Raw genomic sequence first — 144,179 nt, 5'->3', positions numbered from 1 at the left:
CGTATAGCTCATCTTCAGAATGTCAACTATATATTGCTGGTTGTAGGTATGTAAATATATAAAGAAATACATCATCACCAATAACTAATCCAAGTTATCATATCCATAGAACACACTAAACATGGCAAAATTTGAGAAAATGTTGGTGGCTTTGTTTATATGTGTAGTCGTACTCGTTGGCAACATCGTCCAAGTGGATGGCAACTTTTCGAAGAGCATGTATCTCACATGGGGTGTTCAACATGCATCGATTATGGGCGAAGACCTTCATCTAGTGTTGGACACAACCTCAGGTGAAAATTCTATGCCTCTTTAGCATGCATTAATTAAGTATAAATTTGGATTTCACTAGACATGGGTCTCTTGGAATGAGAAAATTTGTGCGTATAATATTATCTGTTCTCAGTTTCTCCAAACACAAGTTGCTTTTTGGTATCAGGATCTGCTGCTAAATCGAAGAGATCATTCTTATTTGGAAGCATTGAAATGCTAATCAAGCTCATACCAGGCAATGCCGCAGGAATAGTAACAGCCTACTATGTAAGTCAAAGTCACATGAGCTAAAAAGGTCACAATAATCTCTTATACTTTCCACACAAAATGGATTGCTAATGCTTCTCCCAAAATATTGTGTACAGTTATCCTCCACGGGAAGTCAGCATGATGAGATAGATTTTGAGTTCTTAGGCAACATTACAGGACAACCATACACTGTCAATACCAACATATATACACAAGGAAAAGGAAACAAAGAGCAACAATTTTACCTCTGGTTTGACCCAGCTGCTGACTTTCACAACTACACCATTCACTGGAACCCCACGCAAATTGTGTAAGTTGATGATAACACAATTATTTAACTGCTATCTAAGGATGTGATGATCTTTAACTATCACTGCACTGCACTGCTATCTCAGGTGGTATGTTGATGGTCTGCCGATTCGGGTTTTTCAGAACTACGAAAATCACGGCGTTGCGTATCCAAACAAGCATGGAATGAGGGTATACAGCAGCCTATGGAATGCAGATGACTGGGCAACTAGAGGAGGGCTTGTTAAGACTGACTGGAGAGGTGCACCATTCATAGCCAGCTTTCATCATTTCAGAGCAAGGGCTTGCAAGTGGAATGGGGCAGTGAGCATCAATCACTGTGCCTCCAATGTCCCTGCAAATTGGTGGATTTCTCCCCTATACAAGCAGCTAAGTTACTCCGAAAAAGGCCAGTTGAACTGGGTCAGAAAGAATTACATGATCTACGACTACTGTGCCGATTCCAAGAGATTCAACGGCCAGTTGCCTCCAGAATGTTCTAAAACACAACTCTAACTATAAGGATCATATGCTGGTTCTTTTTTTTTTCTCAGTCATTGCCCCATTTTTTAAAGCCTCGCGAGGCTTGGTGACTCGATTCTTGCTCACCAAGAACTAATAATGCTGCTTTGTATGCTTAGTTATCTACTTAACACACAATAATTTTTCATCATCGCCAAAAGAGGACAATGCTTTGGTAATTTCCGTACTGAGAACTGAACAGGCCTAATAAACTACTGTAATTTTGAAAAAATAAAACCTAGCTCGGGACATGATTACAATTCGACGATACAACAAAACTTGAATCTGACAATGGAAGTAACAGAATGACGCATAAACAGAGATAGTTGAAAGGTTAGGAATTGATACAAAGGAAAAGGCCGGAAACGATAAAAGCGGTACCGACGGATGCGCGAAGAAGGTGGGTGCGTTCGCCGAGAAGGATGCCGAAGACGGCGGTGGCGGCGAAGGTGGTGGCGTTGGTGACAGGGACGGCGAGGGAGAGTGGGGCGTGTGAGAGGATGGCGAAGAAAGTGAGGGAGGCGGAGAGGTTGACGAGAAAGGGGATGGAGTACTGCCAGATCCATAGGAGCTTGAACCAGTTGCGGAGGGACAACAGTGCTCTCTGGTACAGCTTGGCGTTGGGATCTGCCCTTGATGTGGATTTCACAGCTTGGTCCCATAGAACGGCACCCCGGCGCATGATAGCATTTGTGGCGCCCCATACCAGACCCACTGCGATCATCTTCTCCACTTCCCCCATCATCTTCTCTGATCTCAGGCTCAGGCGCTCAGCTACCGTCCTGTCCCAAATTAACTTCCATCGCAATTTGCAGCAGCTAGTTCTTGGGCTGAGTTATTTGGGCCGCAATTTTGCGAAACTGTTTAACTCCTATATAGTAAAAAAAACAAAGCAATCATCACCTAAAATGAAAAAAAAAAAAAGGGAAGGAATTGTTATAAAATAACTAAATAAATAAATAAATAAGGAGGAGGTAACAAACATAAAGTAAAGAAATATAATTAGATAACAATATTAACCATAATTACTATCTCAATATAAAAGATATGATACTTATATATTTATATATATGTATTAACGTATGAAAGAAAGAAAGAGAGGAAGAATTTTGTATATAGACAATATAAATAGAGAGAGAATTCTTATTAATTGTAGTGTATAATCAACGAAGGCTTAACCTCCTATTTATACATGTACAAGAGTGCTCTTTTTCCTCTTTCATTAAATGTACTTTTCTTGGTAATATGGCACTTCACTATAGGAAAGTTAAGCCATCCAAGTCATAGGTGGTCAATGGTCATCCACTTCACACTTATCACAATACTCCTCCTTGGATGACCATTTAGAATTATGCTTCGTTAAAACCTTACTAAAGAAAAATCCAATGGGAAAAAACCTTAGTGAAGGAAAAAGAGTACAATATCCTTTGTGATAAGGACTTCCTCATTAAAAACCTTGTCAAGAAAAATCTAATAGGAAAAAAAACCCAACCAAGGGAAAAAGAGTACAGTCTCCCCCTCTTGCCAACATCATTTAATGTCTCGAAATTGGCGCATTCCAATCTCATGTACCAATCTTTCAAAGGAGGATTTTGGGAGTGAGTTTGTAAATAAATCTGCCAGATTATCACTTGAGCGGATCTGTTGGACATCAATTGTCCCTTGATTTTGAAGATCATTAGTGAAGAAGAATTTGGGAGAAATATGCTTTGTTCTATCACCTTTGATGCATCCGCCTTTAAGTTGAGCAATGCATGCTGTATTATCTTTAAACAGGATAGTTGGAGCTATCTTATGATCAATCAGTCCACATGATGACAGAATATATTGGATCAAACTCCTCAGCTAAAAACACTCACGACTTGCTTCATGTATCGCTAGTATTTCAGCATGATTAGAGGAGGTTGCTGCTATCGTCTATTTCGTGGACCTCCATGATATAGCTGTACCACCATATGTGAATAGGTATCCTGTCTGAGATCTCCCTTTATATGGATCAGACAAATATCCAGCATCTGCATAGCCAACTAATTGTAACTTGGATCCATAGGATAAAACAATCCCATATCAACCGTTCCATGAAGATATCGAAAGATTTGTTTGATTCCACTCCAATGTCTTCTGGTTGGAGAGGAACTATATCTTGCTAGTAAATTTACAGCAAATGATATACCGGGTTGTGTATTATTAGCAAGATACATTAGTGCTCCAATAGTACTAAGATATGGTACTTCAGGACCAAGGATATCTTCATTCTCTTCTTTAGGACGGAATTGATCCTTCTCCACATCCAAAGATCTTACGATCATTGGGATACTCAAGGGATGTGACTTATCCATATAAAATCTTTTCAAGATCTTTTCTGTGTATGTCGTTTGATGAATAAAGATCCCATTTTTTGTATGCTCGATCTGCAGGCCGAGACAAAATTTAGTCTTTCCAAGATCTTTCATCTCAAACTCTTCTTTTAGAATTTTTATAATTGTTGGAATCTCTTCAGGAGTTCCAATGATATTTAAATCATCAACGTACACAGCAATTATTATGAATCCAGATGCAGTTTTCTTTATGAAAACACACGGGCAGATATCATCATTCTTGAATCCATTTTTGGCCAGATACTCAGTAAGACAATTATACCACATTCGTCCAGATTGCTTCAGACCATACAAAGATCTTTGCAATTTGACCGAGTATAACCCTTGTGAATATTCATTGGATGATTTAGATATCTTTAATCCTTCAGGGTCTTTCATATAGATATCACGATCTAATGAGCTGTACAAGTAGGCTGTTACCACATCCATTAAATGCATATGCAGTTTATGATATGCAGATAAACTGACCAAATAATGCAATGTTATCACATCCACTACAGGGGAATACGTTTCTTCATAATCTATACCGGGCCTTTGTGAAAAACCTTGTGCCACAAGTCGGGCTTTGTAGCGCACAACTTCACTTTTTTCATTTCGTTTTCTCACAAATACCCATCGGTATCCAACGGGTTTTATATCTTCAAGTGTACGGACTACAGGTCCAAAGACTTCACGTTTTGTAAGTGAGTCTAACTCAGCCTTCACGACTTCTTTCCATTTTGGCCAATCATTTCTTTGTCGACATTCTTTGACTGATCTTGGCTCAAGATCCTTAATTTCATGCATGATATTCAATGCCACATTATATTCAAATATTTCATTGACAATTGTCTTATTTCGGTCCAATTTCTCTCCTGTAAAGACTTAATTTATCGAGATCTCGTTATTTTCGTAATTTTCATGTACCTGAACGTCTTCTGGCATTATATCAGAATTTTGGACAACTGCAGGTGTCTTTACTATGTTTTTTTCAATAGGAATCGTATTTCCTCTTTTCTCTTTCGAGGATTTTTGTCTTTGGAACCGACAGGCCTGCCACGCTTCTGGTGTGTATTTGATTCGGTGGCAATTTGTCCAACTGGAACATCAATTTGAATTAGGGCATTTTTCGCTGGTATATACGACTTGGTTATCCTCTTTGTATCGGAAAATGCATCAGGCAATTCATTTTCTATTCTTTGCAAATGTATAATCTTTTGAACTTCTAGTTCACATTGCCTTGATCGAGGATCTAAATGCATCAACGATGATGCATTTCAATTAAGTTCCTTTTCAGGAAGCTTATTCTCTCCCCCTAATGTTGGAAATTTTGATTCATCAAAATGACAATCCGCAAACCGGGCTTTAAATACATCTCCAGTTTGTATCTCAAGATACCTCACTATAGAGGGAGAGTCATATCCAACATATATCCCCAATTTTCTTTGGGGTCCCATTTTGGTGCGATTAGGTGGTGCAATGGGAACATATATCGCACACCCAAATATTCTTAAATGGGAAACATTTGGCTGCTGGCCAAAAGCTAATTGCATAGGAGAGAACTGATGGTAACTCGTTGGCCTCAAACGAATAAGTGTTGCGGCATGTAAAATAGCATGCCCCCAAACTGAGGTTGGGAGAGTTGTTCTCATAAGTAAGGGTCTAGCAATTAATTGGAGGCGTTTAATAAGTGATTCTGCTAACCCATTTTGTGTGTGAACATAAGCTACTGGATGTTCAACACTTATTCTATTGATCATACAATAAGCATCAAAATTTTGGGAAGTAAATTCACCAGCATTATCAAGACGAATTGCTTTGATTGGATTTTTTGGAAATTGTACTTTTAATCGAATAATTTGAGCCAGTAATTCGCAAACGCCAGGTTGCGAGAAGACAACAAGCACACATGTGACCATCTCGAAGATGCGTTTAGCAGGACCATAAAATATCTAAAAGATCCACATGGTGGATGAATAGGTCTACATATATCACCTTGAATCCTTTCTAGGAATTCAGGGGACTCAAATCCAATCTTTACTGGTGATGGCCTTAAAATTAACTTTCCTTGAGAACATGCAGCACAACAAAATTCACTAGATTTAAGAATCTTCTGGTTCTTTAGTGAATGTCCATGAGAGTTTTCAATAATTCTCCTCATCAAGGTTGTTCCCGAATGACCCAATCGGTCGTGCCAAGTTATGAATTCATTTGGGCTAGTAAACTTCTGGTTTACAGTGGCATGTGATTCAATTGCACTAATCTTGGTATAATATAACCCAGATGAAAGTGAGGAAAACTTTTCTAACATAACCTTTTTATTTAAATCATGAGTTGTGATACATAAATACTCATGATTTCCCTCATTCACTGTTTCAATATGATATCCATTTCGGCGAATATCTTTAAAACTCAACAAGTTCCTTAGAGACTTGGTAGATAATAGTGCATTATTTATTACAAATTTTGTTTCTCCAGGAAACAAAATTATAGCTCTTCCGGAGCCTTCTATCACATTGTCCGAGCCAATAATAGTATTAATATACTCTTCTTTTGGCACAAGATGGGTAAAATATATATCACTTTTAAGAATAGTGTGCGAACTTGCACTATCCGCCAGGCAAATATCTTCAGAATATGTCCTTTCTATTTTTCTTCAAAGACAAATGATAATAATAATAAAATGAGTAGAAGTACATGCACAGTAAAATTATTCACATGACTACTTAACAAACACATACACATATCAAACTATTCCATCATTGATCAAATAGCCAATATTTTCTTCAGAATACTTAAAGAAATTAGATACATCATAATGAGTGGTGAAATTTTTATAATTTGAAACAAAATTTGTTTCCTTTTCTTTGTCATCCTTTTTCAAGGATGCTTAATAAAGATCAACAAGGTGCCTTGGGATACGACAGGTACGTGACCAATGGCCCTTTCCACCACAACGGAAGTATTTATCTTCAATTGATTTACTTTGCCCAGTGTTTCTTTCTTTATCCCACTTCTGGTGAGATCCTTTCTTATGAACATAATTTCTTTTGCTTCCATAATTTTTCTTGTTATCAAAATCTTGTCATTTACCTCTTTTGGGGTTATAATTTGCTGCATTTGCTTCAGGAATGGGGCGACGCCAGCTGGGCGCACTTCATGATTTCTCAAAAGTAAATCATTGTTGCATTCAGCAACAAAAAGGCAAAAAATTAACTCAGAATATTTCTAAATTCTTTTTCTCGATACTGCTGCTGCAGGAGCACATTCGAGGTATGAAAGGTCGAGAAAATTTTCTCTAACATATCGGGCTTGAGGAAGTATCACCGTCTTTTGATGATTGTACCTTTCTTCAAGGCCTTTTCACAGATCTACAGGATCTTTTAATGTGGGATATTCATTTTTCAATCATACTTCAAGATGATGACGAAGGAAAATCATGGATTTAGCTTTATCCTTTTGGAATGTATTATTTTCAGCCTTAATGGTATCTCCAAGATCCATTGAATCAAGATGGATTTTAGCATCTAGTATCCATGATAAATAATTATTTTCAAATATATTAAGAGCATTAAATTCAAGATGAAAGAGCTTCGACATAATGAAAATTTGTTACCTGGAGTCTTCCTAAAATTTCATTAGAGCTTCGTGCTGATAACGTGTTATAAAATAACTAAATAAATAAATAAGAAAGAGGTAATAAACATAAAGTAAAAAAATATAATTAGATAACAATATTAACCACAATTACTATCTCAATATAAAAGATATGATACTTATATATTTATATATATGTATTAACGTATGAAAGAAAGAAAGAGAGAAAGAATTTTGTATATAGACAATATAAATAGAGAGAGAATTCTTATTGATTGTAGTGTGTAATCAACGGAGGCTTAACCTCCTATTTATACATGTACAAGAGTCCTATTTTTCCTCTTTCATTAAATGTACTTTTCTTGGTAATATGGCACTTCACTATAGGAAAGTTAAGTCATCCAAGTCATAGGTGGTCAATGGTCATCCACTTCACACTTATCACAATACTCCTCCTAGGATGACCATTTAGGATTATGCCTCGTTAAAACCTTACTAAAGAAAAACCCAATGTGAAAAAACCTTAGTGAAGGAAAAAGAGTACAATATCCTTTGTGATAGGGACTGCCTCATTAAAAACCTTGTCAAGAAAAAACCAATAGGAAAAAAAACCTGACCAAGGAAAAAAGAGTACAGTCTCCCCCTCTTGCCAACATCATTTAATGTCTCGAAATCGGCGCATTCCAATCTCATGTACCAATCTTTCAAAGGAGGATTTTGGGAGTGACTTTGTAAATAAATCTGTCAGATTATCACTTGAGCGGATCTGTTGGACATCAATTATCCCTTGATTTTGAAGATCATGAGTGAAGAAGAATTTGGGAGAAATATGCTTTGTTCTATCACCTTTGATGTATCCGCCTTTAAGTTGAGCAATGCATGCTGTATTATCTTCAAACAGGATAGTTGGAGCTATCTTATGATCAATCAGTCCACATGATGACAGAATATATTGGATCAAACTCCTCATCCAAAAACACTCGCGACTTGCTTCATGTATTGCTAGTATTTCAGCATGATTAGAGGAGGTTGATGCTATCGTCTGTTTCGTGGACCTCCATGATATAGCTGTACCACCATATGTGAATAGGTATCCTGTTTGAGATCTCCCTTTATATGGATCAGACAAATATCCAGCATCTGTATAGCCAACTAATTGTGACTTGGATCCATAGGGATAAAACAATCCCATATCAACCGTTCCATGAAGATATCGAAAGATTTGTTTGATTCCACTCCAATGTCTTCTGGTTGGAGAGGAACTATATCTTGCTAGTAAATTTACAGTAAATGATATATCGGGTTGTGTATTATTGGCAAGATACATTAGTGCTCCAATAGCACTAAGATATGGTACTTCAGGACCAAGGATATCTTCATTCTCTTCTTTAGGACGGAATTGATCCTTCTCCACATCCAAAGATCTTACGATCATTGGAGTACTCAAGGGATGTGACTTATCCATATAAAATCTTTTCAAGATGTTTTCTATGTATATCGTTTGATGAATAAAGATCCCATTTTTTGTATGCTCGATCTGCAGGCCGAGACAAAATTTAGTCTTTCCAAGATCTTTCATCTAAAAATCTTCTTTTAGAGTTTTTATAATTGTTGGAATCTCTTCAGGAGTTCCAACGATATTTAAATCATCAACGTACACAGCAATTATTATGAATCCAGATGCAATTTTCTTTATGAAAACACACGGGCAGATATCATCATTCTTGAATCCATTTTTGGCCAGATACTTAGTAAGACGATTATACCACATTCGTCCAGATTGTTTCAGACCATATAAAGATCTTTGCAATTTGACTGAGTATAACCCTTGTGAATATTCATTGGATGGTTTAGATATCTTTAATCCTTCAGGGACTTTCATATAGATATCACGATCTAATGAGTCATACAAATAGGCTGTTGCCACATCCATTAAATGCATATGCAGTTTATGATATGCAAATAAACTGACCAAATAACGCAATGATATCACATTCACTACAGGGGAATACGTTTCTTCATAATTTATACCGGGCCTTTGTGAAAAACCTTGTGCCACAAGTCGGGCTTTGTAGCGCACAACTTCACTTTTTCATTTCGTTTTCTCACAAATACCCATCGGTATCCAACGGGTTTTACATCTTCAGGTGTACGGACTACAGGTCCAAAGACTTCACGTTTTGCAAGTGAGTCTAACTCAGCCTTCATGGCTTCTTTCCATTTTGGCCAATCATTTCTTTGTCGACATTCTTTGATTGATCTTGGCTCAAGATCCTTACTTTCATGCATGATATTCAATGCCACATTATATGCAAATATTTCATTGATAATTGTCTTATTTCGGTCACATTTCTCTCCTGTAAAGACATAATTTATCGAGATCTCGTCATTTTCGCAATTTTCAGGTACCTGAATGTCTTCTGATGTTATATCAGAATATTGGACAACTGCAGGTGTCTTTACTATGTCTTTTTCAACAGGAATCGTATTTCCTCTTTTCTCTTTCGAGGATTTTTGTCTTTGGAACCGACAGGCCTGCCACGCTTCTGGTGTGTATTTGCTTCGGTGGAAATTTGTCCAACTGGAACATCAATTTGAATTAGGGCATTTTTCGCTGGTATATACGACTTGGTTATCCTCTTTGTATTGGAAAATGCATCAGGCAATTCATTTGCTATTCTTTGCAAATGTATAATCTTTTGAACTTCTAGTTCACATTGCTTTGATCGAGGATCTAAATGCATCAACGATGATGCATTTCAATTAAGTTCCTTTTCAGGAAGCTTATTCTCTCCCCCTAATGTTGGAAATTTTGATTCATCAAAATGACAATCCGCAAACTGGGCTTTAAATACATCTCCAGTTTGTATCTCAAGATACCTCACTATAGAGGGAGAGTCATATCCAACATATATCCCCAATTTTCTTTGGGGTCCCATTTTGGTGCGATTAGGTGGTGCAATGGGAACATATATCGCACATCCAAATATTCTTAAATGGGAAACATTTGGCTGCTGGCCAAAAGCTAATTGCATAGGAGAGAATTGATGGTAACTCGTTGGCCTCAAACGAATAAGTGCTGCGGCATGTAAAATAGCATGCCCTCAAACCGAGGTTGGGAGAGTTGTTCTCATAAGTAAGGGTCTAGCAATTAATTGGAGGCATTTAATAAGTGATTCTGCTAACCCATTTTGTGTGTGAACATAAGCTACTGGATGTTCAACACTTATTCCATTGGTCATACAATAAGCATCAAAAGTTTGGGAAGTAAATTCACCAGCATTATCAAGACGAATTGCTTTGATTGAATTTTTTGGAAATTGTACTTTTAATCGAATAATTTGAGCCAGTAATCTCGCAAACGCCAGGTTGTGAGAAGATAATAAGCACACATGTGACCATCTCGAAGATGCGTCTATTAGGACTATAAAATATCTAAAAGATCCACATGGTGGATGAATAGGTCCACATATATCACCTTTAATCCTTTGTAGGAATTCAGGGGACTCAAATCCAATCTTTACTGGTGATGGCCTTAAAATTAACTTCCCTTGAGAACATGCAGCACAACAAAATTCACTAGATTTAAGAATCTTCTGGTTCTTTAGTGAATGTCCATGAGAGTTTTCAATAATTCTCCTCATCAAGGTTGTTCCCGGATGACCCAATCGGTCGTGCCAAGTTATGAATTCATTTGGACTAGTAAACTTCTGGTTTACAGTGGCATGTGATTCAATTGCACTAATCTTGGTATAATATAACCCAGATGAAAGTAAGGGTAACTTTTCTAATATAACCTTTTTATTTAAATCATGAGTTGTGATATATAAATACTCATGATTTTCCTCATTCATTGTTTCAATATGATATCCATTTCGGCGAATATCTTTAAAACTCAACAAGTTCCTTAGAGACTTGGTAGATAATAGTGCATTATTTATTACAAATTTTGTTTCTCCAGAAAATAAAATTATAGCTCTTCCGGAGCCTTCTATCACATTGTCCGAGCCAATAATAGTATTAACATACTCTTCTTTTGGCACAAGATGGGTAAAATATATATCACTTTTAAGAATAGTATGCGAACTTGCACTATCTGCAAGGCAAATATCTTCATATATGTCCTTGCCATTTTTCTTCAAAGACAAATGATAATAAAAATAATAAAATGAGTAGAAGTACATGCACAGTAAAATTATTCACATGAATACTTAAAAAACACATACACATATCAAACTATTCCATCATTAGTCAAATAGCCAATATTTTCTTCAGAATCCTTAAAGAAATTAGATACATCATAATGAGTGGTGGAATTTTGATAATTTGAAACAAAATTTGTTTCCTTTTCTTTGTCATCCTTTTTCAAGGATGCTTAATAAAGATCAACAAGGTGCCTTGGGATACGACAGGTACGTGACCAATGGCCCTTTCCACCACAACGGAAGCATTTATCCTCAATTGATTTACTTTGCCCAGTGTTTCTTTCTTTATCCCACTTCTGGTGAGATCCTTTCTTATGAACATAATTTCTTTTCCTTCCATAATTTTTTTGTTATCAAAACCTTGCCATTTACCTCTTTTGGGGTTATAATTTGCCGCATTTGCTTCAAGAATGGGGCGACGCCAGCTGGGCGCACTTCATGATTTCTCAAAAGTAACTCATTGTTGCGTTCAGCAACAAAAAGGCAAAAAATTAACTCATGATATTTTTAAATTCTTTTTCTTGATACTGCTGCTGCAGGAGCACATTCGAGGTATGGAAGGTCGAGAAAATTTTTCCTAACATATCGGGCTTGAGGAAGTATCACCGTCTTTTGATGATTGTACCTTTCTTCAAGGCCTTTTCACATATCTGCAGGATCTTTTAATGTGGGATATTCATTTTTTAATCATACTTCAAGATGATAACGAAGGAAAATCATGGATTTAGCTTTATCCTTCTGGGATGTATTATTCTCAGCCTTAATGGTATCTCCAGGATCCATTGAATTAAGATGGATTTTAGCATCTCGTATCCATGATAAATAATTATTTTCAAATATATTAAGAGCATTAAATTCAAGATGAAAGAGCTTCGACATAATGAAAATTTGTTACCTGGAGTCTTCCTAAAATTTCGGTAGAGTTTCGTGTTGATAACGCGTTATAAAATAACTAAATAAATAAATAAATAAGGAAGAGGTAACAAATATAAAGTAAAGAAATATAATTAGATAACAATATTAACCACAATTACTATCTCAATATAAAAGATATGATACTTATATATTTATATATATGTATTAACGTATGAAAGAAAGAAAGAGAGGAAGAATTTTGTAGATAGACAATATAAATAGAGAGAGAGAGAATTCTTATTGATTGTAGTGTGTAATCAACGGAGGCTTAACCTCCTATTTATACCTGTACAAGAGTCCTCTTTTTCCTCTTTCATTAAATGTACTTTTCTTTGTAATATGGCACTTCACTATAGGAAAGTTAAGCCATCCAAGTCATAGGTGGTCAATAGTCATCCACTTCACACTTATCACAATAGGAATCCATATATAGACAAATAGAATAATTATCCAAATCAACCTCTTATATTTTTTAAATTGGACACTTTAGACCTTCAAATTTTAAAATATACAAAACTGTTGTGATAAGAATGGGTGGATGCCTATTTAATGAATTGTGACTTCCTTCACAATCTTGGGCTGCCAACCTTTTCGATACAGAATTTGGTTTTATTCAAGGTTCTAAGAACCGGACCGATCATCGAACCGTCTAGTTACTGGTTCATTGGTTTATTGGTCCAACCGGTCTAACCGTGGTTCAACCGAAAAAACTATTTTAAAATAAAATAATAAATAAATTATAAATAAACATCCTAAAATATAACTCATCCTATTTTTTGTCTCATGACAACACTATCATTCAGACAACATAATCATTGAATACAATGCAAAGCTACTTATTCATTGAGATCTCACATTATACAAACAACTTTCACGACTTAAGTTCACATTTTCAGCAAACAATTGTAACCAATGTTATTTTTTCTTTTACGATGATATGTACAAAACTACAAATCACATATAGTACAAAACTACAAACTAACTGGAAATAGATATGAGCTTAGATGCATGATTATGTAGTGTAGTGAGGTGAATTTTTGGCTCTGTTGTTAACATGAGATTATACAATGCTCCCCCTGTGAATTTGTCTCCAAGAAACATTATAATATTCATGAATTCACAAAATGTTTACTCTAGGAACCAGAGAGCATACATACTGGACTAGGCAAGTAATGCTTAACTACATTGAATAAATTTGCATGGCCTTGACATGACTTTGACTAATAACACAGATACAAATATGCATTGAAATAACCCCAATCATAAACACCATTACCAAATTAAATAAAAAATCAACCAAAAATCACCTTGCAAATCAAAAACTCAATCTCTTGAACTCAATAATTACATCCGATATCCAACTAAATAATTGCATCACAGTTATCATAAACTGATTTCAAAGCCTAGAAGCAGAGTGAAATTAAAAACATGAAGCATATAATAAATCAAAAGATCACCAATAGCAAGTTTTTTAATAAGAACAGAAGTTAAGAACAATGAAAAATGAAAAAAGATTCAACAATTTTCAACCCAATTTTAATAAAGCTCATCACAATGATTAACAACAACAAAAAGTACTGACGGAACAGTGAATCAGTAACAGGCAGTGCAAATTTAAAATTTAAAATTTATCAATTTAAAATTTATCATCAAATACAATCAGTGAGCAAAGCCAATCAACCAAGCACTAACTAAGTATTCTGTTCTGATTCTGTGACTAAGAAGCAACAAATTCAGCCACAAATTCAAGTTATAGCAACAAATTTAACAAATCCAAGTAAAGTCCCAATTTACAGTAACATTTAGATTAGCAACAAGGCAAATTTGATTAGCAATTCAGCAATAATTAGTGAGCAAAGCCAATCAACAAAGCACTAACTAAGTATTCTGTTCTGATTCTGTGACTAGGAAGCAACAAATTCAGCCACAAATTCAAGTTACAGCAACAAATTTAACAAATACAAGTAAAGTCCCAATTTATAGTAACATTTAGATTAGCAACAAGGCAAATTTGATTAGCAATTCAGCAACATGCAAATATACAGGGAGAAGGGAAATCTGAAAAAGAGAGAACAGGGAAGGATGGTGTAGGGACTCACCAACGGTCGACGGCGAGTCGGCGACCACCCCACGGAAGGCGACGAAGCAAGAGACAACCCCACGAGTTACTTCTACCGCCGGCAACGAGACAGACGAACCACGAGATGCCAGTGACTGAGACAAGACTCGAGTGAGACTGGGAGGCAGAATCGAGCAGAGACAACCACAGACGACGAGCAGCAACCAACACGCACAGCTCGAGCACTCACTGGCGGAGGGAGGCGCAAGAAGCCGAGCACAGAGGAGAACGGCGAGATGCGAGCACCCAACGTGGAGGATCTGGCGAGAGGCCCAAGAGCACGAAGACAGAAGTTCTTGAATGCGATGGACGGCGGCAGCAGTCTCTCACTCCGACAGACGGCGACAACTATTGGTGGAGGCTAGGGTTTGCTTTCTTTGGTGGAGGCTAGAGCAATTTGCTCTTTGCTGAAGGAAGGAGTTGGAGAAAGGGGAATGGGGGATAACGCGTGCTTTCTGCCTTTCAAGGAAGGAAACGACGTCATTTTCTGTAAACCGGCCGGGTTCCGGTCCGGTCCGACCCACCAGTAACTGGCCGGTTCAACGGTTCTTAAGCGGTTTTTAGTTTTGCGGGTTTACACATTGGATCGGACCGTTTTCTTTGCCGGTTCTCGGTTGAAGCGGTTCGACTGGCCGGTCCGGTCCGGTCCGATTTTCAGAACATTGGTTTTATCAAAGGAAGACCATATTTAATTACATTTGAAAGCACAACTTTTATGTGCCTATAAATAGGAATATGATATGAAGTAAATTACACACAACAATAAAGCATTTCTCTCTCCTCTTTTATTATAATACTCTTCTTATACATTGCTAGCACTTCTCTCTCTCCTTTAATTTAGATATATAAATTATTCCTATTATAATGAGAGTATTATTAGCTAATATTAATACTTGTGTTCTCTATTTCTACTTTTATTTTATATTTATTATATCTTCTTAATTTATTTTATAACACATTATCAGCACGAAGCTCTAACGATATTTTAGGAAGACTTCAGGTAACAAATTTTCATTATATCGAAACTCTCTCATCTTGAATATAATGCTTTTGATATATTTGGAAACAATTATTTATCATGGATACTAGATGCTAAAATCCATCTTGATTTAATGGATCTTGGATATACCACTAAGGCTGAAAATAATACATCCCAGAAGAATAAAGCCAAAGCTATGATTTTCCTTCATCGTCATCTTGACGTATGATTGAAAAATGAATATCCCACATTAAAGGATCTTGTAGATCTGTGGAAAGACCTTGAAGAAAGGTACAATCATCAAAAGACGATGATACTTCCTCAAGCTCGATATGTTAGGGAAAACTTTTTCGACCTTCCATGCCTCGAATGTGCTCCTGCAGTAGCAATCGAGAAAAAGGATTTAAAAAATTTTTTGAGCTAATTTCTTGCCTTCTTGTTGCTGAGCGCAACAATAAGTTACTCTTAAAAGAATCATGAAGCGCGCCCAGCTGGCGCCGCCCCCATTTCCTGAAGTAAATGCGGCAAATCATTACCCCAGAAGAGGTAAATGGCAAAGTTTTAGTAACAAGAAAAATTATGGAAAGAAAAAAAATTATGTTCACAAGAAAGAATCTCACCAGAAGTGGGATAAAGAAAGAAACAATGGGCAAAGTAAATCAATTGAGGATAAATGCTTCCATTGTGGTGGAAAAAGCCATTGGTCACGTACCTGTCGTACCCCAAGGCACCTAGTTGATCTTTATCAAGCATCCTTGAAAAAGGATGACAAAGGAAAGGAAACAAATTTTGTTTCAAATGATGAAAATTCCACCACTCATCATGATGTATCTAATTTCTTTGAGGATCTTGAAGGAAATATCGGTTATTTAATCAATGATGGAATAGTTTAATATGTGTGTTTGTTAAGTATTCATGTGAATAATTTTTACTGTGCATGTACTTTTACTTATTTTATTATTATTATTATTTATTTATTTTTGAAGAAAAATGGCAAGGACATATTCTGAAGATATTTGCCTTGCGAATAGTGCAAGTTCGCACACTATTCTTAAAAGTACTATATATTTTACCCATCTTGTGCCAAAAGAAGAGTATGTTAATACTATTATTGGCTCGGACAATGTGATAGAAGGCTCCGGAAGAGCTATAATTTTGTTTCCTGGAGAAACAAAATTTGTAATAAATAATACACTATTATCTACCAAGTCTCCGAGGAACTTGTTGAGTTTCAAAGATATTCGCCAAAATGGATATCATATTGAAACAATGAATGAGGTAAATCAAGAGTATTTATGTATCACAACTCATGATTTAAATAAAAAGGTTATATTAGAAAAGTTGCCCTCACCTTCATCTGGATTGTATTATACCAAGATTAGTGCAATTGAATCACATGCCATTGTAAACTAGAAGTTTACTAGCCCAAATGAATTCATAACTTGGCATGATAGATTGGGTCATCCGGGAACAACCATGATGAGGAGAATTATTGAAAACTCTCATGGACATTCACTAAAGAACCAGAAGATTCTTAAATCTAGTGAATTTTGTTGTGCTGCATGTTCTCAAGGGAAGTTAATTTTAAGGCCATCACCAGTAAAGATTGGATTTGAGTCCCCTGAATTCCTAGAAAGGATTCAAGGTGATATATGTGGACCTATTCATCCACCATATGGATCTTTTAGATATTTTATGGTTCTGATAGAAGCATCTTCGAGATGGTCACATGTGTGCTTATTATCTTCTCGCAACCTGGCGTTTGCGAGATTACTGGCTCAAATTATTCGATTAAAAGCACAATTTCCAGAAAATCCAATTAAAGCAATTCGACTTAATAATGCTGGTGAATTTACTTTCCAAGCATTTGATGCTTATTGTATAGCTAATGGAATAAGTGTTGAACATCCAGTAGCTTATATTCACACACAAAATGGGTTAGCAGAATCGCTTATTAAACGCCTCCAATTAATTGCTAGACCCTTGCTTATGAGAACAAATCTCCCAACCTCGGTTTGGGGCATGCTATTTTACATGCCGAAGCACTTATTCGTTTGAGACCAACAAGTTACCATCAATTATCTCCCATGCAATTAGCTTTTGGCCAGCAGCCAGATATTTCCCATTTAAGAATATTTGGGTGTGCGATATATGTTCCCATTGCACCACCTTAATCGCACCAAAATGGGATCCCAAAGAAAATTGGGGATATATGTTGGATATAATTCTCCCTCTATAGTAAGGTATCTTGAGATACAAACGGGAGATGTATTTAAAGCCCGGTTTGCGGATTGTCATTTTGATGAATCAAAATTTCCAACATTAGGGGGAGAGAATAAGCTTCCTGAAAAGGAACTTAATTGGAAAGCATCATCGTTGATGCATTTAGATCCTCGATCAGGGCAATGTGAACTAGAAGTTCAAAAGATTATACATTTGCAAAGAATAGCAAATGAATTGCCTAATGCATTTTTCGATACAAAGAGGATAACCAAATTTTATATACCAGCGGAAAATGCCCCAATTCGAATTGATGTCCCAGTTGGACAAATTGCCACCGAAGCAAATACACGCCAGAAGCGTGGCAGGCCTGTCGGTTCCAAAGACAAAAATCCTCGAAAGAGAAAAGAGGTAAATACGATTCCTGTTGAAAAAGACATAGTAAAGACACCTGCAGTTGTCCAAAATTCTGATATAATGCCAGAAGACATTCAGGTACCTGAAAATTACGAAAATGACGAGATCTCGATAAATTATGTCTTTACAGGAGAGAAATGGGACCGAAATAAGACAATTGTCAATGAAATATTTGCATATAATGTGGCATTAAATATCATGCATCAAAGTAAGGATCTTGAGCCAAGATCAGTCGAAGAATGTCGACAAAGAAATGATTGGCCAAAATGGAAAGAAGCCATGAAGGCTGAATTAGACTCACTTGCAAAACGTGAAGTCTTTGGACCTGTAGTCCGTACACCTAAAGATGTAAAACCCGTTGAATACCGATGGGTATTTGTGAGAAAACGAAATGAGAAAAATGAAGTTGTGCGCTACAAAGCCCGACTTGTGGCACAAGGTTTTTCACAAAAGTCTGGTATAGATTATGAAGAAACGTATTCCCCTGTAGTGGATGCAATAACATTAAGTTATTTGGTCAGTTTATCTGCATATCATAAACTGCATATGCATTTAATGGATGTGGTAACAGCCTTTTTGTACGGCTCATTAGATCGTGATATCTATATGAAAGTCCCTGAAGGATTAAAGATATCTAAACCATCCAATGAATATTCACAAGAGTTATACTTAGTCAAATTGCAAAGATCTTTATATGGTCTGAAGCAATCTGGACGAATGTGGTATAATCGTCTTACTGAGTATCTGGCCAAAAATGGATTCAAGAATGATGATATCTGTCCATGCATTTTCATAAAGAAAACTGCATCTGGATTCATTATAATTGCTGTGTACGTTGATGATTTAAATATCATTGGGACTCCTGAAGAGATTCCAACAATTATAAAAATTATAAAAGAAGAGTTTGAGATGAAAGATCTTGGAAAGACTAAGTTTTGTCTCGCCCTGCAGATCGAGCATATAAAAAGTGGGATCTTTATTTATCGAACAACATACACAGAAAAGATCTTGAAGAGATTTTATATGGATAAGTCACATCCATTAAGTACCTCAATGATCGTAAGATCTTTGGATGTGGAAAAGGATCAATTCCGTCCTAAAGAAGAGAATGAAGATATCCTTGGTCCTGAAGTACCATATCTTAGTGCCATTGGAGTGCTAATGTATCTTGCTAATAATACGTGATCTGACATATTCTTTGCGGTGAATTTACTAGCAAGATATAGTTCCTCTCCAACCAGAAGACATTTGAGTGGAATCAAACAAATTTTTCGATATCTTCATGGAACGGTTGATATGGGATTGTTTTATCCCTATGGATCCAAGTCACAACTAGTTGGCTATGCAGATGCCGAATACTTGTCTGATCCACATAAAGGGAGATCTCAAACAGGATACCTGTTCACATATGGTGGTACAGCTATATCATGGAGGTCCACGAAACAGACGATAGCAGCAACCTCCTCTAATCATTCTGAAATACTGGCGATTCATGAAGCTAGTCGCGAGTGTTTTTGGCTGAGGAGTCTGATTCAATATATTCTGTCATCATGTGGACTGATTGATCATAAGATAGCTCCAACTGTCCTGTTTGAAGATAATACAGCATGCATTGCTCAACTTAAAGGTGGATACATCGAAGGTGATAGAACAAAGCATATTTCTCTCAAATTCTTCTTCACTCATGATCTTCAAAATCAAGGGACAATTGATGTTCAACAGATCCGCTCAAGTGACAATCTGGCAGATTTATTCACAAAGTCACTCCCAAAATCCTCTTTTGAAAGATTGGTACATGAGATTGGGATGCACCGATTTCGAGACATTAAATGATGCCGGCAAGAGGGGGAGACTGTACTCTTTTTTCTTTGGTCAGGTTTTTTCCCATTGGGTTTTTCTTGACAAGGTTTTTTAATGAGGCAGTACCCATCACAAAGGATATTGTACTCTTTTTCCTTCACTAAGGTTTTTTTTCCACTGGGTTTTTCTTTAGTAAGGTTTTAACGAGGCAATAATCCTAAATGGTCATCCAAGGGGGAGTGTTGTGATAAGCATGGGTGGATGCTCATTTAATGAATTGTGACTTCCTTCACAATCTTGGACGGCCAACTTTTTCGATACAAAATTTGGTTTTACCAAAGGAAGACCATATTTAATTACATTTGAAAGCACAACTTTATGTGCCTATAAATAGGAATATGATATGAAGCAAATTACATACAGCAATAAAGCATTTCTCTCTCCTCTTTTATTATAATACTCTTCTTATACATTGCTAGCACTTCTCTCTCTCCTTTAATTTAGATATATAAATTATTCCTATTATAGTGAGAGTATTATTAGCTAATATTAATATTTGTGTTCTCTACTTTTACTTTTATTTTATATTTATTATATCTTCTTAATTTATTTTATAACAAAAACAGTCTCAATATTTATTTCCAAGCCAATGTAACCTTCTTTCATTAGTTATTAACAGTGAGTACTGACGTGAACATTAACTCATACACATGATGGTTAATTGTTCATGTGTACAGTTTGAACAAATTCATTTTAAGGATGAAGTGTAAAATAGTTCCAGAAGAATTTAAAAAAATATCAAAACACTGAAAAATTTTAAAAATTCTAAAATAATTTTTTAAATTATTTATATATAATTATTTCTAAATTAATAAATGTTATTCTAAATTTTTAATTTATTTATCTCAAATTTAATTATTTATGTATATAAAAATTTTTTATCTATTTTTAAAATAAATTATAAATTAATTTTGAAAAAGAATTATTTTTCAAAAAAGAATTAGAATAAAAAACTCATATTTATTTTTTACCGTACAAGATATTAATTTAATTTAATTTGTAGGTAGAATATTTTATGATCATTCTTTAATGATAAAGAAGAGAATGGACTAGTGTTGTTTAACAAAATATGAAAACTCTCATTTAATATAAAACTTTTCACATAAGCAATTGGGAATATTTGTGCAAATGTTTATAAAGATAACACTTCAGAACTTTCATGTAATGCGAATCAAGTCATCCATAAAGTCAAATTTGTAAGTTTTAGTTAATCACTGTTTCACTCGATTTGTTGTAATCTCGACAGAGTGTCAAAATCGAGCTTGTATTAAGATCTCAATTTTGGGAGCAGATACAACTCCTCTCAAAAGGGTGAGCACGACCTGAAAATTACTTTGCGTTTGTATCAAATTAGACTGTCTCGAATTATTAACGACAAATTATAATAAATAAGACTGAAAATATAAATAACTGAAAAGAACTTTCATTAAGTAAAAATGTGAGTAAATATGGAAATTAGCATAAAACAAATAACGATGAAATATTTAGAATAGAAAAATTGAATGAAAGAAAATAATAAAAAAAAAAAGCAAAATAATAAAATGGGCTCCTAACACTCACATGCACTTATACTTCATGATCTTCTATTGTGTCATTGAGACTTGAAAATTTTAAAGAGTTTGTGTGATGATCTATTATTTTTTATTGAAGTCTTCTTTTTCTTCTAAACCTTCTATTTATAGATCCCAAGGATAGACTTACTTCTGAAAAATTTTGACCACGATCTAGTTCCTCCTTTTTCTCAAGCCACGACCTTGCCTTGACTCTGAAGAATGGTCTCCCCACGTTCTGTCTTGCCTTAGCTTTCAAACCCACATAGTTCTCGCATCGTATTCAAATTTAACCACGTGGTGTATCTAATTTCGACCCATTTCATATCATTAAACCCTGGACCTTGACTATTATTTTGCTTGTAGTCGAATGTGTTACTCTTCGATAGCCAAAAACTTGATCCGTTGATCCTTCTCAAATTTCAACGAATTGTAGTCGAATTACCTCACAAGTCGAAATTCATACCAACAACCACAAAATTAATGTGGATAATTTACAAAAATGTGAAACTTCTAATATTTTATAACACTTGAAGAAGAAATGTCTTGGCAAATTCATATTTTTTAAAAAAAGTTTAGATTTATTTGTTATAATATTACACAAAATAGGCTTGCAATTAAAGTTATTTTTGCTACCACAGTTAGCACTTATGCTATGAAAAATAACTTTTTTTTACATAAAAATATTTTTCTAAGTTTATTTGATGTCAATATCTTAAGAGTTTAGATATATAAATAATAGCCATTATAATGAAATGACCTCTTAGATTTAGTTATTATTATTATAGTTTTTATATTGCCTAAATATAGGTATCAATGTATCATAAGTTAATAATTAAATAATATTATTTTTTATAACATTTTAGTGTTAATAAATAAAATTATTTTTTTAGTATATATTTTGTTATTTTTTGTATTATTTATTTATTATATATTTTTAATAATATTTTATTATTTTAATTAATAAAAATATTATAAGATATTGAGTTTTGAAAAAATATTAAAAATAGGGCTAGCAATGCTAACCTTATATACGGGTATATCCAATCAATTCAACCCGTTCGGGTATGGTTGACAACTCGATCTGTAGCAAGTCAGGTTAAGAGCGGAGCGAGTTAAACTGTAGGTATAGTTGGGTGCGTGTTTATGCCTAACCCAATCCGACCAACCCGCACCGTGATATATTATAGTATGTAACTAAAAATTATTATACATATGCAATGAAGTTGATAGAAATCGAACTCACATTCTCTTTTTTTTTGTAATTTAAAAATAAATTTTATGATGATTTTTTTGTTTTTAATTTTAATATAGACTTAATTTTGTATTTTCTATTTTATTAGTATATTTATGAACTATGAAATGATTAAATATTATGTTTGATTGAAAAAATTGATTCGTTGTGGGTAAAGATCAGGTAGAATCGAGTGTTGAACTTTAGAGTATGGGTAGACTTAGAATTTAAAAGATTCTTAACTTGCGAATAAGGCATGTTAAATTGTAGAGAGAATTTAAATTTAGGGTAGGATTATGGTGGAGTTTAAACCCTATTCTACTCTACTCATTATCAGTCCTAATTAAAAATATCCAAAGAAACTATTTTAAAATTTTTAAGAACTTTTAAGGACTGTTTTAAGATTTTTAAATTTTTTTTAGGATTGTTTTATCTTTTTATTTTAAAGACTGATTTGTCCAACTCACACAGGTGAACATTTAACGGCCACATGTTACATGTGTAAATTAATATTTCACGAGAATTATTGATAGTGTCTAACGAAGGAGGATTGCATTATTTAATAAAATAAGTATTATGGACTATTTTGTGTATTTTAAGATTTGAAGAATTAAAGTATTCGATTTTAAAAATTTTAGGGTTGATTTGGATAATTATTTTAGATAAGTATTTATAATTTGTTTTATTCATATGTTAAAATAAAAGAAAAGAAAGACTAATACTCTACTGTTTGTGGTTAGACGTACGGAGAAGCATAATCAATTCTAATAATAAAATAATTTAGTTTGTATTAAAAAAATATATAACTTCAAGAAAAAATCACAATTTCATTGTGGTGAATTAAAAATTAATTTGGATTAAAGGATAAAAATTTGAGAAGTTAATTATATAATAAGAATTTAATCATGCATAGTCAAATATTTAAACTTGTTTATAACTCATAAAAATTTGTTATTATAATATATCAAGTTGATAAGATGGCAAGTTGCTAATTTCGCGAATGTTATCACTACCTTTGAATAGTATAAATAGATGCCATTAGCTTAGTTTTATCACAATTTTTTTATGAGTTAGAGTCAAAAGTTGCTGTAGTAAAAATTGTAGCTAGCTAACCAATTTAGGTAAGTGTGGGCTTCGAATTTCGCCTTTCGCTTAAGTAAGTGTGGGGGTTTGAATTCCGCCTTGTGCATGCAATAACTCATTGGCCAGCGGCAGACCCTTAAATGGAACTCAAATCCGTGACGGATTAGTCCTTAACGGGTAGGGAAAAAAAATTTTGTAGCTAGCTTCCATAAGCATGTACATATTACTATGTGAAGTGGTGCAACGACCTAATTAAGCAACCTTCCAGCACACTATTAAATTTCTCCAAATCAGTGTGTCCAACATGAAATGGTAGGTAGATAACTAAATGTTCTTTGGGGGTCAAAACTAATTAATGGCCATTTGGTAAGGTTGAGCCGTTGAATGGACCGTTTAATACTATGAAGCAATAGGAGAAAAGTTAGAACATAACCAAGTTGATGATGGAAGTTACAGTACTGATTATATTATTACCACTTACTACCATGGTTGTTTTATTAGTGGCACAAAATTTGTCAAAATCAGCCACATCTGGATGAATAAACCATTAATGGTTAATTAGACGACACTATGTACAAAGTCCAATGGTGGTAGTATTCTCAACCATTTTAAAGTCCAGAAAGTAAATTGCACCAAAAGTATATATAATTGAAGAGCATTTTATGTATTTTAGCTTTCTTTTCTTTCTTTTTTTTTCTTTTATTATTTGTTAGGCCTAGAAGATAAAATAATTTTTGTTGTTATTTGATTATTTCTACCAAGTTGTATTGGTATAATGGTTAGTTCATTAGTTCATTTGTTAAGCCTAGAAGATAAAACAATTTTTGTTGTTATTTGATTATTTCTACCAAGTTGTATTGGTATAATGGTTAGTTCATTAGTCTGCTTAAACAAGTGTTGGAGGTTTAAATCCCGCCTTGTGCGGGAGCATCCACTCGGCGCCTTACCGAAGAAGGCCCGACGTCCTCTCGGGGATCAGAGCTTCTTTTTCTCGAAGCGGATTCGGCTTCCCCATGTTCCTGACCCTGACCTTCAGAATCAGACTTTGGCTTCTTGAATAGGCCAGATTCCACTATTTCCGGCATCATATCCATAGTTAGCGCATTCATCATAGTTAGAAGCTCCAGCTCCGTATCAAGGTCACGGTCGATATCGTCACTATCATCAATATCGTCACTATCATCAAAAAAAAAACTCTTAGGCTTGTTATCCAGGAACTGCTTCAAAAATAAGGCCTTCTGCGGACAAAAAAGAAATTCTATAGTTTCCCACCTCAAGCCCATTTCTCCAGAAGCTTTTTGACGATCTTAGACTGGAAACGGCTTCTACAGCAATTCATTGGCCAACCACAAACTCTTAAATGGAGCTCCGATCTGCAACAAATTAATCCTTAGCCTATCGGATTGGAGATACCGTGGAAAAACAAAAAAAATATATTCTCCCAGACGTACTCTATAGGATCATTTTCTTTCGCGAGTTAGTAATGAAAAAATCATGCGGGAATATATAGAGAAGAAGAATTCTAGGTCAACCGTTAACTAATTAGAAGAAAAAGAAACAAATAAAAAAGAAGCGAATAAAAAGAAATCCACGAACTGATATTTTATGGAAGAAAACATGATGGAAAACAAAAGCATTAAGCCCTATACACACACACATATAGCTAGTGAGGTTGATGATTAAAGAACGAAAGTTCTTTGCCTCCACGTTTAAGCCCTTAATCATTATGATAATTATTATTATTAGTAGGAGTTTATTCCCTTCAAATGCTTGAGAACCCTCACCACTTGCGTAAGCACAACCGCTGCTGGTTCGGTAGTGTCAAGTCCAACCATTACAGCAAGCTGTTCAATTTGCTTCTTTGCTTTTGCATCAGGAATCAGAAAGTACTCCTCCAAAGTCACTTCCTCATCTTCATCATCACCACTACTGCATGAGTCTGACTCTGACTGGTAATAATTCTGCTCCCCAAATGAGGCTTCATCACTTGGTGCATAGGAATAATCATTGTTCTTGATCGTAGGATTGAGGTAGGGATTGTTAAAATGGTCGTTGTTGGGGTTTGGGTTGAAAAGTTTGATGGAAGGGTAAGAAAGATAAGGGGAAGTAGTAGTAGCAATATGAGTGTGTTTTTGTTGGTCATCAATGGCATAATTCAGGTTCTGCTGCAAGAACATCTTTGAAGAGTAATGTGAGGGTTCCATTGGTGAGGGGATGAAATGAGAAGGAGAAGAGAGAGGGTATGAAGAAGTAGAAGTGTAGAACAATGCACTGCACTCATATTGAAGCGCCATAATGACATAGCGTTACGAAAGTGAGGTCAAATGAAGAAAACATAGAAAGTAAAAAGTAATAAGTTGGTTAATTATGACGAATTGACGATAATTCCCATTGGACCCTCTTAGCTCATTTTGGAAATTTTGAGTGAGGCCAATCCCTATTCCAGTATTCCCTTGTTTAGGGTTTACCATGGCCCCACCTTTCCACACTTTATTTTCTTATATTTGATTTCCGTTATTTTTGTGTGCCTCTTTACTATTGGTAAATATAATTTTTTTTGGTAAAGTAGTAAATTAAATTAGTCCCTTACATTTGGGCGTAATCCTGTTTTAGTCTTTAAGGTTTAAAGTGTTTTATTTGAATTCAAAAAAAGTTTCATTCAATTTTAATTTAGTCCCACCGTGAGGTCAAAAATAAATAATTAACGAAATGCCCTACATAACAGCAGACAGTAGTATAAGAACAATGTCGATAATTTAGAGAATAAGTACAAACTCCAGAAGTACAAAATCAACCATGGATGCATCAATATATGTATTTAACATTTTTCTTAGTTTTATAGAAAATATTTCATTTTAATTATAAAAAAAATGATAAATAAATGTATTGATGCATCCACGGTTGATTTTGTGCCTCTGGAGCTTGTAGGTATTCTCCAGATTATCGACCTTCTTATACGGTTATCATATAGAACATTTCGTTAATTATTTATCTTTGATATTCGGTAGAATTAAATTGAAGTTAAATGAAACTTTTTTAGATTCAAATAAAACAGCTTAAACTTTAAGGAATAAAATAGGTAAAATAGTACTTTACCTATTTTTTTTTTTCATTAAAAATACTATATTATATTATTTTACAGATTCTATTTCAATTCATATTCCATAAAACTCTCCTTGTCTTCACTTCACCTATATGAGGTCCCTCTCTCTTCCTTGTGTCATAAACACATGCATATTCTATCGGTCACGAACCGCCGAACAGGTAAGGAACATTATTTACCAGAAAAAAATATATATAAAAAAGAAGATAAAAGCAATTACCTAATATAAAAGGTCCATAAAAGCCATTAATTTATTACTTTGACAATGCTTTCTACTTTATAGGGGAAATTAAAACCGTCATGAGCATTTTTAGGAGGGGACCAGACAAGCGGTTTTCAATTTTCATTTATTAATTAGGCCATTAGGGTAAATATTATTTTGATCTTTTAACATTCGAAACAAATGTTAATTTATTCAAAAATATTTTAAACATTTTGTCTTAATTTGATCTTTAACATTTTATTATAGTTTCAAAAACATTTTAGTTTCAAAAACTTTTAAAACATTCATGATTGATTGTTACTTTTTACTTTAAAACGTTGATAATTGATTATTAAAATTGTCACTTATTCCATTAATTATTAATGTCAAAACAAAAATATCAAATACTAAAATAATACTTTACCCTATTAATTATTATTGGTATTCTGCCACAGGCCCAAAGGCACATTTTGATGAGAAATTTCAGGGGGGGAAATGAAGACCACTTTTTTTTTCTTATTTAAATAAAGGTAGTCTTTTTAATTGTGTTTTCTTTAAAAAAATATATATTCCATCTTTCTCTTTCCACCCAAACATACCTTAGAAGAAACAGTTGCCTAAACCAGTAGTCATGAATGAAAATCAAATATGTCCCTTCTTTCGAATCTCCCCGGTAAAATCTATCCTTGCCCAATGATGCTAACATAGTGAAAAGTAGGTAAAATGTTAAACATTGGACAAAATTAAGATGAGTGTTCCTACTGTGCACATTACAAATTAAAGTGTACCATGCACCTTACAAGTCTACGGCAAAAACTGTATAGTATAGTGAAACTAGCAGCCAGAAAACACAAGTCTGTTTTCATTTTCTACATTCAAAAGCCCCCTTTTAACTCAAAATTAGCTTCACCGCTTATATTCACAGAAGCTGCATCCCAATGCAAGCTTTGATGTCTCAAAATATGCAAAATGGTGATTCTCTTTGGGCTTCACATTTGCTCTGCACCTGACCTTGTGCATGGTCATTTCCGAAAAGCCAAAATTGGTCTATTGAAACCAGTCTTGCTATCAGTCATACCTGAGTTAACATGTTCCACTGTTCTAAATCCAATCTACAATAAGTAATGTCATCCATTAATTAGAATTGGAATAAATTTGTAATAAATAGGCAAACACAAATAAAATGGTAACACAAACCCTATCTAGTAGTATTTCCTGGAAATCTGCAGGACGAATTGTAATACTCCGGTAGTTGGCAGCAGTCGTCTGCAAATATGTAAATGTAAAGCTCTCGATGATACAAAAAGGTTTCGATTTCCCAGGATGCCTTGAAATATATTAGTTGCTAATCACAAAAAATAAGAAAAGCTAATTATTACCTCTGAGACAAGACGATTGCTTTCATATGACTTCCATGGCTGAGGTTCCAACACAAGAACACCACCCTGCTCAAAAGATTTGTTTATATTATAGAAATAAAAGAGTATGTTTAGAGAATGCTAGATATTGTAGATTGGTGATTTTACAAGAAGCAATTTGCACTATTGAGTCGTTAGCTTCAGACAATGAATTGGAGCTGAATGTAAAATGACAGCGAAAAGGGAAAATGAAACAATTGGATGGAAAGATGGGTCCGAAGAAATAAGAAAACATGCATCATTGTCGAGATAAAGAATAAAGGCAGTATTGATAGGTGCTTAGAAGAGATCCCTGAGTAGAAAGAAAACAATAATATGATGGAAAGACATGATACTTACTGGTCGGAGCAGATTCCAAGTCTCTGCAAATAGTTTAATTAAGCCCTCATCCCCCCAATTGAGATGTATCCATTTTGTAACACTCAAACTGCAGGGCAGAAGAGATTTCAGTTTCACTAAAGTGCATTGAAGACAATTTTAAATAACCCTACTCAACAATATGTGGTTTATAGCAGGAGTAAAGTGAAGCTGCAGTTAAGAATTTGTTTCTAATGCAATGCTTGAAAAAAAAAAAAAAACTACAACATGAAGTTCATTAAAAGAACAAGATCAAAGATAAACAACTTTGAAAAGCATTTTCAGCATTATACAATGCAAGAGGGTGACACTTTTTCCACCTCCCGTTCAAAAGCTTCACCCCAGGAAAAAAGGGACTTATTTCAGGAAAATAGTAATGGAAATAGGCAGCAACTCACCAAAGAATTGTATCATACTGCTTTCCTGGTGGGTGCCGACTCTGAACAAAATTTTCACGTTTAAATGAAACAATATCAAATAGATCACTTTGCTCTGAAGACAAGATATCTTTCGAAATTCCTTTTGCATCTTCATTTGATGAAACAGTAGCACTGTTCTCTGAATTATCTGCATGGTCCTTGTCCTCTGAATTATCTGCATGATCCTTGTCCTCAAGTTTGGAAGGCTTTGCACGCTTATTTCCAGTAGATTTCAATCTAACAGCTTTTCTCAGATTCCAATATGCATCTTCAACTCGATCTGGCAAATTGAGGAAAACAAAATCAACAAGGAATAAATATTTATACTACCCAACCAGGGAGAAATTGATATTTTCATTTTACACCCATTTTTTGGAATCCCAATAGTTAATCATTGAAGAAGTATTATGGATATCCGCCAGTGGCCCATGCTACATAACAGAGTTCTTGCAGTTTGAACAGTTTCTTGGTTAGCAAGAAACAGAAATGGTGTGAAGAATGTAAAGAATGAAAAGAAGACAAGGAGTAGAGAAGAAGTAGAAGAGGAAGAAGAAAGATGAGCTGAATTGTAAACTGAATTGAAAGAAAGAAATCTGATTAACATGAAAACCAATCGTATACAATTCTGTTTATATAGCCATATCAGGTGAGCCTTCAACAAAGGCAATAACCTTGTAAATACCAAAACCAACTTAACAGCCAAACAACCAACTAACTAACTGCCTCTTTATAACAACCTCTATCCTTCTTCACTTTATCTATTTCTTCTCTCTCATTTATACCACTATCATTAACACCGCATACGTACACACTCAGAACTATGTTACATTTAACACATCTAAATCACATCACATTTAAGCCACATATAATCATATTTGAAAACCTAAGAATAATCTCCAGCAACAGAGATTATTATTCATATGAATCTTACCAGAATCAATGTCAATCCCAAGAATGCGCCGGCAGCCAAATTTCTGTGCTATGGGGGGGAAAAAACCAAACAAGGCAACACTTGAATTAGCAAACTATAAATTGGCATAAATGAAGGGGTGAAATTAGCAATATGGATTATCATTATTTGTTCAATGTCATGTATAAAAGGAAAAATAAATGAAGGGGTGAAATTACCAATCTGGATGGTGATTATCCCATTGTTACAACCAATATCAAGACACTCTTTATCTTCAAACCACTCCTTCCTAAACACTTTCAACCGAGGATCCTCATCAACATCTTGACCAATCTGGAACCATGAAAACACACATTACTAGCGTAACCAGTAAACTAAGTAAACAGCAATGCACGGTGATGATGCTGGAGGCCATGTAAAGTTCGAATCTTTTCTATGAAAAATAAAAAGAGTAAAAGGAATTAGATCATAGGGAGTGAGAAGTGGTTAATACTCGATAGCCATAGTAGCTCCTGTAGTTGCCGTACGGGAAAACATGCTTCCGCTTCTTGTTGTTGTGCTTGGCTCCCTGGTTTTTGGTTTCATCTTCCACCTTTGCATTATATGCCATTCAATCCTATCCAATGCTTTCTCCTCTTCAAACCCTACTTGCTGCAGTTATGTATTGGAGCATGAACCAGTCTTCAATTCCGCACCTTCAACCTCGTCGGAAGAGGGCCACTGCGTCTCTGGCGTGGGCTGGGAAAAGAGGAGCACACGATGAAGCGATTCTATCAGTCTTGGTTTTGGGTTTTGATTTGTGACAACTCCTATTTATATATAACTAAACATGTGTTATGGAAATAGGGAATATAGAATACTTTACTAATAAAAATTTATATTTCGGACTTTGACAACTCCTTCAGTTTTTTTTTTTTTTTTGTGCTCTTTTTAGCATCTTTGTTTTAAACATGCAAAGGAAAACAAAAGGGTCAAAGAACAGAACATACAACATACAAAACCCTTCCTGAATGAAAAAAAAAAAAAGACAAATATAACAAAACAAACTTCAACTCAAATGAAAATTCCATGTTGAAACTTAAACCTGCTAGAACCTTCCCATTTTCTCTCTTTTTAGAACAAACTCTTATTTATTACCACTGACCTCCAAATCAAACTATTGCAAAGTGATTAATCCACTGAGGAAATTAAAGAGTGCTACACAACACCAGAAGAAAGACCCTTTTATTGAATCTTCATCATTTGATTATCTAGCTAGGAGACAAATTTTGTAGTGTTAATGAAAATGTCTTCTGCTCTATTATCTCTCTCAGTTTCTCCAACTTTAGTATACAAGCCTCAAGAAGGAAAAAGAACAAAGAGAACAACAAATTAAATCAATTGGTTTTACATACAAATACAATTTATCTAAACCTATTACAAATTAAATCAATCAGTTTTACAGCCAAATACAATTAGCATCAATTTGTATCTTCTAAACCTACATTAAAACAGCAAAAATCAAGTCCAAAAAATTAGTATAGAATAACTAAAAAAGAAGTTACCTCTACACTGCAGAAGGTCAGAAGCAGAACCAAAGTCGGCAATCAGGTACCGGTTGGGGCCGTTCCACCGTTGCAGAGGGCAGGCCACCGAAGAGGAGAGGTGGCCGCACGAGCAGAGCAGAGCCAGCAGAAAAGGGAGCCAACACAAGGACGACACAGACGGAGGCGAGCGAGTGAGGTAGAGAGGTGACAGTGTAAGACCCTGACGCTGAGAGCCGCTCCCTCTATGTGTATGTGCTTATGCGAGAGAGTGACCGAGGTATAACTCGTTGTCAAAATAGGATTTTTTTTTTTTTTTATAAAAAATAGAGAGACTCGAATTCACAATTTTTTTAATGAAAAAAAAAATTATGTCTTTTGAACTATAATTAATTGATAACATAAAATTATTTTTATAAATAAATAAATTAAATATTTTATTTATTATTGTATATAATTTAAAAATATTTATGTATTTAAATCATATTATATATCGTTCATCCTCACATAAATAAGATATATGTATATTATTTTGTAAACAAGATACAAATATTTTTATATATAAACATATAATTATTAAAATAAGAATAAATAGTCATTTCTGATTATAAAAATTTAAATATTAATAAAATTAATTATAAAAAATTAAAATTAAAATTGTATCTATAAAAAATAAATTATATACACCAATTCATTGTCTGACTTATAAATTGAATTTTAACTACTATAAATTCGCCTAACAAGTAAAATAAAAAAATCTCAACAACTTCAAAATAAAAGAAGTAACCATTTATCATTATAGAAAAATAAATTACCAAAAATAAGCAATTTTATCTTTTTTCAGTGACTCACAAAAATCTACCTAAGTAATAAGTATCACCCTTTATTCTCATCAGAAGATTTTGGACGACTTTGCCTCCATTGAAGTCCTAAGTACCACCCCTCATTCTCACTAGAAGATTTCGAACGATTTTATCCCATTGGAGACGATCTCAACATCACTAGAGGTGAACGCAGATCAGATCGAATCGGATTGGATATGGCCAAAATTTCGATCCGATCTGCACTAAAATCATCGGATTTAATATTCGCAGTTTTTAGTTTGGATCCAATCCGCACATTTGTGGATCGGATATCGGATATCGGATATATCCGCAAAACACAAAAATATTTTTAAAAGTTTATTTTTATTAAAAAAATCAATAAAATTTATTTTTTTTATTTTTTTAAATATATTTATTCTTAAAATAATATTAAACATACTTTTCTTAATTAATAAATTAAAATAATACAACATATATGATAATTATTACTTGAAATAAAATATATAAAAAATATTTACTTATTTATTTCTTTATTTTTGCGGATATGTAGATGCCTACACAAAATTCGCAATCTGATCCTATTAGTGTGCGGATCGGAACCGATCCATTAACACCCCTAAACACCACCACGAAAAGACATCTGTACCTCTTTTTTAAATCCAAATTACCGATTTCAAGTAACCCTTAAAATAGCATTACAATCTCTTTTTTGCCATAATTTTAAATTTAAATAGATTCAATTCAATCACAAAAATTTAAATTGATATTTTTTAATAAAATTTGATTGAATTTGTAAATAAAAATTAAAATAAGTACTATTTAAATCGTAAAAAGTTATACCGATTTGATCTAAATAGTATAGTATACCATCTTAATATTTGATTTAAAATTTTAAATCATACTATAAATACATTTTTATTATTTTGAGAGAATTATATTTTTATACTTGCAAATATTTATATCTAATTTACAGTGTAGTAAAACAGTATTTCATGTAAATAAGATATGTTTAAAATGTTGAGTGACTATATCTTATTTACATGAGATACTATTTTAAAAGATGTGACTTATTTCATTTATAAAGTAAACAATATATATATATATATATATATATATATATATATATATATATATATATATATATATATATAATATATTGTTCATACCCTGGCCCAATAAATAGGGCCCAAGATCTAAGCAAAGAAGCCCAACCCAAAGGGTTGGCCCTCCTCCAGTACCAGCCTTCGTCCCAGAAGTCGGTACTAAGCACGACCCACTCCAAAGAAGTCGGATACGAGGGTTAGCTGGCAGATAACACTCATTCGAATGAGTAACTGCCCCTAGAAACTCTCTAACCACTTCATAGAGCCATATCTTAACCTCCCTAAGATATGGGAACGGTTATCCGCCTAAAAAGGTGGCACTACTTCAGCGGTGGTTATTGGTTCACCACTATAAATACCCTGACACCCCTCAGGTATCACTAAGTCCAATACATTCTAAACTTGCTCACACTCTCGCTAACTTAGGCATTGGAGTGTCTTTGCAGGTACCACCCCCCATTCTTCCACACGTACAAGTCGGACGGAGGAACACCGAGTTTCAGGTCCACTCGATAGTCACCTCCCTCACGCGTTTGGGCCAACCAACGTCTTCCGGCCCACTAATCTCTGGTTACCCACCGTAACATTGGCGCCGTTGCCGGGGACCCGAGAGATTAACCAGTGATGGCGGAAAGATCCCCTGAAGAAGGTCATGTGGAGACAGATTCTGATCAAGAGAATTTGAACACTGGAAACAATGAAGCAGATCAGAACCTCCACCAGGAAGCCAATGACCAAAATAAGGAAGGCACCTCCGGAATTAAAAATCCGAAGGTGAACTCCTCGGAGGGGCGCGAATCAGAAAAAGAAGGACCCCCTCTCGCTAGTGAGCTTATGGGGTTAATCCATAGCCGCCTCGAGCAGCTAGAACAGGAGCGGGAACGACAAAGGGAAGCTGAAAAGAACCTAAAAGAGGAGATGGAGCGACGAAAAGAGTTAGAAAGAAAACTCTTAAAGTTAGAATCCTCCCTCAAAAGTCGGAATTCCCACGATGATAGAGAAGATTCTCCCTTAGGAGAGAAAGATCCGTTTAGCGAGGACATAATGAGGGCAAAAGTTCCAAGAAACTTTAGAAGCCCCGATATGGACCTCTACGATGGAACCACCGATCCAAAGCACCATCTGAGCAACTTTAAAAGTCGGATGTATCTGACCGACGCTTCTGACGCTACGCGATGCAAAGCTTTCCCGACAACCTTGTCAAAAGCAGCGATGAAGTGGTTCGACAGTCTCCCTCCGAGGTCAATTACCAGCTTTGAAGACCTCTCAAGAAAATTCTTGATGAGGTTATCCATCCAGAAGGACAAAGTAAAACATGCACCGAGTCTCCTGGGAATAAAACAGGAGGCCGGGGAGTCCTTACGAGCCTATATGGAAATGTTCAACAAAGCATGTTTGGAGATTCAAGACCTGCCCACCGAAGCAGTCATCATGGGGCTAGTCAATGGTCTTAGAGAAGGTCCCTTCTCACAGTCCATATCAAAAAGACACCCCGCCTCTTTAAATGATGTACAGGAAAGAGCTGAAAAATACATCAATATGGAAGAAAACGCTAGGCTAAGAGACCCGAGCTTGCGACTCGGACACCCTCCCCCAACGAAAGAAAGGGAGAGGGAAGCGAAGAAGAAGGAAGAGCTCGGCCTCGATAGGCCAAGGAAATATCACTCTTATACTCCATTGAAAGTTCCCGTAGTGGACGTATACAGAGAAATTTGCAATACCGAAAGGCTGCCTCCCCCCAGACCCATTAAAAATAAAAAAGGGGGGAGCCGCGGGGATTACTGTGAGTACCATAAGATATACGGGCACTCTACAAACGACTGTTACGACCTTAAAAATGTGATAGAAAAGCTGGCCAGAGAAGGTCGGCTTGACAGATATCTCATAGAAAGGTCGGACGGCCATGGAAAAAGAAAGCGAGAAGATACGGATAGAAGAGACCCACCACCACAAACTCCGGAGAGACATATCCATATGATCTCAGGAGGGTTTGCGGGAGGGGGGCTCACAAAATCCTCTCGTAAAAGACATCTCAAGAGAGTTTACCAGGTTGAAGAGGGGTCCTCCGACCTCCCAACCATTTCATTCACAAAGGAAGATGGGCGAGGAATAATCCCTGGGCACGACGACCCAGTGGTAATCACCATGATCCTGGCAAATGCCCATCTACACAGAACACTAGTAGACCAAGGAAGCTCAGCAGACATCCTCTTCAAGCCCGCTTTCGACAAACTAGGTTTAGATGAGAAAGAGTTAAGAGCTTACCCCGATACCTTGTACGGATTAGGGGACACGCCGATAAAGCCACTAGGATTTTTGCCCCTCCACACCACCTTTGGAAAGGGGGAAAAATCAAAGACTCTGAGTATAGACTTCATAGTCATCGACGTGGGATCGGCCTATAATGCTTTAATCGGCAGGGCTACCCTTAATCGACTCGGAGCGGTGGTATCGACGCCCCACATCTGCATGAAGTTTCCGACCTCGTCGGGGATAGCAACGGTGAGGGGAGATCAGAAGCTGGCAAGGAAGTGCTACAATGAAAGCCTAAACCTGAGAGGAAAAGGCAAAGAAGTCCACACAATAGAACTCGGGGGAGCAAGGGTTAAAGAAGAGCTGCGACCACAGCCCGGGGGAAAAACTGAGGAGATTCAGGTCGGCGAAGAGGAAGGAAAAAACACTCACATAGGAGCCAACCTAGGGGAAACCCTAAGGCAAGGGTTGACTAAGCTTCTAAGAGATAACTCCGATCTCTTCGCCTGGAAGGCCTCCGACATGCCTAGGATAGATCCCGAGCTCATGTCTCACAAGCTCTCGGTCTACCCAGGGTCCCGACCTGTGCAACAAAGAAGACGCAAGCTCGGCCCAGAGCGAGCCCTAGTAGTAGAAGAGCAAGTGCAGGCACTCCTAGAAGCCGGCTTCATCAGAGAAGTCAAATACCCAACATGGCTAGCCAATGTAGTGCTAGTCAAAAAACAAAATGGTAAATGGAGAATGTGCGTCGACTACACCGACTTAAATAAGGCATGTCCCAAGGACCCTTATCCACTACCAAGCATTGACGCCCTAGTGGACTCTAGCTCGGGGTATCAATACCTGTCATTCATGGACGCCTACTCAGGGTATAACCAAATCCCGATGTATGAACCAGACCAGAAAAAAACATCATTCATCACGCCCAGAGCCAACTATTGCTACGTGGTCATGCCATTTGGATTGAAAAATGCAGGGGCCACATATCAGAGGCTGATGAATAAGGTGTTTGCCCCCCACTTAGGGAGCTTAATGGAAGCATATGTCGACGATATGTTGGTAAAAACCATGGAGGAAGTCGACCTCCTATCCGACCTCTCACAAGTCTTTGATACCATAAGGTTGCACGGGATGAGATTAAATCCTGCAAAGTGCGCCTTCGCAGTGGAGGCAGGAAAATTTCTAGGATTCATGCTAACACAAAGAGGGATCGAAGCCAATCCCAACAAGTGTAGAGCTATCCTAGAGATGAAAAGCCCGACTTGTTTGAGAGAAGTCCAACAGCTGAATGGCCGACTAGCAGCTCTCTCCAGATTTTTGGCAGGATCAGCATTAAGATCCCTTCCACTGTTCTCCCTACTAAAAAAGGGGCACCAGTTTGAGTGGACTCCCGAATGCGAGGAGGCGTTCCAGGAGTTCAAAAAGTTTTTGAGCCAACCTCCCATCTTGACCCGACCTATAGCCGGAAAAGACCTCGTCCTATACCTATCCGTGGCAGACAGGGCTGTCTCAGCAGCCTTGATAAGAGAAGACGAGGTCAGTCAACACCCAATCTACTTCATCAGTAAAGTTCTACAGGGCCCTGAGCTAAGGTATCACAAATTAGAAAAGTTTGCCTACTCCTTAGTAATAGCCTCTCGAAGGCTACGGCCTTACTTTCAGGCTCACACAATAAGGGTCCGCACGAACCAACCCATGAAGCAAATCCTCCAAAAGACGGATATTGCAGGAAGAATGGTACAATGGGCAATAGAGCTCTCCGAGTTCGACTTGAAGTATGAAACTCGGACGGTGATTAAAGCCCAGTGCCTCGCCGACTTCATCGCAGAATATGCAGGGGATCAAGAGGACAAACCAACTACCTGGGAACTCTACGTGGATGGATCCTCCAATAAAACAGGAAGCGGCGCAGACATAATACTGGTAGATGAAAGGGGAACCCAGATAGAGGTTTCCCTCAAGTTTGAATTCCCAGCCTCAAATAATCAGGCAGAATACGAAGCCTTGATCGCAGGATTGAAGCTGGCAGAAGAGGTCGGTGCTATGAAGGTGATGGTATACAGCGACTCCCAAGTGGTGACCTCCCAAATAAGTGGGGAATATCAGGCAAAGGACCCAAATATGAAAAGGTACTTGGAAAAAGCTTCGGAGCTCCTGGGGCGCTTTGCAGAAACCGAGGTGAAACACATAACTCGGGATCTAAACAGCAGAGCAGACGCCCTATCCAAGCTAGCAAGTACCAAGCCAGGAGGAAATAACAGAAGCTTGATTCAAGAGACTCTCCAGGAACCTTCAGTGGTAAAAACGGAAGACACACTAGAAGCCTTTGAAGTGGTCGGATTAAACCTCGGATGGATGAACCCCTTAGTCGAATACCTAAAATTCGACATCCTCCCTAAAGAGGAAAAAGAAGCCCAAAAAATCCGAAGGGAAGCGCAACACTATACCTTGGTGAAAAATGTTCTCTATAGAAGGGGGATATCAACACCATTGCTAAAGTGTGTACCGACCTCAAAAGCCACCGAGGTGTTGGAGGAGGTGCATAGTGGAATCTGCGGGAATCATCTCGGAGCCAGGTCATTGGCCAGGAAAGTGATCCGAGCAGGATTCTACTGGCCAACCTTACAGAAAGATGCCACAGAATTTGTGAAAAAGTGCCAGCCATGTCAAATGCATGCAAATTTTCACGTGGCTCCCCCAGAAGAGCTCATTAGTATCACTTCTCCATGGCCCTTTGCAAAATGGGGAATGGATTTGTTAGGTCCTTTTCCCCAGGCGCCAGGACAAGTTAAATACCTAATAGTGGGAATAGATTACTTCACAAAGTGGATAGAAGCAGAACCACTGGCCACCATCACTGCACAAAGAAGTCGGAGGTTCCTCTACAAAAATATAATCACAAGGTATGGGATACTTTATTCCATTACCACAGATAACGGAACCCAGTTCACCGACTCCACCTTTAGAAGCCTGGTAGCCAGTATGAAAATTAAACACCAGTTCACCTCGGTGGAACACCCACAAGCCAATGGGCAAGCCGAAGCAGCCAACAAAGTCATCCTGGCAGGGCTGAAGAAAAGGTTACAAGAGGCGAAAGGAGCTTGGGCTGAAGAGCTCCAACAAGTACTATGGGCTTACAGAACAACCCCCCAATCCGCCACTGGAGAAACACCCTTCCGACTAGTCTATGGCGTAGAAGCCATGATCCCAATAGAGGTCAATGAGCAAAGCCCAAGAGTGATTTTCCACGACGAGATCGGGAATATACAGGGGCACAAAGAAGAACTTGACTTGCTCCCTGAAGTCCGAGAAGAAGCCCAGATAAGAGAAGCAGCGTTGAAACAAAGGATGACTATAAGATACAACAAAAAAGTCATTCGAAGGAGTTTCACCCCTGACGCCTTAGTCTTAATCAGAAACAACATTGGAGTCAACAAATCGGGGGAGGGAAAGCTCGCTGCTAATTGGAAAGGACCATACAAGGTCAAAGAGGTCTTAGGGAAGGGCTATTATAAGGTGACCGACTTAGGCGGCACCGAGTTACCAAGGTCATGGCATGCTTGTAATATGAAAAGGTACTACAGTTAAAAGCAAACTCTACTCCCTGATGTACTCTTTTCCCAGCTTCATGATTTTTTCCCAGAATCAAAGGGTTTTTTCTGAAGAAGGGTTTTTAACGAGGCATCACAGTAGGGGCTAAGGGAAATAAATTATCAAAAGCCCTTAGTAGCAATAAGGTACCTCCTCAATTAATAAAGATCTCTTTCATTTTAAATATCTCTTTCAAATTCCCTTTTTATTTTCTTTCTACGAAACGCGCCGATTTAAGCTCGACAAAACGTGAAAATCCCATGAACCGACCTAGATGGTCGTCAGGATAAAACGACGAGGTACAAGTCGGCGTAAAGAGGCTATAGGAGTCGATCATGATAAACTCGGGAGCAGTCCGACTCACAAGGCGGAATGCGAAACCGAGTAAAATTAAAATGAATCACAAAAGTAGCCTAAGTCACGAAAAACTCAATAAAACAAAATTGAGTACTAGGAATAACAAAAAGAGATAAGGAAAAACTAAGAAAAAGGCTGCCTTGAGAATCAAGGAAATCCAGAAAAGCAGGCAAGTCCCAAAGAAAAGGTTTTTTCCAGAAAAGATCAAAGAGTCAAAGGAACCACGAAAAGCATGCGCGCATAAGGTAACTCAAAACCCTTATCCAAAAAGGGCATTTATTTAACGCTAAATTAAACCCCTATTAAAAAGGGGCATTACTGTTTTGTTTACGGCCTTAAAAGGCCAAAAAATTGTTCAAAACACCAACAAATAAATATAAAGAGTTTAAAAAGAGGGGCCCACAGGCCGGGCCCCAATAGCCAAAATCACTTTTTTAAAAGATCACCACCAGCAGAGTCAGGGGGAACGCCAGGAGCAGGAGTTGAAGAGGAAGTCGGAGGAACGGTAGAAGAACTCGGAGCGTCCTTAGAGCGAGGAGGGGACTCTATGATCCTCTGCCCCCGAGTCTTTAAATCAGACTCAGACTCCACTATGGGGACAGGAGGATCCACGATGGCACCATCAATAACAATCTTATCAGGGTCCAAAGGAGAAAGGTCCAAGTCAGGAGCAATAACTCCGACCTGTTCCTTGAAAATCCTCCAGGCCTCATCAGCACCATCCGCAATAGAGTCCTCCAACTCGGTGTAGGCCTTCCGAGCATTCAGCAAGTCGTTCTTTACAGACACAAGATCAGCAAATAAACTATTGTAGCTGGCTTGCGCTGCTTTCCTTAAACCTACCTCCATGTTGCATTGAGCCTGCAACTTCTGCCCCTTCTCTCTGAGGCTGTCCCTCTCCTCCGTCAGTTTGGCGACTTTCCCCTCCAACTCCTTCTCATGCTCCTGATATACACGAAGCCTACCCTCCAGCTCCTAGACCCTCGAGGTCGTCCCTAAAGAGCTGATGGGAGTCTTCTCAAATATATCCAAGAGTTTGCCACAAACCCCCGCCGTCTTGAGACTCTCCTCAACCACAGTAGTGAGGTAGTGCCGAACAGAAACATCATCCATACTCATACGAGCATGAGGATAGATGTTCTTTCGGACGAACGCAAGAGCGTCCGCCTCACCAGAAGCGCCAGACTCTAAGGTCTTGCGCTTCTTTGGCTCTGGTTCGGGAGTAGGTCGGACGGGAGGGGGTGGCAGAGAGGGAGCAGAGGAAGAAATTACAATAGGTTGAGAGGGAGTCCCAACGTTCCGAGGAGGAGGAGGAGGAGGAGAGACAACCGTCCTAACACCTCTAGACCTGGCTCAAGACTTTGCCTTGGCTTCCTGAACCCTCTGGTAAGACTCTTGAGCGTTTTTCTTTGCCATCTCTGCAAAAACAAATTGGTAGCTAAAATCAGACAAAGTCGGTAAAAGAAATTGCAAGTCGGAAATAAGCAAGAAACGCAAAAAGCTACCTAATTGTGACTGGACAAAGGTCGGCGACCCCTGGAGAAATTTTTTAGTATCCAAGTATGGGGCCCTCCCCCACACTTCTCGGAGGAACCCCACAATGGCTGCCTCTACCTCATTTAGGTCATCTAGACCATATTTCTCGCAGGGGGAGGCCTCCAGCCAATATAAAGGAAATCGGGGAGAAGAATGCTCATCCAGGAAAAAGGGGTGGTGACCCTCTACAGCTTGCACTTTGAAAAAAGTAGTTCTTGAAGTCGTGAAAGGACTCGTCAAAAAGGGTAAAAAGCCTCCGACCTTGTATGGCTCGGAAGGACACCCACTGTTGCTTATTATTTAGCCCACTGAAGGGCTTGGTCATATGGAAAAGGTAAAAGAAAATCCTCAGAGAAGTCGGAAACTCTAGAGCCTGGCTGATAAATTGATAAATTTTCAGAAAACCCCAAGAGTTGGGGTGAAGCTGGGTGGGAGCCACTCGGCAATGACGCAATACAGACATTTCAAACTCTGAAAAAGGGAGAAAAACGCCCAAACGAGTGACCATACTCTCATACATAAAAAAGAAATGAGGGGCCGTCCCGTCAGCCCTCCCGAAACAAACCCGGTCTTCTGGACCCGGGACTATCAACTCATACTTCGACTCATCTTCTTCAGAAGTGCAAATTCTATAGTGAGTACGAAGGTGGGTAATAAATTCAGTATCAACCGAGGGCTCCTCCCCTAGGACCGTAACATCAACCCACTGGGAAAGAGCATCTATGGAAGCCATTTTCTTTTTCTTAAAAAGGGTGACAAGAAACCTACAAAAGAAAAGGAAAATCAACACACGGTCTCTAAGGGAAGGGGTACGGAACTAAAGCCTACAAACCAACCTACCTACAAAATAAAGGCACGCAAATAGAAAGCATGTCACAGAAAGGAAAAAAAGCTAACCTTTAAGTCTAAAACCAAGACTGGAGGAAGTAAAAGCCTTCGAAACACAAGAAAGCAGCACGAACGAATGCAAGGGAAATTTGAAAGATCGCAGAAACGAAACAACGAAAGAGAGGGAAAGTATTTATAAGAACGTTAGGGGCATAATGGTAAAATGGGGGCAGTCATTAATGAAGATGCACCGTTACCAAGGCCATTAAATCTCTACGCACACCCCTAACGGACACGACGCTTGATTAGACGTAACTGTCAGAACCGAAAGGTCAAGAAAAATCACGTCGGTTCCTAAACCATCACGTCGGTCCTCCTGCAAATCGGCCAAAACCCCGAGTTGAATACTCGAACCCAACTCTTAAAAGGAAATTGGGCTCGAGTAGGGGCACTGTTCATACCCTAGCCCAATAAATAGGGCCCAAGATCTAAGCAAAGAAGTCCAACCCAAAGGGTTGGCCCTCCTCCAGTACCAGCCTTCGTCCAAGAAGTCGGTACTAAGCACGACCCACTCCAAAGAAGTCGGATACGAGGGTTAGCTGGCAGATAACACTCATTCGAATGAGTAACTGCCCCTAGAAACTCTCTAACCACTTCATAGAGCCATATCTTAACCTCCCTAAGATATGGGAACGGTTATCCGCCTAAAAAGGTGGCACTACTTCAGCGGTGGTTATTGGTTCACCACTATAAATACCCTGACACCCCTCAGGTATCACTAAGTCCAATACATTCTAAACTTGCTCACACTCTCGCTAACTTAGGCATTGGAGTGTCTTTGCAGGTACCACCCCCCATTCTTCCACACGTACAAGTCGGACGGAGGAACACCGAGTTTCAGGTCCACTCGATAGTCACCTCCCTCACGCGTTTGGGCCAACCAACGTCTTCCGGCCCACTAATCTCTGGTTACCCACCGTAACATATATATTAATTTTGTTTACACTATAAATAAGACATATAATACTATTTAAAAATGTAAATATTTTTTAAATTATATATATTAATAAATAAATATTTAATTTATTTATTTATAAAAGAATCCTAAAAATGTAGTATTAGTTGGGTTAAAAAAAGGTTGAATACCTTTCTGTATCCGGACAATTTTTTTGAAGGACATAAGATATAGTAAAAAAATATCCTTCTGGTCGTTGATCTCTCTCTTATTTAGTGATGCGTTAATTAGTTGGTATGTCCATTAAATGTTAGATAAGATTGAGAGATTTTTTTTATTGAAAATTTTGTTGTCATTTAGAATAATTGAATAGAGGATATGTTGTTATTAAGGGTGGTAATAAGGTGGATAGGGACGGATTTTTATCCAACCTAATCTCGTTCCACTTTATAATAACTATATAAAATCAGTCCTGTTTCTATCTGCAGATAATAAAAAGTTGAACCCTAATTTCATTTGTTCCTATTCGCCTCTATAATTATGATAACTATATAAAATCCGTCCTATTTTTATATGTGAATAGTAAAAAGTTAAACCCTAACTCTATCCGCTCCTATTCGTCTCTATAATTATTAAAATTCAACAAATAAAACTATATTTTAAAATTTATATAATCATCACCACATTTTAAAGTAAAAATTTAAATATAATAAATATTATAAATTATTTTACTAATAATAATAATTATTATTATTATTATTATTATTATTATTATTATATATAGGAGCGAGTAAACACGGGTGAATACCCACGACTTGGATAGTGTTATCATTTTTAGTCATTATCATTTTTATCTATTTGTTACTAATTATTCTGAAAGTTAAAATTTGAATCTTTAATATTATATCTTATTTGTTGTATATATTTTAGATAAAATATTGTATTAACTTTTTTATTATTTATTATAAAAAAAGAATATGCACTTTTAATAATAATAAATTTATGTGACTATAATAGTTAATTTAAATTGAATACATCTAAAATTTAACATATTCCTAATAATATAATATCTTTTAACACTTTTTCTAAATAACAATGAAAAGATTAAAAAGTATATGCTCTGTTCAGTTTTTATAAGTAAAAAAAATAAAAATTATTAATATTTTTTGGTTCTTACACAGTAAATTTAGTTAATATATATAAAAAATAATAAAAATATAAAAAAATTTCTAAACATCTTTGACAATTATTCCCAAAAGACAATGAGATCTCCAAATAAAAAATTTGTCAAGTTTAATTGGCTTTTAACGAATAAATTAGTAGTTTAACATGCCACGTAGGCATGCTCTGTTAACCTATAGAAAAAATATTTATAGAGGGGCTAACCAGTTTCACAGAAATAAAAATCAATAGCCAAAAAGAAATATTTTTTATTAAGAATTTCGTTGTCTTTTGGAATAATTATTTGAAAGATGCTAACGACAAATAAGCTTTCGAAATATTAAAAAAATGTTAGATATTAAATATATATTCTAAAAGAACTTCAGAGATAAGATTTTGATGCAACTTTTTGTAAAAATTATTTAAAAAAAGATCTTTTCATTATTAAAATTTGGTAATTTTATGTCAACTGAATTTTTTTAAAAAATAAAAAAATCTAAAAATCAAATTTTCTTCCTAATTTTTTTGAGCACCTTCTAAATATTTATTCAAATGTTACCAGAAAAATTAAGATCAAATAGATACGCCCTTTGATAAATACAAAAATTTTTTGGTACTTATAAAAAATAAAATATTTATTAGACATTTTTATCCTATTTTTAAATCATTCCGTGATTATTACATCGACAATATCTTTTAAAGACCTTTCCATCAACACCTAAAATTTTTGGATATCAAATTAGTAACTAACTCAAGAAAAAATTAAAGGGAAAAAGACAGATAGATCCCTGATTTTTTAAATTTTTGACAAATACATCACTGACAAAATTTAAATACAAAAAAGTCCCTGACTTTAACAAACGGAGGACAATTTAGTCCTTCCGTCTATTTGCCTCTCATACACCAAACGGAACTGGCTGACGTGGCTGAAACGGTGTCCAGGTGTCCGTTACGGTGCCACTTGGAAGGGGAATAAAGTTCGAAGGACAAATAAGTCCTTGACGTCATTTTGCAAATAAAGTTCGAAGGACAAATAGGTCCTTGAGACTTTTTTTCATTATACTTCTATTATGCTTTTATTATGAGAATTTAGTTTATGTAGGCTAAAAATTGATTTTTTTTTATAAAAAAAATGATTTCGTATAGGTCGAATTGATTATTTATTTTATATGGGCGCCTATCCAAAAATGGATTAGCACTATGGCTTTCAATTTAAATGGTTTCAATTTCAACCAATCTGTAGTTGATAGTCAAGGTCGTGTAATTAACACCTGGGCTGATATTCTTAATATCAATCCCGGTATCATATAAAAAAAATTGAATAATACTTTTAGCATTTCCAAGAAGTAATTGATTAAATAGTTGAAATAGTTGTAATTCCATTCACTATCTTAACTGAAAAAAATCTATAAGACTGAATTACCTGGGAGGCTTGCGCCTATAAGAAATCGCGGAGCCACCCATTAATGGTAATGGAACTCTGCGCAAAGTTTCCTTAATATTTACATTTACAACATTAATAGACTCTAATCAAATAATATTCAAATTAGATCTATATTATAATGTAAAAAAAATATTTATGTTATAGATTGAATGAACTGCTTGTATTTTGAAATCTAGTTAACTTGTTGTATTCTGCAATTTAAATTATTTGTATTAAAATTGCAGAAATTGGACTTGTTCTGTTTCTACTTTTTTTCTTAAATTATATTAGTTCAGTTTTAGTGCATTTGTGTATTATATTAGAATTTGTTAAATTGCATTAGTTCAGTTTTCATCATACCAGTGGCATTAGTTAGCATCAGTTCATTTATGCATCAAGTTAGCATTAGTTTATTTGTGCATCATTCATGTATTAAGTTAGCATTAGTGCATTTGTGTATTATATTAGAACTAGTATTTTTATCCATAATAATATTACGAGAATAATTTTTTTTTAAATTATAGTTCACTTTGTTCTAACAGTATAAATTATGCATGACACAAAAGATTTATAAAATCAAACTACTTTTACAAAAAAGTCGTAAGTTGACAAAAGTTTCTGACTAAGAAGACCAAGATATCTGCAGATAAAAAATTAAATAATAAAATTTTTAGTTATTATTTTTATATGAAAAAGTCTAATTTTTTATTAATAATTAATTTTAACATTCGTTATCTAAAATTTAAAATAATTTAATGTGTATACTTTTACATTTAAAATATTTTAATTATAAAAAAATATCGAATGACATATTTTGATTTGTCAAATTACTAATATAAAATATAATTATATATAGAGTAAAAATAGTAGAGAGAAATATAAAAATGGAGAGAGGTAGATGAGAGAATTTAGGAAATGAGTTTATTAATTTTGAAAAAAAAAATTCTCAAGGACTTATTTGTCCTTCGAACTTTATTTGTAAAATGACGTCAAGGACTTATTTGTCCTTCGAACTTTATTCTCCTTCCAGCGTGGCACCGTAACGGACACCTGGACACCGTTTCAGCCACGTCAGCCAGTTCCGTTTGGTGTATGAGAGGCAAATAGACGGAAGGACTAAATTGTCCTCCATTTGTTAAAATCAGAGACTTTTTTATATTTAAATTTTGTCAAAAATGTATTTGTCAAAAGCTTGAAAAGTCGGGAACTTATTTATCTTTTTTCCAAAATTAAATTGAACTGGTACAATTTTTTAAAAGTGGTGGATTCAACGGTGTTGATGAAACTCGTACGGTTTTTAGCGATTCTGATGCAAATCTGATCCTAATCATCCTATTGTTGTTTCGGCCTGCTTTGATGGCCTAGCGACTGGTTTTCTAGTCTGACCGACAAAAGTCGATCCAGTTTTAACTTTTTATAACAATTATACAGGCGTAGCGTACTTTATAATAAATGTTTATTTTTTGGTTAATATCAATTAATTTTTTTTAAAAGTTAAATTTTAAATAAAATTAAAGCTCCAAAAATGATTTCTGAAATTAAAATCACGTACCAAATTAGCTTCTAAAATTTTAATTGCACAATTAACGTCTTTTTTCAGTAGAAAAGGTATTGATGAGCTATTATAGTACACAGAGATCAATCTTAAAAATATTAAATAGTACAATTAAAATCTAAAAGACTAATTCGATGCACGATCTTAATCTCATGAATCATTTGAGGATTTTGTCTTTTAAATACCAAATTTTAAATTTAAATTCTTTAAAGAGCAAATTCAAATAAAAATGTTTTTATAATAAAAAAATTAGATAATATTAATTAACTAAAAATTAATTTCGTATACTTATTTTTCAAACACTTGTTTTTGTAATTTTGCTAAAATAATAATATTTCATACAGTACTCTTTATGATACGAGCCCTATGGAACAAACTAAGAACTATCATATGCCAATTGGTCCAATTACAAGAGCAACAACTAAGAGAATAAAAGAAGGTTTTGCAAACATGGCTAAATCATGTGTTCAGGAAATGCATCAAGAATTGGGCAAGACAATGATTAACGATTATCAAAAGCCACACGTCTTACTATTTTACAAGATGCATTGAAGACTCTCATTAGTCAAGATGAATTAAAAGAGACATCACTTTCTTAGAATTTATTCTATGTTTATTTTATTTTTGTTATTTGTTTGTTTTAGGCCCAATTATGATTTGGCCCATATTTTATTCTAGTGAACTTATGAGTTAGGGATTTAAATTTAAGAGGTATAAAAACCCTCTAAACCCTGGTAGCCATTTTTTTTTTTTTCAATTTTTGATGAATGAAATTTTCTTTGAGTTTCTTTGAGAAACTTGGGTGTGAACAGGTGAGGTAGAGTGATTCCCTTAACTGTTGCATCAGGAAATCAAATTGAGGTAGAGGAGTCCCTTTCTTTGATCTTCCATCTTATCCTGGGTTACGTTCCGTATCATTTGGTATCAGAGCTCAGGTATTAGATTAATTCTTATTAATCTATATTTGTTCTTCTTTTATCATAAAAAAAAGAGTCCAGTGTTTATCGCGTCTTTCTTTTTGTGCTTGTGTTTTTGTTTTCGTTTTTGTGTTTCATTATTATAAAAAAAAAAGCATAAAGTGAAAAAAAAAAACAAAAAAAAAAGAAGAAAAAAAAAACCAAAAAAAAAAAAAGAAATTATCTTCCTTATAATTATTGTCCTTTTTATATATTATTTTTTTTTCCACCTACAAGATTCGAGGACGAATCTTTTTGAAGAGGAGGAGAATGATACGTGCTTCAAATGTTCGTTATATGAAGAGTTCAAGAGTTATTTAGAAGATATTTTAGTTTACATTTTTAGAATATTTTATTTAATGTATTTTAATTTTGTTTATTTAATTATTAGATTGGGCCTTATGTTTATGGGCTTTAGGGTTTTCTTTGTTTTAACCTAATAAGAGGCTATAAATACCTCCTTAGCTATTGTAGTCATAGTATAGAATTTTTAGAGGTTTGAAAACCCCTTTTTGGTTTCGTGATGAAACTATGGTGTGGACAATTGAGGTTGAGGAGTCCCTCTCTTGTTACATCGGGGAATTGAATAGAAGGTTGAGGAGTCCCTTCGATTCAATTTCCAAACTATGGCGTTTGACAAGTTAGGTTGAGGAGTCCCTTTCTTGTTGCGTCAAGAAATTGGGTAGAAAGTAGAGTGATTCTCTTTGTATTCAATTTCAACTTATCTTTTTTATTTTTATTTCAATTACAATTTATCTTTTTTATTCAATTTCAATTCTTGTCTTGTTTATCCTTTTAAATCCGTATCATTTGGTATCAGATTTCAGGTATTAGATTAATTTTCATTAGTCTACGTTCATCCTTTCTGTGTTCTACATCAACCAAAAAAAAAAAAAATTTCTACATAAACCAAAAAAAAAAAAAAAAAATTCCAGCCACGCATAGTCACTTTATCCTTCCGTCTGTGTTCATCGTTATTCTTTTTGTCATTCCCTTGAGTACCAAAAAAAAAAAAAAATTTCAGCCACGCATAGTCACTTTATCCTTCCGTCTGTGTTCATCGTTATTCTTTTTGTCATTCCCTTGAGTACCAAAAAAAAAAAAGAGTACATACTTGAGAGTACATACTTTGAAGTTTACACAGTAGCACTCAAGCAAAAAAAAAAAAAAACAAAAAAAAAAAAAAAAAAACAAAACAAAGCAACAATCTCAAAAAAAAAAAAATCATTACGTACGTTATTATTATTATTCTTATTCTTATTATTTTTATTTTTTTTAATTATTATTATTCTGATCTTTTGTCTTTTGTGTCTTTGTCCCTTTTATTATTCTATCCATCTTTTCCTCTTATCGTTGCGTCGGATTTTCTCTATCTTTTATTTTATTTGCTTTCTAAAGTGCAACAGTCAAAGAGATTCAAGAGTGGTAAAAGGCAAGAGTGGTAAGCTCAATAGAGGGTAAAAGCCAATTTTGAGAATAAACACGAGTGTCCATCTTTGAGTGAAACACGTGAGCGAGTGCTTGTGAGGTTCTTTTATAATATTTTTGTTACAGGTTCATTGTTATGGCAGCTCATTCTGAAGATACTGTAGTTGACATGGAGTTGATGCAAAGGGCCATTCAACACTTAACTAATCGCTTGACTGAATTGGAAGCATGGAAGCAAGAGGTGACACAGACACTATCCAAGATTGCTAAACAAGGACCTTTCCGGAATCGGCGTCAGAATCATGTACCTTCTGATGATGACTCTGATGGGGTTATAACACCTCGACATAAAAGTCAAGATAGCAATATCAACGCCATCAAGATGCAAATACCACCATTCAAAGGGAGAAATGATCCTGAAGTTTATTTGGAGTGGGAACGTAAGGTGGAAAGAATTTTTGCTTGCCATAATTACTCTGAGGAAAAGAAGGTTCGTTTGGCAGCAGTTGCATTCTCTGACTATGCCTTGCTTTGGTGGGATGAACTAGTGAAGACACGACGGCGGAATGATGATCACCCTATAGAGTCTTGGGATCTTATGAAGCGCCTCATGAAGAAACGATTTGTGCCTTCGTACTACTACAGGGACGTGCATCAGAAGTTACATCGACTGACTCAAGGCTCCAAGTCCGTTGAAGACTACCATAAGGAAATGGAAATGCTTATGATTACTGCCAACATAGAAGAGGACACTGAGGTTACTATGGCACGATTTGTGGGTGGTTTGAATAGAGCAATTGCTGATGTGGTGGAGTTACATCATTATGTGGAGATAGATGATTTGGTCAGTATGGCAATGAAGGTGGAGAGGCAACAACAAAGAAGAGCACCAAGAGGATTCTCGCATGCTAATCCAAAGTGGGAGTCTCGTAGTGCTGACACAACAAAGACTAAGGGTGTTGAATCCAATGCATTGCTTGATGATACGAAGAAGAAAGGTAATTCTAACTCTTCTTCTGCTACTTCTAGACATCGAGATATTAAATGCTTCAAGTGTCATGGTATGGGTCATTATGCTAGTGATTGCCCAAATAGGAGATTGATGGTTATTCGAGGAGATGATATTGTTTCTGATTCTGATCGTGGTGATGACTCTGATCATAATAGCATGCCATCTTTGGAGGATTGTTCTGATGGTGATGTTGAGTATGCAGTCCATGGTGAATCTCTTGTTGTTAGACGTGCTTTGAATTTACAGGTGAAAGAAGAAAGTCTAGAGCAACGCCACAATCTTTTTCACACTAGATGCTTGGTGGGTGGAAAAGTGTGTAGTTTAATTATTGATGGCGGGAGTTGGACTAATGTGGCTAGTACACTTATGGTGGAGAAATTGGGTTTGACATGTGTTCGACATCCTAAACCATATACGTTGCAGTGGTTGAATGACAGTGGAGAGATCAAGGTTGACAAACAGGTGACAATTGCATTCTCTGTTGGCAAGTATGTTGATGAGGCATTGTGTGATGTGGTGCCAATGCAAACTTGTCATTTATTATTGGGGCGACCTTGGCAGTTCGACCGTCGAGCGTTTCATGATGGTTATACAAATCGATTCTCCTTTGATTTTAATGGTCGCAAGATCACTCTTGCTCCTTTATCACCTAAGGAGGTTTACCTTGACCAGTTGAAACTTCAACAGGATACCAAGGGGAATATGGGATGTGAGATAACAGAAAAATCTGAGAGAAAAGAGGCTATGAGTGAAAAGAATATAGCAAAAGGCCCAAAGGTGAGTGAACAGAAAGAAAAGAGTCCATGTCATGAGAGTAGTACAAATACAAAAAAAATTAAGAAAGTTGAGAGCAAATTGTGTTTCTTTGCAAAAGAGAGAGATTTAAAGAGTGCTTTAATAGGCAAGAAAGCTTTGTTTATGGTTCGGTTTAGGAATACTTTATTCTCTGACACTGACCTTAACCCAAATTTGCCAAATAGCTTTGTCTCTTTGTTGCAGGCATTTGCCGATGTCTTCCCTACTGACGTACCACGTGGTTTGCCTCCATTACGTGGGATTGAGCACCAAATTGATTTTATTCCTGGTGCTAGCATTCCTAATAGACCAGCCTATAGGAGTAATCCTGAAGAGACAAAGGAACTTCAAAGGCAAGTAGAGGAGTTATTAGCCAAAGGTCACATCCGGGAGAGTATGAGTCCATGTGCTGTACCAGTTTTGTTGGTTCCAAAGAAGGATGGTACTTGGCGAATGTGTGTGGATTGTCGCGCAGTCAATAAAATTACGGTAAAGTATCGTTATCCTATCCCTAGGTTAGATGACATGCTTGATGAGTTATATGGTGCATGCATATTCACTAAAATTGATTTAAAAAGTGGGTATCATCAAATTAGAATGAACCCAGGGGATGAATGGAAAACTGCATTTAAAACAAAACATGGGTTATATGAGTGGTTAGTAATGCCTTTTGGGTTAACTAATGCCCCTAGTACTTTTATGCGTCTGATGAACCATGTTTTGCGAGACTTTTTGGGTAAATTTGTTGTTGTTTATTTTGATGATATTCTCATTTATAGCACTTGTTTGGATGACCACTTGTCACATGTTTCAGCTGTTTTGGAAGTGCTTCGACAAGAGAAATTATATGCTAATCTTAAAAAGTGCACTTTTTGTATTGATCGAGTTATATTTCTTGGTTTTGTTGTGAGTGCGAGTGGAATTGAAGTTGATGAGGAAAAGGTAAAGGCTATTCGTGAATGGCCAACGCCTAAGAATGCTTCTGAGGTACGAAGTTTTCATGGGTTAGCTGGGTTTTATAGAAGATTTGTGAAAAATTTTTCTACCATTGCTGCGCCTCTCACAGAGGTCATAAAAAAGGATGTTGGATTTAAATGGGAAAGGGAACAAGACATTGCATTTCATACCCTAAAAGACTGTTTGTGTTCTGCTCCTATTCTTGTTTTACCTAACTTTGATAAAACCTTTGAAATTGAATGTGATGCTTCTGGGATTGGTATAGGTGCTGTTTTAATGCAGGAAAAACGAGCCATTGCCTTCTTCAGTGAAAAGTTGAATTTAGCTCAGCGTAAATATTCAACATATGACAAAGAATTATATGCTTTGGTTCGGGCTTTAGAGGTTTGGCAACACTACCTCTTACCTAAGGAGTTTGTGATTCACATGGATCATGAATCTTTGAAGCACTTAAAAGGACAAGGTAAGCTTGATAAAAGACATGCTAAATGGGTGGAATTTATTGAAACATTTCCCTATGTTATTGCCTTTAAACAAGGTAAAGATAATGTCGTTGCTGATGCTTTATCTCGGAGGTATGCTTTGATTACTACACTTACCTCTAAGTTATTGGGCTTTGAGTTTTTAAAGGAGTTGTATGTCACTGATTCTGACTTTTCTGCTATTTATGCCTCTTGTGAACATAGTGCATTTAACAAATTTTATAGACATGAAGGTTTTCTGTTTCGTGGTAATAGAATTTGTGTGCCTGCTTGTTCTATGAGGGACTTACTTGTTCTTGAATCACATAATGGGGGTTTGATGGGTCATTTTGGTGTGCATAAGACATTGGATGTATTATCTGAACATTTTTACTGGCCTCGCATGCGTAGAGATGTTGAAAAATTCTGTGCTAAATGTGTTGCATGTAAACAGGCTAAATCTAAGTCTTTACCACATGGTTTGTATGCCCCTTTACCTGTTCCTATGCATCCGTGGGTTGATATCTCTATGGATTTTGTTCTTGGTTTGCCTCGAACAAAAAAAGGTCGAGATAGCATTTTTGTTGTGGTAGACAGATTTAGTAAAATGGCTCATTTTATTGCATGCCATAAAACTGATGATGCGACAAATATTGCTGATCTATTCTTTCGAGAGGTTGTGCGTTTGCATGGTGTTCCCCAAACTATTGTTTCTGATCGTGACGTCAAATTTTTGAGTCATTTTTGGAAAGTTTTATGGGGTAAATTAGGCACAAAATTATTATACTCTACTACTTGTCATCCTCAAACTGATGGTCAAACTGAAGTAGTAAATAGAACATTAGGGACCTTATTACGTGCTGTTGTTGGTAAGAATTTGAAAACTTGGGAAGATTGTTTACCTTTTATTGAGTTTGCTTATAATAGAACTACTCATTCTTCTACTGGGTTTTCTCCTTTTGAACTTGTTTATGGTTTTAATCCTTTAACTGTTTTGGACTTATTACCTTTGCCTTTGAGTGATATTGTTAGCTTGGATGCAGAAGGTAAAGCTGAAAAGGTTAAAGCAATGCACTTGAAAGCACGTGAATCGCTTGAACAGAAAAATAAGTTGATAGCCCAACGGGTGAATAAAGGTCGCAGACAACTTATCTTTGAACCTGGTGACTGGGTATGGGTTCATTTGAGAAAAGAGAGATTTCCTACTCAAAGAAAATCCAAGTTAGACCCTAGGGGTGATGGTCCATTTCAAGTGCTCGAAAGGGTCAATAACAATGCTTACAAGATTGACCTTCCAGGTGAGTATAATGTATCCGCTACTTTTAATGTCTCTGACCTATCTCCTTTTGCTTGTGACGCAGATTCGAGGACGAATCTTTTTCAGGAGGGAGGGAATGATACGAGCCCTATGGAACAAACTGAGAACTATCATATGCCAATTGGTCCAATTACAAGAGCAACAACTAAGAGAATAAAAGAAGGTTTTGCAAACATGGCTAAATCATGTGTTCAGGAAATGCATCAAGAATTGGGCAAGACAATGATTAACGATTATCAAAAGCCACACGTCTTACTATTTTACAAGATGCATTGAAGACTCTCATTAGTCAAGATGAATTAAAAGAGACATCACTTTCTTAGAATTTATTCTATGTTTATTTTATTTTTGTTATTTGTTTGTTTTAGGCCCAATTATGATTTGGCCCATATTTTATTCTAGTGAACTTATGAGTTAGGGATTTAAATTTAAGAGGTATAAAAACCCTCTAAACCCTGGTAGCCATTTTTTTTTTTTCAATTTTTGATGAATGAAATTTTCTTTGAGTTTCTTTGAGAAACTTGGGTGTGAACAGGTGAGGTAGAGTGATTCCCTTAACTGTTGCATCAGGAAATCAAATTGAGGTAGAGGAGTCCCTTTCTTTGATCTTCCATCTTATCCTGGGTTACGTTCCGTATCACTTTATTAAATAAAAACATTTAAAAATAAACCCAAAAACGTACACTTGTGTTAATGTATGCAACTTTATTATTTTCTTTGTTTTCATTAAACAACTTTTTTATCCCCGACTGTATCATTCATCTGTGACACAAAATTGACTTTAAAATGTATAAGGATGTGATTTTTTCAATTTAAATAAAAAATGTTATGAATTAATCATACAGTAATCAATATATATTATTGCTATACAGTGAAAATATAGCAAATATTGTTCAAGTGACATTATTTTAAAATTTTAATAGGATAAATTTACTAAATATAAATAACTTTGTCAATTCAATTTAAATTTATATAGTTACTGTGCTGAAATAAAATATCATGTGAATTATGTTAATTTTATTTTTTGTTATATAATTATTTTTTAAATTCTTCAAATAATTCTAAAAATAAGAGTCTAACCAAGACAAAACGTATGCAATCCAATGTGATACCCATAAACTCAAACAAGGTTTCTCTAGCATTTTATTTTATGGATTCAGTAATTTTCAATTTTAAATATAAATTTACCTGAAATCGGTTTTAACTTTTATGATTAGGTTTCAAGTATTACATTATCATGCCCTATTAAATATTTAAATGTCAATCATTAGATCTATTAAAAGAATACATGTGCTTTAAATTTACTGGAACACTGACGTTCTAATTTTTAACTGGAACATTTTAAATGTGTCTTTTTTTTTTTTTCCTAAATGATAGCCTTCTGAGATATCCTCCGGGGACTGCAAACGATTTGTGATATTAGTGCCTACTGCAGAATAAGTTGGAGGGAGGGGGGGGGGGGGATTGAAGATATGTTTCAGGCTGGCTTCATTATAAAGAGTTATAACAACATAATCTACAAACGTTGTCGCTATAGTCATTATTGCACGATCTACAAAAAACGGATTTGAATATGTTACATTCTGTGATGCAAACTACTTCAACCAAGAATTCCAATTCTTCGACAGAGGTTTGGAGCTAATAATCTCACATCACTATGACACTATGCTTGCCAACCTAAATACTTTACTCCAACTCCTTAAGGAAATCAACATTATCTACAAAAACCTGCAAATATGGAAGAAGGGAACACTAGTTAGATATAAATGATAGTACATCTCTAAACCAGAATGAGGATACATGTATGCTCACACTCAGAGTTGAAGTCAGTTATGTTTAGTTAGGTATTTTGTGTTTTTTCAATATTGTTCCAAGAGATTGAGACAGTTATGACCTTTTGCTAAATGCCAAATCAATGGGATAGTAATTGAGCCTTAATAATGAAGCGGTCTATGGAACTCAAGTGTTGTTAACTTGTCATCCTCATTTCTATAAACATAGTTTATATTCAGCACTACTTAAAAAAGGGCCTGCTGCATGAAGGACCGTGAAACATGTATGAAAAGGATTCATGAGCTTTTATCTAATAGATTTTTAAGAGGTGGTATTTCATTTTATTTTTTTTAAGTTTTAAATTTTAGACCAAGAATAAAGCACTTCTTCCTATTATCAGTTATCCCCATTCTTATAAAGAAGGTGAACTTGAGAACACGCAAAATTCGGTTGATCATTGTCGACATTTCAACCCTATCACGCTCTTGCATTGAGTGAGCTAGATATAAATCATTTATGAACTTTTAGCTCCCAGTTTAAGCTTTGAAAACAGTTTATTTTTCATACATACCGTCTTCCAACCATCAGGATCCAAGCATGCTGTAATTTTTGTGTTGATACCAGGCAGTGGTCCAGGTTCCCGAGTAATCTTTCCTCCAGCTAACTTAACAGCTTCTGCGGTTTTGTACACATCATCTGTGCCTATTGCTATCTGTAAATGGCGAAATAAAGAATATTAAATAAAAGAAACTACCTTCAGAATAAAGGTGTAAATACAGAAATACATGGTAATCAGTAATAAGCATTTCACTTAAAAAAATAAGAGAAGAAAAACTCAAAACTCTAGCCATTCAGTTATTAGTTATTACAGAAACCACAGTCTTCTGATATCAGTTATCACAACTGCAAAGACGCAATGAAAACCTTTTGATTCCATAAAAACGAAGAATAAGGGAACAAAGTAACTTCTGCCTACCTGAGCATAAGCATTTCCTTTATCATATTCTTTGACTCCATAATTGTAAGTCAATTCCAGAACAGTACTTTTATCTTCTGGACCATAACCCATCATTGCTATGGTATACTGCCAAGTACAAAGTCACCAATGAATCACAGGTGAAGCGAGTGTAAGCAGAGGACAAAATCACAAAATTAATTAATGAGAAGTAGAACAATTTTTGGGCCATGAAAGAGAAGAAAATGGAACTTAAAGTAGGAAAATTCTCTATACACTATTCTGTTAGTTGGTTGTCCAACCTATGCGTCAAGAATTCCAATACTTATTAACTCAGGCAAGCCACCCAATTTATCTTCAGAAGCATAGTAGATAAGTATGGTGCAAGTTTCATGTAAAAGCATCCAACAAGATCTTAAATGTCCAGATGAATACATTGTCGTTTTTCCAATTTACTAGCTTCAAATCTAAGTTAAGCATATCACATTGATTACAGCACCTCAGAAGATTTCAGATACAACATACATGATAAAGTAAAATTTGGTAAAATAGTGACAGATAACAGTCTTCCATTCAAAACAAGTATCATGCAAAAATACATATTTTGGTAAACGTACAAGTTACAAACAATAGGCAAGAAACCAAAAACAGCATATTTTGTGAGAATCAAGTTTAAAACAGCAGTTATTCAATAGCAACTAGGCATCCACACTACATGCCACACTGAATGTTACCTTTGCAGTACAGCCCCATCAAAAGGATTATCAAATGTTAAGAGGATTGAGTAGAATGAATTTTACTTCTTATCCCTAAGCTTAATTCGTCCATACAGATTAATCGATACAACTATACGAATGAAATTTCATATGATCCTAATTTACCTTCAAATCATCTTAAATGTGAGAATTAGGCATATTATTTCTAAATATGTCACAGTAGAAAGAAAATAATAAATAGCAAAAAGATGTTGCCATACCTTGTATTCTGGATTATCTCGAGTGCGAAGGAGCTCCATACCAAAAGCCTAAATAGCAAGCAACCCCAAAGATGTCTGAAAGATGGGCACAAGATACCAAAATAGTATAGACATATAATAGCATCGATTGTTACCTTCTCATAAAATTCTATGGAACGCTTAAGATCACCGACTCGAAGCATCACTTGGCACAAGGGCTCGGGAGTGGGGCCTCTTTCCAAAAGTTCAAATTTGTAGCCATCAGGATCTTCAATGAATGCAATGACCGTGCTGCCTCCCTTGACAGGACCAGGCTCTCTAGTTATCTTGCCACCCTTCGCTCTTATTAGTTCCACTGTTTTTGCAACCTAATAAAGAACAAGAGGCAGCAGAATCACCCGCAGTGAACACAGTTTAAATTGGGTACAAATGTTGAAGAAACTTACATCATCAACAGCAATGCCGAAATGTCCAAATCCAGCTCCAATGTCATACTTGTCAATTCCATAATCTGAAACGTAGTCAAACGTAAATAAGAACTTTCTAGAATTCCAGTTCAATAACATGAAAGGACATGATGATTCAGTAGAGCCTTACTGTAAGTGAGTTCAATAACAAAGTGCGAATCTTCGGGGCCATATCCAAGAAAGGCATTAGTATATCTCTCCTCAGGTATGTCACGCTTCCTGAGGAGCTTCATTCCCAGGCACTCTGTATAAAACCTGAAACCAGCAAATAAGAGCCGAATTATATCAGAGAAAAATCAAACAAGTTTTAAATGAATCAATCAATGATGAATACAAAAATAGCATACTTGATAGTCCTGTCCAAATCGCCAACACGGTAGACAACATGAAGCATCCTTCGCTTATCTTGCTTGACCCATTCGAGTGTGTTCTCGGGGGAAGCAGCGGTGCTTGCTTGGGAAGCCATCACTCTCATGAAATTCCCATCTCGCCTCACCATCCTCGTTGCTCTCAATCTATTGGATTCACCTAATGCTCCTGCACAACAACAATAACAATTCGAGTTCATCAAACCGCACATACAAATCGCGTTGTCCAGGGAAGAGAAGAACAACTTACTGGTAGTGATAGAGGGAAGGCGGAGGAAGGGGCGGGAGAGAGAACGAGAAGCAACGGTTGAAAAGCGAAACGAAGAGAGAGTGGGACGAATCGAACAAGCCATGGTTCGATCGCTTCTCTTCTGTGTTGAGCTCTGTTATGCTACTGCCGACTGCCAACCCAGCTATTTGACACAATGAATGAGTGAGACACGCTCGTTGATAAGAGAGATGTGACTCTCTCTCACGTTTATTCGCTTAATGGAGTGGACGATGGATGAGGGCTGAGCATCGGGAAAAGAATATAATAAAGGCATAAACGCAAGCAACGGACACAAACGATTCATGTAACAGGGAGTGACCAAATTATCCTAACATTACATTAACTCATTAAGCCATACACACTAGAATATATTATAGGAAAAATTATTATATTATCCGTGTATTTTAAGAGTATTTGCATTTTTATACAAAGTTGAGTACTGTTATTTCATAATAAACCAATGAAAAATTAACAATTCAAATGTCATTTTTTATTAATTCATAAACATAATTTATAAACATCTAGATTCTAGCAGTAGTAAAAGCGCGAGGATGAAGAAACCAACTTGTTAATATAATTTTATATTATTTGTATTTTTCATCTATATTTTTTAAAATAACACTTTTAACTTTTAAGTGAAGAAGTCATTTTTATAAATTCAATTCAAGTAAATTTGTTTAATAATTTATTGATTTGACAAAAATCACCTGTATGTGAATCATGTACTTTAATTTTACAATTTTTTTTAAGAAATGTTAGACGAACAAGCATATTTTTAATTAAGTCCAACAATTAAATTACATCATTTTTTTTCTTTTATTTGATCTCTTTTTTTTTTCTTCTTTTATGTATTTTCAACAATACTACTCAATACAAAATTTTTGATGTGCAATATAAAAAATCTGTTTTCAACAATACTACTCAATACAAAACTTTTGATGTACAATATAAAAAATCTAATACTACACAATATATAAATTTTTGAAATACTATATATTTAAAATAATAAATAACTCACTCAACTAATAAAACACATTACAACAAAAAAAATTATGTGCTATGTGTTAAAATTTTGTTTTATATCAATAAATTTGTTTACTATGTAAAATTTTTTATATTTTTTAACAAAAATTTATGTATTATGTTGATAAGAAAAAGGACAATATACTGAAATAAAATAAATATAAAAAACCTTTACGTGATTCCAACAATTGAAAAAGACTTATGTGCATGTGCATTTTTATTATTATGTAATCTAAAGCGCTATGCTCCAAGAATGTTTCAGCGACCAGAAAAGAGATTTTCACTGGAGTCTCCTCCATCAGATTCGTTCAGAACTTGGGCAAGTATTTAGGGGTGAACCTTAATCACTCTCGGGTGACACGCGCAACTTTCAACGATGTTTTGGACAAGATTCGGGGAAGGCTAGCCAGCTGGAAAGGAAGATTGCTTAATAAGGCAGACAGACTCTGTTTGCTCAACTCGGTAGTGACTGCGATTCCTACTTATCGCATGCAAGTATCTCTCTTCCCTAAAGGGGTAACTAATAAGATAGAATCCATGATGCGAAACTTTCTATGGAAGGGTCAAGCTGATGGTAGAGGCCTGAATCTAGTTAACTGGAAAGTGTTGGTCACTAATACAATTCAAATCGTATTAAAATCTAAACAAGTTTATAAAAATATACTAAAGTTTGTTTATGGACTCAGCAAACTTGCTTATATTTTAATACGATTTGAATTGTATTAGTATATTTTTATAAATTTTAATCGACTTAATTTTATTTAAATAATTAGATTTTTAAATTATAAAATTTGTATTAGTTTTTAATTTAAATTTTAAATAGATATAATTTAAATTAATGATTTATAAAATTGTATATATTCGTATTATTTTGTACTCATATAATTAATTATATTTATTCGATTTTTAAAAAATATTTGTGGTTAATTTTTTTTATTTAAATACATTCATATTATTTTCAAATTAAAATAATATACTTATTTAAAATAATATGAGTACGTTGATTTAAATTTAACAAAATTTTAAAAAAATAAGAATATATTTATTTAAAATATTAAAATTTTAAATTTTAAATAAACTTACTAATATTAATTTTAAATTTTATTTAAAATAATACAAATATGTTTATTTAAATTAAAAAATTAAAATAATAAGAGTATATTTATTGAGCAGCCTCTTGAGCAGCTTCCTTGATAATGATCTCTTGAGCAGCTTCAATCTCGCTCATATATATATATATATATATATATAATTTCTCTCCTCATAAACCATGGTGGCAGCCTACAAGGGTTTATAATATTAAAAAAAATACTTCATAAATCGTGGCTAGCTAGAGAGTTTTTTTGCTCATATTATTTTGTACATAAACCGTGATGAGCTCCCACGATCTACTTTCAAACATTCTCCTAACTGGCACAGTTTACATGTAATTTGAAAACCGTGGTTAGCTCCCACGGATTACATAATAATAAAATGTAAGCATTTTTCAATTGTTGGAATCACGTAATGTTTCTCGTATTTATTTAATTTTAGTATATTGCCCTAAGAAAAAACACAAAAAAAAGTGTGTGCATATATTGTGTGATTAGTTTTTGTTGGACTTAAACTAACGTAATTGTACTAGATTACTATTGCTTTGTTGTGATAAGTATGAGATAGATGTCCATTTAACATGGATTGCTCAACTTTTTCATAGTGAATTGCTATGTTACCAAAAAAAATTACATTTAATAAGAGTGAAAAAAGAAGACACGGTGTATGTATAAATAGGAGTTTGCTTAGTCACCAAAAAAAAATAGAAATTTGCTTTAAAGCAATACAACTACAATAACATATAAAATTTTCTCTTTTTTTATATCTCTCCGTGGGTTTTAAGTTGCAATACATATATAATACTAGTAAATATATGAATTAATTTTATTATTATAGTGAGATAATTATATTGGTGAATATCAATACCGGAGTCTTTTATTTACACTTCTTTATTTTATATTTATTATATATTTTTTATTTATTTATTTTACAACACGTTATTAGCACAAGATTCTGATCAAATTTTAGGAAGACTCAAGTAATAAATTTTCATTATGTTGAAGATCTCTCATCTTGAATTTAATGCTCTTGATATATCTGGACACAACTACTTATTATGGATATTAGATGCTGAAATTCATCTTGATTCAATAGATTTTGGAGATACCATTAAAACTGAAAATAATGCATTCTAAAATGAGAAAGTCAAAGTCATGATCTTCCTTCGTCATCATCTTGACGAAAGATTGAAAAATTAATATCTCACACTAAAAGATTCTGCAGATTTATGGAAAAACCTTGAAAAAATGTATAATCATCAAAAGACAGTGATATTTTTTCTATCCTGATATGAGTGGACGCAATTATGTCTACAGGATTTTTTAAATTCATAAATGAATACAATTCAGCAATGTTCCAAAATACCCCACGAATAAAATTATGTGGGAAAAAGATAAATGATAATGACATGTTAGAGAAAACTTTTTTCAACATTTCAAGCCTCAAATGTGTCCTGCAGTATCGAGAAAAAGAATTTAAAAAATATTTTGAGCTAATTTCTTGCCTTCTTGTTGCTAAACGCAACAATGAGTTGCTTTTAAAAAATTATGAAGCGCGCCCAGTTGGTGCCGCCCCATTTCCTGAAGTAAATGTGGCAAATCATAACCCCAGAAGAGGTAAATGGTGAGGTTTTAGTAACAAGAAAAAATATGGAAGGAAGAAAAATTATGTTCACAAGAAAGGATCTCACCAAAAGTGGGATAAAGAAAGAAACAATGGGTAAAATAAATTAATAGAGGATAAATATTTCCGTTGTGGTGGAAAGGGCCATTGGTCACGTACCTGTCATACCCCAAAGCACCTAGTTGATCTTTATCAAGCATCATTGAAAAAGGACGACAAATGAAAGGAGACGAATTTTGTTTTAAAGGATGTTGCTGAAAATTATGCCACTCAATATGAAGTATCTGATTTCTTTGAGAATCTTGAAGGAAATATTGGTCATTTGATTAATGATGGAATAGTTTAATATGTGGGTATGTTAAGTACTCATGTAAATAAATAATGTAAGAAACTTCTTATTAAGTTTTATTTTGAATTTCAAGTATGACGTATATAAATAATATTTAATAAAATATTTATATTTATGAATTTCAAAATTATTAAATGTGTCAAGTTCTAAAAAAAATAAATTTTTTAGTATATAATACTATGTATAGTACTTTTTAAAAAAATAATCAAGAAAATAATTTTACTGTGCATATACTTTTACTCATTTTATTATTATCTATTTTTTAAGAAAATAGTAAGGATATATAATAATAATGTTTGCCTTTTGGATAGTGCAAGTTCGCACACCATTCTCAAAAGTAATATATATTTTACTCATCTTGTGCTAAAAGAAGAATATGTTAATATTATTGGCTCAAGCAATGTAATAGGAGACTCAGAAAGAGTTATAAATTTATTTTTCGGAGAAACAAAATTCATAATAAATAATGCACTATTGTCTATCATTCTATCAAATCTCTAAGGAACTTGTTGAGTTTTAAAGATATTTGCTAGAATGGATATCATATTGAAACAATGAATGAGAAAAATCATGAGTACTTATATATCACAACTCATTATTCAAATAAAAATGTTATATTAGAAAAGTTACCTTCACTTCCATTTGAGTTATATTATACTAAAATTAGTGCAATCGAATCACATGCTATTGTAAACCAGAAGTTTACTAGCCCAAATGAATTCATAACTTGGCACGATCGATTGGGTCATCCTGAAACAACCATGATGCAGAGAATTATTGAAAACTCCCATCGAGAACTATAAGATTCTTAAATCTATGAAATTTTGTTGTGCTACGTGTTCTCAAGGAAAACTAATTTTAAAGTCATCATTAGTGAAGATTAGATTTGAGTCCCCTGAATTCCTTGAAAGGATTCAAGGCGATATATGTAGACCTATTCATCCACCATGTGGATCTTTTAGATATTTTATGGTCCTAATAGACGCATCTTCGAGATGGTCACATGTGTGCTTATTGTTTTCTCGCAACCTGGCGTTTGCGAGATTATTTGCTCAAATTATTCAATTAAAAGCACAGTTTCCAGAAATCCAATCAAAGCAATTCGTCTTGATAACGTTGGTGAATTCACTTTTCAAGCCTTTGATTCTTATTGTATGGCTAACGGAATAAGCGTTGAATATCCAGTAGCTCATGTTCACACACAAAATGAGTTAGCTCATGTTCTGGAGGAAAACTAATTTTAAAGCCATCATCAGTGAAGATTAGATTTAAGTCCCCTGAATTCCTTGAAAGGATTCAAGGCGATATATGTAGACCTATTCATCCACCATGTGGATCTTTTAGATATTTTATGGTCCTAATAGACGCATCTTCGAGATGGTCACATGTGTGCTTATTGTCTTCTCGCAACCTGGTGTTTGCGAGATTATTTGCTCAAATTATTAAATTAAAAGCACAGTTTCTAGAAATCCAATCAAAGCAATTCGTCTTGATAACGTTGGTGAATTCACCTTCCAAGCCTTTGATTCTTATTGTATGGCTAATGAAATAAGCGTTGAATATCCAGTAGCTCATTTTTCACACACAAAATGGGTTAGCAGAATCATTTATTAAACGCCTCTAATTAATTGCTAGACCCTTACTTATGAGAACAAATATCCCAATCTCAGATTAGGGGCATACTATTTTACATACCGCAGCACTTATTCGTTTGAGGCCAACAAGTTACCATCAGTTCTCTCCTATGCAATTAGCTTTTAGCCAGTAGCCAAATATTTTCCATTTAAGAACATTTAGGTGTGCGATATATATTTCCATTGCACCACCTTCTCGTACCAAAATGGAACTCCAAAGAAAATTGGGAATATATGTTGGATATGCTTCTTCCTCTATAGTGAGGTATCTTGAGACACAAACAGGAGATGTGTTTAAAGCTCGATTTACAGATTGTCATTTTGATGAATCAAAATTTCTAAAATTAGGTGGAGAGAATAAGCTTCTTGAAAATGAACTTAATTGGAATGCATCATCCTTGACGCATTTAGATCCTCGATCAAGGTAATATGAACTAGAAGTTCAAAATATCATACATTTACAAAGAATAGCAAATGAATTGCCTGATGCATTTTCTGATACAAAGAGGATAACCAAATCTTATATACCAGTTGAAAATGCCCTAATTTAAAAGTGGTCACTGAAACAAATTCACGCAAGAAGCGTGGTAGACCTGTCGGTTCCAAAGACAAAAATCCTCGAAAAAGAAAAGAGGTAAATGCTTTTTCCGTTGAAAAAGATAAAAACATAATACCTGCAGTTGTCCAAAATTCGCATATAGTTTTGACGTCAGAAGACGTTCTATAACAACCCTAGTTTTTTATTAAAAAAAATAATGAGTTATTAGTTTGTTTATGATAATTGTTGATAATTTTATTTAAAAAAATTATTTCTCTAAATGTAATTAAAATAAATGTTTTTATACTTTGAATAATTGAAGAAATGATAAAAATTATATAACTTAATTAAGGTAATTTGTGTTTTAGATTTAAACTTGTATTTTATAAAAGATGATTAATTAGATTATTTTAGATTTTAAATTGAAAATACTTATTTGAATTTATTAGTATGCTAATAAATTAAATTTTATATGTTCTCAAAATAATTTCTAGTATCATGATTAAATTCTAAATTATTATTTTTAATCTAAAGATTTTGTGAAATTTTATACTATTAGTATGTATTTTTCTAACTCTAGAATTAGCTACACACTCACTAATTATACTCTCAGCCTCGCTAAGAATATGCGTTCTTTTCTTCCTCACCAACATCATGACTCACTCCCCGTGACACTCATCTTTCACTCCCTCAGCCACATTCCTTCACTCTTCACCACTCATTCTTCATCGAATAGTTACCACACATACATTGCTACTAATCCTTCCCTCATTCATCCACGTTTCTTTGTTCTCTACCCCTTATTCTCACCCAACGTATACCACACACAAAGGAAAATGGAGAGTCTGAGCCAAGGGAGATAGAAGGGAGAAAAGGGATCGAGAGAGGAGAAGAGAACGCGAGAGAGAGAAGGAAGGTCCATCAGGTGGCCACGATCGCCGCACGCCGCTGCCGAAGTTCCCCTCACCACCGTCAATGCCGGTTAGGGCAGAGAAGAAGAGGAAGAATGCTGAAGAACAGAGACTGAGGGGTAGGTTTGTATTTGAGTCTTGCCTGAATAATTATTATGTATTAATAGTAGTTATGTGAGTATATGTTTATCTGATATAGTTGAGCTTGAGGTATATACCAAAATAAAAAGAATTTTATTTTTCTGAAAAACTATCGACAAGTTAACGTGTAGAGGCTCAATATTAAATAGCTGATAAAAGGATAACGCCTTATCTTTAGTGCGATCATGACGTGCTAAAAGTTAGGGTGTTACATTATGGTATCAGAGTAGTTCGTTCCTGTTAGAGCCCTGGGGATGTATTGACTATGCTTCACTGCATACTCTGAGTGTCTGTCAGACAATAGAACTTGTCCTAATGACAAGAATTTAAGTTTTAGATGCATGACTGTCTATTGATTAATTCTGTTAGTCGACCGTTGCATTCCTCATGGTATTAAGTCTGACCAACTTAATTCTGATGACTTATGTATATGGGAACACTAATGGGTTATTATGGACGAAATAGAAGTAATAGGTAATGCAAATTACGGGGTTTGGGAACGTTAGAAGTTAAGTTCTAAGGGTTAGCTCCTTTTCGATCAACATATAATCCTTATTCTTGCTAATCTGAATCTCTTCCTTGATTGCTTGCAATGAAATTCTTTGTTTCGAACTTCCTTCTTGGGATGTGTTTCTGATCATATCTTATCATTCATACATATCCTTACTTGAGTATGTTTCTAGTTATTGCTTGAATCTTTTGGAATATTCATCCCTATCATTGTCTACCTATCATTGTTTTGTGCATCCTTGTTAGAGTATAATTCTAAGCACCTTTCTAAATCTCCGCAGTACACTACACTATTTCTGTCATCTTCATATGATATAATTTCTTTCACATTTGAAAAACTGAACGTGCCAAACCTTTCTATTTCTTTTCTTTGATATTTTTGAAAGTGGAGTTGAAATGAATCTCTTCCATCTTATATCAATTTTTGAGGGCGAAAATTTTTGTAAGATGGGTAGGATATAACAACCCTAGTTTTTTATAAAAAAATAAATAAATAATGAGTTATTAGTTTGTTTATGATAATTGTTGATAATTTTATTTAAAGAAAAATTATTTCTCTAAATGTAATTAAAATAATTTTTTTTGAAGAAATGATGAAAATTATATAACTTAATTAAGGTAATTTGTGTTTTGGATTTAAACTTGTATTTTATAAAAGATGATTAATTAGATTATTTTAGATTTTAAATTGAAAATACTTATTTGAATTTATTAGTATGCTAATAATTAAATTTTATATGTTCTCAAAATAATTTCTAGTATCATGATTAAATTCCAAATTATTTTTTTAATCTAAAGATTTTTGTGAAAATTTTATACTATTAGTATGTATTTTTCTAACTCTAGAATTAGCTACACACTCACTAATTATACTCTCAGCCTCGCTAAGCACACACGTTCTTTTTTTCCTGACCAACACCATGACTCACTCCCAGTGACACTCATCTTTCACTCCTTCAACCACGTTCCTTCACTCTTCACCACTCATTCTTCATCGAATAGTTACCACACATACATTGCTACTAATCCTTCCCTCATTTATCCACATTTCTTTGTTCTCTATCCCTTATTCTCACCCAACGTATACCACACACAAAGGAAAATGGAGAGTCTGAGCCATGGGAGACAAAAGGGAGAAGAGGGATCGAGAGAGGATAAGAGAATGCGAGAGAGAAGGAAGGTGCGCCAGGTGGCCACGATCGCCGCACGCCGCTGCCGAAGCTCCCCTCACCACCATCAACGCCAATTAGGGCAGAGAAGAAGAGGAAGAACGCTAAAGAACAGAGACTGAGGGGAACGAGGGTAGCATCGCTGCTGTCGCTATCTCTCAATTTGCCCCTTTCACTCCCATTTTCTTCTACAATTATGTCAAGTGTTGACACTGGTGCTACGCTAAGACTGTAAAGACCACTGCTAGTTCTGTTTGAGGATGCTGTTGCTGTTGTCAAGGATGGTCAATGATGAGTGATACAGTTGTTGCGTTATTGGTGTAGTTAGCCAGCAGTCACCGCCGCTGTTCGTCTCCGATTCCTTTCTAATTTGATTAACCAAGGTAGGAGGTTCGTTTTGAAATTAAGAGTTTTTAAATTAGGAATGCCAAAAAGCTTATTGAATAATTACAAATGATTTATAAATGATATGCATGACCAATTAATGAAAATTGATGAAGTTGGAAACTGTTAGTAAATATGAGTATATTTGAGTATGCTGAAACTGAGTTTTGGTAGGGTTGATGGTGCTGTAAGGAATTGGGTGATTAAATGAGTTATATGTGTATTTGTAAATTGAGATTCTTTTATTGATAATGATATGATCATAGTTGTTGCTGGTTGTATTGTGATGAATGATGGTTCGTTATGGACTGATGAATTATTATGTGCTTGAATGATGATGATTGATGATTTATTATGTGTATGATTGATATTGAGCTCTGACGAACGGTTTCTTGCTAGTAAAGAAATTCACAAATAAATTCTCGTTGCTAGTATAGTTTCTAAACCAACAGAGAATCCTTTCGTACAAAAACTTATTTGTCACTTAAGCAAACCCAATAAAATTGATAATCGAAGTATTTAAACCTCGGGTCGTCTCTCAAGGAATTGCAGGGAAGTATGATTTATTATTGGTTATGGAAAAAGGTATATTTTTGGGTTTTTAAAATAGGGAACAGGAAAATAAATTGGCAATAAAGTAAATTATCATGAAAACCATTGCAAGGTATAAGAACTGGAAATTCCATCCTAGTTATCCTTATCAGGTGTGATGAGAATTGTTTATTGCTCCCACTTAGTTAACCCTTACTAAATAAAGGAAAGTCAAGTGGACTAATTAATTTGATTCCTCAAGTCCTAGTCAACTCCTATGGAAAGACTAGCTTTAGAGGGATCCAAATCAATCAGCAAATTCCAATTTTTAATCAACAGCTGAGTTTGATAACTCAAGTGTCACCAATTACTCAACCAAAGCAAAGGGGGAAAAATCTAAATTATTTATATTATAAATAGAAGGAAGCAATCATAACTCTGAAATACCTCAAATTGCATTTAAATAAAGAAAATCAATTCTAACATGGAATTCATAAATCAAATTGGGAAAATAAACAAACTAAAGTAATAGAATAAATAAAAGTAGAAGAGAACATAAATTAAAGGAACATTGAACCTGGAATGAAGAAGCAATCCTAAAATTAAGAGAAATCCTAAATCCTAAAACCTAAGAGAGAGGAGAGAGCCTCTCTCTTTAGAAACTACATCTAAAACCTAAAATTGTGAATATGAAAGTTGTCTTCTATGAATTGATTGATTCTCCCACTTTATAGCCTCTAATATGTATTTTCTGGGTCGAAAATTGGGTCAAAAACAGCCTAGAAATCACCCTCAACGATTTTTGATACGTCCAGCACGCGGCAAAGTCACGCGTGAGCATGGATTGGATTTTTGCCAGGTCACGCGTGCGCGTGATTCACGCGTGAGCATCACTTATCTTCGGGCCAGCTATGGCAAATTATATATCATTGCGAAGCCCCGGATGTTAGCTTTCCAACGCAATTGGAACCGTCTTATTTGGACCTCTGTAGCTCAAGTTATGGTCGATTTAGTACGAAGAGGTCAGGTTGGACAGCTTAGCAATTCCTTCAGTTTCTTGTATTCCTTCCACTTTTGCATGCTTCCTTTCCATCCTCTAAGCCATTCCTACCCTATAAACTCTAAAATCACTTAACACACATATCAAGGCATCAAATGGTAATAAGAGGGGATTAAACATAGCTAAATTAAGGCCAAAGAAGCATGTTTTCAATCAAAGCACCGAATTAGGAAGTGTTCATACCCTGGGTCGAGCTATCTGACCTGGGATGTTTAGCAACAAGGCGACCGACCTCTTCAGGTCAGACTATTCGACCTCTTCTCAAAAGAGCTCGGCCAAATTGCCATGAAAGCCCAATAAAGGGCCCAAATAGAGGAATACGACCCCAATCCAAAGGCGGCCTAAAGCCTATAGAGATAAGGGCAGTTCCCTTGAAGATAAGATGACCCCACCTAAAGATAAGATAAGATAAAAATAACTAACTTATCTTATCAGGTCACTCTACACCATTATAAATATATTAGAGCACTCAGGTATAACTCATACTTTGATTCTACAAAAAACCTATTTAATACCCTTGTTAACTTAAGCATCGGAGTCCCTTGCAGGTACCCCCCACCCTCCGGTGGTGAAGGATCAGTAGCACAACCTATTCAACAAGTCGGACACAACAGCTCCGGCCGCCATTCACCAGCCGGACACGTCACCACCAACCAGCATAGAAGATCTCGTCCGAGATCGACCTACAGTTTTAGGTAACCCCCGGAACAGGAAGGAAAATGTAAAACATGCAATTTACATGAACAAGTGTAAGAATAGTGGATAAAATCCACTCAATTAAGCACAAGATGTACCACGGAATAGTGGTGCATCAAGCTCCTATAGAAAGAAATTCTGTTTATGATAGTGCAAAAAAGTACATGTTCAATTAAGTATATGTGCACTTGTGAAAAGGGTGAATGGAAGAGTCTGAACTCCTGGGACTATGCTAAACACTTTGGCAACTTTGATTAGTCAAAAGAAAGTCGGAATTGTAGTTTTAGAGGAATTTTAGGCTTGAATATATAGTTTGGTATGAAAGGTTGTTAAATTACTTAATGCATAATTTTCTGCATAATTGGCAGCAACTCAAAATAAAAATTGGGAGCAATCTAGACATGATTTTTGAACCAATCTATTTTTCTATCAAATTTCAAGAAGTTAAGATTTCTCCATAAAAATTTCAGGAAATTTGGCCAAGTGATTTGTAGGGGTGGCAATATGTACCCTACCCGCGAGTACCCAATCTGACCTCACTCGGTCGGGTAGGGTTGCCAACCCGATCCACAGCGGGTAGGGTTTTCATGCGGGTCGGGTAGGGTGCGGGTTGAGCTTCAACCCTACCCGACCAACCCGCACCCTATATATGTATATGTTATATATTTATATAAAAATATGTTTCAAGTAGATATTGAACTAAAGATTCTCACTAAATGAAAAAAATCCTTAGTTACTAAAAGAAGATTATTAATTGATAATTTAATACTTTTTTTTACATAAAAGTCAGTTCTATTTTAAATTATTATCAAGTTATATAATAATATTGTATTTTTTGTAACCCGCGGGTAGGGTCGGATACCTCCAGGTTAAGAACGGGTAGGGTTAGGGTTGAGATATTCTCAACCCACGGGTAGGGTTAGGGTTGACTCCAAACCCTACCTTACCCTACCCATTGCCACCCCTAGTGGTTTGGAAGATATGAATTTTTGAAGTTTAGTGGTTGCTGTAGAGTTTTTTGGTTTTTTGGTTCTGCAGTACCAACTTTCAGCCGCTATAACTTTTGATTTATTTGGAATTTTGAGTTGCTTCTAAAAGGATTTTAAAAGATCTATCAGTCTATTTTAAGTGAGTACAAATTCTATATCCATTTCTATTTTGTAGAGTTAGTTATGTCTCTTGGAAGTTGGGCTGTTCACAAGGAATTCAGAACCAATTACTAAAAATAGGGCAGCACTTCCAATTGATATTTATTTATCCAAACGAGGTGCTATGAATATGAAATTTAATTGTTCTAACATTTAGAGGTATTGAGTGTATCCTCACCAAAATTTAGAAGTAATAGATTAGAATTGAATTTATTACAAATTTATCAAAAACAGGGCTGCTTGCTATATTTTTTTCTGAATTCTCTTTAGTGCAGCAGCAAATTTTATTAAATTGGATATCAAATTCAATTCTAATCTAAACGTGGTAAAACTTGGCTTAGAACCAAAGGATATGTCCAAATTTGGCATAATTTATGAACTTGGTTAAGCAAAGGTGTGTAAGTTATCCCTAGGACACGTTTAAAGTTAAATAGTGATGTGGAGGTACGCCTAGTTTCACGGTGATGCGGAGGTATGCTTAGTTGTAAAGTGAAGCGGAGGCATAATAGAAAGTGGGAATTAAAGAATGAAAAAGATACTTAGAGGAAAAGAAAAGGGAAGTAATGAATAAAATAAATAAATGAGAATTGTAAGTTAAATGGGCCTTGTGCCAAACTGTTAATGCGAAAGTGCCCGCCTAATTAATAGCCTGAGATTGCTAATGCGGGAATATTCGTCTGATAGCACTGTTCCTTACTGTGATACACATGAAAATGTTATTATGATGAGGCCTAACTAACACGGGTAACCGTGATGCCAAGGTGTCTAACTGATACAGTAAAAGAACCATATTCGGGGTTCACTCCGAGTAACGTCGAGTTGCGGGTAGGCAACCGATGCATGAGCTCATGGCCTGCGCTAGGAATAGGCATGCATCATATTGTTTGTACATTTGTATTTGGTTGTGTTTTGCTTGTTGTATTTTCTCTGTGATTGTGTTGTTTGCTTGTGTTGTTTGCCTTGCTTTTGTGCTTAATTGGTTATTTTGTTAGGCTGTGAACTTAGTAATGTGATTTAAAGAAAAGGATTTTGAACGACTTTAAGTATGACCTAGAAAGAATTTAAGGGTTTAATAAAGAAAATTGTATTTGGGATATGAGTTAACTATTTGTATTTTATTTTGTATTTTTACGGCATTCACTATCCCTACTGAGAACATGCGAGGACAACGTTCTCACCCCCTACAGATCTTCTGTTTTAGGAAACAGGTTCAGGAATCCTCGGCGAGAAGCTGCGACTAATCCACAAAGTCATACATATATATGTAATTATATTTTCAGTTTTTGGTTTAATCTTAGATTTTATTTTCTCCTCACCCTTGATGTTTTAAAGTGTATTTTTACAGAGGGGTAGGTTTATATTTGAGTCTTACATAAATAATTATTATGTATTAATAGTAGTTATGTGAGTATATATTTATCTGATATAGTTGAGCTTGAGGTATATACCAAAATAAAAAGAATTTTGTTTTTTTGAAAAACTATTGACAAGTTAATATGTAGAGGCTCAACATTAAATAGCTGATAAAAGGATAACGCTTTATCTTTAGTACGATCATGACGTGCTAAAAGTTAGGGTGTTACACGTTCAGGTACCTGAAAATTCTGAAAATGATGAGATCTCGATAAATTATGTCTTTACAGGAGAAAAATGAGACCTAAAAAAGACAATTGTCAATGAAATATTTGCGTATAATGTGGCATTAAATATCATGCATGAAAGTAAGGATCTTGAGCCAAGAACAGTCGAAGAATGTCGACAAAGGAATGATTGGCCAAAATGGAAAGAAGCTATGAAGGCTAAATTAGACTCACTTGCAAAACATGAAGTCTTTGGACCTGTAGTCCGTACAGCAGAAGATGTAAAATTTGTTAGATACAGATGGGTATTTGTGAGAAAACAAAATGAGAAAAATGACGTTGTACGCTATGAAACTCAACTTATGGCACAAAGTTTTTTCACATAGGCCCGGTATAGAATATGAAGAAATATATTCTCCTGTAGTGGATGCAAATAACATTGCGTTATTTGGTCAGTTTATCCGCATATCATAAATACGTATGCATTTAATAGATGTGGTAACAGCCTACTTATATGGTTCATTAGATTGTGATATCTATATGAAAGTTTCTGAATGACTAAAAATATCTAAACCATCCAATGAATGTTCGCAGGGGTTACATGCAGTCAAATTACAAAGATCTTTATATAGTCTAAAGTAATCTGGACGAATGTAGTATAATCGTCTTATTGAGTATATGGTAAAAAAATATTCAAGAATCATGATATCTACCCATGTGTTTTCATAAAGAAATCTGCATCTGGATTCATTATAATCGCTGTGTACGTTGATGATTTAAATATCATTGGAACTCCTGAAGAGATTCCAACAATTATAAAAGCTCTAAAAGAAGAGTTTGAGATGAAAAATCTTGAAAAGACTAAATTTTGTCTCGACCTGTAGATCGAGCATACAAAAAATAAGATCTTTATTCATCAAACAACATACACATAAAATATCTTGAAGAGATTTTATATAGATAAGTCATATCCAATAAGAAACCCAATGATCGTAAAGTTTTTGAATATGGAAAAAGATCAATTCTGTCTTAAAGAAAAAAATAAAGATATCCTTGGTCCTAAAGTACCATATCTTATTGCCATTGGAGTGCTAATGTATCTTGCTAATAATACACGACCCGGTATATCATTTGCTGTGAATTTATTAGCAAGGTATAGTTCCTCTCCAACCAGAAGACATTGGAATGGAATCAAACAAATTTTTCGATATCTTTATAGAACAGTTGATATGGGGTTGTTTTATCCATATGGATCCAAGTCACAACTAGTTGGCTATGCAAATGTAGGATACTTGTCTGACCCACACAAAGGGAGATCTCAAACAGGATATCTGTTCACATATGGTGGTACAGCTATATCATGGAGGTCTACGAAACAGACGATTGCAGCAACATCCCCTAATCATGCTGAAATACTAGCAATACATGAAGCTAGTCGCGAGTGTTTTTGGTTCAGGAGTTTAATCCAATATATTTTGTCATCATGTGGACTGATTGATCATAAGAAAGCTCCAACTGTTCTGTTTGAAGATAATACAGTATGTATTGCTCAACTTAAGGGTGGATACATCAAAGATGATAGAACAAAGCATATTTTTTCAAATTCTTCTTCACTAATGACCTTCAAAATCAAGGAACAATTGATATCCAACAGACCCACTCAAGCGATAATCTGGCAGATTTATTTACAAAGTCACTCCCAAAATCTTTCTTTGAAAAATTGGTACATTAGATTGAGATGCACCGATTTCGAGATATTAAATAATGTCGACAAGAGGGAGAGACCGTATTATTTTTCCTTTGGTCAGGTTTTTTCCCATTGGATTTTTCTTGACAAGGTTTTTAATGAGGCAGTCCCCATCACAAAAGATTTTATACTCTTTTTCCTTCACTAAAATTTTTTTATTAGATTTTTTTAGTAAGATTTTAATGAGGCATAATCCTAAATGGTCATTTAAGGAGGAATGTTGTGACAATTATGAGATGGATTCCCATTTAACATGGGCGGCTCAACTTTTTCATAGTGAAATGACATGTTACCAAGGAAAATTATATTTAATGAAAGTAAAAAAAGAGCACTCTCTACATGTATAAATATGAGTTTGTTCTGAAGCAATACACACTACAATAACATATAAAATTCTCTCTCTTTCTATATTTCTCCGTGGGTTTTAAGTTGCAATATATATATAATATTAGTAAATATATGAATTACTTCTATTATTATACTGAAATAATTATATTGATGAATATCAATACTAGAGTCTTTTATTTACACTTCTTTATTTTATATTTATTATATCTTCTTTATTTATTTATTTTACAACATGTGTTTCTTATTTTTTTTTTACTAATGTTGATCCTACTTTTTTTATTTTCGTTTTTTAATTCATTTTTCTCTACTATTGTTTTTCTTGTTCGTCCTTTTTTTTCTTTATTTTTCTTTGTTGTTTAGCTCTATATTTTTTTTGCCTATTTTATTTTTTTTAGATAACAAAAACAAAAAGAAAGTAAGAGAAGAAAAAAAAAGAAAAAAAAAACAACCAAAAAAAGGAAAAAATAAATTAAAAATATGTTTATAAACAAAATAAATAAAACAAAAATATAAAATTCTTGTGTTTTCTTCCACATATTCTGCATTTTATTTCAAAAATTTTTGTGTTTATTTTTTGAATATTTGTCACACAAAAAAATTTAAATAAAAAAAACAAAAATTTTAGTAAAAAATACTAAAATTTATGCATATGAACATAAAATAAAAAACACAGAAGTTTTTAACTACAAAACATAAAAAAAATTTCACACAAAAATATAAATTTCATTAAAAAAACTCATTATATACTCAAATTATTTGTGTTTACTTTTTATATTTCTATACCAATTTTTTTGTATTTATCATCAAAGTGGAGGTAAAAAATGCTTAATTTTTGTGTTTTTTAAAATTATATATATATATATATATATATATATATATATATATATATATCTATTTGTTTTGAAAATAAGGAGCTCAACACAATACAGTGGAACAAACAAACCAGACAATACACCAATCTAAACTTAGAGAACTAACACAACAACGCAAAGAAGAATCCCTATGTCATCTCCGGCATAGCCATCAACAACTAAACGGATCCATCCCTTTCTACTCGTTATAGCTCATCACGGTCATGCTGATAATATCTTCCGCACATTTGTTTTTATTCTGAAAAATTCTTCTATTTCTTTCCAACCAGATGTTTCAAAGGATCACGCAAAAGCATCTCAACCGTTGCTCTCTATCAACCTTCCTCCTCGATTCCTCTGTCCAACAAAGGAAATATTCTTTCATCGACTCCAGGAAAGACCACTGTCAGCCAATTACCGATAACCAAGCACTTTAAACCTGCCAAGCAAATACACAGCCTAGAAACAAGTGGTGTACATGTTCCACATCGTTATTATATAATACACATACGTTATCTTTTCGGCTGATAATCCCAAGACGGCTTAACCTTTCTTTATATTTATTACTCGTTTGTTACAAAATAGGTTGTCCAAAAATTTAAAATGAGAAGCACAAAAATATTAGTAATAAAAAATAAATTTATAAAGTAAACACATAAATGTGTGAAATGAAAGACAAAATATAGTTAGATTAAACAAATTATAGAAATTCTTAACTGCGAAACATAAACTTTTTGCAACACATACGTAACAATTTCTTTAAAAAAAATCTCCACAAGGTATATATATCTCAAATATGGAATTTAGAATTTTTTTTATTTTGTGTTTTATTTTATTCTAAAATTTTGTGTTTATTGGACGAATGCCCACCCGCCCGCCCTTCAGCCCTTTGGTTGCCTGCCACTCCCCCAGGACAGACAGAAGCCTAGGCCACACGTACCCTTTCACCATCGGCGGACGACCCCCTCCTTAGAGGCTCGCCTACTCCCTTCCTTGCCCTCTCACCTCCGCCTTGTCCTCTATTAACAAATGGCCCACTCAATAGCCACGACTGCCCCTCCTTACTAATGGATTGCTGTCTCGGCCAACCGGCCTCCCCTTCATTGCAAATGGACCATCATTACTAGAAAACTACTTATTACAAACAGATATTTTCGACAGATTTTATCCCATGAAAATACAGACAAATTTTGCGAGGGAATTTTCATCGAAAATAAAGAAAATGAATTAGCATGAATTATAAATGGAAAAGAGAATCTGTCGATAATTCTGTCCAAAAAATTAGTGTTTTTTTATGGAAAATAATTACCGAGAGAAAATTCGTCTATATTTAAATGGACAAAATGCTGCATTATTTTTGACAGATTTTATCCCATGGAAATACATACAGATTTTGCGAGGGAATTTTCGTCGAAAATAAAGAAAAATGAATCAGCATGAATTACAAACGGAAAAGAGAATCTGTCGATAATTTTGTCCGAAAAATTAGTGATTTTTTATGAAAAATAATTACCAACAGAAAATTTATCTGTATTTCAATGGACACAATATTGAGTTTTATTAAATTATTATAGACAAAAAATTTGTCTATAATTTAAAATTTTTTGTCGAAAAATATTGAAATAAGGGTTGTCACCACGAGCTCCTCATTTCAATCACGATACTTCTGCGTCTCCACACTCCATCGCCGGTGCCTCACCGCCGTCACACCGAACCTCCATTGCACTAAACTTCTGTCGCACCGAAGCTTTGTCACACCCCTTCCCGGATCTTCTCCGTGTGTTGCTCGTGTCTCTCCTTTCGAACCCTAACATGCAATCCACTAATTAACTGAAACTGAAACCCTTCGTTTTTCTTCGCTTGGATGTTAGATTTTCAATTTCATGCAATTAATTTCTCTTTTTCCAATAAAATTTCAAGCATGTGGGAATGGAGTGTTGGTAATGCAGGAGTGGTGAATAGATATTATCATTTGAATGGATAGCGGAGTTTTTTATTAGGGATCAATACTCAGTAATTCCTGAAAGTGTGGCATTCCTCCAAATTATGAAATTAAAGTGTGTCATCATAGGTGGGTTGGGGATTTGGTTTCAATTTCTAAATTTATGTTATGTCAATGTGAATATGTGATGGATATCATACATTGACGAACCGTCTCTAGGTGATAGATGTATTCATGTACTTATATTAGTATCTTCAATTGAGTCTCTGTTTTTGACTTTAGATTTAGTCATCAACTATGCACATTACTTAAATTAGACACTTGTTCTTTTTTCTTTTCTTTTATGTGTACATAAGTACTAATATGTATCTTTATTCTTGCTATTTCACTCTTAATTAATTATTTTTATGTTGCAAGAATGTTGAATCTTTTTTAATTAATCATCATAATATATATATAATTGTGAATGTTGGTTTTGACTTTAATGAGTTTCAAAGTGCAGCATATGCTTAATCAAACCACACAGATACAGACACAAACAAATACATCCCTTTCTTTATCTCTTTTATCTGTCCTTATATTATTTGTCATCCATTCTCATTTGGCTTCTAATGCCTCTAAATTAAATCCCTTTGATCTTCTCTATTTTTTTAATTGTTTTTCATAACACTTATTAAATATATCTATGACTCGAGAAGTTTGGCGTCTTGGATGGCTTGTTCCAGGACGTCTTTTAGATCGAAGCAGTCTTGAGTCTTGTGCTCGTATCCTTTGTGATAGTCACAATATAGGCTTTTGTTGTCGTCTGTCCATTCCTTCAATTGTTGTGCCTTTGGGGGGATGCCTTGCTCTGCTATTTGATGATAGATCTCTGTGATTGGGACTAGTAGGGATGTGTAGTTTGTGAATTTTTCCACTCTAGGTGGTCAGTTGGTGGGGGCAGGCTTGAAGTGCTCCTTTGGGGTTTCTTTGGGTGGGGTTTGCTTTGTGGTGCTGTGTTACCATGGTACTGTTCATTGACGGTCACAACTTGCTGACCTCTTCGTCATTTGTGTACTCTCTAGTCATGTTCTGAATCTCATGCATCGTTCACACCAGCTTGGTGGTTAGGTGTTTTCAAAAGTCTTCATTCATGAGTCCATTGGTCAGACAAAGGTTGGCCACAGAATTTGTGAACTCGTTGACCGTTAGGCACTCGTTGTTGAACCTGTCGAAGTACTTCCTCGTGGGTTTGTCTTGTCGTTAGGTGACTCTGAGCAAGTTGATCGGGTGTTTTGTTTTGGCAATTCTAGTGGTGAATTGTGCTATAAATTTCTTGGAGATATCGTCAAAAACGGTGATCGAGCCATTTGGGAGGGTGTTAAACCACTTGATCGCGTGGGCCGGCCAGGGTTACCGGGAATGCCCTACATCGGACCACGTTGGCGACTCCTTCCAGGTTCATCCTGGCTTCGAAGGCCGTTAGGTGTTCTTGGGACTCTTTTGTGCCATCGTATTTTATGTTTGTCGGCTTGTCAAAACCTTTTAGTAACTTGCCCTTTAAGATTTTCTCGGTGAACCGGGTGGCTCCTATTATGACGTGCTCACTCTTTGTCCGTTTAGGATCTTGGCAGTGCCTCCTATCTTCATCGTTTCGTCGGCGTTCTAGCTTGAGGGACGTGCTGCAATTTCGGCATTTGCTATGATGCCAGTCGGGTGATTTCTTGTTCTAGGTTTCTCGCAGTGATCGGCTCCTAGAGGTCGCGTGACTCGTGTGTTATGGCTGATATCGCTCTTTGGAAGCAATCCGCCCCTCCAGGGTTTATACCCTTTCAAATAGCTCTTGAACTATTTGGATTGCCTTTTCTCTTAAGCCATCGGTATTTTTGGAAATTCTGTCTTCCCGTGTTTGCCATCTATCAAAGATTGACTGACGGTGTGCTACACTGGTTACCTTCCCATGGGTTGGTAGGGGAATATTGTTTCATGGTTTACAGGTTAGATTTTGGTGGGTTGGATTCATGGTGATAGCTCGAGGATTGCTCCTCGAATTCCTCTGTCATGTCGCCAAGATTTGGCTAGTCCCCATAGACAATGCCAATGTATAAGATGTCACTTGTATGAGTTGTAAAAGGGATCGGCGATCGGCCGGACTTGATGATGACGGGTTGAATTTTTGGAGTGACGGGGGTAGTACCTGCAAAGGCACTATGGTTCAAGTCAGAATGGATATGAGAGGTATAGGAAAGGGTTAAGTGTGCTACCTACCTGAGGGAGCCTTTGGTTCCGTTTATATAGTGTGCAGTTATTATCTTATCTTATTTTGTTGGCTTAGAAAGGATAAGGAAGATATTTGAATTTGAATGTTTGACTAAGGATTCCTAGACCAATTTCTGGTTGTTGGACCTATTTGGACTATGGTTGTGACCCAGACCCGGATAACCGGATTCGGTGGTTGCTCCGAGGGAGGACCTGGATATTGGGTCCAAAAAACCTACAATTACAACAATATATCTCTAACTAACTAGATCAATAGAGCCAAACAAACCTGGCCAAAATTAAAATTCAATTTTTATGGAGAATTGTCCGTTGTTCTTTTTGGAGCAGCTGTTGTTTTGTTTTGCATGAATCGAGTAAGCGAGTGAGTGATGGGAGCATCATCACTGGAGAGAGCACATCTCTATGAGTACAAGATTTCATGGTATTCCATCTTCTTGCATTGGTGCCTTGGCCTGTTATTTTCCAAACTCTGGGATTCGGCAACAGTGCCACCTTGTTTTTGCCACGCTCATCTCAACCGCAATTGTTCTAGCGACACAGTTTGAAAAGGCAATGGACTTTCTTCTGGTGTTAGTATTCTTGCATATGGAAGATCATGGGGTCCTTTGAGATGCATTGTAGCAAGTGAACAAAGAAATTAGTCGAGTGTTGAACATATGCAACAACTTCGCTGTTGTAGTTTTGTCCCTATCAATATTCTTTCGTTATTTTTCAATCCTTGATTATTATTTTTTTTGAACTAATAATCCGCCAAACGCAACAATTGCTGTCTTGACAGTTGACACCCTTGCAAAGAAAAGAAAACCTTTGAAATTTCTTTATATATATGAGTTGTAGAATATTGATCAATCTTCCATCTTATGTAGCATTGTTTCTGTTGTGATAAGATCAATTAGGTGGATGCCCATTTATGATGGGCTGTTGAATATTCTCAAAGAAAAATGCATTTAATAGGGTTTGAAAAAGAAAACCTTATACATGTATAAATAGGAGGTTAAGCCTCCGTTGATTACACACACAAAAGTAATAAGACACCATTCTCTCTCTCTCTCTTTCTCTAATTATATTTTTTTATTTTATTTGTTACCTCTTCCTTGTTTATTTATTTAGTTATTTTATAACACGTTATCAGCACGAAACTCTAATGAAATTTTAGGAAGACTTCAGGTAACAAATTTTTATTATGTCAAAACTCTTTCATCTTAGCTTGAATATAATGATTTTGATATATCTAGAAACAATTATTTATCATGGATACTAGATGCTAAAATTCATCTTGATTCAATGGATTTTGGAGATATCATTAAGGCTGAAAATAATACATCCCAGAAGGATAAAGCCAAAGCCATAATTTTCCTTCATCGTCATTTTGACGTATGATTGAAAAATGAATATCCCACATCAAAAGATCATGCAGATCTGTGGAAAGACCTTGAAGAAAGGTACAATCATCAAAAGATGGTGATACCTCCTCAAACCCGATATGTTAGAGAAAATTTTCTTGACCTTCCATGCCTCGAATGTGCTCCTGCAGCAGCAGTATCGAGAAAAAGAATTTAAAAATATTCTGAGTTAATTTCTTGCTTTCTTGTTGCTGAACGCAACAATGAGTTGCTCTTAAGAAATTATGAAGCGCGCCCAGATGGCGCCGCCCCATTTCCTGAAGCAAATGCGGCAAATTATAACCCCAGAAGAGGTAAATGAAAAGATTTTAATAACAAGAAAAATTATGGAAGGAAAAGAAATTATGTTCACAAGAAATGATCTCACCAGAAAGTGGGATAAAGAAAGAAATAATGGGCAAAGTAAATCAATTAAGGATAAATACTTCCATTGTAGTGGAAAGGGCCATTTGTCACGTACCTGTCGTACCCCAAGGCACCTAGTTGATCTTTATCAAGAATTCTTGAAAAGGGATGACAAAGGAAATGAAACAAATTTTGTTTCAAATGATGAAAATTCCACCACGTATTATGATGTATCTAATTTCTTTAAGGATTCTAAAGGAAATATTGGCTATTTGATCAATGATGGAATAGTTTGATATGTGTATGTGTTTGTTAAGTATATATTCATGTGAATAATTTTACTGTGCATGTACTTCTACTATTATTATTATTATTATTATTATTATTATTATTATTATTATTATTATTATTATTATTATCATCATTTGCTTTGAAGAAAAATGGCAAGGACATATTCTGAAGATATTTGCCTTGCGGATAGTGCAAGTTCGCACACTATTCTTAAAAGTGATATATATTTTACCCATCTTGTGCCAAAATAAGAGTATGTTAATACTATTATTGGCTCAGGCAATGTGATAAAAGGCTCCGAAAGAGCTATAATTTTGTTTCCTGGAGGAACAAAATTTATAATAAATAATGTACTATTGTCTACGAAGTCTCTAAGAAACATGTTGAGTTTCAAAGATATTCGCCGAAATGGATATCATATTGAGACAATGAATGAGGGAAATCATGAGTATTTATGTATTACAACTCATGATTTAAATAAAAAGGTTATATTAGAAAAGTTGCCCTCACTTTCATCTGGGTTGTATTATACCAAGATTAGTACAATTGAATCACATGCCATTGTAAACCAGAAGTTTACTAGCCCAAATGAATTCATAACTTGGCATGATAGATTGTGTCATCTAGGAACAACCATGATGAGGAGAATTATTGAAAACTCTCATAGACATTCACTAAAGAACCAGAAAATTCTTAAATCTAGTGAATTTTGTTGTGCTGTATGTTCTCAAGGGAAGTTAATTTTAAGGCCATCATCAGTAAAGATTGGATTTGAGTCCCCTAAATTCCTAGAAAGGATTCAAGGTGATATATGTGGACCTATTCATCCACCATGTGAATTTTTTAGATATTTTATGGTCCTGATAGACGCATCTTCGAGATGGTCACATGTGTGCTTATTATCTTCTCGCAACTTGGCGTTTGCGAGATTACTGGCTCAAATTATTCGATTAAAAGCACAGTTTCCAGAAAATCCAATCAAAACAATTCGTCTTGATAATGCTGGTGAATTTACTTTCGAAGCCTTTGATGCTTATTGTATGGCTAATGGAATAAGTGTTGAACATCATGTAGCTTATGTTCACACACAAAATGGGTTATCAGAATCACTTATTAAATACCTCCAATTGATTGCTAGACCTTTACTTATGAGAACAAATCTCCCAACTTCGGTTTGGGGGGCATGCTATTTTGCATGCCGCAGCACTTATTTGTTTGAGGCCAACGAGTTACCATAAGTTCTCTCCTATGCAATTAGCTTTTGGCCAGCAGCCAAATGTTTCCCATTTAAGAATATTTGGGTGTGCGATATATGTTCCCATTGCACCACCTAATCGCACCAAAATGGGACCCCAAAGAAAATTGGGGATATATGTTGGATATGATTCTCCCTCTATAGTGAGGTATCTTGAGATACAAACTGGGGATGTATTTAAAGCCTGATTTACGAATTGTCATTTTGATGAATCAAAATTTTCAACATTAGGGAGAGAGAATAAGCTTCCTAAAAAGGGACTTAATTGGAATGCATCATCGTTGATGCATTTAGATCCTCGATCAAGGCAGTGTGAACTTGAAGTTCAAAAGATTATACATTTGCAAAGAATAGCAAATGAATTGCCTGACGGATTTTCTGATACAAAGAGGATAACCAAATCTTATATACCAACGTAAAATGCCCCAATTCGAATTGATGTCACAGTTGGAAAAATTGCCACCGAAGCAAATACATGCCAGAAGCGTGGCAGGCCTATCGGTTCCAAAAACAAAAATCATCGAAAAAGAAAAGAGGTAAATAATATTCCTGTTGAAAATGACATAGTAGAGACACCTGCATTTATCCAAAATTCTGATATAATGTTAACGCCAGAAGATGTTCAGGTACCTGAAAAGTGTGAAAATGACGAGATCTCGATAAATTATGTCTTTACAGGAGAGAAATAAGACCGAAATAAGACAATTGTCAATGAAATATTTGCATATAATGTGGCATTAAATATCATGCATGAAAGTAAGGATCTTGAGCCAAGATCAGTCGAAGAATGTCGACAAAGGAATGATTGGCCAAAATGGAAAGAAGCCATGAAGGCTGAATTAGACTCACTTGCAAAACATGAAGTCTTTGGACCTGTAGTCCGTACACCTGAAGATGTAAAACCTGTTGGATACCGATGGGTATTTGTGAGAAAACGAAATGAGAAAAATGAAGTTGTGCGCTATAAAGCTCGAATTGTGGCACAGGATTTTTCACAAAGGCCCGGTATAGATTATGAAGAAACGTATTCCCCTGTAGTGGATGCGATAAAATTGCATTATTTGGTCAGTTTATCTGTATATCATAAACTGCATATGCATTTAATGGATGTGGTAACAGCCTACTTATACGGCTCATTAAATCGGGATATCTATATGAAAGTCCCTGAAGGACTAAAGATATCTAAACCATCCAATGAATATTCGCAAGGGTTATACTCAGTTAAATTGCAAAGATCTTTATATGGTCTAAAGCAATCTGAACGAATGTGGTATAATCATCTTACTGAGTATTTAGCCAAAAACAAATTTAAGAATGATGATATCTGTCCATGTGTTTTCATAAAGAAATTTGCATTTGGATTCATTATAATTGCTGTGTATGTTGATGATTTAAATATCATTGGAACTCCTAAAGAGATTCCAACAATTATAAAAACTCTAAAAGAAGAGTTTGAGATGAAAGATCTTGGAAAGACTAAATTTTGTCTTGGCTTGTAGATCGAGCATATAAAAAATGGAATCTTTATTCATCAAACAACATACACAGAAAAGATCTTGAAAAGATTTTATATGGATAAGTCACATCCCTTGAGTACCCCAATGATTGTAAGATCTTTGGATGTGGAGAAGGATCAATTCCGTCTTAAAGAAGAGAATGAAGATATCCTTGGTCCTGAAGTACCATATCTTAGTGCCATTGGAGAGCTAATGTATCTTGCTAATAATACGCGACCTGACATATCATTCTTGGTGAATTTACTAGCAAGATATAGTTCCTCTCCAACCAGAAGACATTGGAGTGGAATCAAACAGATCTTTCGATATCTTCATGAAACGGTTGATATGAGATTGTTTTATCCCTATGGATCCAAGTCACTATTAGTTGGCTATGCAGATGCTGGATATTTATCTGATCCACATAAAGGGAGATCTCAAACAGGATACCTGTTCACATATGGCGGTACAACTATATCATGGAGGTCCACAAAACAGACGATTGCAGCAACATCCTCTAATCATGCTGAAATACTAGCGATACATGAAGCTAGTCGCGAGTGTTTTTGGCTGAGGAGTGTGATCCAATATATTATGTCATCATGCGGATTGATTGATCATAAGATAGCTCCAACTGTCCTGTTTGAAGATAATACATCATGCATTGCTCAACTTAAAGGCGGATAGATCAAAGGTGATAGAACAAAGCATACTTCTCCCAAATTCTTCTTCACTCACGATCTTCAAAATCAAAGGACAATTGATGTCCAACAGATCCGTTCAAGTGACAATCTGACAGATTTATTCATATAGTCACTCCCAAAATTCTCCTTTGAAAGATTGGTACATAAGATTGGGATGCGCCGATTTTGAGACATTAAATGATGTCGACAAGAGGGGGAGACTGTACTCTTTTTTCCTTGGTTAGGTTTTTTTCCCATTGAATTTTTCTTGACAAGGTTTTTAATGAGGCAGTCCCCATCACTAAAGGATATTGTACTCTTTTTCCTTCACTAAGGTTTTTTTCCACTGGATTTTTCTTTAGTAAGATTTTAACGAGGCAATAATCCTAAATGGTCATCCAAAAAGGAGTGTTGTAATAAAGATCAATTAGGTGGATACCCATTTATGATGGGCGGTTGAATATTCTCAAGGAAAAATGCATTTAATAGGATTTGAAAAAAAAAACCTTATACATATATAAATAGGAGGTTAAGCCTCCGTCGATTACATATACAAAAGTAATAAGACATCTTTCTCTCTCTTTCTCTAATTATATCTCTTTATTTTATTTGTTATCTCTTTCTTGTTTATTTATTTAGTTATTTTATAACAGTTTCAATCGATCTTAATTTTAGAGCATTGATATATTGTTCCTATTTTCTGAAATTTAAATTTGACAGTTGTCAGTTTTTCTTTATTTTAATTTTTAATTTTTTTTTAAGTTAAGATTCTCAATTTTAATATTTAAAAAAATAATAAATAAAATTAAATAGAGATATGGTTGCGGTGGTTGACCAGTTGACGTGGTGCTGGCTTTAATGATAAATCCGATAGTGTGAGAAGGTGGTTACGATGTAGCCAAGTAAGCCTAATAATTTGTCATTATCTAAAAGACTAAAACATAATTGGTTATATCCGTAGGATTTAGATTTTCTAAAATTTGAATTTTAAATTAGAGAATAAAGTATAATTTTTTATTATTTATTTTATAGGTGAGATTAATAATAAATATGAAAAAAAATCATTTAAAAATAGAAAATTATACTTTATCCTCTAAAGTATAATTTAAAAATTTAGAAGATTTAAATTCATATTCGTATCTACTCTACAATTTTTTGATGATAAAATAATCTCCATTCACTTTTATTTATTTATTTATTTATATTTTTAATTAAATTAATAAATATATTTTTGGCAATATAATAAAAATAAAACTTGAATATACGATCTTAATTCTTATATATACCGTCCAAATTTAATAAATGTTTTAAAAAGACAATATCTTTTAGTATACAAATAGTATGATCATTAAATGTATCTAATTAATACGTCTTTTAAATTTTTATATTTTCATACCTCAACTTGTATTGCCACAATAGTTGACCATTATGGATCATATGATCAGAAATCTGAACCTTTTAATTTGACTATTAAACACATACGTATAAAATTCAAAGAAAATAGTAAAGAGTCCATATCTTTTGAAAAAAAAAATTATTTAACATTAATTCAAATAAAAAATAAATATTAAAAATATTAATCTCAATATGTGAATTTTAATTTTAAACGAACAAAGTACACAATTCTTATTAAATTAATATATATACATGGCCGCCACTTTGAGAAAAAAAAGGTTTATTTTGTTGAAATAAATATTCATTGTTGGTATAAATATGACGTTTGTTATTTGTCTCTATCCATTATCCATGTCAGAGCAAGAGTTTGTGTGTACCAGCGAGTTATTACAACGCCTCTGTTTGTTTTAAGTTTCAAACTTTTTAACATTTAAACAGCTGGCATTATCCATTTTTTAAGAAAGGATTGGATTAAAACAAAACAAATTTCAAACAATCACTTCCTTACTTTCCTCCCATCCTTAACTGGTTTTTCCAATTTTTCGTCTGTCTTACCAATTTTTAGTTTAAAAAAACTGATATATGGATATTTAAATAGAAGCAGCGTTGACTCTCAAACATTTATAAAAACCTTCGAACTGACTCTCATTCTACTCTGCTAGTTGGTCTTTGAGAACAAGAGAGTGTCTGTCACAACTACTTTTTCATAGAGAAAAATGGCAGGAGGAGTAGTAGAAGGAGGACCTACAAAAAGGGCTCATCTTTATGAGCACAGATTCACTCATTATTTTGCCTTCACTTGTGTTGTTGGAGCTCTTGGTGGCTCGCTTTTTGGCTATGATCTTGGCGTTTCAGGTTTTTTTTTCTCACCCTTCTTTTCACTGTTTAATACTTTTGTTTTTATTGAATCATGTAGCTGAATTGCATCTTATAATTTCCTTTTTTTCGTCAAGCAAAGGGCCACTTTCAATTCTTTGTGTTTTTGCCTCTCATTCTGGATTTGATTTTTATGTTAATTTCCTTTGATTAAGGCACGTTTATTTCTCATAGTAGTACCAACAACTCCAAACTGTATCATTTTCTTTCGTTGCAAAATATAGTCGCCAAATTAATCATCATTGTTTCTTCAAGAAATAGTTTTGTTATTATTTAGACTGGTAATGATAATAATACAACACCAACTCTATCTTTTTGTTCCAAATTGTATATACCTTTTTGTTTTACATGAGGATGACTAAGGTGTTGATCTCATTTGGAAAAAGTGGGAGAAAAAGTAATTGCAGGAAGAAGAGAGGAAATATTTTATGTTTTCAACAAGTGCCGTGATTTGATAGGATCTTTAAAGTGAGTTTGGAATTGTATATTGGGATTTATACTTGTTTTTTAAGCAAGATATTTGTAATTCAATATTGATATTTTGTATTTTATAAAATAAAAATTTATTGTGTTTATATTTTTTGCTTTTGAAGGTTAGAAATGGTTTTAAAAATATTGAGAGATGTGTTTTTAAGGTAGTTTTAATACCTTTTGTATTTATATTTATATATATTTATTTATATTTGTTTTATGACTTTTATCAAATAAATATGGTGTGTCACCAAAAAAAAATATGGTATAACAACTAGAGTTTTTGAAAAAAATAAGGAAATCAACAGCTTTTAGAGAGGCTGTGTGGTTCTGATTTTGATTTCGAATGCAACAGTGATGGGTGGTGGCGCAAGCAACGCATGATGAGATAGCGAAAATAATTAGAATGAAAAATGGTTATAAATTTTCAGAGTTTGCTGATTCGTTCAAAATCATAATATATTAATATCCATCTGGCGAGTCATGTGTATTGGTTGGTTGAGATGGGTATAATTAGAAATCGGATATTCATATTCTCCTCATAATCTGCATTTTTCCACTCTTAGTTGCTAAGTTCTCCTGAATTATCGGCATAACTTTTGATTTCTGTTTTTCTTATCTCATCATTTCAAATTTCATTGTTATTATGATTATTATTATTATTATTAACTAATAATTAGCCCACATACCTTGTTAACAAATCCAGATATGAAATTTATTTTATTTGTTTTTTTTTTACTTTTAATTTTATTATCACATCAAAATTACAGTGATGTAATGAACTAAAATTTTCAACTGAGCTTTTGTGTTTCTTTACTTAACAAAGGAAATCCCGTCTTTGTTACTAATCTCCTTTTTGTCATAGTCAAATTTATCCTTGCAACTTAAGAATCAAAGAGGGTACTTGGTATGTTGTTGTTGCAGGTGGGGTTACATCAATGGACGATTTCCTGATCAAATTCTTCCCAGACGTGTACAAAAAAAAGCACATGCACCAGAAAGAGACAGACTACTGCAAATATGACAACCAAGTGCTGACACTCTTCACATCATCGCTCTATTTTTCAGCACTTGTAATGACATTCTTTGCTTCTTACTTGACAAGAAAGAAAGGTAGAAAGGCAAGTATCATTGTGGGAGCCCTTAGCTTCTTGGCTGGAGCAATACTCAATGCAGCTGCACAGAATATTGCAATGCTCATCATTGGCAGGGTCCTTCTTGGAGGAGGCATTGGCTTTGGTAACCAAGCTGTACCCTTGTATCTTTCTGAAATGGCTCCGGCAAGGAATCGAGGAGCAGTCAACCAACTCTTTCAGTTCACAACCTGTTTTGGAATCTTGGTTGCAAATCTGATCAACTATTTTACTGACAAAATACATCCCCATGGATGGAGAATCTCGCTGGGCTTGGCGGCCATTCCGGCACTTCTTATGCTTGTTGGAGGTATTTTCTGTGCCGAGACACCTAATAGTCTTGTGGAACAAGGAAGGTTTGACGAGGCAAGAAAAGTATTGGAGAAAGTAAGAGGAACCAAGAATGTTGATGCCGAATATCAAGATCTTGTTGAAGCCAGTGAAGAAGCACAGGCTGTCACTAGCCCCTTTAGGACACTCCTAAAGAAGAAGTATAGACCCCAACTTGTGATAGGAGCCTTGGGGATTCCGGCATTCCAGCAGCTAACTGGCAATAACTCCATCCTCTTTTATGCTCCTGTCATTTTCCAAAGTATTGGGTTTGGTTCTAATGCGTCATTGTATTCATCTTCTATCACCAATGGAGCTCTCCTCGTCGCCACAGTCATCTCAATGTTTTTAGTGGACAAGTTTGGTAGAAGGAAGTTCTTTCTGGAAGCTGGTTTTGAAATGATATGCTGCATGGTAAGTATTATTGCTTGTTTATGCTGCTGTGCTAGTTGTTTATGCTGATTAATTGCTTATTGGACCCTCTAATTTGGTTTGGTTGATTTTCAGATTGCTACCGCTATAGTTTTGGCTCTGGATTTTGGACATGGTAAAGAACTTTCCAAAAGCGTCAGTTACTTTCTTGTTATTGTGATATTCTTGTTTGTGTTGGCTTATGGAAGATCTTGGGGTCCACTAGGATGGTTGGTTCCTAGTGAGCTCTTCCCATTGGAAATAAGATCAGCAGCACAGAGTATAGTGGTGTGTGTCAACATGATCTTCACTGCACTTGTGGCACAGTTGTTCCTCATGTCACTTTGTCATCTCAAATATGGAATCTTCTTGCTGTTTGCTGGCTTAATTATCTTCATGAGTATGTTTATCTTCTTCCTCTTGCCAGAAACAAAGCAAGTTCCAATTGAGGAAATTTATCTCCTCTTTGAAAACCACTGGTTCTGGAAGAATATTGTAGGACAAAGCGGCCAACACCATGGGAAGACAGCTGCTGTTTAAGAGCCTAATGAAGTTATGCATGTTTGAATTGTCAACTGTTAGTCAGACATGGTTAAGGTAAAAGCTATACAAGAGAATAACTTTTACCTAAACCATGTAAACCATGTTTTGGAGCTTTCCAAACAGCAAACCAAACATATAGTAATTAGAATGATCAAGTATAGGTTTCTTATTTTTGGTTAATAGTTATTGTTCTATGCTTAAATGATCAAATATGGATGCTATAAATTTCATTTGAATATAAATGCTTTATCGTATTTAATCTGTGGTGATGTCCAGGAAATGGATCTTTTCAATTTTTGTTAATAAGGAAGTAAAATGTGATCTCTTACCATTAATTTTATAAGTGAGACCAAAGCGAAAACATAAGAGAGAGCATTGAAAGATTAGAAATCACACCTTACTCCCTCAATTTTTTTAATAATTGAGAAAATCCATTCCTGTGATGTCCACATCAATATAAGAGGGGAAAAAAAAATCATAAACGGTTCTTGACAATTACCTTGAGAGATGAGGCCTTCAATAAAAAAAACCCTTTCCAGCCTTTGTTTTTTTATGTCTGTGATTAGTCCGTCTATCAATATTTTCTTTCTTTATTAATAGAATAAACCTACATGCCATTTTAAATGGTTGCTCCGTTACAAGATCAGAGTTGTTTAGTTTTTCTTTTTATTACCTTTTTCAAATACATTAGCTAAATTTATTAAGTAAAATTAAGAAATATTAGTAATTTTTATATTATTACTTATAAAATTTATATTTAAGAAAAAAAAATTATAAACGACTCTTGACAATTACATTGAAAGACGAAGTCCTCAATAAAAAAAATACTCTTTCTGGCCTTTATTTTTTATTTGTGTGATTAGTCCTTCTATCAATATTTTCTCTTCGTATTAATAGAATAATACATGACATGTTAAACTGTTGCTTTATTAAGAGCTCAGAGCCATTTAGTTTTTCTTTTTATTATCTTTTTCAAATACATTAGCTAAATTTACCAAGTAAAACAAAGAAATATTAGTGATTTTTATATTTTTACTTATAAAAAATAAATAAAAAATATATTAGTGATTAATATGTCACATAAACATATTTTTAAAAAAAATTATTGACAGATAAACTATCCAATCTCATGAAATTAAATATCAAGAATTGAAATAGACTATTTTTTTATTGGGGGCCTCGGTCCTTCAAAAAAATTATCAGAAGTTAAAATCAGGGGATAAGATGAGTATTCACTCGGTACAAAATAATATGTAGGACATTGCAAATTAACAAAAATGGTGCATTTGATAAGATCATAACATTTTATGATAGCAAGAAGTATCACATTAAGAGTTTTGCAAGTTCATCTACTCGTAATGTTCCTCGCGGTACAACATTAAGAAATCGTTCATCAAAATTTGTTTTTCTTTGAATTTTAGAACTCTTTTGAGTCTTCTCCCTTTCACCTTTATCTTTCACAGGAATGGCAGCAGTTTCTTTTCCCTTGGAGGAAGCGGAACGTTGTTGCTTGGCAGTTTTTTGAACCACAACCTTACTATGTCTCCTAAAGACTGGTCCGGAGGAAGCTGATTTGGCAAAGGAAACTGTAGTTTGATAAATAGTGTCAGCATCCAAAGAATCTTCATCTAAAATAAGTGCACATCGTTTCTCAACTGCTTCCTCCAACAATGATAAAATGCCTTTCATACAAGGTGCAGTTGACCTTGGTGGCCAACTGGCATCATCAGTTTCTGAACCATCTATAGTGTTATCGACTTGAGGATCTACCTTGCCATTGATATAACTGTCATTAGTTCCTAACATTACCTCAGATCCTAAAACTGATATAGAAGGGCAATCACTGCAGCTTTTGCTATCCATCATATCCTCAGCTCCATTGCTTTCATTCCAAGCTTCTGAGGGGCATTTAGCATGGCTGTCATCATCCGACAAAGTCATATTAGTGATAATGCTCCCGTGAGACTCCAGCTCACCATAGGAGCCTGTAACATTGTTTATACATTCGGCTTCAGATTTTCTTGCAAGTGAAGTAGCACTAGTCACAGATTGCTTGCTATCTTCTATGGGAGACGACACCTCAACTTTTCCCAAAGCCAAATCACTTGAACTCGAAGAAATGCTAGAGTCATTGCCTTCATTCTCTACTGAATTCTCCTGCCGACTTGATGCTGAGACTTCTGATGCTAGTATTTTGTTATTTTGTTCATTGGCTCCCTTTGAATTATCTGTGGGATTTGGTAGAGCCGACTTCCAATTTTGCCCTCTCCACATAAGTACGTGCTCGTTTTCAAATGAAAGCAATACACATGGAACGAGATCCTACATTTAAAAAATACAGGAGGAAAAACGATGTTACAATAGCATCATCATTAGTTTTTAAAGAAAACAGTCTTATGATATAATAGCAAAACCAAATAAACAACAAAAAAAGGCTTAAATCCAATTGATCTTCATTCAATATTGCATACAAAATTGTGGCAAAAATGCTTATACCCTTAGTTTGGCTCCAATCTTTCTATAGTCACTTTTATTTAGCCCTTGGCAGTTTATGCGGACAAGTTCACACTCTTCAAATGCCTCTCTGACATTTTTTGCTAGGTCACAGTAAACACCATTTTTTCCTGCAACAAGAAAATATATCATTTTCTTTGTATAAACAATAAAAATGAAGACAGATAAATGCCTGTTTGCCAGCAGAAAAGAACAATAATTTTGCTTCAAAGATGAATTGTAGTGGACATTCTCAACATTAAAGAGGTACCTAGCTTGCATATGGGAATTAATTCCCTTCCCTTTTTACGCATTTCAGTTACTTGTTGTAGCGTTAAACCTTCGGGAACTCGCTTAACAAGCTTAGGATATACTGGAGGCACAGGCTTCCACAGCATCAGGGGAAACCGCGGCCGTGTTCTATAGTTATAGTTTCTGCCTCGGAAAAGGTACAACACACCACCCCTTCTGTAGATTATTTTCCCCCCTGTCTTCTCCTGGTAAACCAAATAATAACATAAGGAGGCTAGAGAAACATAAAGAATGAAGAAGCAAGAAACAAAAAAGTAGGAGAAGAAGATAGTAACCTCTAACTGGTGGCAGACATTGTCCATATCAACTGTACAAACTCCTTTGCACTTAATCTTGCAGACCCTCTTTCGCTTCCAGTGAGCATGAATATTGTCCAACATGTTATGCGTTAAACCATCTCTACCTAAATAACACAACAGGTAAAGCTTTTCCTTTTCAATTCCCAATCATCAACAAAATTCAATTACACTGACGACAAAAATAAAACTAACCAATATTGAGTTGGCGATTGGTTTTGACGGAGCTTCTAACCAAAGCGTCGATCTCCTGCTGAGTCAAGGGCTCACCGAGAATCTCTTCTCTGGAGGAGACGTACCGGGGGAAGGTGCCGGGAAGAAAAGGACCGGGGGACTGAACGGGCTTTATCCCTTTCTTGTCGGGTGGAGGAAGCACGAAGGAGTCGAACTCCTTCTGCTGCTTCTTGCTGGGTGGGAGTGGGGCCCGGCCCGTCCATGGGCGGGGTGTGGTGGCAGGGCCAAAGGGGAGGAAGGGGGGCTCCCGGATCTTGAGTGGCTTGGCCTTGGGAGTCTCGGTGTAGCTGTACTTGAACTCGAAGGGTGCGCCCTCTATCACATACGAGAGTCCGTCTTCGCCAATCTTGATGTTATCGGGCGGTATTGCCAGCCGTTTAGGTCTCGATTTGGGGATGTTGGAGAACTTGAATGCCGGGTGCTGGTGGTGGTGGTGGTCGGTATAGTCGGAGCGGGAGAACTGGAGCTCCGTGGATGGGCGCGAGTTGGATTCGAGGGTGATGGGGAAGGTGATTGTAAGTTTCAGAGCCATGAAGATGGAGATGGGAGAAGAGATAACGGTGACTCACATAATTTTACAGTGCACCTGTGTATAGGAAACTAATTTGTTAATATAATTTATTTGGTGATTTCTAACTAACCCTCTCATAAACAGAAGATTAAGTATTCTCTATGACTTGTTTAATTATTATTAAAAATAGTTATTTTTGTCAAATCATCTTTTTAACTTTAGTTAATTAAACTAAATTATTAAAGCATGATAAAACCTATTTTATAAATTCCAATAGCTTTCAAAATGCGCCAACGAGCTAAGCTATAGCTCAAATGGCATAGTTTTCCCTTTCCACCAAAAAGTCTGCGAATTTCACTTCTAATTTTAAAAAAAAAAAATAGCTTTCAAAAATGCAAACTGAAAATAAAAGTTAAAAAAAAAAAATCAAAACAAAAACGAATTAGAAGTTGAAAACGAGGGCAAGCAGAGACTATGAATGGTGGAACAAAGTAGAGTAAATCACTGAATGCAAGAAATTCTTTTATATAATGTCTATTAGGTATGTCTTGATTGTTAGATTTTATGATACTTTTGGTATAATTTTGTATTATTTATGATTTGTGATTATACTTAATAGCAAGACGGAAGGGGATGATTTACAAATCAAAATTCTTCTCCCAAACTTGGGTGGAGTATTAATCAACTATCTAAAAAAACAAGCTGAGCTAATTGACAGCATCAATTGTGATTCGTGACCATACCCTTAAAAAAAAAACAAAAGACATACTCTATGGAGTAGTTCATTCTTGTAATTTTGTTCACCTAATCACCTTTGAACAAATCCATACTCAATACAATCCAAATCAAGGTTCTGAGAACCGGATCGGTCATCGAACCGATCTAGTTACTAGTTTACTGGTTCAACCGGTCTAACCGTGGTTCAACCAAAAAAATCGTTTTAAAATAAAATAATAAATAAATTATAAATAAACATCCTAGAATATAGAAGCAGCTTGTGAGTGACTATTGAAAGAAATGCCAATTCAAATAGTACAAAGTGTGAAGATATCAGATAATACCATGATATATTGAAAGAAACCCAATAAACAACACTATAATTGCTGTTCCAAGAAGTCCTTAGAGAATGCAAAGCTAAATTAGAACAGTAAATACAGAAAGTAACATTTCAAAGAGAGATAACAAGTATATCAATACTCAATACTCTTAATTGTTATTATCCTATTCCGCAACATATGCAAGCTATAATGAACAAATACTTCATTTCTACTCAAATATCTGTACCATAGGCGTATCTGCATCATATACTATTAAATTAAACTTCCTAATTGTGACTATAGTTTTGATAAAATGGTTGTATTTACATATTCCTATTTGTGCAAAACAGAAGGCCAGACTAGCTAGCTTTATTTCTCTTACAAGAAACTAGTATAACTTGGAAAACAACAATGATAAAGCCATGAAGAGATTCTATTAGTTTCTACTAAACAAAATAATTAGATCAAAACTAAGGGTGAATTTTCAGTATTAAGAAATCTAACTGTGTCTCTTGAATCTCCAATTCAATTATGCCAGTAATCCAACGAGTTGACTTACTATACAATAAACGAGTGCAGAAATAGAACGAAAGATGAAGAGGTACCAGAGGGCAGAAAAGAGTTAGTTTTCTTGTTCCTGAGAGTGTGAGCACGCGCTGACGCTGCGGAAATCCTTTTGCTGGTTCAGATTGCCATTTTCCTTCTCAGTTCTGGTAAAGAACATTGACAATTAAGAAAGATGATCAACACAATGCAAGTGAAGAGTGAGCATTGACAATTGAGAAAGATGATCAACACAGCAGAGCCACAAAACACACAACAGCACACCAGAACCCACAGCAGCAGCAACACAGCCAGAAAATTAATAGCAGCACAAAATTAATACTACCAACAGCATTCAGCATTCAGCACAAAAATTATCATTCAGCAACAAACAGCATTTGATTTGATTTCCATTTTTAGAATTCAGCAACAAACATTACAAAACAGAAACAAGTAATCCCTAATCACACTAAGCCTGAAATCAATAAAGCTAAACAAAATTTTCAATAATGATTTGATTTCCATTTTTAGCAGCAGCAAGAAAATTTCAACAAAAATTTCAGGAATTAAGGAAAGAGCAGCAGCGCAAAATCAATTATTTGATTTTCCATTAATCCATTCACAATTTCACATTCAAAAATCAGCAAACAGAGCATAAAAGGAAGAGAAGAACCGAAGAAGTGAAACTCAGTGCCGCTAACCTTCGACGGAGACACAGACGGCGACCGGCGAGACGACGGCGACCGGCGACACGGCGGCGAACTGCTCCAAGTTCGAGAGAAGCCAGGGAGGACGGGGAGAGGGGGAAGGAGGACGCCGAGCTACAAGAGAAGGCCTGGGCTACAAGAGAGGACGCGGAGGCGCCGACAGCACGGACGGCGGCGGCCTACGGCAGAACTGTTGCATGGAGAACCTAGGGTTTTGGTTGGGTGATTTTGAACTTTGCTTCAGAGTTCAGAGGGATAAGTGATTCACGAATTGGGGGTGGGTTGGGTGTTGCGGGAAGGGGGTGAGTGAATGAGGGATGAACATCGGGTTTTTTTTTTTTTTTTTTTAAAGTAACAAAAACGACGCCATTTCATAAGAAATGGTCGGTTCTAGATCCGATCCAACCGGCCGGTTCATCAGTTTCTAAACGGTTTGGAAATTGGCTTTTTTAGGAGGAAGACTGGACTATTTTCAGCGCTATAATTCTCTTTCGTCTCCCGTTGGCTTTTTAAGTGGAAATATTTAGAGTTCCTATTCCCTAAACTTGATAATGTCACATCTAGACATTTATTATCAATAAGCCTCTTCTTGAATCACAATAAACCAAGGTTTTGAAAACCGGACCGATTATCGAACCGTTCTAGTCACTGGTTTACTAGTCCAACCGATCCAATCAGTGGTTCAACCGAAAAACCGTTTTAGAATAAAATAATAAAAATTATAAATAAACATCCTAAAATATAATTATAGTCTAATATAAATCTTAAAATATCTTCGAAATTTAAAACACTACATAAAATATCATCAACCTAATCCATATGATCTTATCAAAATACAAACTCAAAAATTAAATAGTAAAAAACATATCTAAATATTAAATCCCAACATCATGATTTATCAATCATCAAAATCCGCAAGAACTTGTTGCAAATTTGCTTCGGTGGATTAGGATTAGGATTAGGATTAGGATTAGCAGCATCATTCGAAATTAATAAAAGTTTTATTAATCTCTATTTGATTAACACTATTATCCATAATTGAAATTAATAAAAGTTTTATTAATTAAAACAAAATTAAAGACCAACCACAGCACAATGAAAAAGAAAAAACTATCAACATGACCATATCTAAATTCTGCCACCAACATTCAGCAACAAACAAAGACAGCAAAACCAGCAATAATTAGGAGCCAGCAACTACAAATCAAAGCAAAACCAGCAACTACAAAACAAAGAAGTATCCATAACCAGATACAAAATTAAAGACTAGCCATAGCACATTGAAAAATAAAAAAATTATCAACATGAGCATATCTAAATTCTGCCACCAACATTCAGCAACAAATAAAGAAATAAAAACAGCAGGACATTCAGCAGCAAAAACACCATTACCAACAGCATTCAGCATTCAGCAACAAACAGGGCATTCAACAACAAAAATTAGCATTCAACAACAAAGTGTCATCAATCAAATCCATATGATCTTATCAAAATACAATCTCAAAAGTTAAATAGTAAAAAGAAATATCTAAATATTAAAAACCAACATGAAGATTTATCAATCATCAAAATCCATAAATTAGAACCTTGTGACTGACTATTATTGGAACTAGGTGGATTAGGATTAGCAGAATCATTTGAATTAGGAGGATTGGCAGACGAATTATTACTCAAACAGGCATTATAAGCAACTGCTTCTTGATTAATACTTTCATCCATAACTAAATTCAATAAATCATAATCCAAATTAAAAACAGCAACAGAACGGCTAGAAATCCAATAATCATCCATAAGATCATAGAACAGAATCAGTAACAAATCCATTACTCAATTTCAGAAACAAATCCATTACTCAATTTCAGAATCAGTAACAAATCAGTAACAAAAGCACATATTAGAACAGAATCAGTAACATATCAGAAATCAATCACTAACTTCAGAGTTCAGATTCACAAATCCCTAATTTCAGAAATTGCATATTTGAGTAATTTGAAATTTCAGAGTTCAGACCACTAATCTTGACTGAGAAATTATAAAAGCTAGAAATTATAAAACCAATCAGAAATATGGTTAAAGCATTTCATCAAACATGTTGAGTGCGGTAAAATTAAAACGAAATAAGAGAATCCAAAGCTTAATTTCAATGTGATAGAGAAGAGAACAAAACTATTGTAACTTTAATTTAGTCTATGAAAAAATCCAAACCACTACAAAATCAAATAATTACTTATTGTAGTAGAAATCAGAAGTTGCAGAGTTTGAAGAAGAGTATTGGTGTTGTCTGTTGTGTGAGTGTATTGTCTGGTGGCTGGTTTAGGGAACTCACCGCGGGGACAACAGAGAGCAGTTCAACGAGTGGAGCACGCGGGTTGGTCGCAGAGTTTGAAGCAGAGCAACGTGGCTTCCAGACGAACGCGAACGTGAACGGCAAACAAACGGCGACGGAAGCGTGGCTGAGCAGACAAAGACGACGGACGCCGAGCTCGAGGAAGCAACCGCGATCGGTGACAGCGAACAGGGGTTGAAGACTTGGAGCACGAGGGAAGCTAGATGACGGATGGCGAACTTTGAGTGCGACGGACGGCAGCAGTATGCCCCTCCTTGTGGTGGTGGTGTAGGCTTACAGTGCTAGGGTTTTGTGGTTGGTTTGTGTGATTTCTCTGACTGAAAGAAAGAAAGGGAGAACGGGAGAAAGAAACGAAGGAGCTTCCTTTTTGTGTAAACCGGCCGGGTTCCGGTTCGGTCTGATCGGCCGGTTCTCGTCCGGTTCAACAGTTTTTAGCCGGTTTTTTATTATCGGTTTTATATACCTGATCGGATCGTTAATACTATTGGTTCGCGATTAAACCGGTCCGACCGGCCGATCCGGTCCGGTTTTTAGAACATTGCAATTTTTTTTTTTGGTGACTAGAACATTGCAATAAACTCATACTCCTTCCACAAATCTTTTTAGAGCTTATCAAAAAAGGAATTATGACTAAAGGAGCGTTTATTGTTTATGCCTTCCAGCTTTTGGAGAATATGCTATTTTTTCTTGAATATGTAATCAAAGACCTCCTTATTCCAAATCTTGGCTTCTTTTATGAAGTTGGTTATATTCTGAAGTAAGTCTTCTCCTCTCCGCCAGCTATTCTTAAACATACAATTATAGTCCTCATGCAAGACCTAACGGGCAAGAAATTTAAAAGGTTTTGCTCCTTCATCTTTATTATCTTTTTGAAAATCCAACAGGATAGAGAGATGCTCTGACTTCAACTTAGGAAGGTGTTTGACACTGACATCTGAAAAAAAAAAAAATTAACTTTGCTCAAAAATCAATCTAGTCCCCTTTACCATATGAAAAGGGTCCAAAGAAGCCCAAATCTTTTAACTCACAATTAGACAAGCGATCATTGAAATTAGCAGTATCTATAAAAAAGTTAGAGGATCCTCCTGTATCATTAAGTGAGAGAATAGAGTTGAAATCCTTCTAAACACCAAAGTCCATCAATATCGTTGGCAATGTCTTTTGGCTTGATCCAAAGTTCATTTCTTTCTCCCATCCTAGGCTTACCATAAGTAACTGTGAAGTACCAAGGAATACTGTTCAGCCATTACACTTCCATATAAATAAACTATTTATGAATAAGCAAAGGTTTTATGTTCTAGGCGTGCTGCTTTCAAAGGCATGAAGATTGTGTTTGTTCATGAGAACAGGATGATAAGACAAACACTGAGAATAAGACACAAAAGATAGAGATACAAAATTTTGTGTTCTCGTATTTTGTTTGGTGATAAATTAGAACGAACTATGAAAATTCAATTTATTCCCATTTTTTATCCAAAAATTGAGAAAAAAATATAATAATAAAAAAATAATTATAAAAAATTAACAAGAATAATCAAAGAAAAAATAAAAAATAAATTGTGTTTCTTGTTAGTGTCTCTATGTTCTTTTTATCAGGATTGACACAAAATAAACTAATTCAGTGTCTCTGAACACAATTTCTCTGTCCATGTCTCATCTATCAAATATGATTTTGTGTCTCTATGTCTCTGTCTCAGTATCGCGTTCCTGTAAACAAACTATCCCCAAATAACTTTCAGCATGGCTTACACACCAAGTATCAAAACCAAGTTTTCTAATAATAGATTCTACTTACTCCTGAGACATGAGTTTCCAAAAGAACACAACAATTAAACTTATATCTAATCATGAGATCATAAATAATGGATTTGAAGCTTTTAGCAGAGACTCCACGACAATTTCAAATTAAAATATTCATAAATAAAAGACAAATAAAGAATGAACATGAGAAAGAAAACTCTCTGACTAAACGAGGTTTGGTTAGGCTTCCATGGCCTTTGGCCCCTCTTCATTCTCGGCTATTTTTGCAAGAGCATCAACATCTTCTGTTGAGTTCAGATCAATGAGCATCTTGCCATCTGCAATGCTGCACTGCATGATTCTGTTCCTAATGGCTTGTCATTGTAGTGTTCCTTGCCTTGTTCTAACTTTTCTCTACCCATTATGCCAACAATGAGAGCATTTGTTATGTGATCATTAGCGCTATTAATAAGAGTGTAATGGCCTAAGTAAATTTCATTATTTAATTTGCTAAACTGTCTTCAGTATTCTTGATGCTCTTGATCTTTCTCCTTCTTGTCTAACCTTTAATTATTTTGTTTAACCTTTCATTATTTAGTCTGAGGGTTGCTAACTGATGCTGATTGATCTTAAAGTTGCTTTTTGCTATTTTTCGTGTTTTTTTCTTTAGCAAATTTACTAGCACTCATTGGTGCTCTTCAAACCATGATTCTGGGTATATTGGTCTTGGCTAGCCTTATTGTTTGTTGCTGTCCTTTGTTGTTGGCTTGATTGGTTCTTTCCTTTTTTGGTCCCTTCCCATTCCTGATTAATTTTCTCATATTGGAGAGCATCAAATCTATTATTACCAGCTCCACGTTTAATGACCCCCATTAATGCTCTTTGATCCTTGCTTATTCTTTCTCTGAGGCTTCTTGACCACCATCCATGGACCATATATATATATATATATATATACTTTCTATTATTAACTAATAAATTCTCTTCTTTACTCCCTAATTCTTGCATGTTACTACCTTTTTAATCCCTGATTTTCAGCATTATTATTTACTTTGCTAATTTGATCCCCCAGTGAAGTTTCTACTGCATGATTCTTGTTTGCAGCGGTACCACCATCTGTCCGGCCATGTTGAGAATCTTCAGCCCCTTTTGCTTGGTCTGCATTTTGATTTTTGTTCACCTTCCTCGAACACCTATCGTTTGTGTGTCCTTATCTACCACATTGGAAACAGATTTGGCGGAGTCCCTCGTATTTCAAACTAAACTCCTTCTCCAAAGCTATAAAATTTGGCACCAGCTTCCTTCTCAAGTCTAACTCCATACTCTCGAGTGAACGGATGTATGTTCATCTATCCTCAACATTGTTCCAAGCGTTTTCCTACCTTCCATAAGAAGTATACGTTACATAATTCTACTGGGAGATTGGGATTGTGAATCTAAACAGCAACCTTCTGAATCTCACTCTGGATATAAACAGAGGTCTTCACCTTTCTACCAGTAGGTAGTGATTAGCAATCATCTATGCACATTCGAACAAAGCATAAGAGTAATCCTCTTGGCTAGAAAATCTGACCAAAAAGTGGCCTCCAGCAAGATCCTTCTCTCTTTGCCCACCTTTTGGTTATCCATTGTTCCATCGTCTGCGGATTAGGATTTTTCTTAGGGGTTTAACAATTAGAGCTTGCTTCTGGCCGACACCACTCATCGTATTCCTCTAAGGACACATCAATAACAGGGTCTGGATTGAAGGGGGTCTGAGGGTCCTCCATCCTCTCCATCGAGTCCTCGTCGAAAATGTTGTCTTCGGGGACCATTTCTATAATTTCATAGGGATTTAATTTGTCCAAACCATCACTCAACAGCCTATCCTTATAGGAGGGCTTGCTGGGTTTGGTCGCATCAGCTTTAGTAGTTCTTTTTCCTTTAGAAGGCGAGTTAGGATCTCCATCAGCCAAGATTGAATTCTCCACTTCTTGTACTATCTCCATATTTTTTTTTGTTGATCCTCTCTGTTCATTTTGATTTTCTTTGTGCTTTTAACCACTAGATTTTTCTCCTTTGGTGATCGTTTTTCAGTGTCTGCGGAGTTGTTGACGTACTCATAATACTTTTATACTATAATAACATTAAAATAAGTTAATTATATCATTTATAATTAATATTAACATTACAAATAATTTTTTTATATAAAAAATATTTACATATATGAGATGATCAAAATAATTCATAATATGATTATTCATTGAAATATTTTTTTCACCATTTTTAATTTATTTTTTACAAGTATAAAAAAAAGCTTTAAACTTGTGAAATGGCGTTGACAAATAGAAAAAAAAATGAGTTACGGTGAGTGTATTACTGTATTACGAGTGAAGAGTAAAGTATAAGAATTTTTATTAATGGCACTTTATAAATAAGTTATTTTGTATTTGGAATTTTAGTTATAAAAATACTTATCTTAGAGTTATAACGTTTTGATAAATAACTCATGAACTTGATATAAGAAACTTTAAAGATAATAGCAAGTTATATAAAAATAAAATCACATGTTAAAAAATAAAATTAAAACAGAGATTTTATATCACACACAATATTAAATACAAATTTAATAATAAAAATAGAGTGATAAAATAATAAAAAAATAATTGAAAAAATATATGAGTGAGTGATTCAGATGGAACATTATTTTAAAATGGTGGTAGAAGGTCAATCTTTTGAGCAGATGAATCATTACGTGAAAATGGTAGTGGAGGACCAATAGTTACAGCAGATGAAACATTGTGTGAAAATGATGGTGGAAGGTCAGTGCTTCTAACAGATGCAATTTTGCGTGAAAATGGTGGTGGATGACCAGTATTTCCACTAGAAATAGAAAATATTTTCACATCGCCAATAATGAAATCTTGTTTTTAATTTATAATATTTTATATTAATTGCTTCTCACCCCAAATTAAAATTCTAAATGATACGTTGGAGAAATAAGGGTGGGGATCACAGAACTTCCAACAATCCAAATTCTTAATATATAAAAAAATTTATAAAATATATAAAAGAACATCTATTTAGTATGAAAAAGAAACATTCTGATATTTAGTAGAAGAAACATCTTGATGCCTAGCATAAGCACCATTCACGTAGAGGTTTTGGATTCAGCTAGAGGCATTTGGCTGATTTTTAGCTGGTACCCTCTTAGTTCTTAAGAAAATGATAGAATGATTTATAGAGAAGGAGAAATAATATATTTTTACTTCTTAAAAACTGTGAATTAACTTTTCAAAAAATTAAAATTTTTTTTTAATGATACCAAACACATGTATTGTAATTTTTCATAATTCAAAAGTAACACAAAAAATAACTTCTACTGTTTTTAAAAGGAGCTCTAAGTTCTTTTTTCAAAAAATGTATTTAAATTGTTTATCCAAATTAAATTTTAGTTATCAATTCAATTTTTTTTAATTTAATAATCTAATAATATATTTTATTTTATATTTTTAAATATTAATAATTAAAAAATAATAAATTTTAATCGCCCACTAATATTTTTTTAGAAAATAAAAAGTTTTCTTCATCATAAATAAACCATGAACGGCCTTAGACCCCATACCATTTGGTATCTTCCAAGTATTATTTTCTTCTACTGAAATTAATGGTCCTACATTCTCCAAATATTAATATCTAAACTTTATTTTATCAACATGGTATCTCATAAAATACGAGTATACTAAACGTTATCCTAATCTTGATTAACACAGAATATGACGCCGTATTATTGGTGGGGTCCCCTATCAATGAAAGAGGAGCCTCTGCTAGCTGCTTCTATCGCTCCCTGGAATTCACTTTTTATTACTACTTTCAGAATTCAGAGCTGAAACCTGAAAATTGCGAAGTGAAAGCTTTTCGAGAAGGAGGAAACAGATCAAAAGAAAACAAAATTGTTGAAAAGTGGCGTCACAACGTACAAGAGCTCAGTAACATGCACAAGTTGATGAATGGTTATTATAAAATAAAAATAAGAAACTAAAAATGTTTCCACCCGATCCAATTAAATTAAACTAATCGAGATGCTGACAGGGGTTCTTGAAAGGTCTGTAACTTTAATCTCTTTTGCTTGAGGGGCATCTCTGCTGTGTTTGGCTTCTCAGAAGGTTGAAGATGTAGAAAAACAGAGGAAGCTTCAACTTCAAGTATAGCTCATTAACTGCACTGAGGTACGTGTCAAATCACGATTTCTTTGTCCCATTTTAGTTATTTCTTATTTACTTTATTTGAATCACTAAGAATTTTCTGGCCTGCTTGTAGTCTCTCCAATTATCTAAGTGTTCCATTTTGTTTAGGATCCTTCAATCTCTTTCAAGCTTCGAGTTTAAAATTCAGCGATTCGGGCAATTTATGCAGTAGAATTATGTAATATGGGAAACCGGAGATTTCTTTTTCTGTTGGGAACAATGGCTGTTAATTTCTTACTGTTTCAGTCAATACTTGTTCCATATGGAAATGGAAACTCTCCTTGGTCTTTAGGGCCAGAAAACTATGCTCATGTACATGATAATGTTAGTGATCTTGTCTCTGAGATCAGCAACAACGGTGGTGTTTTTGAACTTAGGGCAGATACAAATAGTGTTCAGAGTTTACCTGATAAGAAGGGTGAAGTTAAGAATTACAGCCTGGAGTTGGTCAGTGTAGGTTCCAATAAAAGGTCCATAGCAGTTTTGACCAAAGACAGTAAGAATGGTTTTCCAGTGAAGCAAATTTTGGAGTCAAAAGGGGGAATATCTACAGTTTCTCAATTGCTGAAAAATGAAAAAATGGATAGCTCAGACAGTACACCTTCCTATGGTAATCTGACCTTTCTTGAAAATTCTCGCCCAAGAAATGATTTGTTTGCTTCGGATAATAGTACTGCAGCAAATATTCCTAGGACAAAGAAGATGAGGTGCAACATGCCGCCCAAATCAAGAACATTAATACAGGAGATGAACCGTATACTAATACGCCGCCGTGCTAAATCTCGTGCTATGGTATTGAATCCTCTGTCAAGTTTCAACTGTGAAGTAGCTACTTGGACAAGTTATAGTTACTTTGATCTTTATATTCTATGTTTGATTGCAGAAACCACGGTGGTCTTCCAAACTTGACCTGGAAGTCCTTGCTGCAAGGTTCGAGATTGAGCATGCTCCGATAGTAACACAGGACAAAGAGCTTTATGCTCCTCTCTTTCGCAATATTTCTATGTTCAAAAGGCAAGCTTAAAGATGTTAAAGAAAATATGTTCACAACTAAATTAAGTTCTGCATGAGCAAGATTGATGAAAAGAATATTAACTTCTTGGTTGGCTATGAAGTTCTTAACTCCCTATGAATTATTTGATAGGGACATCTTAATGCTTCGTTATAATATGACATTAGATTTCACTTATTTGCTCCTCCATGGATTTTTGTTGTTTTGTGTTTGATATGTGTTTGCCACATTGGCCAAAGTCAAGATCATTTGATTTTTTTTTCTTTTTAAATCCTTGCATTTGCAGGAGCTATGAACTCATGGAACGCACACTTAAGGTTTACATATACAAGGATGGAAACAAGCCCATCTTTCATCAACCTATTCTTAAGGGACTATATGCTGCTGAAGGCTGGTTTATGAAACTGATGGAGGAAAATAAGCAATTTGTTGTGAAGGATCCTGCAAAGGCACACCTGTTTTATATGCCATTTAGTGCGCGAATGTTAGAGTTCTCCCTTTATGTACGCAACTCGCATAATCGGACAAATCTTCGAAGGTTCTTGAAGGATTATACGGATAACATTTCTGCAAAATATCGTTACTTTAACAGAACAGGTGGTGCTGACCATTTTCTTGTTGCTTGCCATGATTGGGTATGTTATGTGCTCTTCTTTCCTTCTTCTTTTTCTTTAATCCCAGCTATGTTATGAAATTTAACAATAAAAAATAATGTACCAACTTCCAAGATATCTATGATGACATAAGAATTTGATGTCTCTTTGTTTTCTTGATGAAACATGTCCACTCCAAGTAGGTCCTATTCACTATATGCATAAATACTACTTACTTGGATGATAAATTTTACAACTGAAAAATTGCAGGCTCCATATGAAACAAGGCACCACATGGAATACTGCATAAAAGCCCTCTGCAATTCTGATGTAACTCAAGGCTTCAAAATAGGAAGGGACGTTGCTCTTCCGGAAACTTATGTCCGATCAGTTAAAAATCCTCAGAGAGATCTTGGAGGAAAGCCTCCTCAAGAAAGGCATATTCTTGCATTCTACGCCGGAAACATGCACGGTTATTTGCGCCAAATACTGCTAAAGCACTGGAAGGACAAAGACCCTGACATGAAGATATTTGGCCCAATGCCACACGGTGTTGCCAGCAAGATGAGTTACATTCAGCACATGAAGAGCAGCAAATACTGCATATGCCCAAAGGGGTACGAGGTCAACAGTCCCCGTGTGGTTGAGGCCATATTCTATGAGTGTGTGCCTGTCATTATATCAGACAACTTTGTGCCACCTTTTTTTGAGGTTTTAGATTGGGATGCATTCTCATTAATCCTTCCAGAGAAAGACATTCCAAACTTGAAGAACATACTTGTTTCAGTTCCTGAAGAAAAGTATGTCAAATTGCAACTTGGGATCAGAAGGGTTCAGAAACATTTTTTGTGGCATACAAAGCCCTTGAAGTATGACCTATTCCACATGACACTCCATTCAATTTGGTATAACAGAGTGTTTCAAATAAACGTGAGACGATGAATGATGATTCATATCAGATCAGCCCTTTGAATTGGAAGTAGAGGCCCTCATGGGCATTTTGCTGAAGAGCTTATTTCAAAAAAAGATTAAAAAAAAAAAGAGACATTTTCTAGAGAATGTGGAGGTATATATTAGTGAAAACTTGGAATCTATATTCAGCCTTAGTTTGTTCTGCATGGTCATGTATATATATTTAGTATCATGCTTTTCCTGAACCAGCATGGTTTCAAATCATGCTTGTAGGCACGGTATTCTGAGTTTCATAAAAAACAATAACAGAGAAAACCTACATGCTTGTGTGAATCATGTGATTAGCTCCTATTTTGCATCCAATGATAGCCAAGCCTCGTTGATCCCCGAAATATGTCGAGACCTGTGGTTCTTAACCTGGTATTAGGATCTGATATTTTTTAATAAACTGTAGATGAATTCAGTCTTGCCGACAAGAGAAAGGAAAAGATAAATAAATAAATATTGTATATAAAAAACTTAAAAGCTTGGTTAAAATTTAAAAATAATTAAATAACAAATTGACAAATATTTACTTTAGATATTAAAAACGAATAAAGTTCTACATTCAAGCAAAATACTTAATTAAATCTAACCAAGTTGTTATAACCATTTTTCAAATCATGCGTCTCTTTCTTCTCCGTTTTCTTCTCCTCCTCTCTTCTTTCTTTTTCTGTTTCCTTCTCCTTCTCTGTTTTCTTCTCCTTCTCCTCCTTCTCTTTCTCCTTTTCTTCTTCCTACTGACATTTCAATTGTTGTTTTTTCTTCTCCTCTTTTTTTTACATTATCGTCGTCACTACCACCATCACTGCCTTCTCCTCTTTCTCTTCCCTTTTTCATTTGATTTCTTCTTTTCATTCATTTTCCTTCTCTTCTTTCTCCATCATCATCAGCATGTTATCGTTATATCGCCATCGTCATCATCGTTATCGTCATCGTCATCGTCAACGTCATCTTCTATATCGTTATCGTCGTTATTATTATCGTTATCGTTGAAATTAATTTGGATGTATTTTGTTCATGATTCAGTATTGTTTGTGTGCTTATTTTCGAACTGAGTTTCCGTATCGCAATCATTAAGGACTTTCGGTGTAAAAAATAAGAAATTTATGTGTATTTATTATGAAATTTCTGTGTATTTTTATTCTAATAAGTTTTGTAAACACTTAGCACAACAATGAGGGGCCAACCCTTCCTTCTTCGAGGTGAGGGAGAATATTATCTACAATCCGACCAAAAAGCACACAATTTATTTGATTATTTCTGCACATTAACTTGCTAATGAGATGACTAAAGTGTTATTATTCTTCTTCTTTTTCATCATCATTATCTTCTTTTTTTTTCTTATTAATCTTTTCCTTCTTGTTTTATTTTCTCAAGTTTTTTTCTTATTTTACTCTCTTAACAAGAATAAAAACAATGAACCTACATTCAATCAACTAAAAGAAAGAAAAAAAAAAGAACATTAAAGAAGACATGTTTGTACTATTGTAGCAAAAATTCAGTATAAAAACTAAGAAATTTATGTATATTTGTTAAAAAAATTTTGTATATTTTTATTCTAATAAGTTCTACATAATTAAAAATTCTTTCTCTTTCTGTTCCTCCTCATCTTCTGTTGCTACTACTGCTTTTTCTTCTTCTTCTTTTTCATCATCATCTTCTTTTTTTCTTATTCATCTTTTCTTTTTTGTTTTACCTTCTCAAGTTTCTTCTTGTTTTACTCTCTGAAAAAGAATAAAAAAAAAACACATAATGTTTTTTTATTCATCTTTTCTTTTTTGTTTTACCTTCTCAAATTTCTTCTTGTTTTACTCTCTGAATAAGAATAAAAACAAAAAAAAGCAAATAAAAAAGAAAAAAATACATAATGCTACAAAATTACTTGAAAGAGGATAAATCTACATTTATTCAACTAAAAAAAAGAAATAAGAAAAAAAATACAGCATTAACGAAGACGTTTTTTGTATTTTTTATAGTAAACTTTCAGTATAAAAACCAAAAAGTTATGTGTATTTTCTAATAAATTTCGGTGTAATTTTATTCTGAAAAATTTTGCATAATTTAAAACTCTTCTTCTTCCTCCTCATCTTCTACTGCTTTTTCTTCTTTTTCATCATCATCTTTTTTTTTCTTATTTATTTTTTCCTTCTTGTTTTACCTTCTCAAGTTTCTTCTTCTTTTAATTTTTTAACAAGAATAAAAATAAAAAAAATTAAACAAAAAAAAAAGAAGAAACACATAATACTGTAAAATTACTAAGAAGAGGATCAACCTACATTCATTCAACTAAAAGAAAGAAAGAAATAAGAAAAAAAAAAGAAAAAGAAAAATACAATATTAAAAAAGATATTTTTGTGCTTTGGTAGCAAAATTTCGGTAAAAACCAAGAAATTCATGTGTATTTATTAAAAAATTTCGGTATATTTTTATTCTGATAAGTTCTGCATAATTTAAAATTCTTCTTCTTCCTCCGCCTCATATTATTCTGCTTCTTCTTCATCTTCTTTTTCTTATTTATTTTCTCATAATTCTTCTTATTTTACTCTTTTAAGAGAAATAAAATAAAAAAAATAAAAATTAATACTGCAAAATTACTAGGAAGGAAAGGAGAAAAAGAAAAAATGCAGCAACAACAGCAATAAAAAAACGACGATGGAGAGAAAACACGCGAAAAAAAAGAAAGAGCGCGACAAAGAAGAATGAGGAACGTGAAGAAGAAGAAGAAAAAATGCCAATAAGAAGAAGAAACGTGAAGACAAAGAAGGATATATTTACGTTAGTGAAGCGCGCATGTGTACACGCTACATATAATAAAAGTGGTTTTTGTTGGGTTTGGACTAACTTACTTGGACTTGAGTGCCAAAAAGACTTGGACATGTAACAGGACTGATTAAAAATGTTTCACATAACCAACTTGAGTTAGTTGAGTGGTCACTCACTCGTCCGCTTAAACAAGTGTCGGGAGGTTCGAATCCTGCCTTGTGCATGCAGCAACCCATTAGCCAGCGATAGACCCTTAAATGGAGCTCAGATCCGCGACGGATTAGCTCTTGACCTATCCGGTTGGGGGATACCGTGGACAAAAAAAAAATGCTTTACATATATTGAGGGTTAATAGTTAAATTTGTCTTTGAAAGATTACTCATTCTTCAAATTGGTCCTCAAATAATTTTGTTAATCATATTAGTCCTTGAAAGATAAGATATAAGTCAAACTGGTCATTCCGTTAGTTAAATAATGACGTGTCACAGGATAATTGGTTGACATGTCAGGTTAGTGATACTTGGTATGCTATGTGTCATTTGAAATATCATAAATTTATTTATAATTAAATTAATCCCTAAAAATACACATATAAGTCATTTTTATTCCTAAAATTTAAAAAATTGATCAAATTAGTCTTTATATAATTTTTTTAATTTTTCTCTATAATATTAAATTTTTAATATTAATCCTACTCATTTTAATCTTATTTTTTACACCTTAATAAATAAATTTTTTTCAAATAAAATAATAAAAATAATTAAATTATTACAAAGTTATTTTCTCATATGTATTTTTAGATTTTTTATTTTCAAATTTTAGTTCTTTTGTAGTAAATTTTTTTTATATAAATAATTTTATCAAACTATTGTTAATTATATACTAAAAGTTTCAATTTTTTGGATCTCATTAAATAAATATAGTAACTATTTTAAATATTTTAATCTTTTAGATCTCATTAATAATATAGTAATTATTTAAAAAAAATTATATTAAAATATTAAGATCCAATGAGTGACCTTATAGATAGATTTTTCAATTATTGAGTTCTATCCTATAAGTTAAATAATAATAAAAATTATAATTTTAAAAATTTTAAAAATTTAAATTTTAAAATAACTACTATATTATTTAGTGAGATTCAAAATGTTAAATTTTTAAATATATAATCAATAATAATTTGATAAACTCATTTAAATAAAAAAATTTATTATAAAAAATCACATTTCAAAAATGTAAAATTTTAAAATACAAATGACACAATAACTTTATAAATAATTTAATTATTTTTAAATTTTTATGTAAAGAAAATTTTATTTATCATTGTCTGAAAAATAATATTAAAATTAGTAGTATCAAAAAATATTTCAAATTTAATATTATGAAAAAAATTATATAAAGATTAATTTGATTAATTTTTTAAATTTTAGGGATGAAAATGACTTACGTGTATACTTTCAGAGACTATTTTAATTATACATAATTTTTTGACATGTCAAATGACACGTGACATGTCAAGTGTTAATGAACTGACATATCAACTAGTCATCTTGTAACATGTAGTATTAATCTACTCTGTCATCATGTCACATAATACTTAATATAACACGTTATCATCTAACTAATGAAAGGATCAATTTGATTTGCAATCTACATGACTAATATGACTAGAAAAATTATTGAAAACCAATTTAAAAAATAAATAATCTTTGTGAGATAAATTTGACTATTAACTCTATATATTGATAATTAATATCAGACTATATATTTATATATTTGTATATATTAATATATTTAGCTGATTTTTCCATCTCATTTTTTTCATATGGAAAAAATTATAGTGAAACGCAATGAAATGGACGCGTGGCAAAAATTTTCGCTGCTATGGTGTCAGATACAAATCTTAACTTGCGTTTTGAGTTTTTACTCTTTTTTTTTATGAAAAGAGTAAAGTATCGTTTTTGTCCCGAACGTTTGGGGTAAGTCCCAAATTTGTCCCTAACGTTTCAATCGTTCTATTTAAATCCCTAACGTTTCAAAATTGACTTAATGTTGTCCTACCGTTAGGGATCCGTTAACAGAATTGACGGCGGAACAAAATTGAGACGATTTTGAAACGTTAGGGACTTAAATAGGACGAAAACGTTAGGGACAAAAACGATACATAAAAATAAATTTTAATTTAATTTTATCTTTCAATAATATTAATTTTTTACTGTACATAATATTCAATTATTTTTTAATTACATCTAAATAAATTACACTTAATCCCATTACTTTCATTTTAAATAAATTTATTTTTTTATAATTTTAAAGAATTTTGATACATTAGAGACAAAAGGTATCATTTATATTTTATTGTATATATTATTTTTTTCTTTTCTACAAGTTTATATACTAGTCATTCTACAAACATTTCATGATAACTAAAAATATTTAAGAATAAAATTATAAAAAAAATTAATTTATTTAAAATGAAAGCAATATGATTAAGTGTAATTTACTTAGATGTGGTTAAAAAATAATTGAATACTATGTATAGTAAAAAATTGATATTATTGAAGGATAAAATTAAAATTTATTTCTATGTATCATTTTTGTCCCCAACGTTTTCGTCCTATTTAAGTCCCTAACGTTTCAAAATCGTCTCAATTTTGTCCCGCCGTCAATTCTGTTAATGGATCCCTAACGGCAGGACAACATTGAGTCAATTTTGAAACGTTAGGGACAATTTTGAGACTTACCTCAAACGTTGAGAACAAAAATAATACTTTACTCTTTATGAAAATTACCAAACGTAGGCTGCGTTTAGTAAAATATTAGTTTTTCAATTTTTTTTATTTTGGTGTTAGCCAAACGCAGGTTGCACCTTTTTAAGCGGGCAAAATTTAAATTTCATTTGAAACCCACAAACGCATGTTGCATTTTGATATTGTCAGAAAGCTTTTCTTGAAGGCCTCAAAATGCAGGTTGCGTTTTGTATAGAAAATAATATTTTAATCGAGAACCTTGTCTATAAATACGAAACGCAATTTCATCTGTCCTCACTTCTACTCCTCTTACTCTTTCTTGCATATATGTTGAAGGTTGTAGAAGGCTTAGAGAAGGGGGGTTGAATTTATGACCTTCTTTAATGTACTGAATTAGCCCTTTTAAAACAAGCTTGCAATCTGAAACTGTTTGGACTCAGCTGCGAAAAATTTATGAGACAATTTCATTTTGTCTCATGAATATCAGAAAACAGGACAGAGCAGAGAAGAAAAAAGCTAACACCATCACGTATCCTGGTTCAGTTGCCTTGTTCTATGCAACCTACGTCCAGTCTCCACCACAACAGTGGTAGAATTTCTACTATAGTTAAAGTATTACATACACCAATTCCACAGGATTTACACAATTCTTTCACACTCAAGTTCTAACCTAACTTGACTTTGGCTATGCTAATACTTAACTCTTCACTCTTAGTGCTCACTCAACTAAGAAAGGGGTACATCACTGATACTAGATACAACACACAACCTTACCTAAAGAAATCTAAAATAACTCTAGGCTTTTTTACTCATGTGTATCTCTCTGTCTTTTTCTCTCTTGGCTCTTTCAATGACTCACTCATTTAGCCTTTTACCTCAAGAAATTATAGAAAGATAAACATTGAAAAGTAAATTACAATCTGCTAAACATAAGGAGATTGACTATACAACAGCCTCTTTGCTATGTGATAAATCAGATTTGCAGGTCTCTGATTCAGTTCTTCATTTTTGGTGGAATGCTTCTTTGAAAGAAAGCATTATCCAAGTAGATGAACTTCTTCAAAGAGCTCTTCACAGAACAAAACCTCAATATACTGGATTATCTCTCCTTGGCTTCTAAATGGTGAAAAATCTTCTTTTATCTCCTTGCATGTTGTTGAGTTGCTCTCTCCAAGGTCAAACCTTGAGCCTTGTGCTTCACCAACCCACCAACTCACTTTTTCCCATTAATCCTCAAAATAGAAACTTTGGTTCTGACCTTCTCTTGTTGACCGAAAACCATAGGAAAGCAAAAAACAGATATCCTCAATGGTAAGTCTAGATCTTGGCTATTGAGAAGCTACTTGGTCCCCGAGACTCACTTGTGACCGTAGATGCACAGCAGTGTGAGCAGAGATCATCTTTCCCATGTATCTTAGAATAGATAGGCAGAACGTTGAAGATGAAGAGAATAAGATATGATGCATGTATAAGGAAATGAAATCACCTTTAGCTTCTGACTTCTTCTTGATACAGATTGATGTGGGTGATTAGACTTCTACCATTTTCTTAACCTTCTCTTTCTTGCTTCTTTGGTGAATGGCTTAGGGAAGAAGCTCTCTCTGTCACTTTTCTGATTTCTGACCAAAACACAAAAGTGAACGTTGCTTTTGGTGTGAGAGCAAATTAGATGGATCATCTTGGAGTGATGGATACGGGCTTGGATCGGATCTTGATTTTCAACCCGTTTGGCTCCTTGCTTTGATTTTTTTTTGGGCTTCTATTTTTGTTATCAGCCCACCAGCCTTGTTCTAATTTTATCCAATTGGACTCCTGAATTGATTTGTGGCCTGCAATGCTTAATTTCAAGTAATTAACATTAGTTAGATAATTTCTCAAAAATAATGTTTGTCATCATTAATTTAGTTAATTTCTTAACTCAACATATGTCATAATTGTGAGTTTTTTTGGCAATTAGTTGTGTAAAAAAAGTTGGGTTAGGTGAGGTTGAGGTTATGAATAGTGTTGTAAATTTGTGAGTGTATTATAACGATGAGATTATACCAAACACACACGAAGGAGTGACTTTTATTTGTGAATATCCGTTATCGGGCTATTCCATGCACCATGAGTTTTGTATTCAAAATGGTCTTTGTGATAACATACAAAGTCACATTTCGAAAAGGGTGAATAACATTTTATACAAGAATCCTATACGAGTATTTAGTGGGCTGATACAGTTTCAAATAATGTCCATCACTGACGACGCAAGTATGTAGCATATGTTCTGTATTTATCAACAAACCCGATTTCACGTGCCAATGATAGAGCTGTACGTTGAGTTCGAACAGCATACAGGGATGGACACAGTTGGCACGGAGGTCAATGTTGATGAGCTCGAGAATATAGATTGGAAAGAAGATAACAACGAGAGTGAAGATGAGTTCGAAGCCAACTATGAAGTCGATGACGAAAACGATGACGGAGACCTGGTAGGCAATCCGACGGTGCAAAATGAAGCGGATGCGATTGTAAGCCAGCACTCTTTTGGTGTTCCGCCTTTTATGCGGATTCTGGATCTCGAAGTCATGCATGCCCCGGAATTTCCTGAATATGCGAATATGGGTATGTTATGATTATTAATTGAAATTACCACTACCATTTATTTTATTTGCCTTGTCCGACTGATGGTGGTTCGCATGTCGTAGGTGAAGGCAACATTGTGGCAGAAGATGGTGAGTTTAGTGTCGGAATAGAATTTGGTTATAAATAGTCAGTGATATCTGCAATCAAAAGCTACACTATCTCTAGAGGAGTTAATTACACTGTGTATGAGTCTGAACGGCAAACATTCTATGCAAAATGCAACATTTATGGTGCAAGGTGTAATTGGCTTATCCGAGTTAGCTTGATTCGAAAGAAAGCTTGTTGGAAGATCAGGAGATACAATGGCAAGCACATGTGCACCATAGGCACGATTTCACAAGATCATGCCAAGTTGGACTCATACACAATTGCAAATGCTATTAGGTCGTTGGTTGAAGCAGCCTATCGATAAAGGTGAAGTTTATTATTATAGAAGTTCAATCCAGGTTCAACTACACTATAAGTTACCGCAAGGCTTGGTTGGCAAAGCAGAAATCTGTCGCAAAAATTTTTGGTGATTGGAAAGTTTCTTAACAGACTCTGCCAGTGTGGTTGAAAGCAATGACTGCGAAGATGCCAAGGTCTCGTATTCAAATAAACACGCTCCTTGTTTACTGTGAGAGTGAGGAGCTTCAAGGTGTAAGAGTTCTCCATCGCGTTTTTTGGAGCTACTATCTGTGTATTATAACATTCAGGCATTGCAAGTCATTGGTGCAGGTTGATGGCACACACCTATACGAAAAATATAAAGGTGCACTTCTAGTTGCTGTTGCACAAGATGGGAATAAAAACATTGTGCCTATTGCATTTGTGATAGTCAAGCGTGAGACGGAAAACGCGTGGGAGTTTTTCCTAACCAATTTCTAGAGATATGTTGTTACCATTGATGGCGTGGGCATTATTTCTGACCGCCATAACTCCATCGACGTAGCAATAGCTCGCAGTAACGGTGCATGGTCACCACCAAGAGCGTGACACATGTTCTGCATCGGGCACATCGGGTCCAGCTTCTTAAGGAGGTTCAAGGCTCCACATTTGCATAAACTCGTGGTTAACACAGGTATTTGAATTCGCTGTTATGGTCCTATTCACTGTAATTTTGTGGCATTTGCTAATGATAACATGGTTTGTTCAACAGGCTATTCTAGCACAGAACAGGAGTACAACAAAAACTACCAAAGACTTAAAGAGCGAGGTGAGGCATACACTCAATGGTGCGACTAAATTGGTGTTCAGAGATGGGTATTGGCATTCGACGGGGATCATCGTTGGAGATATATGACGACAAACTTGGTAGAGTGCATAAATTCTGTCCTGAAGGGTGCACGCAACCTTCCTGTGATTGCCATTGTTAGGCCTACTTTCTATCGACTAAACGAATTATTTACTCGGAAGAGCGCCGATGCTCATGAGCGTGTCTGCAACAGAATCACGTATTCAGAATTTGCTACCAAAAGAGTTGAAGAAAGTTTTCGACGTGCAGGAAGCATTGTCGTTAACGGTTCGATAGGTGCAATGAGATGTTTGAGGTTTGCGAAATGCAAGATGGTTCTATTTACACTGTTAACCTTGTGCAATGACACTATGGTTGTGGCTATTTCCAGGTCGAGCGACTCCCATGTCGCCACGTTCTTGCATGTTGCGCTAACTAACGTCTTAATTGGCAATTATATGTGTATGATGTGTACAAGATGTCTGAAATTGCAAGGCGTACAGAGGCGAGTTTGTTTCGATGGGTGACCCATCTACGTGGGATAGATATGAAGGAGCGAAGGTGATCGCCAATTGGACATTGAGGCGTGCAACAAAAGGAAGACAAAGTCAACCCGCTACTTGAATGAGATGGATTCGCAGGATATGTGTGGTCCTCGCCGGTGTACTATATGTGGACGGGAGGGACATAGCCGTAGCCGATGTCCTCAGTGCACAGGTGCCGGAGGTCAATAGCTAATAAGCTTTTTAGTTATTTTTTGCATTTTAAACTAGTCAGTAACTTTTTATGTAACCTTTTATGACCTACTTAGCAATTATATATAACTTTTTATGTAAGTTCATTACCTATTTCAAACTAGTGTGTAAGCTTTTTATGTATTTGTGCAAATTATTTATGTATGCATTAAACTATGAATAATAAATTACGAAGTTAGATAAATATACAATGATAAATATGAGAACAAAGCTAAATAAACAATAATAAATACGAGAACAAATAGAAATGTCTAAATATACAATACGAGATACAACACTGAATATAAAGTTAAACTGCAACAGACTACTTCCTCAGTGCCTTCTTCGAGTACAAAGATTGGGTGTATTTATCCGAGAGTGCAGTCTGTGTCCATAAATTATACGGATGACCCTGAGACATACCGGCAGTGTCATACAAACCGGAACCACTCATGTCCGGAGCACTCGCTCCACCATAATCATACTCGTACTGAAGGTCATGTCCCAGAAATCCCTCTTCCTGTTGCGGTATTCATTCAAATCGAACAACTCGGTGCTCGGTGGTGCGGAAGGACAAGGATGATCTACATGACCCGACTCTTGATCCATAGAGAAGTCACTGGCATGACCTGACGTGGCACGATGACCAACAGACTGCTCAGATGCACCAGGCTCTTACAGCTTGAGCGTCGAAAACAGATAATCTGTGTCCCTTAGGACCTGAGAGAATCTGATGGAATCAATTCCAGCCAACAGACTGAACTAACCATTGGCTAGAATTACCATCTGTGGTATGTAAGGTTCCACTATCTGATGTGATTGTGGTTCCGATATGTACGGTTGTTACTGCCCATATGCCGGCCACTGCTGTTGTTGCTCATATACCGAAAACTGCTGTTGGTCGTAGGACGGTGCCTAGAACTGCTGGGTATATACCAGGTCTTGAAATTGCTGTTCATACCCTGCCATCTGGAACTGGTGCTCATATGCCAGGACCTGAAAGTTGTGCTCATATGCCGGAACCTAGATAATAATTAGTAATAATTAATATTAATTAATCAACCTGAATAATATTAATTAATAGTGGAATCAATAATAATAATTAATGACAATAACATTATAAACCTTAATGATACCTAAAACCCTTATTCATAGCCCGGTGCCTGATACTGATGCTCATGACCCGACTCCTGAAACTGCTGCTCATGAGGGGGAATTTGCTATTGAGGTCCAGCTGGTTCTGCCTGTTGTTTCTGTGGTTCATTCGCGTCAGCCTCTTCACTTGCAACTCTATCTGACAGTCGTAGGTGATGCCCATACTGTTGTGTGTACTACTCGTAGTACACAGGGAGAGGATGAAAGTCGACAATCTCGTCCCTTAACTGCAGTGTGTTATAGTGGCCAGATATCCACAAGTTAACCCATTGATTGTTCATGCCTCTCCAGTCATGGTTTTGTGGGCCTGTCAACCGCCTGCAATGATCACGACCAATCTCGAATACCGGGTCCAGTGGAAGCTGTTGTAGCCCGAACTGTCGTCTAACTCGGTCTGTCGGATGCCACTCTATACACTCGAATGACACTAGGGGCGACTTTGTGGAGCACATAAACAAATTTATAGCGAGGTACTTTGGAAATCCCACTCCCATATACGACCGCCATATAAATTGCACAACCACGACGCTGATTAGTAAAACTATTATTCTAAATAAGCAGCCTAACATAAATGGTTAAAACTTACATCGTCGACTCCCATGTCATTGAGTCCTCGCCTAAAATGTACAGTAGGCTTCCGTGTATATCTTGTATGCCGGCGCCAATGACTCCACCTAAACAAAATTAGAATGATTGCAATAACAACAACAACAACAACAACAATAATAATAATAATAATAGTAAAAAACAATACCGTCGGGCAAGTGGAACACCAACATCGACGAGCTGATCGCATGAAATTGGCGCCAGGAACGGCATACGCTCCCACACCCAAACAAAAAGTAGTATGAGTGACCTATCCATCTCTTTACAGTTGTATCGTGATGCACGGCACAAAGATCTGTATAGATGTGCCAAACTAGCTGCCCCCAACTGTATAGTGGAATCCGGTGGAAATCTCGAAGTAGAGACAGAAACTTCGAGTTCAATGAAGTGGTAGACTTATCCGTAAACACAACCGTTTCGAGCACACAGAAAATGTGAGCCCAAACGTACCGCTCAATGGACTCTTGCGTGTCACACGGTTCGGTGTCGCTGCACCGCCGAACCCATCAAGATTTACCTTACCCAAGACGTGATCGTGCAGACCGGGCTCCCGACCAAAACAAGCGATGCAGTTCTCCACAAAAAACTGGTGACTGCTGTCTGTTTTACCCGTGACGAGCTCCCCATTAACCGGGAGGCCAAGAATATGTGTCACATCTTCCAGCGTCATCGTCACTTCGCCGACTGGAAGGTGAAACGTGTGGGTTTCGAGCCTCCATCGTTCCACCAAGGCACTCAGGAGTGCAGAATGGCCTCTCATTTCGTCTATTCGCGAAACGTGTTGAAACCTAGTAAATGCTAATGACGCTGTAGTTATCTCGTTAAAGGTCTCTGGCAGATCTAGTTTTATGGACAACAAATTTCTGATAATCTGCAAAAAAAAATAATAATTATTAATATTACTTCATAATTATAATAAGTGTTAACAATAACTTTAATAAAAATATTAATACTTTTCTTAACAACAGCAGCAGCAGCAACAACAACAACAACAACAACAACAATAATAATAATAAAATTTTTAAAAATAATACTCTGTTAACAATATATTAATAATAACAGTTATTATTATATTAAAAAATATTAATAAGAACAAGACAATGATAATTTTATAAACAATATTATTATTATCACAAAAAATAATAATAAATTATTATAAAATAATAAAAATTTATTAAATAGTATTATTTATTATTATTATTATAAAATAATAATAATTTATTATTATTATCCTAAACAATATTATAAAAAATTAACAATATATTAATTATAATAATAATTTTTTTTTGAGATTTAATCATAATAATCATTACTCAAATATAATGAAAACACGAATAATAATAATAATAATAATAATAATAATAATAATAATAATAATAATAATAATAATAATAATAATAATAATAATTAGTTAAAACATAAATACATAAAATACAAATAAATATATTTATTTACTCATCATAAAATTTAAAAAAAAAAATACTTACCCATTAAGAATGATTTAGATATTCAATAACGTGTTCTTTGAATTTGGTAAAATTATCAACAATTTTTTCTTCCTCTTTCACTGAAATTCTAACTCTTCACTGTATTCTTCTTTTTTCTCCCTCACGAATGATACCCTACTATATTCTAAGGCTCCAATACATTCTCAACGAAATGAAAACCTTGCTTCACTCGCAGCCCAGTCTGCATTTTATTTATAAAGATCGCTTCAGCACTTTTCATGTATATGTATTGTCTGGCAATAAGGGAGCCTGCCAATCGCAACTTGCGATTTGTCCCTGTCATCTGCCAATCGCAACGTACGTTTAGTGCGTTTCGAGGTGGTTAACATGCTAGTCATGTCTGCATACAACGAATAAAGGACATATTTTGAGATGTGATTCTCTCTCCCTACCAATTACAACTTGCGTTTTGTTATGGACGCAGCTTTTTTGTTTCTCGTTTCTATCAAAATATAACCTGCATTTTACGAATCTGACTATGACAATTTTATATTTGTACATAATACACCATGTACCAATATAAATGTATATCACTTTTTTGGTCCATTCATAAATTAATTTCTGAATTTTTCCTTGTGTATACGATTGTTTTTTTTTTTGGGTGACCTTGTCTATACGAATGTTTGAATAGAGTGTCGCATATCTCTGCTATCTGAATTCCTTGCAGAAAGCTGGCACAACTGCACAAGCTAGGTTGTTAATCTTTGACCTCATGAAAGTTTGGACGGTCTATATTTTTTGGTTTCCTATGTGATCTTTCAATTAAGAATTAATCATTCACGAGTTTTATCAAAAGTTTTATTATTAATTAATATATATTATTATATATACAAAATAAAATATAAATTTCTACTAATCTATATTTATTTTAAGGAATTATTTAAAAATTATTTGTTAATCAATAAATTATTGTATCTATAAAATAAAGGGGAGTGCTAGGGGAACAATGAAAATTTTGAACAACATGAACAACCACTAATCAAATGAAAATATACTACACCCTAATTTAATGCTACTAATTAAATTTACTCTTTTAACCCTATTAATTCACATTGTTTACACATTGTTCAAAAATCTTGTTGGTTACCTATACTTTTCCTAAAATAAAATTCGAATTCCTACCATTCTATATTTATTTACAGGAACTAGTGAACTAGTCCATAATTTTTTTAAAAGGTATATATATACTGAATAGAATAGTGGATACACACGAATGAACAGGATAGTACTCCCAAGACAACACGTGTCCCCTCCTTGTTCAGAGAGAACCATCATCGTCATGTGCCCTTTCCACTTGTCCATCATCTAAATCCATTACGATACATTCAAGATAAGCAGAGGGCCCCAGTCTCTTTAACTTTGATTTATTTTGTCCCCTGTTCCATTGGATCCAAACAGTATAGCCTTAGATCTTTCACTTATCGATTTACTTTTACAGCAACTCGCAGCTTTTCCTTTTGCTTTTGCTGTCAGACACACAACCTTGTAAAGCTTCCCCGAATTTCAGAAGAAGCAACATTAGAGAGAACAGATTGCTGCAACCAAAAATCGGGGAAAGCAAAAGAAGAATATAAAAATCATCAGGCAGCAATATCATGCTATCAAATTGGAAAAAAAGGAAAGTAAGAGTGGGCCAGCCACTCATCCAAGATTATATATATATTTATTGATTTATTGATATTCAAGTTACTCACGGGATAACGATCGCGTGCCAATCCCCCTCTCCATTCTTTGAGCTCCGTGGTAATCCATTGATCTCACACCCTTTCTCTCTTTATTATATATAAAATATATAATGTTTGCTTGGAAGCCACTTCTACCGAGTTCCAAATGTATACGTATGGTATGGGTATGGCCTATGCATATGCTTGGATCAAGCTATGTTTATTTCTTCAATTTGATTCCATTTTTTTTTTTTTTTTGTTATATTGCAATGCTTGTTTGAGGTTATGATGAGCAAATTCTCAAGGCTTTTTTCATTTTCTGGAGTTGGTGTCCAAAGAGATTCACATATGGACAAAATTTGAACATTTATGATTCAATTTTATCCGAATCTAAAGCGGTTCCTGATTTCAGGCATGTTGCAATGATATGATTGGATTTTTTAGCTGATTCATGGATGACATATTCAACAGTCTTTTGCGCTTGACAAGTTATATAAGTGATCGATTTATTCAATTCATAGGTGAGTTTTTCTATTTTGTCGCTGCTTAATTGCTCTGTATCACTCGTCAAAGTTGTCAATTTCATATTTGCATGATGCAGAGGATCTGGTACTTAGAGATGCAATCAGATGCATTGAAAATTTTGGGGTCACACCGACGATCTCCTCTTCAGTATGCTGTTCAAACGGCTATACCATAAGCACATCTTGGAAGCCACCTCAATGTGGAATTGGAATCTGTGAAAATAATAGAGCCTCTTACAATACAAGAGAACTGCTTGTAGATACAAGATCGTTAATTGTACATGCCAGTCATATCACTGCAATTGTTCCTTCAATTTGTTACAAAGGGTAACAACCTTACATCTTCATAACTCATATCCAACTATACTACAAACGAATAAATAATAAATTGCATCGATGTAAATTGTGAAGCTTGTACACAGTCTGAAATTTCCGCTATAATCTTTTTGGCTAGTTGTTTTGCTTTGCTAATATGTTGGAAGACAACTTGTGTGTGCAGTTTGACACTCCCATTATATGGAATACAGTATGCTTGGAATTTGGGAATGGCTTCTTTCCGATATTCTTTCTTGTGCATTAGATGTGCTCACGATCAAGTTCATAGGTAAAACAAGGTTTATGAAAGCAATACAACATTAGATTTTAGAATTCAAATTACTTTTTTATTTGGAGATCAGTTCATTCCTGTTATCGTGTTTGTGAATACATCAAGAAAGTGATAACTGGTAATGATTGGCATTCTCAGACTTCTGTCTCGCGTGCGGAAAACCTTGCGCGGTTCCTATGATGATATTGGCTGGTTGCAGCATGCTCCTGGAATGCCTCCAGTACAGGATGGAACTTCAAGATTCCTGGATTTACTTGCTGACATAAGGTCACAATTTTATCTTAGCCTAAAGGCTTAAATTGAAATAGAAATAGAAATAGACCTTAATATATCTTTCCCTCTGAAATGCTATTACTTACTATGTTATTATATTATGTTGCTTATTCAAATGAGACATTCAAAATGTAGCTGGTTGCTTCATGTTCATCACTTTGGAGGAGTTTGTTGAAATAAAACTTTTTCAGTTTGTGTTCTACAGGAATGGAGAGCACGCACTGCCCAACTCATTTGTTTATCTGTTGATTCCAGGTATGTCAAAATCCACACGTAAATTTTATGTACCATTTTAGTTTAGCCTTGAAATTACAATATTCATATGTGATAGGCCTCTTTAGCAACCATGGACCCTTGTATTTTGTTGCCACTAAGAAGTTCTTTTCCAAGATGGGTCTAGCTTGCCATATTGCAAAAGTTCATAGTGAGGTAATTGATCAGTTTATCTGACTTGGTGGATCAGTTTCACTTTCCAATATTTCTTATTTCTCTTTCGTCTTATTAAGGCATCGGTAGAACACAATGCCTTGGTACTCAAGCAATACATTGAGGAGATTTATTGGGGTTCGGGCAAGCCTGTCATGTTACTAGGACACAGCAAGGGCGGGATAGATGCTGCGGCTGCTCTGTCGTTGTATTGGTCAAATCTGAAGAACAAAGTTGCTGGATTGGCACTGGTACAAAGTCCATATGGTGGCACCCCTGTAGCTTCCGATATGCTTCGTGAAGGCCAGATTGGAGACAAAGAAACCCGCAGGATCATGGAGCTTCTAATTTGCAAAGTAATCAAGGTAATCAATTATTTGTTGGCTTCATAGAACAAAAAATTGTTTGGGTTTAGGCCATTTCACATGTCCACAAGGAAATTTTGAATTTTGTGCAGGAAGTTTGTCTCCAATTTTCTTGTTAACACTTAACAGTAAGTGTGAATCATGTACTTTAGGGTGACATACGGGCACTGGAGGATCTCACATACGAGAAGCGAAAGGAATTCATCGCGAAGCACGAGTTGTCCCTCGATATTCCTCTCATATCCTTCCATTCAGAAGCAAGGATTGCACCTGGTGTTCTTGCCACCATGACTCAGATAGCTCATGCAGAACTTCCGTGGCTCCCATTGCCCAAATCAGACCACTCCGACACCTGTCTCGTGTCCGGACGCCAAGTTCCGGTAATGATTCCTATATCTGCTGCCATGGCTGTGTGCGCTCTCCACCTCCAGCTAAGGTATGGAGAAAAGAGCGATGGCCTTGTCACGTGCCGTGATGCTCAAGTTCCAGGATCGGTGGTTGTGAGACCAAACATGAAGCTTGATCATGCATGGATGGTGTACTCTTCAAAGAAGAAAAATCCTACTGAACCTGATGCACGTGAAATGTGTGAAGCTCTGTTAACTTTGCTTGTAGAGCTTCGTAACATGAAAAACGGATTGGAGCAACCTCTTTAAAGAGGTAAGTCTCTCTCTGATTTTTCTTCCTCAAAAGTTCAATATTCAATTTCCGTGGTGGGTGTTCAGTTTTCTTTGGTGCCTAGTTTTACCTTTGATTAGATTCAGTAATTTAGCTCCCTGCTTTCTTATTATAATGTAACGCCATCAAAAATTGCCTACCGGAATTTGTTGCAAGATCCAAGTAAATTGCTACTATTTAATTATTTATTTATTGAGTTCAATTAGGAATCAAATACTTTCAAGTAATATCAGTTTTTACAGATGTAGCCGATGTGATCAGAATGGTCATAGTCGTGCTAAATGCAAAAATCCTAATTCGGGAAAAAATGAATTTTTTTAGATAATTCTGACTTTATAGATCATCACATTTAGAATTGCAATGTTAGTTCTGTCCTAAGTTATGCATACGAAGTGATTCTACTTTGATTTTAGTTGTATTTGTGAAACTCAGCACTTGAATTTTGCATTTTTACTTTGATTTTAATTATATTTGTGTAATCTTGCACTTGAATTTTGCAGTTTTATTTTTATTTTGATAGTGTTTGTGCAAAGCTGCACTTTTTTATGCACTTTCATTATGCAACAGGTTTGGTTTAAGGTTTATTGTGCAATTCTACAAATAAACTACAAAATTCTGCACTTATATTCTGCAATTGTGTACAAATTCTGTAATTTGGATTAAAGTTGTGTAATTCTGCACTTAGTTAATAAAATTATGCATTTCTGCACTAAAATTTTGTAATTCTGCATTAATATTCTGTAATTCTGCACAGATTTTGTAATTCTGCGCTTAGTAAATTAAATTCTGCAATTCTGCACTAATTCTGAGATTCTGCACTAATATTCTGTAATTGTGCACATAGTTAATTGTGTATTTTTTGCACAAATTCTGTAATTTTGCACTAAAATTGTATAATTCTGCTCTTAGTTAATAAAACTCTGCAATTTCGCACAAATTCTATAATTTTGAACTAAAATGGTGCCATTCATGACTAAAATTAATAAAACAAAACAAAAGAATTTCAGGAAAAAAAATACTTCTTATAAAATTTTTAATTAATATAATTTTATTGCAAGTCAAAGATCCATTGAATAATTGTGCATTAACTAAAATTAAACAACTCTAATGTTTCTATACTACTATTCCTTATGCTTTATTGTACAAGTATATTGTAAACAATGACAAGAGTCATTAAGTACACATACATTGCAAAAAGTGTCAGCCAACTTGCTGAAAAATTTACCAAAAACCAAATTATTCATTTAGAATAGCAAAATGAAATTAAAATTGGGACATATATACGTCTATTTGGTGATACTTTTCTCTTTTCACATGAATGAACCAGACAAATCTTTTAGGACTTCCAGTATATCTTTGAAAGACACCTTTCTGTTACTGTCCAAATGATATACTTTGGAAATAATTGCAACATAGACAAACCAGTAAATTTTGGTACCCCTATTCAATTCAAACAAATCATAGACCTGAAATTCCTCGAGTGTGGGCTATGAACAAATTCAAACAAATCATAGACCTGAAATTCTTCGAGTGTGGGCTATGAACAAATGGAACCATAACAATATGAGGCTAATTTTTTTCCATATGAAAATAATTATGGTGTAACTCAATAAAATGGACGTGTATTAAATATTTGCGCTGCAACTTATGTTTTGCTTTGTTTATTTTTTTTTTATGAAACAATTTTAACGGAACTTGCGTTTATAAAATGGGCTTTTTTTTATTATTTTTTGAAATTTAAAAATGCAGGTTGCGCATAGAAAAAGCATATGAATGCAAAAAAATATATACTTCATTTACTCTCAATCTTTTTTTGACTGTGTCTTAATCCAGTATAAATAAACATCTTTTATATTATCACAAATTGTTAAAAAAGTTATAACCACTTTTTTTATAGTTATCATAAAAATGGAGGAATTTTTGGTATGGTTAATTATGAGTCATTTTTTCTTACAATTTTTTAGAGAAAAAAATAAAAGTAATACATAATTAATTTAATAAATAGAAAAAGATGCAAAGAGATAAAAAAAATTAATAAAAGTAGACAAATAGTTGAAAAAAGAGAATGGAATAAGAAAGAAGACGAAGTGATTGGAAGTTATGCGAAATAAGAATAAGAAAGCATAAACCGTGGTAGCCAACCAGGTTTTATGCTCATAGCTTTTCTTCATAAACCGTGGTGACCAAGCACGGTTTTTAGTAGCATTTTTCCTTCATAATCCGTGGTAAAGAACGTTTCCTAAGTGTAAACCGTGCCAACCTCCCACGATTTATGCACAAATTGAAAATCGTAGTTACCTACCACGGTTTACATAATAACCAAAAAGGACACTCACGTAAACGAATTGAAAATATTGTATTTGAATAAAAATCTCACGCCCATTTTAATTGAGTAAATTGCCCTAATAATAATTACTCAAAGCCCGACAAAAACACTAATAATAATAATACCATTCATAATCATAACAAAAATATTAACAGCCATATCATTTTTTGTTATTAAAAATACTAATATGTTAATAACATTAATATATTAATAATAATAGTTAATAATATATTAAAAAATAATAATAATAAAATAATGATAATAATTAATAATGATAAATTATTATTGATATCATAAACAATTTTATAAAAAAATATTTTTATACTACATAAAATATTTTTATTAATACATTAATAATAATAAATTATTATTATAATAACCAGTATTATAAAAAATTAATAATATACTAATGATAATAACAATTACTCATATATAACAAAAACACTAATAATCATTGTTCTTAAAACCGAACTGGATCGGTCGGTTCAACTGGATTAACTGGAAACTGGTCATTTAGTCGGTTCGATTGAGGTGTAAAACTGTCTAACAGAAAATCGGTAAAAAAACAGGTCGAACTGACGATTAATCGGTGAACCGTTTGAACCGAACGATTTTTTTTCGGTTTTCAATTTAAAAAATTAAAAAATAAAAAGATATATAAACTCTCCCCCATTTTCTCTCTCTCACTCACGCACAAGACCCACCCCCCCTCTTTTTCTCTCTACTCCACGGAACCCTAGCCCCCTTTTCTTTCTCTCTCCCAGCCAACAGCAGCAGGAGCCATTGCCCAATGCCCAACGCTGACGTCACCGACGAACTCGTCTCCTCAGCCAGCATCCAGTCTCGTCGTCGCCGATCCTCTTCTCCTGGATCCCATCTCCTCGAGTCGCTAGGTCTCATCGTCGAACGTAGAGGGTGCTGTCGCGGCTGGGTGGAACTGACCGTGGTGGCATCAAAAATCGTCGCATGTGGAAGGTGAAAGTATACTCGTCGCTGCCATCATTTCTCTTCCCCTCGCCGTCAGCTCTCTCCGTCGCTGTCGAGCCCTCTCTCTGTCTTCGTTGTTGTTGGCCACCCTGAAATCGTGTCTCCGTCGGTCCGTTTTCATCGTCGATCCCCCTCTCCCGCGCGTCAAGCCTGTCTTCAATCCCCCTTGTGCCTGAGCTCACTTCCCCTTTTCCATCGCCGTCACTTGGATTCCTCCTTCGCCGCCGGTCTTCAATTTAATTTTGCTTGTTTTTGTAGTTTTATTTGGTTTCTGATTTCTGATTCTAAGTTTACTAATTTCTTCTTAGCTTGAGTTTATGAATTTCTGAGTTTGTAAGCAGATCCCTGTCCTGCTTCAGTTTTTATTTTTGGGAGTTAATTGCTATTTTTTTGGATTTGATCATGTTGATTGTTGCTTGTTTGTCTGGGTTAATTGTTGTTTTTCATTGCTGTCTTCTGCATTTAATTTCTGTTGATTGTTGCTGTCTTTTGCTTTTTAGCTTTTAATTTTGTTAATTAAATGAATTAATCAAGTTTTTTTATTCTGTTTTTGTAAGTTTTAAATTATAATTTTGTTCTGTTTTTAATTTGTTACTGCAATTTGATTTCATAATCTGTTTGTTTGATTTCATAATATTTTTGTAATTCTGTTTATTTATTCAAATTATGATTATGGTTGTTCAAAATTTAAATTATGATTATGTTTGCAAATTCATTGGTTAGTGGTTATTACTAATTTATTTCAGTTGTTTGTTATTTTTTATTATTAGGTTATAGATTGAAATTTTAAATTTTAAATTTTATTAGGTTAAATTTTATTGAAATTTAAATATTTAAAATTATATATTAAATTTTTAATAATTTTTTTAATATTTAATTAAATCGGTCGAACTTTAGCTGAACCCAAGTCGAACTATTAAACCAGTGAACTAGTCACCTCACCGGTTTATTGACCGGTCCGGTTCTCGCAACCTTGCTAATAATAATAATAACGATGATGATGATGATGATAATGATGATGATGATGATGATGCCAATAAAACTAACAGTTAAAATATAAATAAATAGAATACAAATAAATAAATTTATTCATCATAAAAATATAAAAAAATACTCGTCCATTGAGTATGATCCAGATATTCAATAATATATTCTTGAGGTAATGTAAAATCACGAACCATTTTTTCTCTTAATTTTACTCCTCACCCACTTAAACTGTTCCCTCTTCTTTTTGCTATTCTTTTTCCTCCCTTCCTTGCAACCAAAAGCCTCAAACCCTCCTGATGAGCGGATATTTTATACGCTTTTTGGCATAGTTTTCATGTAGTTTTTAGTATGTTTTGTTTAGTTTTTATTAAGTTTTTACAGATTTTAGTGTTAAATTCACATTTTTTGATTCTACTTTGAGTTTATGTGTTTTTGTACAATTTCAGGTAATTTCTAGCTAAAATTGAGGAGCTGGAGCAAAGTCTGATTCAGAGACAGAGAAAGCACTGCAGATGCTGTCTAAATCTGACCTCCTTGCACTCGGAAGAGTTTTTCTAGAGTTACAGAAGTCCAAATGGAGCGTTCTCAACGGCTATAAAAAGTTGACTTCCAGAGCTTTCCAGAAATTTATAATAGTTCATACTTTGCTTCAGATTAGAAGGCCCAAAATTGGCGTCCAATGCCAGCCTCCTGCCCCCTTCCAGGCGTCCAATGCCCAAGGAGCAGAGCCCAGCGTCCAAACGCCCAGAGAGGACCCCCTAGCTAGCATTTCACGTCCTAGAGGCCTCATAGCACGTGGATCTCATCAAAGTTCAGCCTAAGCACTCACCAAGTGGGCCCCAAAAGTGGATTTTAGCACTAAAAAGATTGTTTTACCCTTACTAGTCATTGTTTAAGGGATTAGATTTATGTTATTCAAACACTTTTGACCATCTTTACCATACTTTACACGTTTACCATTGTATTTCTTTTCAGTATGAGTTTCTAAACCTCCTAATTTGAGGGGAGGAGCCCTGCTGAGTCCTATGAATTAATAAAAGTATTACTGTTTCTCTTCGATCCGTGTGTGATTAATTCTAAGATGTATATTCGTACTTCAACATGGTGAATAGGATGATCAGTGACAATCAGCTATGTTCATCATACTGAGACAAACGTGCCTGACAAACACCCATGTCTACTTGGGTTCATGTGAATACTTCAGTGGAAAGCATTGAACCACCAGCTTGAATTATACATCTCTCAGACGGCTAATCTACGACTTCGTTGGGGACTTCTCGAGACACCAGGTCAGCCAATTTACGGGGAGATTAGGGTCTCTGTGGTAGAGGATAGAAAATGAGAAAAGAAGTAGCAAAAATTGGTTGAAGAAGTGTGGGAAAAAATGTGGCTAAGAATCGTGCCTGAAACAAAGAGAAAGAGGAGAGAATCGCGTATGAGACAGAAGAAAAAAAGGAGGTGATTTTGGCTTGTGTAACTGAAATTGATGAAAGTAGGGATGGAAAAACTTCCCGAGACGCGGGAATCCCTACGGGGACTGCCCCAAATGGGGATCTGACTGTGGAAAATTTTTTCCGCGAGGATGGAGATGGGGGACAAAATTCTCCCGAGGCAAGTGCGGGAACCCGAACGGGGATCCCCGGGGATGGAGATGGGGGACAAAATTCTCCCGAGGCAAGTGCGGGGACCCGAACGGGGATCCCCGCCCCGTCCCCGCTATTCCCCGTCCCTACTTTTTTCAATTCAGAGATCCCTAACGCTGTTCATACTCCATCCAACCTCTCTGCAGCCACCCCCTCGCCACTCTCCCTTCTCACCGCGTCGTCACACCTCACCATGCCATCACCCTCACTGCGTCGTGCTTTCTATTTGTGGCGGTCCTTTTCGTAACTCTGCCGTCGTGTCCGTTCTCCTCTCTGTTGCCGTGTCTCCCACCTCGTCTACTACTTTGTCCTTTGACTCGTCGTTGCGTCCCCCCACTGCTTCATTTCGAAAGAAGTCACCATCGTGTCATTTAGACTTTTTATATAAAATCTTACTGTTTTTGTATATAATAGATACTTGCAGATCTAATCATATGAAAATTAATAATTAGTTAGAACTATCAGATAGATGGGGAATGGGGTCCCCGCGGAAAATGGGGCCCCGTGGAGAATGGGATGGGGAGCAATATTCCCCCACGACAGGAAATGGAGACGGGGATGAGGAGCAAATCTGAGGACGGGGATGGGGAGTAGGGAGGCATCCCCCGCCCCCGCCCTGTCCTGTTGACATCCCTAGGTGGAAGTGAGGTGGAACGCGTATTATCAGTAAGAGTGGTGTTTGTTTTTCAATTTTTTAATTGTTTTATTTGTGTATGTATTTATATACGGTGGTGGTTGAAATTGGTGTACATGTAGCATAATTAATAATTTTAACATAAAAAGATCCTTTTTAATAATTAAATATTCTTCATAGTCCTTGAAAACAAATTTTCTAAATTTTTTAAGTCTTAAATTTTAAATTCTATTTTTAGAGTATAAATTTTAAGTTTTAAATGTTAAAATTCTAATGCTAAATTCTAAATTCTAAAAATTAAAAATTAAAAATTAATAAAAATATATTAATATTTACTGATTAAATTTTTTTTTTTTAATATAAAGCAATTGCTTCTTTTTTTTCTAGTATAAAAATTGATTAAAAAGAAAAATTGTTAGAAAACTATTAGAATTTATTAATTTTGGTCATTAATTATTCATCAAATATTTAAAAATATGAATTAATGTATATTATTAAATTACTAAACTAAAAAAATTAGATTAATAACTAAAAGAGGTAGATAAAAATAATAAATTATGATGTTTTTCATATTTTTTTTTCCTTTTTGGTAAAAGAGGTACACTCGCACGGCAATAATACGATAGTTTAATTCTTTTGGGGGGGTGTATAGTAATGGGGCATTAGGCTGCTAACGAGTTATATCTCAAACAGTATAGTCTTTTCATACTCACTTGAAAGTTGCAGGTTTGAATCTCTCTATCTTTGGTAAAAAAAAAAAAAAAAAAACAAACAAAACAGGGCATTAGGCCTAAAGAAAAGAATTAAATAATTACCAAGCAGGCTGATATAACTTTCCTATTATCATCAAATAAAATACATTTTAGTAGGCGTTAGTTTTTTATTTGTTTTTGGTCATTGTAGGCCTTAGTTAACCGTCCGTTTATGATTAATAAGTGACCCTGGCCCAAATGGTATGAATAGTAAAGCGTATAAATGTTGCCACTACCCAGTGAACCATAATAAAACTATCAGACCAGAACAAAAGCCCAAAAATGACCAATATTTGAAAAAAAATTTCCCTGGAAACTGGACAGGATTAAGAAACTTAACAGTCAAAAAAAAAAAAAAGAAAAGAAAAGAAAAGAAAAGAAAAAAGAGAGGAAAATAAACTTAGGTAATATTAAAATCAAATTAAGTATATACATCAACTATCAAAATCAGTTATCAGTATACAATATATATTAAAATATAAATTATATTAAAATAAAAAATTATATTTATTTATATATAAATACATAATGTTAATTAGTAATTAATTTCAGTATATAACTAACATTTTTGCAAACCATGATAATTTAAAGGAACAATGATAATTAGTTAATTACACATACATTTAATCTTTGTATATTGTCAAGATTTATTAATAATGTAACTCAACCTTGTACTTGGTTAATGGGCTGTGTACTCGGATATGGATAACAATATGTGTGCAAAATTTACGTGTTAAATAGGCGAGCTAAAAGAGTACAATTATTGTGAATGTAGCAGAAGTCACCAAATTGAATGCGGCACATTTCAGATTCATTGAAAGAGAACGAGTTTAAGGATGCCAAGGAAAGACAGGAGTTGGACGGGGTGTTAATGAATTTATGATTTATGGTACCGCCAATTTGGATAGGAAATGGAAATTGCAGTTTATTTAGTGTCAGCAGAACAGAGCCTATACCCTTTGCAGTTCTTACGATTAGACAGACAATAAATACAAATGTCATCGACCGTTAGAATTTAGACCATCAAATTGTTCCATTTTTATGTAAAATTTAATTGAAGTGTATAAAAATTAATATTCAAAATTTAATATAATTTTGATTATGTTGCAATTTTCGTTCTATCATTTGATTATGTGTGCTCAGTGGTCTTGAACTATCATCTAGTCACATATTCACTTGATTATTGAAATTGTTTTTTTTAATTTTTATATATAAAATAAATAAATAAATTGAAGATTTATATAGATATAGTCATATTTCATCGTTGAAGGGAAACTTCAAGTTTCTATGCTTCTCTATTTTTTGAAGTAGACCTGTAACCTGTTTGTCTCTTGTAATATGCTGAAAGTTGAACGTAATCTGATTCCATGTGTGTCAACGGTTGAGGCGTTCAGCCCGAGTTGGCAAAGAGAGAAAGCAGAGAAATAGTCAAAATTAAAATCCTAAACAAACACGCATGCTTAAATTAATATATGAAGATTTGCATTAAGTTCCAGGGACTTCCCCTTCAGTAGGCATAATTCACGCTATACTCAACATGCATAATTAATTTAATTACACGCAAATTGACTACTACTCCTCTTGCTCTATCTTATTATCTAATTAATCTTATGCACCTTTTAAGTTACACCTCACAGCACAGGACCCATCAATATTGGCCATCTCAAGAACCTATGTAACCGCCCACCTTTGAAAAAAGACCATAAAAAATTGAATTACTAAAAGAAGTCAATGTCCAGGTGGAAATTCTCAGTTCCTTTTTGCCTCTAAATTTTTTAATTGGTTTATTGTTAGAATTTAGAAGAAAATTAACGTGAAATCATTCTCTTTAAAAGGAAAAAACAGGGGGGCAAAAGCTGTGTAGCATGGGTGCCACGTGAATTGCGCGTGAATAGGTGACAGATTAGATTTGATTGAGGTGGGCATGCAAGGCATACAAAACAAGTTAGGGAATAACCAATAGTAAATAATGGCTCCACTCATTTAATACACAGCAAATGTTTAAGGTCCTGCTCAGTAGCACTAGCAACCAGCAATTGCTCAGTGCTCATACCCCATATGGCCATATTTAATCTTCTGATCAATTCGCATTACCCCATAGTTGCTCTCGTTTTATTCACTCACAAGAAGCATTGCATTCGAATGGCGTATATGCTAATGTATATTATTTCATTTCTTTATGATATTGAATGGAAACATAATAAATGGACAATTGAAAATTCATTACGTCTGCGCATTAAAAATTAATAATTAAATTAGTGATTAATATAAAATATATGTATTTATATATAAATGTAATGTGATTTTATTTGTATCCGGATTATTTTGTTAGACATTTTGTTTTCTTAAGGAAATTATGATTCACAAGATACCTGCGGAAAAAAAGTTTTGGTGAAAATTATATCAGGGATGTCTTTTGAAAAAAAAAAAAAAACATAATTCATTGGTGAAAATTCCAGTGAATCTTCTCTTAATGAATGCCGAATTGGGGGAAGACAGCTGGTTTTACAACATTTTCCTGAAACTCTTTTGCCTTGACAAAAAAAAAAAAAAAAAAAACGAAAGAAAGAAAAAACCTTTGCCTGTCTTACATTTCTTCATTTGCACAAATGAAAAATCAAATGGCTCCACTCATTTAATGTTTTGGGTCCATGTATTTAGTTACCAGAGTAACTACAAGTTTTAAATATATTTAAATATATAAAATTTAGTTAAAAATGTCTTTTATATATATATATATATATATATATAGGGACGAACTTACCCGGCGAGTGGGGGCCTCGGCCCCAACTTTTTTAAAAAGAAATTAATGCTAATAAGTTATTAAGTATGATTTATTTTTTAAAAAATGTATTTAGTATTTAGTCTAGTATAAATAAAATTTAGTCAATCACCAAAAAAAAAAAAAGTTTAGTCCAACTTAAATATTAATGATTTCTAATATCTAAAAAATAAGTAATAATATTAAAAAATCTGAAAAAAGATATTATTACTAATATTTTTTAATTAAACAAAATTTTTCAAATCCCATAAAGTGGATTCTTTTTCTTCTTGTGAGCGTCCTTCTTGATTCATTTGGTATTAATTCTTGCTGTTTCAACTGCTACAATTGAAAGATCTTTTTCAGTTATAAATATTGTGAAGAATAACTTAGAAACAAGATGAAAAATGAATTTTTTGCTAATTATCTTTTAATTATATTAAAAAGAAAACTGCTAAAAAATTTGACACAGATTCTATTATCGATAAATTTTATGACACGAAAAATCGACCACTTCGTTAGTAAAAAGTACATGTATTTTTTGTACTTTAAAACATATTCTATATCAATATATTTTTATAATACATCTTACGTTATATAATTTTTTGCAAAATTTTTAATATCATATATGTTATTGCCCCATATATATATATAATTTTTTTTATAAAATATTTTATATATTCAATGAATTATCAAAAAATTTTTATATATATTAAAAAGAGTAATTATCCAAATCAGTTGTCAAAAAATTTTTTAAAAGCGGACATTTTAGTCCATAAAAAAAATTATGCGCATATCAATTTTCAATATTTTTTTCTGCTAGACATAACAATTTTCGCCCATTTTCCAACATAATTCACTAACGGAGAATGCTGATTTGGTAGATAAACTTGCACACATGGTAGTTAAATATCCACGTGTGCGAAAAGAACAAAACAATTCCTGGTCTGTAATCACAAAGCAGTGTCGTACGGTGCCTTCTCATATTGAAGGTATCATTCTTCATCGTTAAGGCTTTATGTTGAAATCCGTGGGATATCACAACTAACACTAATAGCAGTGTCACTGCCAAACTCATAATTGCTGGTGGGAAATCAAACAGCCACAGCGAGAAGCAGGACTGCTCTAATTTCAACAACAGTGTGGAGGAGCACATGGCGGAGCAAGTGGATGAAGAAGAGGAAGAAGCAGAAATAGAAGAAGACGATGAAGGGGTACAAACTAGATATGCTTCTTAACAGTCTTTGAGAACTCCTTTCACCAATCTCAACCAGGCCGATGCTAACCTCGCCCTTGTCCGACCTCTTCAGGAACAGGTTCCTTCTTTATCTTATCTTTGATTTGTTTTGTATAATCTTCGCAACGAAGACGGCGACAATTCTGCCTTTGACACGACGATTCTGCCTCTAAAAATTCTATTTAGGCATGCGACGATGACGTTCTCTTCGAATTGGATCAGGTGCTAATTCAATCAAAAAATAGAAAATGGATCGAGACAGTGTAGGAGGAAGACGAGGGGTAGATCGAGAGAAGGAGGAGGATAGAAAAGAAATAGGTGGCAGTGGCATGACTGGTGTTGGAGGTGACAAAAGACAGAACATGGAATGCCAAAAGAGCTGTTGTTGCTGAGTGACAAAGGAGGCGTTCCTTTTTTGTGCGATGGAAGAGTTGCGATGATGATGGTACCAGATATGAGATTTCACAAAGAGGAGGTGGATGGTGAGGGAGAGTGAGGTGGTGAAGGTGGTTGGGTCTAACTCTGGAAGGAAAAGAGGAGGAAGAGAGAAAAAGAAAAAACAGAAGAAGGAATATAGAAACAATGGCGGTGATTTAGGTGGTTAGTGAGTCGTGCCATGGACTATTTTGTTTTTCTCACACAGATAGACATTTAATTGTCACATGTACAAGTTTATTTGCTAACTTAGTATTTTTTGTTAGTGAATTATGTTAAAAAATAGATGAGAAACTATTATGTCTGATGAAAAAAAATGTTGGAGACTAAAATAACTATTTTTAAAATTTTGAAAGACTAAATTTTACTCTATTAAAAATTAGTTAAAAAAAGTTCATATATATATATATTCTAATTAAAAAATTAGCCATTAGAATTATCAAATCTATTATAATAGAATAATACTCGTCTTATGTATATACAAAAATAGTCACTAAGGTAGCGTTTGTTTTGAGGTATTGAGATAGAAACTGGAAGACTGAGATTTAGTATTATGTTTGTTGGTTCAGAGACTGGTATTAAAATTTCTGTATCTGTCCCTAAAATTTCAGTATTTCAGTACCTCCAACAAGTAGGGACACAATGGACTAAAGTTTTTAGAGATGGAGACTGAAACTTTAATAACATTTTATACCTAAAATATCCTCATTTCAATTAATTAATTTTAATTTTATCCTTTATGCAAATTAAATTATAGTTTCATTCTTGTTTCAATTTCTATCTCTCACTTTGTACCAAACAGAATACTGAAATTTATTTCAATCTTTGTTTCTTAGTCTCTGTCTCTCAGTCTCAGTCTTTTCGTCTCTGTCTCTCCACCAAACACTACCTAATTAATTATGTATAAAAATATATATTTGATACAAAATTTTATTATACTAATAAATCAATTTGATTATTTGTTTATTACATATTTTATTATTCTATTATGATCGACGTGTTTGAGTATTCTAATATCTAATTACTTAGTTAAAAATTATGTGACTTAATATGTATAACTATAAATAAATAATATATAATAATTAATTTAATAGTTAATTTTTAATGTATATAATTTTTTTTACCAAAAATATATTAAAAATTTTTTTATTAAAGAACTTGTAGATTTAATTTCTAGTAGCACACAGAGAATATGAAAAAAGAAAAACCGTGTTATGTTTTGCTCATTAATGATATATCAACGATCAGCAAAGCCTTGTCCCTTTTTCTCTATTAATTAAATGGTACCTAGAAAATTCGATTTACCTGATTAATTAACTTGTGTCAGTACCTGATATGCCATACCATATGGTTTCTCATTCAAAGAATTACGACACGGAATAGTTGGAGTTTTCTAATACTGGGGCCAAATGTAATTTAAATTTTCTAAGAAATAATTTTCAAATGCTTTGATTGAATGTATGTTATCCCGAATTGAGGAAATCTAGTAACTAGTAAAACGATGGAGGAAAACAACAGATATGCATGGATGTTGTTGTGTCATGGTTTTCTTTTTCCAAGGAAAATTGATAAACAATATATGAATACACCAGATGAAAAGCGCCAAGCTTTGTTCCAAGTTTTACTGGAAAGTGAAAAACTAGCCCCTTTATCTTTCACATACATATGGGTGACAATGTGAATATTGTGACAGTAACCTTAGCCTGAAAAATAGTACTACTCTCTTTGTTTCACACTTTCACTCAGCAAGATGACCAAATTGACGACCCTATACTTAGCGTCGAGTTATGTTATTTTTATTACAATTCAAGCGTTGTTTAGCAACTGTAATTAATAATAATAACAACAAAATCATAGATTCCATCTTCATTTTATTTATTTTTGTAAAATGTTACTTTGACTCTTCTTGTACACAATCCAAGTATAAGAGATAAAATATGCAAAATATCTGAATATGGGACCCCGCATGCTTTCATCTTTTACAATAGAATTATTTATACTTAATTAAAAAGTCAAAATAGCATTACTCCCCCACCCCTTCCTCCACCTCCTTCTTCTTCTTTCCCTTTTACTCATATTTTTATTTTGTATCACTTTGAAATCGTTCATGGTTAATTAAAATTAATGGACTACTCTTGAATAGGAGAAATACTAGCTAGAATTCATTAATTTAACTAATATGTATTTAAATATAAATATTAAAATTATTATTAATAAAATTTTAAATTTTAAAATTAATAAATAAATAATACATAAAATTATTTTTAATATGACATAACCAAGCATGTATAATAGAAAATGTATTTATTTGAGTGTATTACATGGAGCTAGAAATTGGTGCTTCCAATTTCTTTGAAAAATTTCACCCATCAATTTTAAAAAATTGGATATATCTAATATTACACTAACTAATATTAATCTAATATTAAACTAATATTAATAGAATACTAATAGAATAGAAATAGAATCGTCTTTTTTGTATATTCTTTTCGGTTCGGTTGTTACCGCGCACTTTAGCAATCGATCGAATCGTATAGATATCCCTTCAATACAACGTAGGTCATCAAAAGGGTGCATAACTATACAGATAAGTTCACACTAACCCGTCAATTTTAGATCTAATTCGGAATTTTTTTTGGGAGGTATTGGGAAGGAATTAAAATGTAATAATATCGATTCATACAAATACAGAAGAAAATGTTATCTATTGATTCAAATGCTATACCTACGAAATAGGAATAGAGAAAGAAAAAAGAAAAAACTGAAAATTTCACACAGTACTTTTGATTGAAAAATCAATCTAATTTATTTCGTATTTTTCGCTCAATGAGAAAATGGGTTAGATTCTGCAGGATCGATCAAACTTGTGGGACTTAAAGAATGATGAAAGAAAAGAAAAAAATAAAAAAAATAAGTAAAATGTAATAGAAGAGTCCCAGTTTCAAACGAACAAATTCAAAACTTGATTAAATTTTTTTTTAATTCTCGAAGAATGAGACAAAAACAAAAGGATTGATCGAATAATATTTCTTGTTCTTGTTAAAAGATCGTGATTTGACCATTCACATAAAATTTTAAAATATTTTTAAATTAAAGTTAAATCCGCAAATTTCACTTCTCATAGAATAAAAAATAAAAAATTTATAATATTAAAATTGAACCTTTTAAATTTATTTTTTGCTAAATAGTCTTTATATTTTAATAAAAAAGGCAATATTATTAAAAATATCATATTTAAATCCATATTAACATTTTTTTGCCAAAAGTAGTCTAAATTTAATATTTTTATATAAAACTTTTTAATTTTATAAGTGTTATATTTATATATAAAGCTTTTTAATTAGCGCACATTCCACACATAGTCATTAGACAGAGGTAAGTAAGTAGACCCTCTGAAAAGGACAAGTAATAAGTGATGTGCGAGACCTAAAGGAATGAGGAAAGAACATGTGGACAAGAACAGTATTAGAGTCATAATGAGGGAGTTTAAGGAGAAAAGAAAAATGCAGGTAGGGGGTTAAAAAGAAATAAAGATTAGTAGTAATAATGAATGAAGCGAAGTGAAGAGAAGAGGAGATGAAAGGAATGGTTAGACATTATTAGGTAACCCTTCCAGCCCATGTCAGTATGGAAAATTCCCCATCCCTATTGCTCGTCCGATGCTGCCAGGCTGTAGTGAGTAGTGACCCCTTCGGCTTTGGTCCAAGCCATTAAGGCCTCACTCTCACTGGCCCTTCCCTTCAACTCACCCACCCACCCACCCGCCTTTAACATACATGGTCAATAAAATCTGAAAAATTCATTAAAATAGAAGCACATACTACTAATATATACTAAATAAATATAGGGAAATATCTTTGTAGATGGTGCATGTAGCATAGTATAGAAGGGAAGCAGGTGCATATGGGAGTATTAATGACGAAGGGGGAAGGCGAGGTTATAATGTGGGCATGAAAGCAGAACCATTCGTGTGGGGGTCACTTGCAAAATAAAAGCCCCACCCCCTTCTCTCTCTCTCTCGTACACACACACACACAAACACAGAGCCACACTAAGTCTCATTCTACTACTCCCACGTATATAAGCACAAGCGCCACCCAACTCAGTAGTAACTCGTACTAATACTCAGTGTTCCACACTGCATTCTCAGTTCTCACACACAACTATCTGCTATACTACTAGTTAAGTAGTATTATCAAGAATGGGTGAGGACCTACCAAGCCCAAACTCTTGTTATTCTTCTTCTTCGTCAGTTAGTCTGGATCCGGAAAAGCAGAAAAGTGCGGGAAAGAGGGGGAGGGAGAGGAGTAATAACAAGAATAATAATAAGCACCCGGTGTACAGAGGGGTGAGAATGAGAGCGTGGGGCAAGTGGGTCTCTGAAATCAGAGAGCCTCGTAAGAAGAATCGCATCTGGCTCGGCACCTTCGCCACCCCCGACATGGCCGCCCGCGCCCACGACGTCGCCGCCCTCGCCATCAAAGGCTCCTCCGCCATTCTCAACTTCCCACAGCTCGCCCCCCAACTCCCCCGCCCCCACTCTAACTGTCCCCGTGACGTCCAGGCCGCCGCCGCCAAAGCCGCCTCCATGGACTTTCTCTCTCCCTCATCATCATCATCATCGTCGTCGTCGTCACCATCATCATCAATATCGTCGTCCGAGGAGCCATCGACGCCGGAGGAGCTGGGGGAGATAGTGGAGCTGCCAGCACTAGGAACGAGTTTCGAATCGGCGGAGGCGAACAAGGAAATGGTGTTCTTGGAGCCAGTTGATGGGTGGCTGTATCCTCACCCATGGTGGTATCACAGCAGCAGCATTTATGAGGAGGAAGTGAGGGAAGATTGCGGTGTCTATTTTACCGGCGGGGATCAGATTTCAATGCACACTCAGTCTAAGTCTCACCAGTACACCACTCTTGACCTTGATCCTCCTTCCTTGTGGCAATACTAATCTCATCTCTGCTCTACGTGTAACGTGTGTGCTTTCAGTTTTGCTTTCAATTCCTTTCTTTTCTTTTCTTTTCTTTTCTTTTCTCATCTTATCATTATTAGACAACCCCTTTTTTTATTACTACTACATATAAGATAAGACTATATTTTCTCTTTATTTTGTTTTAACTTTGCATGTGAGCCTTTTGCAATTTTTCATCTTAAGTGCTCTTAATGCATTTTTCCCCCTCAAGTTCACGTCTTTCTCTTTACTTTAGGTGTGAGGTTTGTAATGCTCTTCCTTGTTAATAATAATCTCTTTCGTTTCCACTTGTAGCACAAATAGTAAGCCCTTTTCTTTCTATTTATTTATTCATTCTCTGTTTTGTTGTTCCTTCGTTCGTGCGGGGTCAAAATTGAATATGTATGATGTTGAAACTTACATGAACAAAGTGATTCAGAGCTCATATAATTATGCTTTTCGGAGACAGGAATAAATGAAAGCTTATAAAATATAAAGTAGATTCCCTATAACAGAGAGTAACTCTATTTTAATCAATGGCTACCTACATCACCAATTTGGGCCCACAAAAAGTTAATAAATTAAAAATAGAACTTGGAAGTTTTAATGACGATAATAACATGACACACCTCCTCTTCATTCTAACGATTTTTCTCAAAGATTTGCAATTTGTAAATGAATCTATCTATCTATTTCTGTTCTAAACCAAGACGCGTACAGCTACCAATGGTGTCTTGACACGCGACGCGGAGGTCCTTGTTTCCTTTTTCTTTGGCCGTATTACCTTTTATTTAGGGTACTGCAAAATAGTACTTGCTTATTCGCTTTACTAAATTAGTAAATTTGCAGTGTGCAGTAAAGCCCATATCTTAATAAATAATGATTAAACAGGTGAGGCGCAGTTATATCATTTTTCATTTTTCATTTTAGAATGTTGTCAAAGACTCAAAACCTTGAGGCTTTGAATCATAACATGGTCAGAAAATTTATGATCACTGAATAGTTTTAATGTGCTAGTACACGTATATGCTGTAGCTACGACCCCGGATCAGATAAGTTTCCTTGGGTTGTTAAATATTCATGGTCAATTTAAGGATCTACTAAGTGTTAGCGGCACACAAATTCAGGATCCCAACTCAAAGCACACAATTTTTAGCAGCCTCCAATCACATTAGTTGTAGCCTACACCAGTTGACAACACAAGAGAATCTATTGAAAACTCAGAGGGAGCAGGAGCACTGAACGATTTTTTTTTTTGTAAATACAATAATGATGAAGAAAAAAAAATATGTCTAATTAT

The 144,179-nt window shown here is 34.6% G+C and overlaps 9 protein-coding genes, 1 long non-coding RNA gene and 1 other non-coding gene across 13 annotated transcripts; 6 read left to right on the top strand and 5 right to left on the bottom strand.

The window, feature by feature from the left end:
• Positions 1 to 11: 11 nt before the first annotated feature.
• On the bottom strand, positions 12 to 2,188 carry LOC112738074 (uncharacterized). Its single transcript, XM_025788350.2, has one exon. The coding sequence runs from the start codon at positions 2,075 to 2,077 to the stop codon at positions 1,667 to 1,669; it is 411 nt and encodes a 136-aa protein (XP_025644135.1). The 5' UTR covers positions 2,078 to 2,188; the 3' UTR covers positions 12 to 1,666.
• Positions 122 to 1,326, top strand: LOC112733530 (probable xyloglucan endotransglucosylase/hydrolase protein 26). The gene is made up of 4 exons (XM_025782512.1): positions 122 to 293; positions 440 to 540; positions 639 to 832; positions 918 to 1,326. Exons 1-4 carry the CDS (start codon positions 122 to 124, stop codon positions 1,324 to 1,326), a joined length of 876 nt encoding a protein of 291 aa, XP_025638297.1.
• Positions 2,189 to 27,888: 25,700 nt separating the features above from the next.
• On the bottom strand, positions 27,889 to 32,092 carry LOC112738073 (probable RNA methyltransferase At5g51130). 2 transcript variants are annotated; one of them, XM_025788348.2, is made up of 9 exons: positions 31,822 to 32,092; positions 30,771 to 31,015; positions 30,496 to 30,610; positions 30,299 to 30,346; positions 29,347 to 29,647; positions 28,931 to 29,018; positions 28,553 to 28,618; positions 28,371 to 28,439; positions 27,889 to 28,285 (listed from the first exon to the last, which is right to left on the bottom strand). In XM_025788348.2, the coding sequence occupies exons 2-9, from the start codon at positions 30,885 to 30,887 to the stop codon at positions 28,196 to 28,198; spliced, it is 894 nt and encodes a 297-aa protein (XP_025644133.1). In that variant the 5' UTR covers positions 30,888 to 31,015; positions 31,822 to 32,092; the 3' UTR covers positions 27,889 to 28,195. The 2 variants fall into 2 exon arrangements, with proteins under 2 accessions (XP_025644133.1, XP_025644134.1); XM_025788349.3 differs by having other exon boundaries at positions 30,771 to 31,086; positions 31,822 to 32,068.
• Positions 32,093 to 55,786: 23,694 nt separating this feature from the next.
• On the bottom strand, positions 55,787 to 59,464 carry LOC112738072 (probable lactoylglutathione lyase, chloroplastic). The gene is made up of 9 exons (XM_025788347.3): positions 59,082 to 59,464; positions 58,811 to 59,000; positions 58,594 to 58,718; positions 58,443 to 58,507; positions 58,152 to 58,364; positions 58,018 to 58,065; positions 57,063 to 57,170; positions 56,658 to 56,798; positions 55,787 to 56,041 (listed from the first exon to the last, which is right to left on the bottom strand). The coding sequence occupies exons 1-9, from the start codon at positions 59,182 to 59,184 to the stop codon at positions 56,000 to 56,002; spliced, it is 1,035 nt and encodes a 344-aa protein (XP_025644132.1). The 5' UTR covers positions 59,185 to 59,464; the 3' UTR covers positions 55,787 to 55,999.
• A 28,389-nt stretch (positions 59,465 to 87,853) lies between these two features.
• Positions 87,854 to 91,524, top strand: LOC112738071 (sugar transport protein 14). Its single transcript, XM_025788346.3, has 3 exons — positions 87,854 to 88,361; positions 89,778 to 90,730; positions 90,824 to 91,524. Exons 1-3 carry the CDS (start codon positions 88,223 to 88,225, stop codon positions 91,265 to 91,267), a joined length of 1,536 nt encoding a protein of 511 aa, XP_025644131.1. The 5' UTR covers positions 87,854 to 88,222; the 3' UTR covers positions 91,268 to 91,524.
• A 1,014-nt stretch (positions 91,525 to 92,538) lies between these two features.
• Positions 92,539 to 100,096, bottom strand: LOC112738070 (CRS2-associated factor 1, chloroplastic). 2 transcript variants are annotated; one of them, XM_025788344.3, is made up of 7 exons: positions 99,730 to 100,096; positions 96,759 to 96,863; positions 94,567 to 95,191; positions 94,351 to 94,478; positions 94,035 to 94,260; positions 93,767 to 93,894; positions 92,539 to 93,592 (listed from the first exon to the last, which is right to left on the bottom strand). In XM_025788344.3, the coding sequence occupies exons 3-7, from the start codon at positions 95,135 to 95,137 to the stop codon at positions 92,594 to 92,596; spliced, it is 2,052 nt and encodes a 683-aa protein (XP_025644129.1). In that variant the 5' UTR covers positions 95,138 to 95,191; positions 96,759 to 96,863; positions 99,730 to 100,096; the 3' UTR covers positions 92,539 to 92,593. The 2 variants fall into 2 exon arrangements, with proteins under 2 accessions (XP_025644129.1, XP_025644128.1); XM_025788343.3 differs by having other exon boundaries at positions 97,398 to 100,089.
• Positions 100,097 to 105,129: 5,033 nt separating this feature from the next.
• On the top strand, positions 105,130 to 108,566 carry LOC112738069 (probable glycosyltransferase At3g07620). The gene is made up of 5 exons (XM_025788342.3): positions 105,130 to 105,698; positions 105,825 to 106,508; positions 106,600 to 106,730; positions 107,015 to 107,363; positions 107,592 to 108,566. Exons 2-5 carry the CDS (start codon positions 105,900 to 105,902, stop codon positions 108,261 to 108,263), a joined length of 1,761 nt encoding a protein of 586 aa, XP_025644127.1. The 5' UTR covers positions 105,130 to 105,698; positions 105,825 to 105,899; the 3' UTR covers positions 108,264 to 108,566.
• Positions 108,567 to 119,691: 11,125 nt separating this feature from the next.
• Positions 119,692 to 120,881, bottom strand: LOC140177558 (serine/threonine-protein phosphatase 7 long form homolog). The gene is made up of 4 exons (XM_072210680.1): positions 120,572 to 120,881; positions 120,270 to 120,516; positions 120,102 to 120,189; positions 119,692 to 119,952 (listed from the first exon to the last, which is right to left on the bottom strand). Exons 1-4 carry the CDS (start codon positions 120,879 to 120,881, stop codon positions 119,692 to 119,694), a joined length of 906 nt encoding a protein of 301 aa, XP_072066781.1.
• A 2,109-nt stretch (positions 120,882 to 122,990) lies between these two features.
• Positions 122,991 to 126,380, top strand: LOC112738068 (uncharacterized). Its single transcript, XR_003813030.2, has 9 exons — positions 122,991 to 123,372; positions 123,706 to 123,814; positions 123,895 to 124,144; positions 124,317 to 124,421; positions 124,563 to 124,691; positions 124,903 to 124,952; positions 125,029 to 125,126; positions 125,204 to 125,488; positions 125,641 to 126,380. It is a non-coding gene; the product is annotated as an uncharacterized protein (transcript).
• Positions 126,381 to 129,177: 2,797 nt separating this feature from the next.
• Positions 129,178 to 131,525, top strand: LOC140177932 (uncharacterized). Its single transcript, XR_011869604.1, has 2 exons — positions 129,178 to 129,706; positions 130,913 to 131,525. It is a non-coding gene; the product is annotated as an uncharacterized lncRNA (long non-coding RNA).
• A 9,921-nt stretch (positions 131,526 to 141,446) lies between these two features.
• On the top strand, positions 141,447 to 143,200 carry LOC112738067 (dehydration-responsive element-binding protein 3). Its single transcript, XM_025788337.3, has one exon. The coding sequence runs from the start codon at positions 142,130 to 142,132 to the stop codon at positions 142,877 to 142,879; it is 750 nt and encodes a 249-aa protein (XP_025644122.1). The 5' UTR covers positions 141,447 to 142,129; the 3' UTR covers positions 142,880 to 143,200.
• Positions 143,201 to 144,179: the final 979 nt, after the last annotated feature.

This window comes from Arachis hypogaea, chromosome 13 (genome assembly GCF_003086295.3).
Source record: "Arachis hypogaea cultivar Tifrunner chromosome 13, arahy.Tifrunner.gnm2.J5K5, whole genome shotgun sequence".
Lineage (NCBI taxonomy): Eukaryota > Viridiplantae > Streptophyta > Magnoliopsida > Fabales > Fabaceae > Arachis > Arachis hypogaea.
Note: the sequence above shows the minus strand (reverse complement) of the source record. Positions and strands in the feature narration are given on the sequence as shown.

Coding starts and splice junctions, on each gene's coding strand:
- LOC112738071 (XM_025788346.3), top strand. CDS start 88,223: ATGGCAGGAGGAGTAGTAGAAGGAGGACCTACAAAAAGGGCTCATCTT. Junction 88,362..89,777: donor CTATGATCTTGGCGTTTCAG/GTTTTTTTTTCT, acceptor TTGTTGTTGCAG/GTGGGGTTACATCAATGGAC. Junction 90,731..90,823: donor TTGAAATGATATGCTGCATG/GTAAGTATTATT, acceptor GTTGATTTTCAG/ATTGCTACCGCTATAGTTTT.
- LOC112738067 (XM_025788337.3), top strand. CDS start 142,130: ATGGGTGAGGACCTACCAAGCCCAAACTCTTGTTATTCTTCTTCTTCG.
- LOC112738072 (XM_025788347.3), bottom strand. CDS start 59,184: ATGGCTTGTTCGATTCGTCCCACTCTCTCTTCGTTTCGCTTTTCAACC. Junction 58,365..58,442: donor TCGGCATTGCTGTTGATGAT/GTAAGTTTCTTC, acceptor GTTCTTTATTAG/GTTGCAAAAACAGTGGAACT. Junction 56,799..57,062: donor AAGGAAATGCTTATGCTCAG/GTAGGCAGAAGT, acceptor CGCCATTTACAG/ATAGCAATAGGCACAGATGA.
- LOC112738073 (XM_025788348.2), bottom strand. CDS start 30,887: ATGGCATATAATGCAAAGGTGGAAGATGAAACCAAAAACCAGGGAGCC. Junction 28,619..28,930: donor CTTGGAATCTGCTCCGACCA/GTAAGTATCATG, acceptor TCTTTTGAGCAG/GGTGGTGTTCTTGTGTTGGA. Junction 28,286..28,370: donor AGGAAATACTACTAGATAGG/GTTTGTGTTACC, acceptor TACTTATTGTAG/ATTGGATTTAGAACAGTGGA.
- LOC112733530 (XM_025782512.1), top strand. CDS start 122: ATGGCAAAATTTGAGAAAATGTTGGTGGCTTTGTTTATATGTGTAGTC. Junction 294..439: donor AGTGTTGGACACAACCTCAG/GTGAAAATTCTA, acceptor TTTTGGTATCAG/GATCTGCTGCTAAATCGAAG. Junction 833..917: donor TGGAACCCCACGCAAATTGT/GTAAGTTGATGA, acceptor CTGCTATCTCAG/GTGGTATGTTGATGGTCTGC.
- LOC112738070 (XM_025788344.3), bottom strand. CDS start 95,137: ATGGCTCTGAAACTTACAATCACCTTCCCCATCACCCTCGAATCCAAC. Junction 94,479..94,566: donor CAATCGCCAACTCAATATTG/GTTAGTTTTATT, acceptor TGTGTTATTTAG/GTAGAGATGGTTTAACGCAT. Junction 93,895..94,034: donor AATTCCCATATGCAAGCTAG/GTACCTCTTTAA, acceptor TTCTTGTTGCAG/GAAAAAATGGTGTTTACTGT.
- LOC112738074 (XM_025788350.2), bottom strand. CDS start 2,077: ATGATGGGGGAAGTGGAGAAGATGATCGCAGTGGGTCTGGTATGGGGC.
- LOC112738069 (XM_025788342.3), top strand. CDS start 105,900: ATGGGAAACCGGAGATTTCTTTTTCTGTTGGGAACAATGGCTGTTAAT. Junction 106,509..106,599: donor GTGCTAAATCTCGTGCTATG/GTATTGAATCCT, acceptor GTTTGATTGCAG/AAACCACGGTGGTCTTCCAA. Junction 106,731..107,014: donor AATATTTCTATGTTCAAAAG/GCAAGCTTAAAG, acceptor TTGCATTTGCAG/GAGCTATGAACTCATGGAAC.
- LOC140177558 (XM_072210680.1), bottom strand. CDS start 120,881: ATGAGAGGCCATTCTGCACTCCTGAGTGCCTTGGTGGAACGATGGAGG. Junction 120,517..120,571: donor ACGCAAGAGTCCATTGAGCG/GTACGTTTGGGC, acceptor TTTACGGATAAG/TCTACCACTTCATTGAACTC. Junction 119,953..120,101: donor ATGACATGGGAGTCGACGAT/GTAAGTTTTAAC, acceptor TGCTCCACAAAG/TCGCCCCTAGTGTCATTCGA.